The 144179-nt window shown below is 31.0% G+C and overlaps 12 protein-coding genes across 16 annotated transcripts; 6 read left to right on the forward strand and 6 right to left on the reverse strand.

The window, feature by feature from the left end:
- Positions 1 to 16519: 16519 nt before the first annotated feature.
- LOC130801543 (1-aminocyclopropane-1-carboxylate synthase-like) lies at positions 16520 to 19568 on the reverse strand. Its single transcript, XM_057665413.1, has 4 exons — positions 18809 to 19568; positions 18531 to 18662; positions 18100 to 18260; positions 16520 to 17806 (listed from the first exon to the last, which is right to left on the reverse strand). Exons 1-4 carry the CDS (start codon positions 18959 to 18961, stop codon positions 16798 to 16800), a joined length of 1455 nt encoding a protein of 484 aa, XP_057521396.1. The 5' UTR covers positions 18962 to 19568; the 3' UTR covers positions 16520 to 16797.
- A 7297-nt stretch (positions 19569 to 26865) lies between these two features.
- On the reverse strand, positions 26866 to 34126 carry LOC130801334 (2-C-methyl-D-erythritol 2,4-cyclodiphosphate synthase, chloroplastic-like). The gene is made up of 3 exons (XM_057665165.1): positions 32949 to 34126; positions 31106 to 31238; positions 26866 to 27099 (listed from the first exon to the last, which is right to left on the reverse strand). Exons 1-3 carry the CDS (start codon positions 33236 to 33238, stop codon positions 26866 to 26868), a joined length of 657 nt encoding a protein of 218 aa, XP_057521148.1. The 5' UTR covers positions 33239 to 34126.
- A 127-nt stretch (positions 34127 to 34253) lies between these two features.
- On the forward strand, positions 34254 to 40871 carry LOC130801333 (G-patch domain-containing protein 1). Of its 2 annotated transcripts, none has more exons than XM_057665163.1 (11): positions 34254 to 34519; positions 34619 to 34703; positions 34813 to 34892; positions 36174 to 36198; positions 36298 to 36388; positions 36477 to 36543; positions 37616 to 37709; positions 37984 to 38162; positions 39842 to 40129; positions 40196 to 40312; positions 40458 to 40871. In XM_057665163.1, the coding sequence occupies exons 1-11, from the start codon at positions 34442 to 34444 to the stop codon at positions 40521 to 40523; spliced, it is 1170 nt and encodes a 389-aa protein (XP_057521146.1). In that variant the 5' UTR covers positions 34254 to 34441; the 3' UTR covers positions 40524 to 40871. The 2 variants fall into 2 exon arrangements, with proteins under 2 accessions (XP_057521146.1, XP_057521147.1); XM_057665164.1 differs by having other exon boundaries at positions 34813 to 34889.
- A 7298-nt stretch (positions 40872 to 48169) lies between these two features.
- Positions 48170 to 51018, forward strand: LOC130801746 (WRKY transcription factor 22-like). 2 transcript variants are annotated; one of them, XM_057665626.1, is made up of 3 exons: positions 48170 to 48631; positions 48891 to 49010; positions 50345 to 51018. In XM_057665626.1, the coding sequence occupies exons 1-3, from the start codon at positions 48237 to 48239 to the stop codon at positions 50787 to 50789; spliced, it is 960 nt and encodes a 319-aa protein (XP_057521609.1). In that variant the 5' UTR covers positions 48170 to 48236; the 3' UTR covers positions 50790 to 51018. The 2 variants fall into 2 exon arrangements, with proteins under 2 accessions (XP_057521609.1, XP_057521610.1); XM_057665627.1 differs by having other exon boundaries at positions 48172 to 48631; positions 50366 to 51015.
- A 666-nt stretch (positions 51019 to 51684) lies between these two features.
- On the reverse strand, positions 51685 to 58908 carry LOC130801705 (endoglucanase-like). The gene is made up of 8 exons (XM_057665586.1): positions 58630 to 58908; positions 57221 to 57433; positions 55212 to 55412; positions 54693 to 54770; positions 54420 to 54572; positions 53988 to 54096; positions 53629 to 53795; positions 51685 to 52510 (listed from the first exon to the last, which is right to left on the reverse strand). Exons 1-8 carry the CDS (start codon positions 58867 to 58869, stop codon positions 52094 to 52096), a joined length of 1578 nt encoding a protein of 525 aa, XP_057521569.1. The 5' UTR covers positions 58870 to 58908; the 3' UTR covers positions 51685 to 52093.
- Positions 58909 to 63595: 4687 nt separating this feature from the next.
- LOC130801719 (probable WRKY transcription factor 12) lies at positions 63596 to 65656 on the forward strand. The gene is made up of 2 exons (XM_057665605.1): positions 63596 to 64227; positions 65653 to 65656. Exons 1-2 carry the CDS (start codon positions 63596 to 63598, stop codon positions 65654 to 65656), a joined length of 636 nt encoding a protein of 211 aa, XP_057521588.1.
- Positions 65657 to 68015: 2359 nt separating this feature from the next.
- Positions 68016 to 82419, forward strand: LOC130801496 (uncharacterized). 2 transcript variants are annotated; one of them, XM_057665361.1, is made up of 9 exons: positions 68018 to 68274; positions 69833 to 72472; positions 72556 to 72659; positions 74960 to 75029; positions 75583 to 76383; positions 77530 to 77732; positions 78821 to 78941; positions 80838 to 81044; positions 81677 to 82419. In XM_057665361.1, the coding sequence occupies exons 1-9, from the start codon at positions 68113 to 68115 to the stop codon at positions 81815 to 81817; spliced, it is 4449 nt and encodes a 1482-aa protein (XP_057521344.1). In that variant the 5' UTR covers positions 68018 to 68112; the 3' UTR covers positions 81818 to 82419. The 2 variants fall into 2 exon arrangements, 1 of the variants encoding a protein (XP_057521344.1); XR_009039627.1 differs by lacking the exons at positions 80838 to 81044; positions 81677 to 82419 and having other exon boundaries at positions 68016 to 68274; positions 77522 to 77732.
- A 2480-nt stretch (positions 82420 to 84899) lies between these two features.
- LOC130801498 (putative disease resistance protein RGA1) lies at positions 84900 to 91219 on the forward strand. The gene is made up of 3 exons (XM_057665362.1): positions 84900 to 85586; positions 88377 to 90532; positions 90952 to 91219. The coding sequence occupies exon 2, from the start codon at positions 89347 to 89349 to the stop codon at positions 90088 to 90090; it is 744 nt and encodes a 247-aa protein (XP_057521345.1). The 5' UTR covers positions 84900 to 85586; positions 88377 to 89346; the 3' UTR covers positions 90091 to 90532; positions 90952 to 91219.
- Positions 91220 to 91879: 660 nt separating this feature from the next.
- On the reverse strand, positions 91880 to 107796 carry LOC130801499 (E4 SUMO-protein ligase PIAL2-like). Of its 2 annotated transcripts, XM_057665363.1 has the most exons (17): positions 107448 to 107796; positions 105304 to 105381; positions 104412 to 104484; positions 104217 to 104279; positions 101458 to 101523; positions 101267 to 101349; positions 99380 to 99431; positions 99155 to 99226; positions 98088 to 98155; positions 97945 to 97993; positions 97771 to 97855; positions 97565 to 97669; positions 95488 to 95539; positions 94853 to 94904; positions 94019 to 94135; positions 93015 to 93935; positions 91880 to 92911 (listed from the first exon to the last, which is right to left on the reverse strand). In XM_057665363.1, the coding sequence occupies exons 1-17, from the start codon at positions 107636 to 107638 to the stop codon at positions 92309 to 92311; spliced, it is 2730 nt and encodes a 909-aa protein (XP_057521346.1). In that variant the 5' UTR covers positions 107639 to 107796; the 3' UTR covers positions 91880 to 92308. The 2 variants fall into 2 exon arrangements, with proteins under 2 accessions (XP_057521346.1, XP_057521347.1); XM_057665364.1 differs by lacking the exon at positions 105304 to 105381 and having other exon boundaries at positions 91888 to 92911; positions 107448 to 107780.
- Positions 107797 to 108782: 986 nt separating this feature from the next.
- Positions 108783 to 114059, reverse strand: LOC130801621 (protein LURP-one-related 17-like). The gene is made up of 2 exons (XM_057665497.1): positions 113570 to 114059; positions 108783 to 109427 (listed from the first exon to the last, which is right to left on the reverse strand). Exons 1-2 carry the CDS (start codon positions 113936 to 113938, stop codon positions 109053 to 109055), a joined length of 744 nt encoding a protein of 247 aa, XP_057521480.1. The 5' UTR covers positions 113939 to 114059; the 3' UTR covers positions 108783 to 109052.
- Positions 114060 to 136566: 22507 nt separating this feature from the next.
- LOC130801623 (OVARIAN TUMOR DOMAIN-containing deubiquitinating enzyme 5) lies at positions 136567 to 139908 on the forward strand. The gene is made up of 3 exons (XM_057665499.1): positions 136567 to 136706; positions 137920 to 138031; positions 138815 to 139908. The coding sequence occupies exons 2-3, from the start codon at positions 137928 to 137930 to the stop codon at positions 139683 to 139685; spliced, it is 975 nt and encodes a 324-aa protein (XP_057521482.1). The 5' UTR covers positions 136567 to 136706; positions 137920 to 137927; the 3' UTR covers positions 139686 to 139908.
- A 167-nt stretch (positions 139909 to 140075) lies between these two features.
- Positions 140076 to 141181, reverse strand: LOC130801720 (L-type lectin-domain containing receptor kinase IX.1-like). Its single transcript, XM_057665606.1, has 3 exons — positions 141075 to 141181; positions 140487 to 140550; positions 140076 to 140438 (listed from the first exon to the last, which is right to left on the reverse strand). The coding sequence occupies exons 1-3, from the start codon at positions 141179 to 141181 to the stop codon at positions 140076 to 140078; spliced, it is 534 nt and encodes a 177-aa protein (XP_057521589.1).
- Positions 141182 to 144179: the final 2998 nt, after the last annotated feature.

A 144179-nucleotide genomic window follows, 5' to 3' on the forward strand; every position in this document is an offset into this window, starting at 1 on the left:
TGTAATTAATAAGAGTCAATGATAAGTGATAACAAATCAAGCAAACAAGAAGTTTGCTAGGGGATATATTGATTATGGGCGTAAATTGTGGGAACTTTAATCAACATAAAGATAATAGGTATAATTATAATTGTAATTATTCCCCTTCAATATTAATGGAAAATCTCTATATTAGCTTAATCAATCATCTTCCTTTCGGTATGTAGGATTTGGGGATGTGATTGGGAATTTGTGTCTAAAAAATTTTATATTCTATGTTTGTTTGGTGGAATTGGGAATTTAAGGTGGGATTGGAAATGAAATTAAACTAATTTCCAAGAAATTATTACGTCGTAGGGGATTGGTAATTGGGGTGGGAATTGAAATAAGGACCTGTTTGGTATGAAATTTTTTTTGTGTTAGAAATGGAATCACATATCCGTTATCCATTCCAACTGTTTGTTATATAGGTAAAGTAACACTTAACGTTTCTTAAGGGTAACTGAAAGCGTTACTTTATTACCTCTTCCTCCTAAGCGGTAACAAGTTTTTTTCCTTCCCTATTTATCAATTTCTTATGGGTTGGGGTTTCTTACTGCAAATTCCCTCATTTTCATTTTCTGTAATCATTTTTTCTTCTCTCTGCTATAATTAATTGGGTACAAAACTCATCTAATTAAACAATCTTTTGTCATAAACTTAAGATTTAATCTTGAGTTTTTTACAGTAAAATTACTTATTTTTTAGGAAATTGTTAATATGAGAGATAAGAAAATGCAAGGAAATGATCAAATCAAAAAACATCTGGTAAATTATCTTTCTTGTATTTTACTGGAAGTTTAAAGTTAATTTTTTTTATTGTTGATTTAACTATTTTTGTAATTTTTTGAGTATTTTGTTTTATTTTTTCAATTTTCTTGAACTTTTTGGTAATTTACAAAAGAATTTTTATAAAGCTTTTATTAATTTTGGAGTGACCTTTGAAGTTTTCATAAATTTTGGATTAATTTTTTTAGAATTATTATTGAATGTATTTTATGAATTTTATTGGGTTGGAAATAGGTCAGAAATAGAAGAATAACATTTGAAAAGAGAGGAGCAAGGTGGAGAGTACAAAATAAGTGAATCCATTCAGTGTTATACCAAACACTTATCAAAAGTAACGGTAACTATTACCATTTCACCCTTTTATCTGATTCCATTCCAATTCGTTTACAGTGCTGATATAAAACATGCACTTAATGTTTGCTTAAGTTAATTTTTGTATAAAAATGGACAAAATACCCTTTGCAGATTATTACAAAAAAAATCAACTTATGTGACAAACCAAACAATAAGTAAAGAAAACGTAAACAAGTGTTTCCCTTACATTGTTATACCAAACAACATATAACCATAACCCTTACCTTTACCCTTACCCCTTTTTATTAATTCCCTTTCCCTTACATTTTCTCTTTCCATACCAAACACCCCCTAAATGTTAAAAAGACTAATTTACCCATATTTAATAAAAAATCTACATAAATCATTTAGGTCTAGTATTTCCTGCTACAGCAGTCTAATTACTCATCATTATGTTAGGTTATTGGCCATTTAGGAATATTGATAGAGTTTTTGATCCAAGTATGCTTGGATCATGTTCAAAAACAACACATTCAAGACTTGATCAAGTATTTCACTTCAACATTAGACCAGCATGTGTTAGAAGTAGCAGCTATGAAACAAATATAGTTGTTTCAAGCAAGAACATTAGCTCAAGGCCAAGCACAGCCAAAGACTCCAACTCATTTCATGAAAAAGAAGGAAACAACCTCTTTTCAGAAACAAATCGCGATCAGCACAGCCTCTGCCAGGCTACCTTACACGGGCTGAACACGAGGGGAGCAAGAACTTTCTTGATCTATCAAAAGGGGATGGAGATAGACTGCATAGCAAACTACAAGGGAGAGTGTAACGGACTGTTCTTTTCTAAATATAGGTTCAATATAATATAATAGTAAGTAATGCTAAAGTGTAAGTCTATCCAACCATGATTATTGCGAAAAAGAAATAAAATAAAACAGTATTTTCAAAAAAACAAATAAAACTTAAATCATCAAAATATAATTTTACGGATTACATCTTGCTTTAATACATAATTATCGTTATTACATACCCATATATAAATTACATACATACTATATCCTAATATCACATAAACGATACGGTAGCTTCTTAATAGCCTCATGTAAATTCACCTGCAACATCTGTTCCCATTATAAGGGAACAACCGATGGAAATCGGTCAGCTAATAAGCCGAGTATAAAAACTTGCCAGCATAATACAAGTATATAAATATGTGCATTTCAATAAGTAATATGTAAAAGGATTTATGCAATATAGAGGATTCATCATTTTTTTTATGTTAAATTATATATATATATAACTTCTGGTCCTTTTGTTTAAGTACTAGGGCGTGATTTACTAACACTTCTGCTTGAGTGCTAGGGCATGGAACCCGATTACTTATTTAATGAATGCAACACATATGATCTTTGTTTGATATATGTAAGGGCCTGTTAGGGTGAGGTAAACCAAAACCCCTAATAACTTAGTGGGAGTCGTCGCTCCTTCTGTACAATGTTGCTCGAGCCACAGGTTAGGTTAAATAATCTTACTGTGTTAGCCGTATTTTACGTGCCGGAAAACACGTCCCACATTTTTTTACATGCCGGAAGCATGGTTCGGCATTTCTTTACCAATCAAACCTTTTTATTATCATGTTACTAATTTTATATAAATGCAACATTACAATAACATATAATAGAAATAAATTTATAACAACTTACATATAAATAATTATTTATTATTAAACTGAATCAAAACTAAATTGGGTCTTTAGTATTTATTTATAGATAAATTTTCAATTAGCTTTATTAATTTATTGATAATCAATTTCTTAAATGTCTATTTATTATCAATGATTAAATAAATAGTTCTATCACAAATACATATTAAAAAGGTCTTAAAAAGGAAATATTGGGTTTATTATGATCCTAGCACATTTATCCAAATTTTCAAAAAATAAAATTTTATTTTATTTAATTAATCTCTTAAAAGCTTAGTTTTAGATTTAGTAATGAATAATTAATTTTCTTAAGATTAAAATCTACAAAAATATATTTTACTAATTAACATATTATTAAATGAGTTGGTGTATATTTTTATTCACCAAAATAAAATAATTATAATTATTGTTTTCACTTTTCTTTCTTTTTGCCTATTGTAACAATTTAGATTATTAATTTATTTCTTTAAAATTTAAATATCACAAAATTTCATAAAAATTATTTTAAAAAAAAAAAATTCAGTAACAATAAAATAATTTTTTTTTCAGAATTATATATTTTTAACCCAATTTATGAATTTTCTTATTTTATTCATTTTTTTAGCAAAAATTAAATATAATATTTATACTCAACTATAATTCACGAAATTAATACACAATTTTTATCTCATATATATATATATATATATATATATATATATATATATATATATATATATATATATATATATATATATATATATATATATATATATATATATATATATATATACATATATATATATATATATACATATATATATATATATATACATATATATATATATATACATATATATATATATATATATATATATATATATATATATATATATATACATATAAATACATATATATATATATATATATATATATATATATATATATATATATATATATATATATATATATATATATATATACATATACATACATATATATATATATATATACATATACATATATATATATATATATATATATATATATATATATATATATATATATATATATATATATATATATATATATACATATATATATATATATATATATATATATATATATATATATATATATATATACATATATATATATATATATACATATATATATATATATATATATATATATATATATATATACATATATATATATATATATATATATATATATATATATATATATATACATATATATATATATATATACATATATATATATATATATATATATATATACATATATATATATATATATATATATATATATATATATATACATATATATATATATACATATATATATATATACATATATATATATATATATATATATATATATATATATATATATATATATATACATATATACATATATATATATATATACATATATATATATATATATACATATATATATATATATATATATATATATATATATATATATATATATATATATATATATATATATATATATATATATATATATATGTACAGAAAAATTTTCGTTTAAAAATATTAATATTTACTATTTTAATTAAAATTATTTCAGATTATGCGGTTTTTTAAAATTAAAATGAATAAATCATATAAATTAAATTACAACGAATTAATTCACCAAAATTTACAGAAAATTTAATTTATATATTATAAACACATATAAATTTTATGGGCATAATTTTATGTTAATAAATATATGTAAGAATTTATACCTTTAATAATTTCACTATTAATCGATTTCCTTGTTTGTAGAATTTCTAGCCACAAATTTAGATTTCTCACCTTGAATTTCTATAATTAATACTAATTACTATTATTAGAGAATTTTTGAGGATTTTTCTATCTTTTTAGAGATTTTTAAGGAATTAATAATTTTTTTTTCTTTCTTGATTCCCCTTATATCTCCACGTAAATCAGACAGAAATCAAAGCCTTCTTTTTTCAGTTTCTGTTTTGTTAGTTTTAAAAGCCACGTGTATTAGGCGTGATATAGCATGATTTGTAACGGCTAGTATTAATCTCAAAACCTATATATAGGCCTAGATTCTCATTGTATGACAATTCAGATTTTTCAATAAACATGATTCAGAGTAATTGCTTGCAATTATTCAAGGAAAATACAGGTGTATTTCTGTCCTGGGTGGATCCTTTGTGAGTGAAGTAAAGAGAACATTTAGCTTTTCCTCAAGGATTAAGAGAGTGAATCTTAATCTATGTGTGAAGAAGAGGCCAGTGGTTGAGTGAAGGTCGCTTGTAACTGTCCACGACACAGAGTCATTCCAAAGGAATTGTTGTGGTCACCTTCTGTTTTCATACAAAACAGAAGGCTTGTGTGTGTATCTCTGCACCAAGATCAGTCTTGGTAGTGTTCTTGGAAGGATTTATCAGGTTCTTGAAGTATTCAACCCCATACTCGCATCAGTTTTTGCTTTTGCTCCTATTTAGTATGGTTGCTCACAAAGTTAATTAACATCACAAATGACACGGCCCAAACACAGTTGGATCAGTCCGTGTCGTCAATCTCATATTTTTCTCGGCATTTCCGACATAAAAGGCATCAGGAAGGTTCTAGAATGGTCTAGAGGTTTCTAGACTATTCTACGGTGTTCTAGAAGCATCTAGAACACTCATGAAGGATTTAGAATGTGCTAGAGGTATCTAGTACATTCATGAAAGGTATCAAGAAGGGTCTGGAAGGTGCTAGAAGGTTCTAGCTCTATCTTGTAAATACTAGAACATACTAAAATAGTATAGAATAGTATGGTGTATTCTAGAGTGTTCTAGGCATGTGCAAAACCTTATAGGTCTTTCTAGACATGTACATACTCTAGGAGAGTAGTGTAGAGCATTCTATAGAACTCTAGGTTAGGAGCATTCTAGAATGCCCCAAGGTAAGGGGGGGCTTGCTTATAAATAGGCACTTAGGTTCATTTTTGCAAATAAGTTCCAACAAGTTTCAAAAGCTCTGGTAAGCATCGAACTCTCTTGTAAAAGCATCCTTTTATCAACACAAAGTCTTTTCCCACACAAATATTCTCTTACTAAGTCTTTCCTTAGCAAGTCTAACCAAACTTATCGGCTTGCACACTTAAAGGGTCGAGTTTAAGACTGAGTTAGTGCAATCGTTAGTCATTTTATACTAGTGCCGTATGGTTTTCACGAGGTAAATAAGTGAGCTCGTGACAACAAAGCTAAGTATTTTATATTATTATTATTAAAGTAAATGCACTAAAAAAAGATTCAAATTGCGGTTGACTTTTATTTAAAAAGAGTTAGACAATGTCAAAAGTTGACTTTTTGAACTGAAAAAGACTTTTTCGTACCAAGTTGATTGACTTAGAAAATGACAATTATTTTGGTGAAAACTATAGATCAATTTAATTTGCATTGCACCAATCACCATTAAAATCGGATACGTTTTGTTGATAAAGTTAAATTGAATTTTTTTTAAAGAAAATGGAAAATTTTAATACTAAAATAATAAAATGAAGTGTACTTTTTAAGTGCTTTTAACAATAATAATGTACAAAATTATACTATATGTATTACAAATCAAATGGAGCTAATAAAAATTAGACTAAATTGAACTAAGCTAAACTAATTAACCAAAATAAGTACTTCAACTACTTAGATATTTGCTTCAATATGTAATTTCAATAAATAAATATTTTTAAATGTTTTTATTTTTTTTATAATGAGAGATATTGTTAGCGGTTAAATTATAAATTAGCATGTGCGTTTTGAAAAGCATTTGCAAATAAAAATATATATTAGTGACTTAAAAAAAAAGCATTAATTATTATCTAAAAGTGTTCAAAGTTTGAAAAAACAACGTCTACAATTCGACTAAATCTTTATCTAGCCAAATCCTTTTAAAATACTTGTACAATAATCCATTAAGCAACACGATGATATAAAGGCTAACACCATCTTAATAAATTCCGATAATTAAGTGAATTCCGTGGATATTTCGTTTTTATTATTATTTACTTATTCATAATAATTGCACGACAATTTGTAAATTACAAAACAAAAGATAAATACAATAACTTTTTAGATTGATAAAATTACCATGGTCGTCATTATAGATGAGATATCACAATTCTGCACTATTCATTCTTATGAATAGTTGTTTGATACTGATTTTTACAAATGATTATTTCAATCTTATATAATTTTGAAATAGAATTAAATCGTAAACAATTAAATATATTTAAATAATTTACATTTCCTTATTTTTTTTTAATTAACTAGATTTGCCAATTTCTTAAATTCTTCTTTCTTTTTGAAGGTCTACAACAAGAAATACGTGTTAATTAATCTTAAAAACTATTGTCCTAATTAGGCCTGGTAAACGCTAATTCGACCTGTTTGTCGATCTGAACCTAATCTGAAATAAGTGGGTTTGGATTGATATTTTTAGCCCAATAGATTAAATGGGTCAATCCAACCGGATTTACCCATTTAATTAATTGGGTTAGGTTCACGTCACAATTTTAAACTTGAAACAAACCTATATAACTCACTTAATTCGAATTAAAGCCTAAAAGTTAGATGTAATCATTAAAATGAAAAAAAAAACTATAAGCAGGTTAAGTGGGTCGAAATCAGGTCAACCTGATCTGTTGCAGGTCGGGTCAGAGTTATAATTTTCGACCCAATTAACCAAACGGGTTGGGTTTGGGTCAAAGGGTTTTTGATCTGTCTATATATTACCTAAACCCGAAACCGACCCGACTCAACCTGATCTGTTTGATAGGTCTAGTCCTTGTAGATGATTAATTTAATAAAAAAAGTAAAGTAAGTTAGATTCATCACCCCGAGGATAAGTTTAGTACAAATAAAAAGCCATATAGAAAATGTGCGAACAGTTTCCTACAATTACTACTATGTTTAATAAACTCGAAATTAAGATGCATGAAAAATGTATACATGAGGAGTTTCCGTCCATAAACAAAATTTGTTGTCCCCAGCTTCTTACTTTTATTTCTTGTCAAAAAAAAGCTTCTTACTTTTATTTGTAACGGGCGCCATTATGCAAAATTATGATCTAGCACTTATGTCATCAAAGTAGACTTATACTTCATGAGTATATCACAATTCACAAATGACTTCTTGGGTTCTTGTCAAGTTACCGGCCATGTGTCCATTATGGTCGGTTTGGATAGTCAATTCAATCATATTTTCGGGTTTAAATTCAAGTTCAAAGCTTTGGTGGGGTGTAAGTTAGGAGTTTGGACATTGAAGTCTAGATGAACTCAATTCAATCATTTTTTTTTTTTTTTTTAACTAGGTTTGGATTGAAATTAGATTAAATTAGGTGTTGTATAGTGTTGGGCCGAGGTGTTTGATGTCATCAAATCTATATTTATCAAGCTACCTTTCAATAGGATACGAGTTTAGTTAAACGAATGTCCAATAAGGTATAAGGCTACAACTTTATATGTTTAACTTTTTTTTTTTCTAAATTCTAACCTAAGTTTACTCGCTACTTGTAAATGGTCAATTGCATTTGGGTGCATCTAAAATACAAATGCGTTAATTATATTTTTATTTTATTTTTATACTTATATATATATATATATATATATATATATATATATATATATATATATATATATATATATATATATATATATATATATATATATATATATATATATATATATATATATAACATCAAATTGAAATGATAAAGCTTATTTATTTATTTATTTTAAAAAAAAATAAATAAAGTAACATCACCCTTAAATGCACCTAACCTATATATTTAAGTGTGTGAGGATGCAAAATATAAATAGCCATCGTCTATTTATTGTTACCTTTTAAGTAGTGTGTGATAGGAATTAGGTTGTTTGAAGTCAAAGGAAGTCAAACATATAATGGTTATCAGCCAACTCAGGTGGCTCCTAAAATATACTCCTACTAGGACTAGGAGTACATTATTATACGTACCACATCCGTATATGTTAAGTATCAATAATCAGGCATTAATTGATAGTGCTCGTGATCAATCATCAGTGACCAGCAATAATAACAAATGAAAACTCAGTTGGGTAATACTCATGGGTCAGCGTGACCAACTTATCAATCTAAGTTCAGTGTATCAATGTCTGGCTCAGTCCGATAATCGGCCAGCTCAATTCATTCAACTCGCACAATTTTTTATTTTTTCTCTTTATGAAGTTTTTTTAACTTTTAAATGAGTAGATATTTTAGAAAAAGAAACAATATTGATAAAAAGTCTAAATAAGTTATTTGACTTAGCATTACAACTCAATTTTTATAATTTTGGCCTATAATTTAGGCCGCGACGAGTTAACTACGAAATATAATATCTGACTTTGTTTACATTATAGCTTATGAATTCGAGGACATTTTTATTAGATTGCTAGAATATAAAATAATATTAAATGAAAAATCAAACAAGAGATCAAAACTAGAAGATCAGATTTATCAACATCGCTCAACTACATACCAAACACCTAATTAACTTTGTCAAGTTGCAACAATGGGCCATTTTCCTACACTTTACTCGGTTCTTATTTCCGTTTATTCTTGTGATTAATTGCCTTTTGTGAAGTGACCTTAAAAAATACTCTATATGCCAACGATTTTAATTAGTTGGGCTTTCAGCCCATATATAGAACACATTTCATAATAGGATCGTCTCATATAAAAATTTGTATTTCTCTCCACGTGCTCTAAACCTGAAGAAGCTTTTTGGGATCTTTTCAAAGTTGTAGGCTTGCACAAAACTCAACACATGTTAATACAAATAATTTACAATTACTTAAAGTACTCCCTCCATCCTTTAGAATTTGTCCCATTAAACTAAATAAACTTTCACACAAAATGATGAAATAGAGAGTAAATTGAAAGAAACAGAGTATAAATTATAATGCACATTAGGATCAAATTGTAAAAAACCTGTGTGCTCAATAATGAATAAGATCAGAAAACCAGAGTATTATAACTTAGAATGTTATGAATGGTATGTGTGACTTGAGTGCACAAGTTAAAGTGTGTAATCATGTGTGTGACTCTTGGTTTGTGGAATGCAAATGGATGTAATTATGTGGAGAGTATTCATGATGAATTATGGGTGTTAATGAAGATTAATGAAGAAGAAGAAGGGACTTGATTTATGGTAGCTCGATCAGAATTCTGACAGAAGGATCAGAAAGGTCGCTCGACCGAGCGAGTCATATTGGTAGGTCGAGCGGTCAGACAGAATGCTCCAGAAAGTAGCTCATGTTCGCTCGACCGAGCGAGCTCCCTGTTTCGGTCGAGCAGATCTTCTGATATGCATGGGATGCTGATTTTCGACCTTTTAAGTTCTTGGAGTTATTTCATATTATTCATTACTTAATATTAACTATGTATTCAAGTGAGCTATTGATATTCTAGTACCTAGTACTATATATAGGGCTCTCATACTCACACATCAAACACAACCCTTAAGCCAAACACATAGCCTTTTGTTTTTATCTCTTACTCAATTGTAATTCTTCATTTATAAGTGTTGTTTATACTTTTTCGATATAATATAAACAGAAACTATACATCACGGAGGACGTAGCCATCATTGGGTGAACCTCCTTAAATCCTTGTGTCTCTTTTGATTAGTTTACATTGTCAAACGTTGTTTTGTTCATTGTTGTTTGTATCGTTCTTAACATCGTAACGGTTTTGGCAAACATTTTCATAGAATTTGGTGGGGCTTACACTTATCTTAGGTCAATTCATGTACTTAAAGTCTTGGCAGCACCCGTGTGGGGTGTGTGTGGTCACACTCAATAAAGGGAAAGATTGGCAAAACAAAAAAAGGTCACCAACCAAATTATTATATTAATAAACCACACAAACAACACGGTTTCAAATATTGAATATAGTCCAATTACTATTACGAAGTAGTATTAAGTATTATGTATTATCATGGCACGGCTGCATTGCTTCTTAACCACCGGCTTCTCTTTATGCAATGGAAACTTCTATTGTCGGAGACTTTTTCTGTATTATGTATACGACAACACTTTGGATAGTGCCACTAATTCTATGATCATAGCTAGGAGTTCCAGCTGATGGCATTAATTTAGTACCAAGATAATGTTGACTTTGTATCTAATGCTAAGTATCTAAAATAAAAATTAGAAATGGCTAATGTAAATACTTACGAATCATGTTGACTTTTAATAACTTATCTAGTTTTGATCACAAATCAACTCGATCAAATTAAACTTAAAGATGATGGATATAGTCGTATAGTATTAAGACATTATATACTTTTCAAGTACATTGAGTGAGATTGTACTTAGTTGTTGCAATTATTAATAAATGTTTCACTAGCTAATTCTTTGTGGTTATATTTTTTAACGGATAACTTGTAAAGTCGTACTTGATGGTGTGAGACTTAAATTACAAATTAGGAGTAGATTAAGATGCGGACTTATGTCATATTTTTTAATATAATATAAATTTATATTTTACTTTAATTAATATTCTTTAGATTTAAATTTAATTAAAATAGATTAAAATGAAACTGCTATTTAAAAGAAATTACATTATACAACAGCAAAAGTTACTTCACAACATATGTAAAAACTAACATTTATTTTAATAAATTAAACAAAATTTTACTTTATTAAATTTCAAATTTAATTTTATTGATGTCCACATATTAAAAAAATATTAGTAACTTCATTGTTTTACAAATAATGTAGATTCAATTCAATTTAATTTCAAAAAGATATTTACCTTAAATTTAAGCAAAGTAACATAATATATCCAAAACCTATCTTTTTGTTCCATTCATAATTTTTCCAATTGTGATATGAAAACTTTTTTCTTTTTATTGATACAAAATAAGTAATGAATATGCATGATTAATGAAGACGTCAACTCAAGTACGTGTAGTATTTGGCTTTTAGGAGTTTACAATATTGGTGGATTGCCAATTCCATTACTACCCACCATAACCATAAACCCAAAACCGACAGGATGAAATATCCCAGGAAACAGTTTGTTGTCTGAAATGAATGGGGAAAACTCCAAACTCAAACACCGGAGTGGGACTAGATTTTCTTATATTCTATTTTTTTGGTGTGGGTCGAATCATTAGTGTTCTATCTTTGACACACACGAATGGATTAATTCATCATGCTCGGACTGATAAAACAAAACATTTGGTAAGCTTTACTCAACTTTTTTGTAAATATGGATTTTTTATTTATGTATTCATAAGTGTATCTTTCAAATACAACAACACTTGTTTTTTTTTTATTTTTTTATCAAGAAATTAACCAATTTCAATCAATATTTGAGTTGTATGCACTGTCATAGGCTTTTATACGAGAGTGCATTCACAATTTAGCATAAATAAGAAGTTTTATATTAAAGAATAGATAAAAATTAAATGCGCCCGTCACATTAATTTCTAATAGGATGTGAACAAATCAACTTTACCAAAAGTGAAATCTAATACTTATAGCATTAATATATATATATATATATATATATATATATATATATATATATATATATATATATATATATATATATATTATACTTCCTTCTATTCAGCTTATGTGTCTCATTTCCTTTTATGGTCAAGTCACTTTAATTGTCCCATTTCTATTTTTGGTATGGGTTTTTGATTTTTATGCCCTTAGTAACTTTATCCAATTTTTAATTATACTCTTCATTACCCATACTAATTTTCCTCCCTTACATTAAAAAACCCATAACCACTCTCTTTCTTACCCTTAGGGTTCCACTTTTGACTCTCCTTAAAATCCGTGAAAAGTCAATTGGGACTCATAAGGTGAATAGGAGGGAGTATTATCTAGCAGTTAATTTAAGATGTGAGATCATTTATTATCTCTTAGTATCAATCTTTGATTAATTTTAGACTACATAATAATTTAATTACTAAATCCCTTCATAAAATTAAGATATAGATATCGAATTATTAGCTAGGATCATAGGACGCGAAACTTTAAATAAGTAGTAAATATTTCCTTCATTTTAAGATTTTTGCTATATTTTTCATTTAGTTCATTCCATAGAATTTATTCTATTTTTATTTTTAGTCGTATTTGACGCTTTTTTTTCATTTCAAATCCACAAAAATTATTTTATTTTTTCATCTACACATTTGTTCTATTTCTTGATTTGCTTGGTTTACATAAGTTTTATATTATATTGATGCCATGCAGACATCAACACGGTTTAAGAACAGCAAAACAGCATTCAAAAATGTGATCTTTGAATATAATAAAGTTATGAGTCATATTGATGTAACAGTTGCATGCTTAAGTGACATTACCCACCGGCTTAATTCCGCTATGATCATTGTCGAAGTTTCTGAGTTAGTAGCTTTTTGTGGTTCTTTATTGGCTCTAAAATCACGCACCGCCTTCTTATGATGCAGATGAAATGTAGGTAGCTTTCCACTGCCGTCAGTTGAGCTAATACACTTTTCGTTACAAGTAGTACTAACATATTCTTAGGGAGCTTATGACTGCACTTTAGATTCCGCTTTCCCATTAACATTGCAATATTATTTCCTCCCAAAAGATTTTACATATGTAGAAATAATATGTTGTAATTTTAATGGAATAGAGAAATATATAAGTAATCCTATACTATCAATTGATGCACTGGGATTGTAAAAACAAAATACTTCCTAACTTTCCATCATCTCATCAATGTGCTGTTAATTCAATATATATATATATATATATATATATATATATATATATATATATATATATATATATATATATATATATATATATATATATATATATATATACATATATATATATATATACATATAATATATATATATACATATAATATATATATATACATATATATATATATATATACATATATATATAATATATATATATACATATAATATATATATATACATATATATATATACATATACATATATATATACATATATATATATATACATATATATATATATACATATATATATATATATACATATATATATATATATATACATATATATATAATATATATATATACATATAATATATATATATACATATATATATATACATATACATATATATATATACATATACATATATATATATATACATATATATATGTATATATATATATACATATATATATATATATATATATATATATATATATATATATATATATATATATATATATATATAGGGTCGCGTTCAGGTGCAAACCACGGTTCTATGCAAACCGTGAGAACCAAAAAATGTGTTACCTTTTTACAGAAAACGTGCTACTTTTGCACAAAAACTGTGTTACTTTTGTTTTTAAAAAAATCTGATACTTTTTACCAAAAAACAGTTGCTGTCAGAAAAAAATTACAAATCCAAAGTAACACGTTTTTCTGAAAAAAGTAACACCTTTTTATATAAAAAGTAATACCTTTTTATGGTTCTCACAGTTCTCATATAAGGATGATTTTTACTTTAACTTCTCCCTATATATATATATATATATATATATATATATATATATATATATATATATATATATATATATATATATATGTATATATATATCACAAATTCTTGTGAGAGACGGTTTCTTTGAGAGACAATCTTTGATTGGCCAGTTCGTTATAAATTTTTTAAAATATTATAAATAGGCTTTAAAAATAATGAAAGTAGACATTTTAGATATTAAAAGCAAGCATTAAAGATACGGTATATAAGCATTAAGGATAATGTAAATATGCATTAAAAATACTGTAATTAAGTATTAATTTTTAATGGGTTGGACTCAAAATAACTCTTTTAAAGAGACGGTCTCTCAAAAGACTAGTTGTATATGTAATTACCATATTCCTCTATAACAAATAAACATAATTTGAAATATAAGCTTCTTGAAAAAATTAAAAGATTAACAGTAATATATATATTTGTTCATTTTTATATTTTAACATAATCTTAAAATATATTAAATTTAAATTTTATATAAAAAATTTACAACAAAATTTATTTACTATCTTAATTTATACACAAAATGCAAAACATTTCTAGTCCTGTATCACGCACTAGATACGAGAGCATATATATATCATTATAATATATATATCACTATAATAAAAGTATACTAACACTTAATTTTTCTGTGTAGAAAATGGCCGGGCTTTTTAGTATTTATGTTGAGGTGGAGGATGGATGAACGCACTTTTCACCGTACTTATACTAAACCCATATTAAAATTGTCACCGAAATAATGGTCTTATTTTTTTCATCTTTTTAATTGCTAATTTTTAGTTAAACGATCAATTTTATGTATGACAAACTGAAAAATCCTACATATGACATAAGCATTGTTTGCAAGTTATTAGCCATCCATTTTCTTAACGATGTTATGTGACAAACGTACTTTGTAGTTGTTTCGACTGTGAATGTTTCGACTGTGAAGAACAATCAACACTCTCAACAAAGATGGAGAAAATATCTTTTAAGGTTCACAATGTATATGAACTACTGGGAAGGTCTGAGTTGTTTGTCTGACTGTTTCACTGTGTTTTTCTGCACAAGGTAGCAAACGATGGCCGAAGATGGGTCCTCCGAGGGTCCTCCGAGGGTCCTCCTTCGATGATTAAGTCAGTAAGAGTACTGAAGTGATTGCTAGTAAAGCTTGTAAGGAATCAGAGTTTTTTTTGTATGAGAGTATAATACTTGGGTTTCAGTGCCAAAAGTTACGTTACTCTTGGTGATACATAGCATCGTATAATTATAGTGGTGGGCCTTAGAAGAGGTTCCCAAAACCCTAATGGCAGTTTTGACTTTTACCTTGAATGAAATCCTTTTCGGGATCAGTGGAGAGAAAAATAGAATATTTTGTAAGCCTATGTGGCGTTCGGTGATTAGCTGGGTCTTTATACCATTGTCCCCACTCTTTGTCTTTTAGTGCACTTACCTAGGTAGGTGTGGTGCTTTACCTTATACAAATGTTGACAGCTTTTCTTAGTAGAACTGCAGTTGTCTCCTGCCACGTCATTCTGTACTCAGGTAGGTGTGGTGTCTTACCTTACGTTAAGGGCTAGAATCGTACCCATATACCACTAAATGTGGAATGTTTTACGCTAAGTATGAGGAAGGCATGGGTTGAATTCACACATCAAACTCAAAGAGCTTTTGTTTTTGTGAGGAATACTGTATAAATCTTATACTGTGGCGTCAACCACATACAACTTAAGTTTTTGATTGAGATAATTCAAATTAATATATCAGATATTTAAGTACAAATTAATATTACATCTAATAAATAGATGTGTCTTATTTCGTGGTAATGCAAGAAGGAAGTACTAATTATTTAGATTAATAATAACTTTTGATTTTATAGAAGGAAAGTGTTTATACCATGTATTAGAGAAATTGTACAATTTGTGAAGAATCTATACAATGAATGAGTTAAAGAATTGCAAAATAAATGTGTAATAAGAAGATAAATTTTACACTACAAATTAATATTTGTACTCCATTTTTATTTGTAAATTATAATGTACTTCAATTAGTTGACTTTGAGTTGGTCATTGATGTACATATGCAACATTTATAAGAGACTATAGTTTACGATATTCATAGGCTACTGGATAAAACGTTGACGATATTCAAATTAATAAAGTGTTATTTATTTCTCATAATTGAATTTGTCAACAAACAATAATATGCAATTATACATATCATCAAAAACACTATAGTTTACGTACAAATTCTTTAAAGTTTAAATATCGAGGAATTTTTATTAACACTAAAAACATCTAATTTAATTGATTGATACACTTAATTTACTTCTATTTATTTTATTTTCAAAAAATTAAAAATTTATACCGATTAGATACGACATCGCAATAATTTAATTACTTCTATTTGAGGCATCACAATACGAGGAAAAAACTCTAATATTGAGCTCGAACAAGAGGTGATTGAGGCAATGGAGAATGAGGAGATCCAATTTGGGAAACCCCCATTAAATCATCCAATCTTCTATTTGATAACCTTAGCTGAAGATTGTTTTGATGCCAACATTTCCTCTTTGCAGGTGTAACAACAGGCTTTACCACCTTTTGTGCAGCAAATTTTCTAATCCTTCTTAAAGCAACTTGCATTGTTTCATCATCCATGTTAGCAATACATACTCTGAACCATCCTGCTTCCTTACAATGAAATGAACAACCTGGCGATACATTTATCTTCACCTCATTAATAATCACTCGCCACAACGCGAGCTCTCCTTCTTCGGTTGGATTCTCCTCAATAAGTTGCCTCAAATCCATCCACACAAACAGTCCTGCATTGCTTTTCAAGCATTGAATTCCAACTTGGTTAAGTCCCCAAGTGAACATATTGTGTCGAATTTCGAGTCTTTTACTACTCTCAGTCAAGAATTTGTCCATAAACTCATCATCTGACAGCATGGAAGCAACAAGAGTCTGTGTTTGGGTAGAAACAAGGCCAAAACTCGACATTTTTCTTGCACAACTTACAACATCATCGTTATAAGAGTACACGATCCCCACTCGAAAGCCAGGGAAACCTAAGTCTTTCGAGAGGCTATACACGATGTGTATGAGATCCGGGTTGTGTTTTTGGTCTAATAGTATCTCGGCTATGCTAACAAAGTTAGGATAACCAAATACAGTTGCCCCATAAATCTCATCACATACTAAATGGATATTTTTATCAGTTGTAAAAGCTAAGATGTTTTTTAAGGTTACCCTGTCTAGGACAGTGCCTAATGGGTTTGATGGGTTGGTTATAATTAAACCTTTGACTATAATGTTGTCTTCTTGAGCTTTTCTATATGCCTTTTCTAAGGCTAATTTTGTTACTTTGAAGTTGTTTGAGCTGTGACATTCAACTGGTATAAGTTGTACCCCTGTTCTCCACCTCAAATCTCTATCAAATCTGTAAATCATTCACAAATAAAATATTTAGTGGGTTGTTATTTTCTTTCGATGATTAAAACAATAAGTCAAATTCAGTAAAAATCATGCAATAAAAAGAAAAAACTAAAAATAAATTCTATATACTAAAAATAAAAAATAAGATAATGAGAACACTAGCCACCTAACATTTAAAATTATTATCTTCTTTATTAATAATTATTGTTGCTACCAAAAAAGGTACTACTTACTTGCTAGTATCCAAATAAAGAAGACAAAATGAGATAATACAAAGAGTCCAAGAGTGATACGTACGCAGGATAGTAAGGTGTAGGAACCAGGAAGGCTTCACCAGGGTTGGCCAAGCAAAATACCATCATTTCATGGGCTCCAGTTGCTCCTCCACTCATAACTATTCTATCTGGCTCAAATCTCACCTTATTGCCCCTCACTTTCTCCATCAATTTTGCTACTGCCTGAAAATAATAATTTGCAACATTAATTAATTAGTTTTATATTTCTTATTACTCTATTAATTACTCTACTTCGTTAAAAGTGTAAATGCAACATAAGTCTTCTCGTTGGAGTAAAACTCGACACAAGTAACTCTTAGAGAGTTGAATTAACCTGGTTGACTATGTGGGTGATCGAACACGAGCATAATTTATTATTATTATTATTATTATTATTATTATTATTATTTTACAATTAACTAATTACTGGATGGAAAATGAATTGAAAATTACATTTCTAAACTGTGGTAAACCATGGTAATCCTGAAAGATGGCAATATCTTTGAAGGAATCAACTCCTTCAACAGTACAGATGGAAGCTTCTGGGTTTTTCATAATCCAGTCTTTCACCAAATCGAAGCAAAGCTGCAAAATTTTAGCACACAAAACAGAATTAACTTGGTATAATCTTCTAAAACTTATCAATATTATTATCATATTATGCTAGAAATAAATCAATACTAACTACATCGTACGTCATTAGTACTTATAATAGTGTGATTAATTGGTACCTGATTTTCAGCAAGACCCATCTGAATAACACCTCGAGGATTATTGACAGGGTGAAAAGGGTTATTTTCATAAGCTTTCCACCCATCAAAATAGGCTGATTCTTCACCATGCCCATTTCCTGCTGCCATTTTTGATAACACTTCCTTCACCATTATTTATGACAAAGAATATTTGATTTATTTTCCTAAAAATTAACTTATTAAATCGAATGAAAGAATAAATTAAATGGAATGAAAAAAAAATAGTGTATGCAGAAGATAAATTAATCTTATTTGGTGTTTGAATTAAGCTTTAGAATTGAATGAAAAAATGGAATGTTATTGTATATGTCTATATATAGAGGGGAGCAGAAGAATGCAATGGAAAATAATTGATTATGGTTGAAACTTGAAAGATCGTACAAATAGTTGGCACTTGAATATTTTGCAAGGAATTAGTTGAAGATTTATGGTAGGAGTTGGTATTAATTACTTGATAGCCAGTTTATATACTCCATATAATGTAGTAGTAGTTTGTAAATGTAGTAGGAAGTTTCCCGTGGTGGGGACTCATCCATATAATTCTATACCTTCGCTGCGTCGTCCAAGCTTAGACTAGACTAGAGAGATGCCCATCAGCGGTATTATACTTGTCTTCAACATGACCAACGTACAATAACTTACTCTCCTTATGTTTTCAACCGCTTTAACTATTCCTTAATAATATTACTTGTCTCACAGCCTTTAATAGCATATTTATGGAGACAGAAAAGTATTGAACACTATTCACCTTTTAAAAAAGAAAAAATACTTAATATTAAAATTTTTTTTTCCTTATTACAAATCTTTAAAAATTCTTCTATTTATCCATATTTTTATAATGTTTTTATCGATGACAATATTTATTAGATAAATATATAGTTAATTCTTTGATATATATCTTAATTTTAGTAAAAGTTTTTTTTTTTATGAGAACATGTTTAAAGTAGTTAGAACAACTCAATGAAAATGGAAAAATCGAAAAATGTGGTTTGGAAAACGAAAGTTATAACTAAACTAATAGCATGTTCACCATGGTTGAAAATTAGCATTTTCAACATTTGACTTTATGGTTGCCAATATTTTGGTCCTAGTCTATCGAGGTATTGACTTTTTGATTTTGCAAATTGGACTTATATATGTCTTCATGGAAAAACATTATGGTATTGGTCAAAAATTCAATATTTTTAGTTTTTAAATTATTTGCGGATTGTATTTTTAAAGTTTAGGTCATTTACAAATTAATTATAATCTCAAAAGTATCATTCTCTACAGCGTTCAGATCAAATCACAGGATTCTGACCATTTTAATGGTCGAAAATTTTGGGTTAAGTGGTTGGAATCCTGTTATATGGCCTGAATGTTGTAAACAATGATACTTTGGTGGTTATCGTAAAAAAATAAATAAAGATATAATTCGCAAAAGACCTAAAATTTAAGATTTTAATTCGCAAATTATTCTAGTTTTATTAATAAAAATAAACTTTTCCATGATATGCTAAATTTAGTTTGTGGTCACGTTAAATTTATATTTTTAAAAACCAAATATAATTATGAAACAGCATTTTCTAAATATAATATATTAGAATTTTATGAACTATAACATCATATAAAAGAGTAAAATTGTAATTTAGATTAAACTTTATTCCACCCATCACACATCCACAAGTTATAAGTTCAAAAGTTGATCAATTCTAGGTATTAGGTCATTAGGTGGCTTAAATGCAAGTATATGTAAAAAGCAATGATGTAAAAATAAAAGGGTCAAAATGCACATGGGAGGCTAATATTGCTTGTCAAAAATGAATAATAATTGTATATTGTCTTCTTAATTCTCTCTTGGCATGCAACTAATATGGATAGTATACTCTTCTTTTGTAAAGCATTTAGATACAAATGCTAAAGCCAATGGTCAATTGTCCTAAGTCCAATATATATCAATGGCTACCACTTATCAAAATAGACCAATCGTTACAGCAGACTAGTCTTCTATACTCCGTCCTCATTTCTTAACTCTCAATTCAATTTTTTTTTTTTTTTTTTTTAGTTTATTGAACTAATTTTTATCATATTTTTATTTTGAGATATAATTCATCATTTTTACTATTTATATTATCTTTTTTTAATAACTTTATTACTTTAATTCACTGCACATGACCTTTTAATCTTCGTATTATTTATAAATGACATAAATTAATTAGTTAAACGGTTGGAATATTTTCATTCTCCGTTGCTTTTGATACGAAAGAATGAACGTGTGGCATAAAGTCAATACCTTATTAGCAAGCTCACAAAGACAAAGAATTGTTTTAATTAGATGGTTAAATATAGTAGTCAATTTCCTTTTTCGTTATTTTATGTCTATATTTTGCATTTTTGGTATCATTTTAATTTTGTGCCATAAAGTCATGAAGCACATATATAGTTAAGATATACTTTTATAAGATTATAAGAATTAAAGGTTTATAATCAAAGAAAAATTGACATTAAAAATTTTAACTTTCACTCATTCACGATAAATAATCTCAACTTTCTGAATATTTATAAATATTCTCAATTTTACTATGAGTTTGCTACAGTACACACGATAACCTATTAACCAATTTAACATTGCAAAAAAAAAATCAATTAATAATTTGGAGTTTGTTTATGATGCTTTTTTATCCTCTTTAATTGGTGGTAGGTCTAAGCTTTATCTTAAGTGGTCATATTCAAAAAAGCCAGTTGAATTCAAATCATGCATTATATTATACATACTAATAAAAATACTGAAAAATAACAAATGTCAACTTTAAGACGCCTTGACATATGAAATTATTTTAATGGATAATAGTTGATTACATAACAATATTTACTTAATTTAAAATCTAATATTTTTAAATTGGAGCTAAATTAAGAAAAGTATATATATATATATATATATATATATATATATATATATATATATATATATATATATATATATATATATATATATATATATATATTTATTTATATATTTATTTATATATATATATATATATATATATATATATATATATATATATATATATATATATATATATTATAACAATTCTATATACCTAACCTAGAATTTAATATATTTAATTTAATAAAAAAGTGATAAATTCAATAATTAATTTTAAAAAAATCAGTATTAAATTATTGTGTTGAGAAAGTAATGTATTTGATAAAGTAAAAATAAAAACCTCCTGAACCTATTCTATTTAGGCCTAATAATTTCTACTACATTTCTAAATAAAATATCAAAAGCTAAGTGTGGGGTCAATTGACACATAATCTATGCTTTCCCTTGGATGTTGTATTCTTAATTTGAATTATATTTATGTTTTCGCCTACCATGAATTCCTTTTACCGTTAATTTTTAGAGTTTATTCCCATTATATTGCTCAAAAAAAAAATAATTTCCAGTTTACATTATGTGGGAAAGTATTTCCCACAATACCGTCCACGTGGAAATTTTTTTATTTTTTTTAATTTTTCAGACAAAACCGCCACTTGAGATGGCGGTTTGCCTTAAGCACTAAACCGCCACATGAAGTGGCGGTTTGCTTACTAATTTTTTTTTTTTAAAAAAAAAATTAAAATGACCTGCTGTTTTGTACTATAAAACCGCCACTTGAAGTGACGGTTTGCTTACTTTTTTTTTTTAAAAAAAAAAAATTAATAATGTTTTGTACTACTACAAAACCGCTACTTGAAGTGGCGGTTTGCTTACTTTTTAAAAAAAAAAAAAATTAATAATGTTTTGTATTACTACAAAACCGCCACTTCAAGTGGCGGTTTACTAATTTTTTTTTTTTTTAATTAAAATCCACAAAACGCCATTTCAAGTAGCGGTTTAGTTCAGATCTCTTAACAAAACCGTCATTTCAGGTAGCGGTTTTATTAATAAAAAAAAATAAATAAATAATTTCTGATGTGGACGGTAATGTGGGAAATATTTTCCCATTTCAAGCAAAGTGGAAATTATTTTTTTTTTGGCATTAACATGGGAAAAGATTCTAATTTTTACAAGAATATAAAAAATATTATTTATTTTATGAGTGATGAATCTCCAATAAAAAGGCAAAAGAGACTAAATGTTATTTTTTGTAATTATTCTAAGATAAAGTTTGAATGAGACATCTCTTACAGCAAAATTGAAGTATTACAAATCTGAGTATTATGCGCATCTTTGTAATTTATTAGTGTGGTATTATTAAACTAAGATAATACAAATACTGAAAATACTAGTAGAGTAGCTAGTATAATACTTTATTTTTTAATATTTTTTTCATTTACTTTTTCACAGTTTTCAAAATAAACTTTGAGTATTAATATCTCTAAATAAATCATAAAAAATTATAAAATATATAATAAAAATATATATTTTAAGATAAATCTAACAAAATTTCACATAAATATATTTTATCATTTATATATAACAATCTTAATTAAATTTTTTTCTTTAAAATAAAATATTTTAAATAAAAAAATATTAAAAAACGGTGGGAATATAGTACCTTAATACTAAACTAGAGTGTAGAGTAGTACAAGTATTAAATTCACCGACCTTGCGCAGTTGAAATGGCACTTTCGGATCTCGACTGTCGAGTGTCGTCAGACTAATTTTAAAGCTTCTTAATTTGGATAATGTTGGATTAAAAGTATCTAATTATGTGATTAAGCAACTAAGTAATTGTTCTTTCTGTTAGAAATTGAGATGTGTCCGTTCCCAAATCAATACTCCTACTAGGCTACAACACTACACGTATTATGCTTCACAATGACACTGACAGTCTGACACTATGAGATCATATATAGTGGGATGTTTGATCACCAGTTTTTTTTTTTTTTTTATTTTTCTATTAACTTTTTTTAATTTAGCTTGTTGTATGCTATACTTAACAAAGAAAGCACATATTTTTTTCGTCCTATTGAATTTGCACCATTTTTACTTTGATTCGTCCTACTTAATTTGCATTATTTTTATTTTTGAGTAATGGCCCATCACTTTCTTTTAATCTCATCCATATATTTTAATTATCTTTTAATTTCATCCATACAATTCATTTTCTCTCTTTATTTATTACCACATTCTTAAAAACTACCATCTTTTTCTTTGATGCAAATCAAAGAGGACTGAGGGAGTATAGTTCTACTGTATATTTAGCAAATGATACATTATCAGTTTTACAATATTAATTATATATGACGTTTTTCATAATTTTTAGTGTAATTCAAATTTTAATTTTTACAATGTGCTTGATATATAAAGAATTATAAAAAAAATATACTCAAATCATGTATATTGAGGTAAATCCAATATGATTTTTTGTGAATTTATTATAATTTAAATAAATAATATGTCTAAATTTTTTTGTTATATACTTTTATGTAATATTCTAAACATAATCAATAATATGAAACAGAGAATAATATTTTTTCACACCAAAGCTAATACTCTTAACAAGTTGCCTAAACCTTTTAGGTTGAGAGTAGTTATTTTAAACTACTCCATATGTCTAACTTAACAAGCCAAACTTGGATAATGAAACTTGTGCTACTTATTCAAGCTCAAACAAAGTTCTAGTTTTCCTTTAAACATAACTGAAAAATAAAACTCAAGAGAGATTTCTAATTTTAGAATTATATTCACATAATCAAAAAAAAAATAACAATCTCTATTTATACAAAAATAACCAAAAGAAAAAACTAACTTTCCTAAAAATAGTCTAATCCTCAAAATAACCTAATCCTTAAAATAACCTAATAACCTTTATTAAGTTATTAGTAAAATCCTCTAAAATTTAACTGTTATGCTCTACGATAACTAAATGGCTATAGCACAACACCTTTACCCAAATTGAGTTAAAATTTGGGCGCATTTTTTTTTTAACAAAACTCTTTCTATGATCCATATTGGTCATTTTAAGAATAGCTTGATTTTAGCATCGTTTTAATCAAGCTTTAATCTCTTAACGGTCCATTTGGTTAGTGAAATTAAACAATGGTAATGAAAATGATTTATAGTGTAAAATTTCATCAAAAGTTCCATATCATCCCATGATAATGAAACATTGATCACAAAAAAGTTTTTTTTTTGTTTACAAATTTCCATTACCACCTAATACCACCTTTCCCAATAGTAATGCATTGAAATGAATTTTATGAAGGAAATGAGATGATTAAAGTTGCTCAAACATGAACATCAAGGTAACCAAGAGATTTTTCCACCAAAATTATACTAGTTTTCATTCCTATTCTCATTCCCATTACCACCGTTTATTACTGAAATAATTTGTCAAGATCGATACGACGCTAAGAACTTTGATGAACGATACTAATAACAATGAACTAAACAATGTTTGATAATGTAACACTTGCAAAGAGACACAAAGATTTAAGGAGGTTCACCCAATAATGGCTATGTCTTCCATCGTGTGTAGTTTCTGTTTATATTATATCAAAGGAGTATAAAACACTATTACAAATGAAGTATTACAATTGAGTAAGAGATAAAATCAAAAGGCTATGTGTTTGGCTTAGGCGTTGTGTGTGATGTGTTTTATGTGTGTATGGGAGCTCTCTATTTATAGGAGAAATCACACTAAGTAACATTAAGTACATTAAAGCTATGAATAAATGATAATGAAACATCCCTAAGTACTTGAAGTGTCAAAAATAGCATCCTAGGAGTATTAGAGACATCGCTCGACCAAAACAGGGGCTCGCTCGGTCGAGTGGGCTACATGAAGTTTCTGGTTGCATTCTGTGTGCTCGCTCGACCCACCCTGAAGCTCGCTCGGTCGAGCAGCACTTCAGAGAGCTTCTGACAGCATTGCTCGACTTGCATAGTAGAGCATCTTGTATTAAACCTTTGCACGTTTTCATTAAGTCCCATAACTCCTATGATTAACTCACACTTAATTACCTCATTAATCCATACTTGTAATCACCATCATAAACTACAATCATCAAGACTCAACTTAATACACCCACATTAACATTCTCTTGGATTCCATCCTAAAAGTCACACACGAATGCATACATCAATTGTGCACTCAAGTCACACCATTCATGACAATTATTCATAACAATTACCACTACCAAACGGGCGTAAATGTAATTTCAAATTGATTTCAATTTGAGTGTCGTTCAATCATTTGAATGTAATTTTAATTGAATTTAAATTTTTTATTTTTAATTTATTTTGCTCAAATCTAATCCAAACCAAAATTTTAATTTTTTATTTTCAATACCAAATACAAACCAATATTATAGTAAATTCAAACCATATTACGTGCTCCGCTTGGGCTATTTTGGTTTACCTATTTTTTAAATACTTTCAACCTTATCTATGTGTATCTATGATTAGCATTGATTTTGAAAATCGTAGATCAGCCTAGTGGTTGAGAGCCTTTCCATTTATTTGTGGGTTCGCTTCTCAGATTAATTCTCTCTCCTTTCTTGCTGGTAGTAGAAGAACTTCTTTTAACCCATCTCCAAATAAAAAACACTCAACATTGATTTTGTAATAATGTAGCATAAAATCTATAATACTAGTATATTTTTCTAATCCCAATCTAGGAAATCTTCTATATCATTGTTTGGGTAGGACACTATGAATTATATCCCAACTGCATTCTAGTCCTTTAGCAGTTGGCAGTAGCCCACTAATATCACTATATGATCCCCAATTTTGTCGGCCAAGATTAGTAGCTAGTGCCCAATAACACTTATATATTATTATTAAACCGGATTACTGCTAAAATGCTTCTAAATGGTCGGCCAACAATACCCACTAACTTGCACTTAATTAATAATTAAACATGTAATTAACTATTAATTATGCTATTAATAAGTACAATTTCATTGATACATGAGAATAAGATTCAGGCTTTTGATTAAGATCCAACCAAATGATTTGCACATGAGGTTTTCAACCACCAAGAATCTTCAAAATCGTAATCTGATTGATAGAATATAAAAAGATTTTAACAGGATAAATTTGCTCATGATCATGAATTGCTTATTTACTTTTTCATTAATAAAACGACAGTATGAGCTGCGATACTTCTGTTTTCTCCAAGACTATCAACCTTCTCGTGGGTTTTCACCTTCAGATTCACGACAGATGGATCGGCCCCGAGTAGAGCGGATAAATTGACCTTGATTGCCTCTTTGTGTGGACTAGCTTTCGGTCTTTGAAGAATTAAGGTTGCATCTAGATTGCCGAGCTCATACCCTGCCTCATGCATAAGTCTTACCTGTCATTACAAATTCAAGCGCTGCTTATGAATTATGAACAATTCTCGCATTATACACATTTAAGAATTAATGAATTGGAAATAACAAATTTAAGTTTGTAGTAAGACAGTGTAACTAGTTCGGATCATAACTATAGAACACGAAAATGAGATGTTATCAGCTTCAATCTCACACTGATTATAGGAGTTTGATGGAACTCACGAAATGGCCATCAGCTTTAATATTTGTTCAATTCTTATACTTGGTGCGCTCGATTTCATTAATGCCCTCTTACGAAGCCCTAATACTACCAACATCCACTCCCCTTGCAGTTGATGGGTACTGAACCCTGCATATCGAGGTTTGGGAGACCAAGGTCTTGCCACTTAACACCTCAACTCGCCATAATATCCATGGGTTTGACATATACTCCAAGCAACTGAATAAATATGCACACATGCACACTCGAACCAGGAATAATAACTTTGCCTTGGTCATAATCTCGGAGTTTGTCCATAAAAGAGATGAAATACACATAATCTACTACATGTTTGTGCTATCTAATCACTATATTATTGAAACAGCTATATGCTGGGCACGTTTACCTTGAACTAAAATCATTCGGTCAACTAGATGAACAGACTTCCTGATAACAATGCACCAACTACCAAGAACAAGGTGTGTGCAAGCTTTAACGGCAAACTGAGGTTCGATGACTGAGAGCTGCAAGCTAATGCAAGTCTATTGAGTTTGCAAATGTACATCTGCTTAAAAAATGCTTCTACAACTACTTTAGTCTCCCATTTTTTATAACCTACTCATGGAATCTTATCAGATTATCTCGGAAAAAGATCTTAAGTCATTAACAGAAAATGTCCTGTTTCAGAGTGAAGTACCCAGAGGCGGGACTTTTATGATGCAGGTACAATATATCCCAAACCCCAAAAATGTATGACATATATTACTACACTATGCTACCTCCTTCGTATATGTGCAAGAAAATAAAAAATTATACAGTAAAACTAAAGGTAAAAAGTCCAAACCCTCCAGGCTCCAAGTCTCCACCAATCCACTCGAGCTCGTGAGTTTTCGAGCAGAGTTGAGCATTATATGTCAGCAAAAGAGGCATAAGACATGACCAAATCAGTAGTCCAGAAACGTGTCACGCACATCTTAGTCATGTACTTGTCTCAGTCAATTGATAGCAATAGTCCAACTTAGGCAGTTCGCGCCATCCAATGCATGTAAATGTTTGTTCTTGTCAGTATTGGGCCTCAGCTTCTCCCTCCTCTAATTTTCTCTTCCACTTTCAACCAACCTTTTTCTCCATCTCCATCTAAATTTCACCCACTATATCCATCTTCATCTTCAACCCACCTTCACCACCTTCTTCATATAAAATCCTTAAATCATCTACTTGTTTATTTTTCCTTAAAACCATCGAATCATCTTCACCCAAAATGCTAGAGCCTAAGACAGCATTTTCCAATTAGATGTAGATTTTCCTTATCTTACCAAGCCCAAGTATTTTAATCTTGTAGCTGAATCCTCAAGCAAGTGTTCTCAAGATCAATGCCTAACTTCCTACACTGGTCTTCATTAAAGTTTTCTAAGAAGCGGAATGAAAGTCAGATAATTGATTTAATGTGTAAATAAGCGCTAAATAACAACTCCATTAACAAGTCACTGCTGGATTGTCATATTGCTTAATAACCAACTTCAAAGTTTCTAGACGGTCCGACCCATAGGTTGACCAGCATGAAACGGACTCATTGACATTGTGTCTATCTTAGTAGTAAGCTGCCTAAAGACCTCTTATTTAGCCAATTGTACACGCAAATTTTCCTTTCAATTTCATCTTCCCCAATTTTTCTTGAAGAACACTGGAATGAATTTTCATCGATATTTGGAGCATCACAAGGTACACACTGAGATGCATTTGAATTTACATAAATAAGGTCATAGTAAAAAGGAGATAGAATAAATCCCAAGCAGTGCAAGGAAGTATTCTTTTTCTCCCATTGAAAGAATAAAAATTTCATCCATTTTTATATCATCAATCTGTTTATTGGTCCTCTTAGCGTCCCTGCTTACTCCCATTATGCAATCCATTTTCTCCTACGGTATATCCATTTTTGCCCTTCGTCTTTGGTAAACTATTATGAACGGAGATCAATGGGTACTTCATAGAGAAGAAAGAAGACAATAACAGAGGAAACAAAAGAGAAGCAGCACTAGAAAAAGAGAAATAAGATAGATTGTCGCTCAATTAGGGCGTTTTGATTCGTCAACACTCCAAATTGCATAATGTCACCAATACAATAAATAAAACCCCGCTCTCCTTCATTTCTCTCTACATTTAGCAAAAACAAAAGGATTTAAAAGAATGACTCAACAGGCTATGGAATAATCGCTGCTGATGCAAACAGAATAAAAGAAGTAAAAACTATATTTTCCCTTCACCGTTGCTAACTGCTCTACCACATTAGTGATAGGTCAAGAGGATAGGAGGCTCTGCTGGGTTTGGGAGCATGACAGAAACTTAGTCATTGACATATTAGTTTGACCCTAGCAAGTAAGTTTCCAGCATCTTCCCAAATATCTCATCTACAATCCAATATTTGAGCCTACACTACACTCATATCTCCATATTCCTTACCATAAGTAGTGTTTGTTTGAGGTAGAGTTTCACACTTTTCATCAGGTAACCTAAACCTTACAGCCCAATATTTTATAAGATTTTAGACCTGCAACCACACTAGTACAAGCAAAAGCTTAATACTCCACAAAACTTAACTTTCTTTTCCACTTTCAAGCACAAGTGCAACTACCATGCCTAGATGCAGCCAAGTGATATGACTTTCCTCAAAACATGTACTTACCAAATTTCACGTGCATATCTTCCTCATCGAAAACCTGAGCTTTTAATCCATCTAGGCATTTAGATATCCAAGATATTCGCACCTATCAACGATTTAAACTCAATAAATAATGACACCAATTTGTGACCTGTATCGTTCTATATTGTGGGTGAGTTCTATTCTCACCCTTAACCTTTTTCATCACCAAGACAGCTTCTAGGATCATAAATTAAGCCTATGAGATAATGCATAAACAACAGCCACAGCGTCTATCAATGCACATTGACTCCAAGATGCACTAACTTCCTATCTCAGAAATTTAAATATTCAAAACATCACAAGTCCCTAAAAGGATTTTTGTTACATAAAGTTAATTGATGAACTTTAAATTATTAATACATGGAAGGTTGCAATTTTGAAAATGGATCTTTGAAAAATAAGCTTAATACTAAAGGGACAGTTGAAAGATTCAAGCAAGGCCAGTGGCAAAGCAATTCACCCAAGTTGCGCAAACCGATTTCTACATACCCAACTTATACATAACCCAAATGGAAATCATCGTGAGTAATAATTGATATTGCTGCATCAATAGGGTAGACTATACCAATGAAACCTAACTAGTGCCTTCCTTTGTGGCATGTTGCATGAGGAAGTCCAAATGAAGATGCCTGAAGACATAAACTCCAAAGAGTTATAAAGGGTGTGCACCTCATATTTTGCCGATTATATGGCAGTCTAAGGACTAAGGAAGGATTAATGAGTCATAAAGTTGCACACTATCTTTAACTTATCAATATGGGACAAACTATTCCAACAGGCTTCAACCATTAGCTTAAACTTTGATTAAGTTGGTGCTAGCACCTGGTGACAAGAGGATGTGCTGCATCCACACATCTAACCCAAAATGCTATTGTGTGGGGGTTGTAACATTATGTGGGGTGGGGTGTCAACTACAAATTTAAGCTTTTGGTTGAATTGCTCTCTTAACAAGACTAGATTGTGAGCAAAAGTTCAAAATCACATTTTTTCCATGCCCAGGGAATCATATTCCATGTTCAAAGCTAATTAACAAACATGTCATTCCAAAGAGTTCCCAACATCATTTATTAAAACAAGCAAAAAAAAAAAAGCAAAAAGAGAGGGAACAGCAAACAAAAATACTTACAGCTTCTTTGATGAAAACAGAAGAAGGAGCACCCTTCCACTTAGGATCATTATCAGGAAAAATCTGGCAAATATCCGGAAGCCCCAATGCTCCCAATATTGCATCCACTACACAATGAAGCAGCACATCCCCAACACCCAAAAGATATTAATTTGCAAATCAAAACACATGAAATTTGAAAACATTTAAATTTTGAGTAATTATTAAAATTACCTAATCTATACACTCTTTTGTAAAAGAACTACCTTATGTAAAATTTTTTGCAAAAAACTACCTTATATAATATAATTCTTTGCTTATATATTGCGTATATAATACAATTCTTTGCAAAACACTAACGGTTTTTGGCCTTTGACCGTTAAGTATAACCCTTACCCTCACGTGACCCTTAAAAGAGACCTTATTCTTCATTTGATGAAGCTTTCATGGCTGCAAGTTCTCCAACATTCTCTCTCTTTTGCTCAGGAACTACCTGCTTGCGCTTGAGGTTTATCACCAAAAAAGAAAAATAAAAAAAATATAATTTTAGCCCTTATAAAAAGAAAAGTTTTGCACACAAAATAATTCTAATACATTGAAGAAAAGAAAACCCATAAATCAAACAAAATGAAAACGATCGCCAAATACTTACGATGTTAAGAACAAACAACAATGAGCAAAATTAAGTTTGACAAAGTAACAAACAAGGACACAAAGATTTAAGGAGGTTCACCCAATGATGGCTACGTCCTTCGTGGTGTGTAGTTTATGTGGTGTGTAGTTTATGTTTATATTATATCAAATGAATACAAACAACACTTCAATATGAAGAATTACAATTGAGATAGAGATAACAACAATAGGCTATGTGTTTGGCTTAAGGGTTGTGTTTGATGTGTTTTGCATACTTGAAGTGTGGGTATGAGAGCCCTATTTATAGTGCTAGGTACTTGAAGATGAATGGCTCACATAAATACATAGTTAATTTAGGGTAATGAATACTATGAAATAACTCTAAGAACTTGAAAAGGCATTATCTCAAGAGTCACACACATGAGACTCTTCACCTTAATCTTCATTAACACCAATAATTCCCATGAATACTCTTCACCTTATTACACCCTTTTGGATTTCACAACTCAAGAGTCACACACATGAATTCAACCCTTTAATGTGCACTCAAGTCACACATTAGTATAGTATCATTTATAATCACATTAGTATACTACCATTCATAACACAAAAAATAGAGCTTTTTAGAAATAGTTTTATTGTAACATTGTTGCTATTTTTCTGTAATTATAAAGAGATTATTGCTCATTCTGGGAGTATTAATAAGCTAGCCATAATATCATTTGATGAAGGATATTCTCATCTTTTTGGAGATGAGAATGTTATGGTTCTTAAAGATGGAAAATCTGTTCTTCTTTCTCTTGATGAAAGAACTGGCAAGCTTTTTTTCTCCTTTTTTTTCTGGATTTTTTCTTTTTTTTTTGTTTGTGTTAAATTCGGCAAATTTATCTTTTTTTCTTTTTATTTTTTTTTCAGGTTTTGGGTTCATGTCACAAGACTTTTATCTACATGGGTTTTTCGGTGCTTCAATTAAATTGCCTGCTGATTATACTGCTGGTGTTGTGGTTGCCTTCTATGTGGTTGTAGCCATGGAAGCTTCATCAAATGAAGAAGAAGGTCTCTAAGGGTCATGTGACTGTCACGTGAGGGTCAAGGGTAAGGTCAAAAATCGTTATAAGAAGTAGTGTTTTGCAAAGAATTGTATTATATAAGATAGTTTTTTTAAAAAAATTTTACATAAAGTAGTTTTTTTACAAAAGAGGGTATAGATTAAGTTATTTTTTATAATTTATCAGAGTGAGCCTCACAACCTCTATCATGAGGAATATTGATGCCCCCAATAATCAAAGGATAACCAGGCTCTAATCTATGAAGATCAAATCTTGATGTTGAATTAGACTGAGTAGTGTCAGCAATTGGAGTAGAAACTGCTGAAATTGAGATATAAACTGGGGATTTAATCACCGAATTTTTCAGTTGTCTGGTGTTAAAATTTAACTGAGAAAGAAATGGAGAAGAAGATATATGAAATTGAGGTTTGTTTATGGTGGGGGGAAAAGAGCAATAAAGTGGAGTTGCCATGTTTGTTTGATTGAAATTGAGGTTTGAGCAAAACTAGAGGTGGGTAACTGAATTCTGCCGTTTAAACATTTTACATGACTAAAAACTCGCTCATGTGAAGAACATGATTACAAGTGGTTTGAGTCCACGAGTGGTGTGAATTGCATTAGTCTCGCTATTTAAATTTGTTACACAATACCACAAAACTATCCAAAATTAAACATACAAACAAATATAAGCAAGCAACTCTTGATTTGTATGATTTGAATGTTAGGTTTTAGTCACTTAACAGATATAGGCGCCATTCAATTGTCAATAGATTATTTTCACGCAATAAAATTACCAATGAATTAACTATAGTGGTCTTGTATGGTATAGCGCGCTAAAAATATTAATAATAGTAATTTTTTGATGTAATTTTGCACGATTAATCAAATAAAATTCATTTATGTATACGCATGTAATTTGTGTCGAATCAGATGGTTTTTGATCATGTCAGTGCATACCACATACTTGATGTGTCACTCCATGTCGAGTTATTTACAGTAGCGTGTCGTGCCGATCAACATCAAACGATGGGCCACAACACAACACAAGCACGGGCGACGTGTTTGATCATTTCTTGAGCCACAACACAACTTTTTATGTTTTTTCTCCAAAATTACTTTTAAAATAATAGGATACGTGCTAGCGGATCGTGCTCATTTCAACAACTGGTAATTATGAGAAACATATGGCCCTCAATAACAGTTGCATGACATGTCGTGTCGTACCTAGCGATAGTTCATGTTATACTGATCATGAGCAGGTCGTCCTGTGCCACCTACGTGTCGGCCAAATTCGTGTCATGTCTTTTTAAATCTTATTATTTGAAAAAATAATAAATATAATATAAATTTGGAAAATAAATAATATTTTAAATATGAAATTCCATAACCAAGAATGAAATGCTACTTCAAATTTTTTGTCAAGTAATTTTACTTTCATTTTTATGGGGAATTTCTTTTTTTTTTTTTTTTTTTTGTGTATATTAGGGTTTAAGTAAAAGAAATAACTCTCAATTTTGAACCGTTTTATACCTAAAGTCTTTACCCTATACCGCGTAACACAGTTTTTTCCGTCATAATAAACCAACCGACTTCAACAAAACCCTTCCTTTTTTTTTTTTCTCTCTGTCACTAATTTTGTCTTGAGAGATAGCGGCAATTGCAGCCACCAATCGCCATGGCTGCACCCGAAGCTCCCGTTCGCTATGTCGGCATTGACCGGAGATCTGCCGCCTTTCGTCTCATGAAACAAATGGTACTTTCACTCTTCGTTTTTTCTAGGGTTTCGACTTCCTTTTTGATCATAATAGAAACTATTTTTGTTCTCTTTTTGTTGTTGTGTTGATGAGATTAGGGCTGGGAAGAAGGCGAAGGGATTGGGAAAGATAAGCAAGGTATCAAAGGTTACATCAGAGTTCAAAACAAACAAGATACTAATGGTAATCGATTTTTCTTTGTTTAATTTATTTTTTAGGTTTTATGTTACAATCGTTGTTTAAATGTTGAGTTTAAATGTAGAAACTAATATGAAGTTTGAAATATTTTTAGGTATTGGAGTGGAAAAATCTAATCCGTGGGCTTTTGATACTACTCAATTTGATAACATCCTCAAAAAACTGAAAGTGGTAGTAAGCTTTACAATTTTTTCTTGTAATATTTTGAGATTTATGCCAGAATTTTATTGATCAAAACGTTGCAGCCAAAAAGAACAGGAAAGAATTATAATGCATGAATTATTAATTTTACTTGATATCAAAAGTTAATTAAGTAGAACTTTGCTGGATCTTGCAAATTTGATGCATTCATCCTTTGTATTCCCCTCAGAATCAGATTAATGGTATTAGATTTTGTAATCTCGGCCCAAAGTTATTTTGAAAACTCAGCAAGAGTGAAATTTTCAGCGGATTTAGTTTTGAATGATCTTAAAAGCCAACACCTTAGTATGTTTTCATTCTTCATCCATTTATTAGTCATTAAACTTAACATATGGTCTCGTAAAAGTTCCACTATAAACTTCCTTGTGTTTCAAAATTCAATGTTTGCTCAACACTCCTATTCTAGTTGAGAAAATATTCTCCATTAAAAAGTATAGTAGTTAGTTTATTGTATCTGTTTGTTAATTTGAAGCGGAGAGCACACGAAGGGGGTTCTGTTCTTAAGATAAAATTTAGGATATATTATAATTTTTGACGGTTGCAATCTTTTCAAGCTTGCATATTATGTAGAAAGTTGTAATCTTTTGCATGTAAATTGAGGTCTATCGCACTTAAATACGATTAAGGAAAAATAGTTTGCAGCTTTGAAATGCCTTGGATAGATGGAGATCTACACCCTCATAGCCATCGTAACCTAGGCACACAATGCACACACTTGCACACATATACTTCTGTTTGATGCACCATTTCTCCCAAGCTGAGATTTTTGGGAGAAATTGTGTAATTGTAATAATCGAAGAAACCTACAACCAATGGAAACTAGCATGTGGTATCATAATGTGCTGTACATATAGAAACTAAACGAGAACAGACAAATCAAACAATATACTGTACTAGTAGGCACAGGTAATGGAGCACAGGAACAGTACCCATGATAGGGATTAGGAAATTTGTAAACCTGTTGTCAGGGCACACTTTCTTCATATACTTTTAAATTTCAATGTTAGCACACTTTCTTAATTATTTGTTCTACATTATGTTTATTAGATATTCTCCATTGTTTTGTTTGATATATAGTGGAAGATTATTCGTTTTAATTATTGCGTGCTTTCTTAATTATTTGTTTTACATTATGTTTATTAGATATTCTCTTTTTTTTTTTTGATATATAATGGAAGAGTATTCGGTTTAATTAGTTTTAGCAATATCTAATATATGATATCCTCACAAGCATTCCTTTTTTCGAATTTGCAGCAAGCAGCAGATACCAATATTGAAGGTATATGCATATTAGGAGTATAACAATTTCTACAGTTATGTGAAAAGTAATTATTTGAACAGTGACGTGGACTTTGTTTAACCATTTGTACTCTAACAGTTAAAGAAGATAAAGACAATGAAGCTAGTACTGAGGCCTGTGAGCCTACCTTGGCAGAGAAAACACTAAAGGTTACTCGGCCACAGGGAAGGTATGAACTTTTAAGGTGGTTATGCTTGCTGTTATTCCAAGACTTTCTATCAAGTGTAATGTTGTAAGTTGTTTTAATGAATGTTTAGGTACAAGAAGAGGGAAAGAGGGAAGCTCGTCCATACCTACTCTGCTAAGGATCTTGATGGGATACTTGTAAGTGTTAGATGCTCTAATGCTATATGTGTTGCATTCTAGAAGTGTAGCTCATATAGTATATATGTTGTTACTTACCATTGAACTTATGTTTTTTTAGAGAACGGCATCTGGGAAATAGCAAAGTTTTAGCTTTTTTGTAATTGAAGTTAGTATGGGAGAAATTTTACTGCTATGAAATTTCATATTGAGTATATAATAATGTACAGTTTCTGTTCTCATATGGTGAGTTGTTCGTGTTTGGCTACCATCAATTTTAAACTTTAACAAATCAAGGATTTCTGATTTGTTCACACCATAAAATCTTTCATGCATCCTCTTGTATGTTTGTGCATGCGTGTGTGCTCTTCTTCTTTCTTCTTCCCCCCTGTTTTTCTGTTTAAATTGTTTTGAGTATCATAGTCTCATTTGTATTACATAGTGGTTTCAATACTGCATTGATTGGTTGATGCCAATGTGATGGCACCACTATTTCCTATGGTCCTCAATGCATGAACTTCTCTAGTGGAGAGGTTCATACATTACTTTTGCCCATGGTGTAACTTCAAGCATGAAAACCATAAGAAATATTGGTGCCATCACATTGGCATCAACCATTTAATGCAGTTGTACTTTAATTATACCATTAGGTACTAAGCCTATTTTCTTAAATGTAAATCTTGAATTGTTTGTACTATCGCTATTTGTCAGGTAGTCAATTGTACTTTATTTGTACATGTTGACAAATGCTACTCCCTCCTATTCTTCATACTTGTCCCATTTTCCTTTTGGTTACTATTCACTAATCACTCTTAATTTGTATTTTGTTCTTAATTTATAAGTTAAAATATAGTCATATAGGATCTTATTTTATTCGTCTCAATACAAAGATTATTAATATCAAGTTTTTATAATTTTAATCCAATTAAAGATATTAAAGGTCAAAATATAGTCTCAGCATGTGTGAAAAAGGCAAATGGGACAAGTATGGTGAGTAGGAGGGAGTATTATTGATGCTTTGGTGTACCGTGACATTCTTTGACTTATGTTTAGTCTCCTGATTCCTCAAATTGTTGATCTGTTTGTGTTGCAGGTGAGGAAGTCTGATGAACCTGCAATTAATACAGAAGAAGAAGAAGAAGAATTAGAGACCACAGTTTTGGATGTCACCCATATTGACGTTGAAGGTAATTCTGTTTGGATCCTCGTAGAATTTTGTCCATTGTCCTATTCATTTGATTGCATTTTCAAGGAATTTGTAACAAAGTTAGGGCTATAATATAAACTCGATCATTTGGCTTAGGACCTACTCTAAGTTGAGTCTTCGTCAAGAAAGTGAAGAACTCATTAAAATGCTATCATGTGTACTTTTTATGAAAGATATTTTCATTTATTGCTGTAGAAACTGTCACTTTTTATCTTTTTAACTCTGCGAGCTGCTAAATTTGTATCTATTTCCAGTAAAGGAGCATGTAGGATATCCACCAGAGTGGTGGGGTTACAAGTATGGTTTTGTCGTGGGAGGATATCTTGGAGCCAAGTCTAAGAAAAGAAAAGCCGCTGATGCTGAGGCACCAATTGGTAGCAAAAAGATAGGTTTTCTTGAAGAAGATCAAGAGAATCTGTACAATCTTGTCCACGTGAGTAATTATTTTGCTACATTGTTAGTAGGATGAGTTTTTTAATTCTTTTGATGAAATAATAAGATAAAAAACAAATGGGAGAAAGAAATATGATGAGATTTAGAGAGAGGATGTAAGTTCATGCGCATAAATAGATATGTAGCATAATTAGTGGGACAACCTCGAATAAAAAAGCATATGAATGTGAGAGGGACATCGGATGCATTTCTTTGTAATTTTGTAGCCTGCTTCTGTAGAAGCACATAAAGCAGAAATAATGACCTTTGGGTCATTGATTCTGCACTGCTAAAGTTATGACACAAGTAACCGTTTGAGGCTTGGAACAAAGATATGATCTGTCTGTCAATTTTTTTTATTGTCAATTGCTTATCCTCTTGTTATTACATTTGTATAATCTTGATGATTCATTTATCTACAAGGCTACTCCCACTGTCCTTAAATATTTTGCAACAAGACATTGCACGCATATTAAGAAAATAGAGGGATAATTAATTGTGTTGATAAGATAAAGGTGAGAAAAAATGAGAGAAGATGAGTGGATGAGAATCAAAGAACATGGTGGGACCATTACCTTTAATAGAAGAGATATTCTATATGGTAAGCACCAATTATGGTAAAAGGTGAGTGGTAATAATTCTTAAACTTTTTTCCACAAAATAGCACTCAACTCTTGGAAAATTAACTGCAGTAACATTATAGAGGTAAAAACGTTTCATTTCCGTTAAGTTTTGGTAAAAATCATAGATGCCTCTTAATAAATCCCAAATTTTTTCCACAAAATGACACTCAACTCTTGGAAAATTAATTACAGTATCATTTCCGTTAAGTTTAATTTTCGTTAAGTTGTGCTTTACATTTGGGAATTTATTAGTGGGATTTATGACTTTTACCAAAACTTAATAGAAATTAAACGTTTTTATCTCCATAATGTTACAGTAGTTAATTTTCCAATAGTTAAGTGCTATTTTGTGGAAAAAATTTTAAAGACTTGCTACCACTCGCCTTTTGCAATATTTGGTGCTTACCATATAGAATATCCAGTAAAATCTAAAGGACAGACCAAAACAGAAAATATTGCAATTTCATGGAACAAAGGAAGTACATAGTATGGCTTTAGATGTAGGCTGGGTTTGTATGAGGACTGTGCATATCAAGTTGGCAAAAATTTGTCTTATCTGATCCACAGACGGAGCATTGAGGAATTTAAAAACTATATGAGGATGGGAGGAGGGTGTTGAGGAGATGCTTTCACTCCGTTCAGAATTTCTTTGTTTAAGATCAATTTATAGATTGTAAATTTATGGAACAGATATTTGTGCTTGTACCCCAAATTGTGAATTGTATGTCTAGTCCAAGGTTAAGTTGCTGTATCTCTAGCCCAAGGTTAAGTTTCTGTTTAGGTATCTTCATTTTAGAATGGGACATTCAATGAGTTTTGGTTGCTTTTTCTTGAAGCATTCTTAACTGTATGCAGTTTTGCACACTCTGCCTTATGTGAGGTTGACTTATATCAGTCTTGCTCCTTGTAATCTTAAATTCTTGATTGCTTACTATTCTTGATCATAATTTGCTGCACATCTTCAGCACTCTAGAAATCTGCAGATGGCAGGATCCAGTACGGAGTGTTTTGTAGTTGATTTGCTTTCTTATAGAAGTATTTTCTTAAAAATTACCAGGATAAAAAAACATCTGGGAGACAAGGTCTTGGCATTAGGGACAGACCTATTAAAGTTGGTGGCTGTCGTTTTGGGGGGAAAAAGACGACATTTGATGATAGCGATGATGATGATGGTGATGGTGATGGTGATGGTGATGATGATGATGATGATGATGAAGAACAAGAACAAGAAGATTCTCATAGTGCAGGTTCGCCAGAGAAAGAACTCGATGAGATTCCTGAAACTGACAGTGGTAAAGAGCCTAAAGTGAAGTTGAAAAAGTTGTGCCGCCAGTTGCTCCGTCAGGTATGTTTTCTTTAAATTATTCCTCATATATGAATAATATAGAAGCTAATCAACTAATTTTTGCAGGTACCTGGTAAAACATTAAAGCTCAAAGAGCTGAAAGCTCTTATACATCAACATTCCGATACTGTTTTCTCTAGTTTTTCTTCGAAATCAGACGCCCTATCTTTTTTAAGACAAAAGGTACATTTGGAAATTGCTATTTGTTTTTTGGTTTCTTTCTGGTCATTGTTTCATACTCAGTTGGGTTCGTTTGAGAGACATGATCTTGGAAAAGAAAAAAACCAGGAGTTGATGTATCTAATGAAATCTTCTTTCTTTTCTGCAGCTCCAAGGAAGTTCAAAATTTTCTGTAGACAGAAAGAGAGTGACCTTATCTTCAAAGAGAAACTAAGGTAAATTTTTGCAGATGTGTTATGAATGTAGTGATATGTACATTGCACATCAAATGCAAAATCCCTTACTCTTATCATAAACCTCAACAGTACAGCAAAACTGCTGCATGCTCACTATAAGGTTTTGTTATTCTTTGTTTTTCGGCTTTGAGAATATACTATAGATTTAGGCATATTGTTTTTCACAAGGAGAATGTAATTCTTTTTGCGGGAAAGCTATAAGTAGGACCTAGTGAGATGTTTATTTAATCCATCCATCTGTATCAGTTCATAGTATGATTTTGCTGTGAACGTATGAGGATGTCCTAGCGACTTACATAAGTATATATAGCAGACAATTTTGGCCATTTGTTCTTTACTTTCTGATATTACATTCAGCTAGTCTCATTTGAGACTGTCAGGCACATTCCATTAAAGCATGACAACGAGTCTCTTGAGAGACCGTCTCTTTGAGAAACATATCTCAAGCCCAACCCATTAGAGATTAATGCCTACTTACCGTATTTTTCATGCCTATTTATATTATCCTTAATGCTTATTTACTGTATTTTTAATACCTACTTTCAATATCTTAATGTCTACTTACATTACTTTGAATGTCTATTTATAATATTTTAAAAAATATATAATGGACTCTCTCAAAGAGACCGTCTCTCACAAGAATTTGTGAAAAGCATAATGCCTTCTCTTACTCTACATTTTTCTTTATGGGTCGACTCAATCAGAAAACGTCTCACCAGAATTTTTGCGTTACATATTGGTGGATGCAATTGTAATATTTTAACTTAGATTCTAAATTCTGTAACTGAGTAAGTACATGCTTGCTGGGAAAATGAGTGATGTGAGATTGTTATAAAAATGATTGGGGATGTTTGGTTTTGCAGAAAATATTTTCTTGGAAAACGTTCTCATATCTGTATAAAAATGGAAAATGGAGATAATTAATTTTCTTTTGTTTTGTTTGACGAAAGACTTTAGGGACATTAAGGTTTTGAGGAAGAGTCGAGGAAATCTGTTTGTTTTTTTTTTTTTTTTTATCTTCGAAGGAAAATGTTTTTTAAATGATGGAAAATATTTCCTTGGTCTTTCGTTTTATTTTTCTTGTCAAAACTTAAAATAAAAAAGTGTTGTGTTTACCGGTTGGAGAAGCTAGAGTAGCAGAATATTGCTGCTTTGATAGCTAATAATCACAATTAGAAGCGGATATTAGCTTTAGGCCTATTGCATATGGAGATTTTCATCTCCTATGTTACCCATGAAAATCAAACACTCTTGTCTTTTGAATTTGCTCTGTTTTCGATGTAAGCCTCTTGAAAAGTTTTTATAAGGAAAAGCAATTTTAAAAATATTATGGAACATTTGATTATGTTTTTCTAGTACATAAAGATCATAAAACAAAGTGATATTTACATAACAACTATACTTTTAGTTGTCATAAAGTGTTATCATTCAACCAAAGTAGTAGAATATTTTTTGTACATGAATAAAGAAAAATTACATGGTTATGAATTTTTTCACAAAGTAAATGTTTTCATTACTGATATATTTATGACTAAATTAAAGTGATGATTACTTTTCGACTGGTAAGAAATTGTACTTGACCGAGAACATAGTTTTGTAAAACAAACATGTCCTTTCAAAAATCGTTGAATACACTATGAATGTATTCCTTTAGAGATACACTTAACAAGATTTATCATCTTAAAATTCTAATAATTGCGTGTATGACCACAACCAAAATTGTTGATGCAATGTTTGTAGTGAATTCTTCGAGTATACATTTTTATACTGGAAGGATAAATAAATCAATTACATGATCGAGGTTGTACAATGTTTTAATAGCTTATATTGATTGAGGTCGAATATTTATTCACATATGCAACTATAAACTACTTACATAGCGAACAACTACTCTCATAGATAACATTGATAACTATAATTCAACTACTATTTTTGCGTAACAAAACCCTGTATCCAATCTCTAACAACACATGAAAAAGTAAACATTAACACAAATTGTTCTCCAAAAATTTCACCCACACTAACATCCTACCATATAACTAGACATACTTCTACAGATTATGAATACTAAATTATTTTATAAATATAATTTTTGTTTTGTAGATTATATTAATACAAAAATTAAAAGAGTAAGACTAAATCTCATTTTAAACAGCAACTATACCAGATAGTAGTTTTACATCTCAATATTAAAACTGGATATCAAAATCTATGTTCAAATTCCAAATACGACTACTTAGCACAGTTTGTGAACCCTCTGGAAGCAGTGTTGCAAATTTGGCATCTCCTCATGCAGCAAAGAGGCAAATTAAAAACCAGATAACATATTAAGTAATAATTCATCCCTCTAAATTAGCATTAAAAAAATAAAATATTTAAAAAAAAAAGTAAATATGTAATAATAATAAATAAATAGAGAGATTGACTTGGATAGTTAAAAATCAAAAATAATTAAAGTTTATGGATAAATAAAAATCATGTACTATTATTTAAAATAAAAATAATAAAATAATAGTAATTAGTAGAAATTCAGAATTAGAATTAAAACATCCTTATCCAATAGAGTAGTGAGTAGCTACTATAGCTGGATAGCTATACTTTACTAGTACATTGATAGGTTTATGGGCTTCTGGAAGATAAAAGGTTCCAAAAACAGGATCGATTTGAGAAAGTAGTGATGGAGATTCTAAATGTCACTGTGCCAGTCATGCTTTCTATTAGCCGTGATAATCGGGTTGGTCCATCAACGTTTATTTTATTCCATTTATTTTGCTATATGCCACCACTTAATATTTGTATGATCATATATTATTTTCTTATATTTAAACTTATCACATTTATGTCCGTCTTCTAGAGATAGAGATCATAACTAGTTCTGTTAACCGTTGGAACAAAGTTCAATGTTGGGTTTATTTGCAAATATTTGTACGTCGCTATAATTAATTAAAATTGTCTTTATACTCTAATTAAAGGATCTAATTAAATTTAAAGGATTTGGGCTTAAATGTATCAATAGATTGTGGCCCTTAAATGTGTAGAGACTCGTTTTATGACTGAGTTTTATGATGGGCCGAATACTAGTTACAAGTTATTATATATATATATATATATATATATATATATATATATATATATATATATATATATATATATATATATATATATATATATATATATATATATATATATATATATATATATATATATCAGTTATGGTCCCTAAGTTATATATATTCCCTTTCTCCTGCTATTTCATTATCAGAGAGAATCAAAAGTGATAATATTAAGCGTCGTCATTCTAGGAAATACGTGTTAATCTAGAAGATCTAATCACATCTGTTTCTAAGATTATTTTTTGCGACATGGAATCAGGTATCCTTCAGTTTTGTCCAATTATTTTGTTCTTCTAATTCAACATAATTAATCCTATTTGTTAGTAAAAGTATTCATCTTTTTTGTCCCATCATTAACATGTAACAAGAATCAACCTATTATTACAAGAGTTACATAGAGCTGTTCAAATGTGACTCGACCCGAACATCCGAACCGAAACCGAAAGTTAACCGACCCGAAAATATGTTTATTTTTTAGGTTTATCGAACCGACATTATCCGAACTGAAGTTGCGCCCGAACCGATTTACGACCGAAAATCATAAAATCGAACCCGAACTACGACTGATATTTATAACCGACATATGATCGTTAACCGAGATTACCCGAACCTAATATTGACCGACCTGAGTCATACCCGACCCGAATCATGCTCAAAACCGAACTTGATCCGGCTAAAACCGACTTAATCCGAACGAATTTTAATCGAAATGCTATAAACCTGAACCAATTTTTAACATAGAGGTATGATCGACTCATATTCAATCATCTTATTAGTTAATGTAATAAAGTAATAGAAATTTTAATAAATTAAATTTTATACATACATGGTTTCATATATTTAGAGTTAATAATCAATGGTCAATGTTTATTTAACTATTTTTAATCAATTTAGATGAAAAATGATAAAACTTTAATTTTAACTTACAGTCAAACAAGTAAAAATAACAAAGGAATAATCACTAATTGATTTGGATTTTAACTATTTTTCCTTAACTAAGGGGAATCTTATTATCAATTAAAAAATGTCTAACAACTTAATCTGATATTGATTCGATATATAGTAATTATTAATTTGTAGTCATATTCTACTGGAAAATAATACCCGAACTTGATCTGTACTGGTAAAACCAAACCAATTATTAACCGATGACAGTCCGAAACCGATTGACTACTCGACGCGAACTTCAACCGACACCGAACCGATACTAACCCGATAGCTCAAATAACCGATCTTCAACCGAACCGTGACTATCCGACTTGATCCGATTGTGACCCGCCGTAACATGCATCCGAAAAATAACTGATCCGAAATACAATTGAACCGAATGACACCGATCTGAAACCGACTCGATCACTCGAATGAACACCTCCTTACAATGATCATAAATTGACTACTTTAATCTCATTTACAAACTCATTTACATTTTCTCACTCACAAAATTATTCTTTTTCCTCATTATTCACATCTTTTTCCATGTACTTATTTTATATTTTTATCACCAATTAAAACTTGATAAAATAATTCTATTCCTCAATTCAACGACACTGATAATGTATTATTCTGTTCGATCTAGCTATATGCTATTTTAGATGAATTAACTAAGTAATAAATATCTTTTTAACAGTATTTAACTGAGAAATTAATGATAATTTTTTTTTTTCGTTCTCATAAGTTTATTATAAGATCAGTAGGACACATCGATTAATATTAATAATATGTATTTTCAGTACATAATTTTGATTAATTAATGGAGTACTTAGTTTTCTAATTTTGAAGTTGATAAGCAATTTTATATATCTCTTATTAGTATTTCGTGTGTTATGTCTCATATTGGGCAATTTGAGTTCGGCATCATGGTTTTTTCAACACGGTTACCGACTAAGCGATGTACCACTCTACTTCTAAAATCATCTTGACTCGCCTACATAAGCTGACCTCATGACTCTCTTTTCAGGAATTAATTTGTGTTAACTAGAGCTTCAAATTTGGGTTGAAATTTTTAAAATATGCCCCCAACTTGTTTGACAAGTTAATATTATACCACTATCAGATCATTTACTACACTAGTTTAGTACTTTTGAAGTACTCCATAAAAAGGAAGGACGGCCAATTATCTAGCATACGACCCGCTTATGCATTGCTCGCTTGAGCCATGAAATGACACGGTCGGATGCAGTTTACGATCAACTAGATATTGTACGATTAGACTCAAGGCACATTAGACCCTAACGCGACATGCACAATACATGGATTGTCTAACATGACACAATTTTCACTGTTATAAATCCAAAATTTTATGCCACTTTTTCAATATATGTAGACTATTTTTCATAAATATTTAAATACACTAATTTTTGTAAATAGTACCCAAGTTTCATAGCCATTTCTAATAGTTGATTAGATTAAATCAAAAGATCTACCACTTCGGCCAATAGCCCATAAATTTTTTCTGACCTTATTAGGCATATGATTAATTAGATGATTTTGAATTGTCTTTTGGTATGTAATTTGGCTCCAGTTTAATTGTCTTAGCCTGCTTTGCTTTGTAAATTGAAGTATTGTTGAATTAAATAGGATTTTATTAAAAATTGTTTTCTTGTTAATTATGTAATGAGACTAAGAATATTATAGAGCTCGAAAAGATAAGGAAACACTTAATTTTGTGGTTTACGTACGTTCGGGTCTAAATTATCCGAGCACCCGCTGAGCGAATACACAAATGGATAACTCAAACCGGGACAAAACGGGTACACTGAAATCCTACTAATTAAGCTGTAAATTCAATTTAACCTGCAATGACAACCTTAATTAGATGACTTTACTAAGTCAAACTTTGACAAAAGTTAAATGTAAACTTACTATTATCCAATAACAGTCAACATTGTATGCAAAACACTTCAAATATGGAATATTAATTTAAATCAATCAATCCAATTATTATTATTATTATAGTATTCAAACATCCAATATTCAATTTCTAGAATATTATACAATTAGATGCTACAAAAAAATAAGTTCAATAATTTGTGGGCTGACAATGCCTTTTGGTATGATTCGGTTAGAATAAAAAACAACCATTCAGAATCAAGTCTTGTTTGATCAGTTGGCCGGAGCGGATACCAACTTCCTCCGTCAATATTTCTTAAGTTTAATTTTAATCTATCTATTTCATTCCTTCAACCAAGCATGTAATTCTAATAAAGACAATTAAAAAATTAATTATAATAAATTCAAAAGTTAATTAAGCTACTCTTATTAGAAATCGTCTCTTGGTAAGACGAACTCAAAACAAGATGTCCATATATTAATAATTTGTATTAATTAAACTATTTATTCTATTTATAGATTGTGTCTCATAGCAAGACCATACATCTTATACAAGAATTTGTGAAGTTGATTAGCTAATGGTGAACAACTTATTATGCGTCTATATTGCACAACTAGCTTTAATAATGAGGTCAATATAATTTATCATATGATTCAAATATTGGTTATTAAAATATAGAAACCTAGGACGAATTATACACTTAAATAGATTGAAAACCTGCAAATTTATTGGTTGAACCTAACCTAACATAACAAGCTTAGAAGACTTGACTCAAGTCAAACTATGTTCAAAATAAGAGTGTAAAATGACAAGGTTACAATTTAGTTTAATTTTATAAAATTAAATTAAAATAAACAAATCCAATTAGCCACATCTTATATATTTATAAAAAAAAAAAAAAAAACCCAACTTGCAATTACCTAAATTTCATCAACTTAGCTAAAAATGCAAAATAAGTTTTTCTCACGTTATTTAGAGGTGATTAAAGGCTTTTCCAAAATGTCCAATTTCACCTAATTTCATAAACAAGACATCAAATGTTATAAACCTTAATAGTTAGACATACAATATCATCGTATATTTTTTATTTTGCCCTTTTGGGAATTTATCAATATAATAGTAAAATAAGAATTCCACTAACATATATTTTTGAAGTGCTTAATAATAATGATATAAACAATTTCAAATAGCATGCATGTTCTGAAATTATATAGGCACTATCATATAATTATTTAAATAATATTAAAATTAAAATTCATTACCAAATTACGCCTCAATCCTATAATTAAATTACATTTTTTGTTTCGTATCTTCATTTATTTTTAGCTTTTACCATCCAATAATGATAATTTGCTCATATAACTTGATAATTTGAACATAAAATTTTATACAAGTTACAACATTACAACTAGCTAGCAAAATGTAAATCCTCTATAATTCAATAGTGAAATTGCAGACGTGTACGTACGTTTGCTACAAATGCTAAGACTTTATCACAAACTGACAAGTCATACATTCAAAATTTATATTTCTAGTATACTGTCATTATTAAACCAAACAAAAAATAAATCAAACTCTTTTGACAAAAATTTACAAGTCAACCCCACTTTTTAAATTAAAATTCTAAAACCCATATTATTTTTTCCTTTATATTCCCACCTATATATAGTTGATTCAATCCATATTATTCTTCATATATCATCAAATTCCACTTTTTCTTCTTAAAATTAATAAACATTATTCCAAATATGATGAGTGAGTTTAGTTTTGATAGAGCTAGTGACTGGGATTTACAAGCCATTGTTAATGGAAGATCAATTTGTTTAAGCTCTAATACTACCAATATTAATACTAATACTAATACTAATACTAATACTAATACCAACAACAGTTCAATGATGAACTTACCAAATTGTTATGATTCTTGGTTTGATTCTTTGCTTGAAGATTGCTGCCATGAAAACACAGCATTCATGTTTGTCAATAATCTTGATCAGGAGAGTAATCATGGAGATTCGATATCGAATTCTAATTCAGTGATAAACTTTGATATGTACACTCAAAGTTCACCTCATGATCAGACAAAGCAGAAGTCAACTAGTGTTTCATGTGAAAGCAGTCGAGCCACCATTTCCAAAAGAAGGTTAGAAAAAGGCTGTAATCTTATAGATATATATCACATTAAATGAAAGAAGCATGAGATTTAATTTATACCCATTGCATTATATCATGTTAAAGAACCTCAATTTAAAATATAAAAATTAGCTAATAGTTGAAGCCTTTCGGTATATTATATATTTTAACAGTAATTTTAATTTTAGTTTTAATTCTAGCTGGAGTAATTAACAATCATAGATAACATGAAATGATCATTAATGGTTAAGTTACTTGTGTTTGAACAGGAAGAACAAGCATAAGATTATAAAGATGGTTCAACAAGCAGGAGGAGATCGAATTTTGACTGATAAGTGGAATTGGAGAAAATATGGTGAAAAAGTCATCAAGGGTTCTCCTTATCCAAGGTTTGTTCCTCTTTTAAAACTTCTTTATTGCTCACTCTTGCAGACTTATTAAATATGGTGAAATACTTTTTTATAGATAAAAGTATAAAATCAATTTACTCATCTCAAATCTATAAACTCCAAACTTTTGTTTTGAAGACAATTTTTGTCATAATATCGGAAAGTTAAGTCACACGTTATGATAGAATATTATAAAATTAATCTAGGTTGCATTGAGCTTTAATTTTTAGTTAAGTTTAAGAATATGTATATTATTTATGATCATTAATTTAAATTTTTTATTAAATTGATATGATAAAAGCCTTGTATTATGCCATATACCTTAATTTATTAGCCCATATATATCTTTGCCCTTGTGACATTATAGTGCTTTCCTTCATGAGTTGTCACATATACACACCACGCTGGCCGGTTATTATTTTTTAGAAAGTTTGAGTAAGCGGTAAATTGAAGAACTGTTTAATAATGATTGAGCTCCACATTTTCAAAGTTTAAATCTGTTTAGTTAGTTTAATACCCAATTGAATTTCAACCTAATATTGGCAATTGCGGCATATATTGTCATCCTTTAATGATTTCACATGTGATTTTTCAAACTGAAAAATTGGACGTTCATGCAATGATTTCTCCCATGATAAATCCAAACCAATCAGCTCAATGTAAATCAAATATTTCTTCATAAAATTTTTTATAATGAAGTTACAATTTTCACCAAAAAGGTCAACTATATCAAGCTAAAATTGACAGTACTAAATCATGCCTTAACAATAATTACTTTGACAACTATTCTAGGGTTTAAGCATCAACTAGCGATTTCAATAAAAAACAAAAAAAATAATAATAATTGAGTTTTTAATAAATCATGTCTTCACAATAATTCATATTAATAGAGTTTTTAATAAATAATGCATATTTAAATTCCATTAAGGTATAAAAACAATTAAAGCAATTAATTGATTTAACTGTTTTTATACCTTGATTGAATTTGGATATGCATCATTTATTAAAAACTCTGTTAATATTAAATTCCGTAATAATATAACACATAAAAATAATAATTGAGTTTGCTTCGTAGTTCATATATGTAGAAATTAGTATCAACTAACTCAATCAAAGTAAAAGTTAGATACTAAATCATGCCAAAATGATCATATACTTGAGAATTCTTGTAAGATATATAAGATTTAATACCAATGGAATCAAGCTAGACCTGATGAGTCGATCATTTAATTGAAAATCGTATTAATATTAAATTTTGTAACATATAACACATAAAACTGTTGAGTTGGCTCTATACATATGTAATCCTATACCGGTATTCTGTATTCGCCCAGCTTATACCTTTCAAAAAACAGGAGCTATTACAGATGCAGTTACCCAGGAGGATGTTCAGCAAGAAAACAAGTGGAACAAAGCTGTAATGATCCAGGATTGTTCCTCATAACCTACATGGAAGAACATACTCATCCTTACCCAACTCGCCGCCATTCGCAAGCTGGCCGCTCTGCTAAAAGGTTTAATCATTCTTCTTCAACAAAAGTTGTTATAAAAAAGAATGATACACAAAACACCTTGGTTAGGACTCTAACTTCAGAATCATCAACTACTAATAATGATCGAGTTTTCGTTTTGCAAAGTGATCAAGAGGATGATGGAAACAATGCTGGGTATGTAGGAGGACATAATCAAAGTGATTGTTATACAAATAGGGTGTTTGAAGATGATTTCTTTGCTGGTTTAGATTACTTAGAAGGGTTAAGTATGAACTTGTATGATTAATCTTTAATGCATTAATTAATTATTCTCATTTTTAATCTTATATGTGCTTTTTTTTTAATGTGTTTTCTTGTACAAGTTATTCATTGGTGCAATGTTTTGGTGTTGTGAATAGAAATATTGTTAAGTGTATTGAAAGAAATGAGGGAAATTGTACTAGTTTTGCAAGATGTTATAAGCTAATTAATTAAGATCAATAAAACTACTTCAAAGCTATTTTATGTGTTCTTAAGTACTACACATCCTCTGTCTCTTTTAGTTTGCTACTGAAAAGCGATAGTTACTATAAGGAGAAATGTTACTATTAATAATAAACTCAAAGAGACTGATGAGTTGCTTGTGTTTCTTTTCTATTTTTGCGCCTTTTCAATTACTTATAGCTATATTTTGAATGCTTGAGTTATTTTTTATTCATATTTCAATCATATATATTACCGAATTAGCCAAAAATATAAGTTGATAGTTGAACCCTCGAAATATATTATATACTCTGTCATTATCTTATCATTTGTAAGTGAATAAGACACACACATATATAATGCCTTAAATTTGTGCAACTCATTTTTAGGTGCATACAATAAAATTAAAAGTCATTTTGACGTAATCATAGGTTCATTAAAATTAAGCATTTAGTTCTTCTAAAATTCACGTTCGTTCTTTTATACTTAATAAAAGTTTATGTACATTATCGACTTTTCTAGGCCGAAGGATCATATATTGGTGCATACTCAACTTTATTCAACGGCTCTAAAGTGGTGAAAATTAAAATTATGTTATAAGGCTGATTGGGAAAAATTTTCAACCATTGCACCGCTAATTCATAATTTTCAGTTTATATAGCTACTCCCTAAAATTACACCAATTGATAAAAGAAGATAGCAAATGGAGGAAGAAAATATATATGAATATTTTAACAACCACATCATTATGGTTATTATAATGACAAATAATTCATAACTTAATTCATTTCATCAAACAAAGAAAATTACATTGAATCAAACGGAAAAACATCAATTTTGTTATAGATACAATATGATCTCTAGCTAGTTAGGGGCTCCTTCTACAAAGGACCTAATTTTCAATACCCTAGAGATGCAACCACACTCACACCCTAAAAAATAAAAGAAAATTACATTATTAAAGTAGACTTCATATTCATAAAGACTTACAATTAACATATTTTGTTTGTCACAATCACTAAATATCATAGGCATGACTTCGTTGATGTATAGTAAGGTCTAGTCAAGTTCATAAATTTCATAGTAATAATACAATATAATATAGACTGCAAATATTCAAGATTATAATTACATAATGTAGTCCAATTCAACGGTCTCATTACCCTTATGAAACAACTTGTTAAAGTCCAAACATTCTTCAGCATTATTATTATTATTATTGTTACCACCCAACAAAGGAGCCAGTGAACCCACAAAAGCAGCATTCATATAAGTAGTGGGTTCTGAATGTGTATGATCAGATCTCACATCCTTGAACTGATCATTCGAGTCGGGACCTCCCACGATGGCCCCCACATGGACATTTGGATTTGGGTTATTGCTATTGAACCAACTTGAGTAGCCTTGGTTGCACCCTACCTTAGTAGGGTGGGCTGCGATGGATGGGATAGAAGCCCCTCTATGGTGCACTTGTTGTGGGAACTTGCTGCCAAAACCCACCATGTAGGACATTTTCATAGGGTTATCTCCTAGAATATAATCCACCTATATTTAACCATAAAAAGTACTAGGAATTAGGATACAGGACCACCCTATACGTTAAGATCATTTATACTCATTATTCATATAATCCTTTAATATATAGTGTATTGCAAGTTGAAGACTTAAGGTACAAAAAGTCTATAAGACTCCAACCCATGATTTGAGTGCGCCACTATATATACAAGAACAAGATACTTGTTTGTGTAAAGATTTATAGTAGGAGTTGTCCACTTTATATATCTTTAATTGTTATCAACTAAAGGAAATAATATCTAGTGTAAGATTTTTTGAAAAGGGTATGTCTTATTTTTATTAGACATAGCCTCACCTCAAATTTGGTAGGTTAGTGACAGATGTTACTAAATCCATAGCTAAATTAATTGGTTTTGATCCAAAATGGGGTTTGAGAATCCTTCATCAATATAATGATGATGCTATAGAAACTCCAAAATAGTTGAGTAAAAGGCTTTAGAAAGTAACTCATAAAAATTATTGGCTAATACTTTTGTATGAAAAGCATATAGTATTAATTAAGGGTGAAACTTCCTCCGTTGTAAAATGCTTGCACGAAATACACTTTTGCATAATTCAATGCGTTTGTCAAGTCGTTAATATATAAAGATTATACATAACTAAAAATTATAATAATTTGATATCATGAAAACATGTGACGAGACGAATAAAACAAGATCACACATGACTATGTTTTTTCTCGTATAATAGCTGAAATATATATGTAAATTATCATAGAATGATAAACAATGCAAAAGTTAGTTTGGTGCGAGTAATATGGAACTGAGAAAATATATCTCAACCAAATGGTAAATTTATAGAAACTGTATTTATATGCCTCATCATACAAGAGTTTTGTAGTTTAAAAATGTAAATGTAATCCTTATTTTCCTTATACTTGACGCTGAATTTTTTAGATGGAAATAATGTAGATGAGATTCAAATTAGCTCATGAATTTGTCTCATGTCAACAATGTTATGAGGACTTTTGATATTATCTTAAAAGACTACCTCAATTTGAATTTTAAAATTTTTATTGAGATGGTTTCCTGACAAAAGAATTCTTGGATGACTAATAAGATGGTTATAAGAGACAAATAGTAATTGACCTGTGATTTTGTGAAGGCTTTGATTTTGGAAGGGGCTATATTTGCGGAGCCACATTGGACACCAGAAATACGAGCCTTATCTAGAGCTTTACCATAGATTGAAATAATCATAAGTGCACTGGTTACATATTGCAAATTTGCTGCATCCCTGATAAATAGAAGCCCACCTAGAAGTCCAAAAGGCAATTAAGAGAGATTAAATAAAGAAAAAAAAAAATAAAAGTACTCTAATAGTAGCATAATTTTGTGGTAATAAAAAAATCCAATAACACACAGCAAATTAAACACACACATACCCCATAAGAGGATATATAGAATAAGTATATTTTGTATTATCACCAGAGAATTAAGAGTTGTACCCGGAGTTGTTTGAATCTGAGTAGTACCACTTCCAGGCATTATGGAGCATACAAAAGAATCTGCTTTGCTTTTATAATCACTAAGCATCTGCATACCGGCTAAGTATTCCTGTAAAAAAGTGCATATATATGCCTCTATAATAATTTTTTTATCTGTATTAATGTAATATAATTTGCTAGTTAATATGCTTTTTAAACTCATAATTTGCTCAAAATGATCCTAAAATAGCCTAAAACCGACTGCAATTCATGTTTTATTTGCAATTTACAAGGAAGTTAGTAAATCACGTGACAATGATCTGTATTATTCAAAAAGTTTCACAATAAAACAAATAAAAAGGTAAATTTCAATAATATATGCCGGTGTTAATTGATGCAAAATGCGTATAACATATACTAGTATTTGCATACTATATAAGCCATAAGTTGTACCTCAGCCAATAAAATCTGAACCCCAGCAAACTTGTTGTCCCAACTAAATTCCGATACAGATTGACTCCATCCTTTATTGCTAGTAACGTAGTTCATATATTTATCATTCCCAGTAGCTTTATATAGCCAAGCGGCAGCCCATAGAAGCTCATCCTTAATCATAATATTAAAGAAATTATTCTACATAATTTATTAGATTTCTGAAGCTAAATCATAATTATTAATTGCTCCACTAATTACTAATTAATTAAAAATTATTATTAATTACTTTACCTGATAACCAGAAAAAGAGCAGTAAAAGGGGCAAGATGCTGAGTAAGATCCTCTATACTTGTCAGCAAAGTCAAAGAGCTGAAAACACAAATTGGTAGTAGTTTGATTTTAGTCATTGGTATTTGGAAATTGGAATTGAGCTAAAGGTCAACATTGAGCGTCCAGTTGACTTAGTCAGCTCTATGAAATTCAGTATCGTTGCTAATATTGTATGAGGCCTAGGCAAAATAAAAAGAAATAAGCCATTTCTATAAAGGATTAATCCTGAACTTAAACAGGTGTTTGGAAAAGTAATATGGACGGACCCTATATATTATAATTAGCATAAAAAACGTAAACGTGTCATATATTTCTTTAATGATAAAAGACCTACTGATAAATTATAAATTTTTAATTGTCTACTTTATTAACTAGCAATTTTTAAGTTTAGGGTACTTTTTAATTGTGGGCCCTAGGCAAATGTCTACTTTGTCTTTGGTAAGAAACGATCCTACTATGAATATTAGAAGTAATACTTACAGATTGTGCATGATTAAGGAGCTTAGAAGAATAGGTGGAATCAACTCCTTTAAACACCATTGATGCAGCCGCTAAGGCAGCTGAAGCATCCGCGGCGGCTTCCGTTCCAGGAGAAGATGGAGTTATTTTATAGAGTGCTCTTGAAGTGTCCATGTCTTCGGGGCGTTCCCAACATTGATGATCTTGGTTTCCATCTCCTACCTGTTTTTAACACCATTTAAAAATACAAAATTTTTAGTTGTTTTGTAGGTGTACTAAACCTTGTGAAACTTGCATACATTGTATTAGACCAACAAATCAATCCCGTTTTTGCCATTTTAATGGACTAAGGTCGAATCTACTATGAACTTACATAAAAATATACCCCTTTATTCCTTTTTGTTTGTCCACTTTAATTTTTTCACACATTTCAAAACAAATTTTAAGGTTCGATATCTCTTAGTACGCATTATAAAAAATTATAAAAATTATATATTAAAATTCTTTGCACAAAGACGAATCTAAAAAGATCTCACATGAATATATTTTGTCTTCAATATATATTTTAAAAATCAAATTTAAATATCTCTCTTCTAAAATGGAAAAACTTAATGTAGACAAACAAAAAGGAACAAAGAAAATATTTTATTATTTTAATAATACTTATTTATACAGACAATTCATAATAAATAGAAATAAATTGAAATATATTAGGTTCATTCTTAAATTATTTTGTCATATATAATAAGCACGTGATATCATTACAATAAGTTTATTAAATATGTAGATAACCATATATAATTCATATTGGTTAATGTGATCATAACACATAATATATAATTTTTTTTTTGATATACTACATATAGGAATGGCTATGGGTCGGACTCGGATCGGATTATACATACTCCGACTTTGCTTCGGATTTTAGTCAAACTTTTTTTTTCAGTCCACCTTCACTAGGAGTCGGATTATGCATACTCTAAGTTTGCCCCGACTCGAACTCTCGGACCTCCAACGGAGTCGGATTACTATCAAACTTTATCATTGTGATATTGTACTAATGATTTAAAGCATACGAAGTTGACAAAATATATTTTTCAAATACAATTTAACAAAAAAATATGTACTTTGAATTCAAGTTTAACATGAGAAATATTCCTAATACTACAATTTAACAAAATTTTCTCGCATTTTGATTTGGCGTATTTTATTTTTCTTGATCTGATTTGTCATATTTTGATTGCTTGATCTAAATAAAAATACCAAGTAGTTTTTCAAAATCAAAAATTACAATTAGTATGAGAGAGAGCTTGAATTAGTCACGTCTAGAGTTTTAAGGAAACAAAATATTGGGTAAAAGTCAAATTCAAAGTCGGATTTCCTTCAGGGTCGGAGTTGGGTCGGAGTGTCGGATTTTTAATAAGGTCTAACTCCGGTCCGTCTCTAACTCGGATTCTGATCGTGAAGTCGGAGTTGGAGTCAGATAACCTTTTCCTCGAACTCGAATTGGATTATTTTTCTCGGATCGAGTCGGACTAAGGTCGAATTCGGACTGAACTGTCATCCCTAACTACATACATAATTCTTACAGGAATTAATTATTGGAAATACTTCACATGTGAGGAAGATCCCACATTGTTAAAATATTAAGTCATAAACTTGCATATAATGCTTGATGAGTAATCCTACTAAAACCATATGGTTTTGGGAAAAAGTGGAACTCACTAAGTATTATATGCAAGTCAACGCTCATTACTCGTAGAATTTTGGCCCCGAGCCCACGGGTGCCCCGTGAGTGTGTCTACACGCATAGGCCCATAGGATGATCATGTAACGAATTGTCAAGGCTTGACATTAGTGAGGGAAAGAGGTACGATTAATCCCATCAATCGAATCTCAATTATGATGAACAAGAGTAAGATGAAAGAGAAAATTCTCGGGCCACTAAGTTATATAGTAATATAACCTATAGTTTTGCAATTTTTATCATTGAGAAACTTACTAAATAGTAATAATTAATTTATGAATACCTGGGTATAGAGGGTGGTAGAAGAGGTATGTGATTTTAAAATGAAATCAGAACCCCAACGAATGGCTTTTTGTAAGAAACCAAGCTGTTTGGCTGAAGAGATTTCAGATTTATGCTCAATTGCTGCCCAACTCAACAGGGTTGTTGTAAATGCCATTGGCCACCCAAATTTTACGTTATCCCCCGCATCATAATAACCTCCCACCAAGTTCACCTGCCATATACATTATTCACCAAATTAAATTCAAGAAAAACATAGAAGGTTCAAAAATGTCATAATAGTCAAGTATATTTGATATATCTCCAAATTTATTTTGGTTGTTGCAAACACCAATATTAAGTTTTATGACTCAAAAGTATAGAGATAACAGACTGCCGCAGCAAATTATTGACATTTTTGGAGTAATAGGTAAAATAGCACATACAAGGACTCTCTTCTCTCCCTAAAAAAACCATAATCTCTATAGTTGGTTTGGGACTATTATTAACCTTTTGGTTGATGGTAAGCCCTTAATTTGTTCGTTGTAAGCTTTTTGAATATAATTAGAATAAATTTTTGTCTTCTTCCTACAAGAGAGTTGTTCTACCCATTCATTGGGTTGATTTTACCCATATATTGGGTTTTGATCTCTCTCTTCGTGAGAGTCTGGAGTTATGAAGTTTGGTTTGTAATTGATTTGTTGGTAGATATTAATGCGATAATGCAACAGACACGAAAATTGCAATTACCATCAACTACATCAAATTCAATTATATCTCAAGATTACAACAGATAGAAAGACCCTCTCGTAGAAGGCTGTGTCAAACAGCGATATGAAAGAGGATATTAAGAATTGTCAGATCTCATGCATATACAACAATCGTAGTTTTGTTAATTTTGAAGTATCTTTGGTTAAAGTTATTATGCGTACTTGCTAATTTTTATCTCTAAAGTAGATGTGGTATGATTCATTATAAAAAAAAAATATATAAAACATGCATGCATGTTATTGCATTCATAAAAACTTGTATTAAGTCGTGGAATTCATTAATTATATATATAAAGTTTATTTTAGAATAAAAATAAATCGTTTTGCGTATTGGGCCTGATCTTTTTATGGGTCCATATATATTCGTCACCCTTCTATCCACCTCCTAATTAATTAGAACAGAGTCTACCACAAGAAGTTGATGTACTAGCTATTTAAATCCCAAATGTCAAATATATGCAGTAAACATAACTTTAGCAAATAAGTTAGCTTACATTCACTAATGTTATGTACGGTAAAATAAAATTACACTTCATGTATTAGGAAAATTCAATTATATATGCATGCTTTTATGTAAGTTATAGTGTATATAACTCATGTTCACAGAGACAAAAAAAAAAAAAAAACATTAGTCGAGCATATGATAAAGAGCATAACCTACATTTTCAGGCTTTCCATCACTAAGAGCAGAATCACCTCTCCACTTGACTCTCTGGCTTGAAGGCAACTTACCAGATCGTTGCCCTTCAAAAAACAATATGGCTTTGCTTAATGCATCTTTGTAATCATAACCATTAGTTTCATTACATAAACTACAATTTTCACCGACAACTAATCCTCCAACACAAAACAACGCAAAAACAACCATAATCATCAGTCGTCTCATCATTAACCACGCCATAATTAATTTTACTCTTCCAAAATACAATTAATTAAAATCGTAAACTTTTCTTTTTCAAAAGATACCCAAATTTAAAAAAGTAGAAGATGTTCAAATTCAATTATCGAATCAAATTCACAAGCAATATATTTATAGTAATAGGGCCATACCATGTTCCATGCATGGTTGCACCATGCACATGATATACGTAACTTCTTCAAATATGTAAGGTAAGGAGTAAAGACTTTTTGTCATATGCGTAAAGTCGTTTATAATCATGATATGATGAAGTCATATATAACTCATAACTCATAAGTATGTGTATGTATATAGCGTAAGAAATGGGGAGATTGGAATTTACTAAGTCATCACACTAAGATTATAACATGTAGTGCTTGAATATCTATCATTGTTACTTTTTATTTTTCAAACATTTTAGGTGCATCTTTGGCTAACTCATAAACGGTTACCAAATTTATACTGTAACATATACATAAAATATAAAAGACTAATTTAAGAGAGTTTTGTTAGGTTTTACTATGCTTTGTTTTTTAATAGTTGAGCTTACATTTAAAAAAGAGAAGTATAGTTATTAAAAATAGAGATAATACAATAAATTAGATTCCTATCATTTCTCTACGCTTAAACTTTAGAGTTTTATAATTAGATAAAACTATCACAAATATAATAGGAGTATGTTAGTTCTTCTTACATCAAAAAAATTAGTATGACAAATAAGGTTGTAAAACGGTTTACATTAATTAGACAACGTTGATAGCTGGAATAGGTATAATACATGTTACAGTGTAATAATACATAGTTATTATTAGTGGTTTAATTTAGATTAATACACTATTTTAAGAATAATACAATTATTCAGTTAGATAATAATATAATTTAAGTAGTGATTAGTGCTGCATGTAGCTGTTTCTAAAACGTATTAACTATTAATATTTCAAAAATCATGAAGTAGGGTTTTAAGGTTTTCATTTTATTTTTTAACAAATTAATATATTATAACATCTAGAATTACTTCTACGGAACAATAATATATACTATTTAAAATCAATCAAATAACTAACTTTTAGAACTACAACTGACTGTTAGCTAACTATCCACACATTTAATAATTACTTAGATCAATAAATAGTTAAATCTTGTGTCAAACAAATCAATACTTTTATTAAACAACGCTTGAATTAAATGCAATGGGAGGAGTTTTAATTTTCAGACTTGTAAATGGTGGTCCAACGCTTATCTTTACATATATAATTAATCGATTCAGCCATTGTTATTTTATGTTATAATAGTATTTATTATTTATATAATTTTTATTGAAATGACCGCTTATAGCCTAAATTTTCCATGCTATGGAGGAAACACAACAAGTAGGGAGTATTATTACATTATTTCTTATCCACCATCATTATATTTGCAAAACTTCCCATTTTTGGCATAACGAAAGATGTAGAATCAATAATAGTGGTAAGATTGTTTATAGCTCTTCTTAAAGTAAGGGACATCAATCGGCAATTTAAATTTAGTACGTCTTATTTCTATTCTTTGTTATTATTGTCAGTTTTTGATCTTTTAAAATAAAAGTTCCTTATAATTAATCTATTTTCATCATCATCCTTATCTCAGCATCATCATTTCCATTACTTATGATCACCAGAAATTTTATAGGCCTCATTTATATTATTTTCTCCAAATCATTAAAGTTGTTAGTGATGTACTCTTGTTGTATGGGTAGCCCCTTGAATTATTAATTACTGATTTCGTGAGGAAATAAAGCACATTAATAATAATGCATGAGCCATGAAGTTCTAAAAAGGCACCATTACAAGTTATGGTCAATTAGTATAATTATTGGGAGAATAAAAGTGTCGGGGAGCATTTTCAACATGATCGACCGTAGAGGGCTTCAAAATATCAAGAGGTATCAGTATTGAATTACGTAGTATATGTTAAGTTTGTGAAAATACATAATTATTAGAAACATATCATAATTTGTAAAATTGTACAGGGTCTTCAAAGAACTTTTCAAGTTTTACTCCGCCTCTAAATAGTATTAATTTAGAAAAGAAGCGCATTCAGAATATCCCTCAATAAATAGATTCATGCAAAGAAAATAGTGAGTGACATATACAACTAATCTATAAGTAAAAGGCATTTACATTGTCTTTACATATCAGTATATATATCCGTGTAATACACAAATGTGTAAGTGTGTAGTTAGTACATATAAATAAAATGTAATAATAGATATCATCATACTTTATAATAAAAAGCTTGAAAATTTCCAATTGTCACAATTTAAGAGAACTTGCCAAATAAAATTTTCTTATTGGCTTAAGATTAATGACATGGCAATTGATCTTGAGCAACATATCTACTATTAGAGTATCTTTGACTATTGTACAATATATTGTTGGCAATTTTCAAAATTACAAAGTTAATTCATATATATAACTGTTAAAATTAAGTGTTTCTACTGCATAATATTTCTAACTTTTTTTTAATATCATATTTTTATATATATCGATGTTAAAAAACCGTGTATTGCACAGGGTTCTACACTAGTAAACTAATAATAACAAGAAAAGTGTGATATAATTGTGATAAATTCTAAACTATATTGTGTGATGTATAGGATATATGTATGTGCGTGAAGAAAGTTCCCATTTAAAATAATTGTTTGATAGAATTAATTAAGAATTTAGCATTTACTAGTTTTTTAATCTATCTACGTAAAAAAATGAACCATGTCTAAAAGTTTATCACAATACCAAATTGTAGAAGAAAAATCTTGCGTGCAACTAGGATTAGCATAAAAATAATCAATACCCAATCATCCCCAGTCAAATAAAGTGATTATTGTACCATAATTTTTAACAAAATCAAGCTCAAAAAAATCCAAAATGCTCCCTTAGCTTGTGTTTCAAGCCCCATATGTATGCTTCTATATAGCACCCATAGGAAGTATGAAAAAACCTTATCTAACTTGTAACATTGATACTGTAACACTAAATTCAACTAAAATTTAAGTTGGTGGCCCATTAAACCATATGATAAGTTTACTATATACTCTCCGTATTAGCCCTAATAGGATTCCATTTCGCCGTGTATGTATATGTAATGTAATAATTTTATCATTAATATCTCTAATTGTGTATACAATTAAAAATTCTAAAAAGTTAATATCAATGATTTTTAAATTAAAGTGAATCAAATAAGATCCCACATAACTGCGTTGTAACTTATAGATTAGAATAAAATACAAGTTAAGAGTGAATGATGAATATTGTCAAAAGTCAAATGAGACTATTAAGGCGAATAGAAGGGAGTATTATTTCATCACATTTCCTCACATGTGCAAAAACGCTTCAACCTTGAAACATTGATACTTTAACAAAATTAACTCATCAATTAAAGTTTATGCTGACAATTAGGATATTTACATATTTCTTATTAACATGTATTATATAATAAAAAAAATTATCATAAATTTTATTTGCCTATGTAGACTATTGTGCATAATAGTAACACATAAGTCTTGGTATAAATAGTTCAACAATCATTTTTAGTCCCTATGATCAAGAATGAAAAAATGATAGTATAATTTATCTCTAACTATAAATAAAATTCTATTACGTTAATATGTTATGATATAATTAATTTCATAATTCAGATTAATTAACAAAATATTAATATCTACACGTATCAGTTCAAATTATTAATTAGCCCATATAAAATATAACTGAACATTTTCTAAATTATTTACCTGATCAAATAAATAGATCAGAATCAATTCACTTCCCAGAATGATTTATGATATGATTATATAAGTAGAGGCAACGTGTTCCTTAATTAACCATCTGATAAGTTTAACACCTTAACTAATTTAAGCCTTGCATGCCTTACATTGGTCGCCAAACTTGTTAAAACATTCTCACGCGGTCAAATCACACGCATCCCTAATATTTACTCGTGTTACTTCTTCTACAAGCTCATCTTAGCACATTGGTCAATGCAACTACCACTAATCTCTTTTTTTCAGTTTACTACTAATTCTACATTAGTTCAAATCCATCCGAGAAAAATAATTTGCTTTCTATTTCATTATATACTACTCCAACTCTGAGTGGAATTCAAATTGAAATTTAAATCTCACTAAAAAAAAATTCGACAATTCAATTTCATTACAATTTGACATTCAATTTAAATTTGTTTCAGATATGTGTATTTATAGTTACATGGAACGTAGCCACGTTCCGCGATACGGAAATATCCGTCCTTAATCACCACAAAACGCAATTTAAATCGCTCAAGGTGATTTTCCGGTGTGGAAGACCTTTTTTAAAAAATACTTTTGCCTTTATTTACAAATTAAAGAATAAAAAAGATGAAGAAAGAGATAAAATCTAGTGAACCAAAAAAAACCATTTAAAAACAATTTCTTAAAGCAAAAAATCATTTTAATTTAATTTTGTTTTCTAATATATATTTGTAAAAACAATATTGGATGGAAAAAATTAATTAAAACGGATGATATGATCAAATTAATTAATTTGATTGCTCTATCTTTCTCTATAATCTTAACATTTGTCTTAGCTAGGTAAGTCTTCTTATTAGTTACCAACCTTTGTCTACCTTCCTTACAATACCTTTAACTACCCTCTCTTCCCCCTTCTTAATATAAATACTTCCTCAACCAAAGACATAAAACATTACACACATATATATTATGGAATCAACAGGAGTAATAACATCATCATCATTTTCCTTTGATCTTGTCCAACCACCATCAACCCTAATACCTAATTTCAACAACAATCATGATGATGATCATCAAAAAATGATTTTCACTTGTAATAACAATCATGATCAATTATTTATCCAAAACCCATTTACATCTTCATTAACCCATAATATACTTAGTGATGATAGTAATGCAAAATCTTCTTGTTTAGGTCTAATATCCTCCCCATTACCTCAAAATGATCTTCCTATTTTGGATAACATTGATTGGATTAGCCTTTTCTCTTCTTCTAATGATCAACATACAAGTCTCGAGCCGAGCTCGATATCAGTTGGATCATCAACTTCACCTGCTCCAACTAACAACAACAATAACAACAATAGTTACTGTCAACCAGCTAGGGAAGACGAAGATCACATTAATAAGAATAATGCAGCGGGTTTTAATAAAGGAATAAAATCATCATCAGTATTAGCATGTTCTTCTAATTCAATGAAGAAAAAAGTGATGCCTCCAAGGTTTGCTTTCCATACTAAAAGTTCAGAAGATGTTCTTGATGATGGATATAAATGGAGAAAGTATGGTCAAAAATCTGTCAAAAATAGCACCCATCCTAGGTATCTTACTATCTTATTAATTATAAATTATAATTATAATTATACATATATATTTGGAAATATTACCTAAAATAATCCAACTACCTTTTTATAATTTTCCTACAATAATATCACTTATTAACTAACCACGGATAATTCCAACTTTAGGGGTATTTGCCTAGAGTAAATTTAGGAAACCCATTAATCTGTTTTAGTAGGTAATTCACCAAAAAATTAAATTGAAAAATAATATAAAATTAGAGAAAAATTTTAAATAAAAAATTTTAAATGATAACAAAAATCATAAATTTTTTTAACATTTTTTAAATATTTTTTACGATATTTTGTTTTAATTTATCTTTTTTCTAAAAAAAAAAACTTGCTATATTAGGTCAACAAGTTACCTAACTTTACTCTAGGCACATACCCCTAAAATTGGGATTGTTCATGATTAATCAATAAGTATAAGTGGATTATTACAGGAAAATCATACAAGATTAAATTATTCTAGGTAAGTTTTCCAATATAATATTGTTATTATCATCCCATTTTAACATTTTTGATATGATTAAAATTATAATTATACATATAAATTTAAATTATATTCCCATTTTTGATTCATATAATAGCAAATCTTAATTTTTTAGAATTATCACTTTAATACACCGATGTATTTTTTTTTGTTTTTTAATTTTCAAAGTTATATAACATATATTATATGCAATATATGAATAAAAAAATATTCAAATTTATTAGAAACAAGAATACTTTAAAGTGACAACTAAAAATTAAAATCACTTTTTTAGTTTCTTATTTTTAGTTTGTAGTTATCAAAAAACATTAAAGGGTAAAAACACAAAAAATAATGAATGAGCCTTAATTTTCTTATAATTCTTGTTTTACTTTCTTTTCTCACAAAAAATCTCCCTTGTTAAATTTCTGACCTTCAAATTTTATTACAACGAACTTAAAGGTGTGGTAGGCATAGTATTTTAAGTAGATTTTAGCAATTTAATGAGGTTAAAATTATACCAAAAACTATTTTAAAAAACCTTTGAGTAGTATTAGTACTTCTAGTTTTTAACCTTTCATAATCAAAAGTTATGTTTTAGGATTTTCTCAACTATGATTAGGTTTAGTATAATAGTTTAAGTAATTGTTATTGATTTAAAAATTTAAAACACAATTCTTTTATAAATATATCATTGTTGGGCAAAATAATAGTTTTCATATCATTTAGTGTAGTGCATGAGAAGTTGTTCCTATAACGTTATAACTTGTAGTGTTTTAAATTTAAACGTAGTGTTTTAAAATTTTTATATTTTTCTCAAAAAATTATATTCAACTACTATAAAACTACTTTAACTACTTTTACCGAACAATAATGATTTGCACAGTTAAATATCTAATAGCTTCAATATATTGTGCAACTACAATTACTTGCAGCTAAAAACTACTTAGAGATAGTTAACATTTACCCCAAATTAGTTATATGATTCCATCCTCTCTTTTTATTAATAAACAAAATCCCCAGCTTCTTCCTCTCTTTAATTAGTAACTTTTTATAATCCTTATATGTTTTGCATGGCGGCTGATGATGGATGAAGGAGTTATTATCGTTGCACCTACCATACATGCAATGTAAAGAAACAGATACAACGACATTCAAGAGATAAAAGCATTGTAATTACAACTTATGAAGGCATTCACAATCACCCAAGTGAGAAATTGATGGAGACCTTGAGTCCTCTTCTTAAGCAACTCCAATTCCTCTCTCGATTTTAAGCTTACTTCAGCTTAAAGTTACTGAATGAACATAGCCTTAATTAATAGCCTTGTATTTTTTGTTATTAATTATGCAATCATGCCAATTTCTCTCTAATTATAATTAATTTCTTTGTTGTACGTTGAAAACAGTGCACATAAAATGTACAAGAATTAGCAATGACGACACAAAATACATATATATACATATTACATACATGTTAGTTAAAACTGGTTATTTTTTTTTATTTTTTTTTATTTTTTTTATTGTAGTATTTATAAGCTCCAATTCAATAATTAATGAGGGCATTCAACAATTGGCACATTAACTTGTTGAATGTGTTTATTTGGTCTTTTGCATTATTGTATCTTAATCTTTCAAGAGTTGATACAACTCCCACCTCAAGTAAAATTTATTGGTTAGAGATTTAGAAGCATACACGATCTGTAGTTTCTCCAACAACTCACTGGGATCGGTGTCCTTCAAATAGTGATACTTGATTTTGGGTGCTATGGCAAGCCGGATTGTGCTAACCGCTTTTTTCCTCATTTGTGTCGTTCATTTTGCCTCCTCAATATTAATTGGTCTCTCCTTTTGAAACGCATAATCGATGCCTATTTACACCAAATAATCCTCCACGCAACTTTTCCATATAGCAAAGTTAACTCTCCCATTAAACAATGGAATACGGTACTTCTCATTTATTTTGTTTTTCAGCACTATAACCTCGCTTTCTGTCACTAATTTGCCTAAGACGCACTCCCCGCTCTAATACCAATTGAAAGGAATGCTACAATAGGTTATACTTGTGAAAAACAAGATGAGAATTATCAAACAAAAGGAATAGAATAGACACAATATGCATGTATTTATTATAAGGTATTTTGGATACCTCCCCTCAAATAAAGTTTATTTATAATGATTCAACAATACAATATAAATAACCCACTCCTATCTTGAGAACAACCTCTCAAGATCACAATACTAAATCAAAGAAGAACACTTTCAAAGTTCTTACAATGAAATAGCCCTCACTCATTATGTTGTGTGCTTGTGGTGCTTTGTTCTATTAAAGGAAGAATACATCATTCTAGTTACACATCAAATCACAATTAATAACACAATTAACACCCCAATTAAGTATGACAATAAACATAGCAATTCAAACAGAAATAAAACACCCTTTAAATGCACAAACCGTAGCTCAAAAGTCTAGAAACAAATCCTAGGAAAAGTGCTGGAATGAGCCACCTTAATGCTCGAATGAGCCAGCAGATCAGAAGCTCACTTTTGGCTGATTTTACATGTGCTCAAACGAGCACCCTCATCTAGTGCATTCTGATTGTTGTTTTTGCGTTGCCTTGTTCGAGCAACCCACTTCCCATGGCTTGACTCATTCAAGGCATGGTTCCCTCCTTTAGTGAAGCTTCGTTTGCCCCACGTTAAGCACCTCATAAACCATTCCAAAACCTTAAAACAACGCACCTCGACAGATCCTCACCATCCTTCTCCAATGTACATGATAAGGCATGTTCGATAATATGTTTAAAGTTAACGTCATTATTAAGAGTTTTGGCACTTGCACTAACAAGACTCTCTATTCGCTCTAGTTATTTCTCCTCTTCCCCTTGTGTTCAAGGAGCATGAGATTGTACTCTCCTTTTTTATGATGTTCCCTAACTTTTTACGATACTATATTATGTTGCAATTCTTCCAGAAAAAATCTAGATTTAGCAAATTTACCAATATATAAAAAACAATAATACGTACAAAGTCTATATTTTATTTTCTTATTTTTATTTTTCATCATTAAGAAATAAAATTTAACCTCAAGTAACAAAAAAAACCCAATTAAATAATATCTTATAAGATAGTTTAAGAATATCGATTCTTATAATTTTACTCTTTTATACTTCACTAAACATATTTAACCTAAAAATTATAGGTTACACGAGACAAAAAATTGATTTAGGAAACAAGAAAATGTATGCTGATTTAGAAACAAAATGAAATGAGTCAAAACTCAAAAGACGACCGACTTAACTTCAAATTAACATAAATTTTGGTTCGAATGGTGTATAAAACTATAAACCCGATATCTCTCAACTCTGGTAACAAATTGACTCTGCCTGATCGCTGTAATGGCGATGAAGTGCAGATCCATCGTCGGCATATGGTCGCAAAGTCCACCTTCTCACCTTATCACCGCCGTCGCCGTCATTGAAGAACCTCCTTCTCTTTACACCGGCGCCTCTGATGGTTCCATCGTCTGGTGGCATCTCTTCGGCGATTACCATTCTCCGGTCAGTTACTTGTTCTCTCGCTCACAATCTTATGTCTTCCATGTATCCGATTAAATGATCTATGAAATCAAATTAAATGCTGATAATTAGCTGTTTAACTGCGCCTGTTGTTCTTAATCAAATCATTAATCAAGGTTTTATTTTTCTTATGAATTCTGATTAGGTTAGAATTCTGATTAAGGAGGCTATTTTTTCGAATTGTGTGTTATATTTCATTCGATGTAATTAGAAACTTTATCAAAGAGTAATTTTTGTTTCACTTGTTTATCATTATTGAATTTGAGTTATATGTTGTGTTTTTTACTTGTCAGAGCATAATGTAGTCAGTAGACATGAATTGACCCTGGAGAGTATTTTGAACATTCACAGGAGTTGAAATAACCTACGAAATTGAATGCAATGCTGATAATTAGTAGTTTTACTATTTTTACTTCGGTGTTAATGAATTCATTTTTCAAGTGTTTATGTTTGTGAATTCTGATTAGGTTAAAATTCTGATCAAGGAAGCTACACTTTAATTACTCGATGTAATTAGAAAATTTATCAAATAGTCCTTTTAGTTCAGTTGTGATATTATTTGTTAGTTTTTGACGTTGATAACTTTTCAAATTGTGTGCTTTGTTGAATTTTTCCAATTGAGTGGAATGGTTATAATTTGTAGTTCTATATTTTCCACTTATGTTGTTGTCCATCAAATTTATTATTCAAGTTTTTATTTTTGTGAATTCTGATTAAGGAAACTATAAATCTGTATTTTTTTAATCGATGTAATCAGAAACTTTATGAAGGAGTCCTTTTTGGTTTATTTATCATATTATTTGTTAGTTTTGGCCTTGAAAATTTTTAAAATTGTGTTCTTTGTTGTTTTTCGACTTGCAAGAGTATATTGTAGTGGGCGAGGAAAATATTTAAGAGTTGAAATCTTTCTTCATGATGCTGACTTTTGTTTGGGATCAACACGTTGACATTGTTACTGTTGATTTTCTGGTAATTGGCTTGTGTTATCATATATTCATTTGTCTCGTAGGAAAAAGTGCTTCAGTTGTTTATTTACGTAGTGCTTGTCTGATGGAAAGCCAAAATTTAATTGTTTTTTGGTTTTGGATTATGACATATTAAAGTACAATAGTTTAATAAACTATGTATGCCTTTTCATTTATGTCAATCGTCTGATAATGTTTGCAATCAAGGGCAACTTGATCAATCTCTTTGATTCCCCTGATCTCGTGTAGTTTGGAGCCAATTTAGTGACATTGCGACAGCGTTATGTTGATGTTGTTGTTTTTATTTATGAAGGTCAAAGGTTGGAGATGTTAAAGAAGATTTTTTTTTGTCTGTAGAGTACCACAAGAGTTTGGTAGGGTTTATTGTTTGATCAATAATATTGTTCAACTTTTTGGGAAAAGGAGAGTAATATGCACATCATCAAGTGATGATGCATATGCTCTGTCATTATTGACGATTGCAATGCTTAAAGATCATTAAAATATGCCTGTAGTTAAGCAATACAGCATATCATTATTTTGGCTAGTTTTTGCGACTTCTCTCTTTTTTGCAGAAGATTAAACCCGCTGCTATGTTGTGTGGCCATGCAGCGCCAATAGCTGATCTCTGCATTTCTTATCCTCTGTTGGCTTCATTAGATGAAAAAGTCGATCACAAAGATGTAGGGTTTAACAATCTGCCTAGAAATCAGGCTGCTTTAGTAAGTGTGTGCAGTGATGGTGTATTGTGTGTTTGGAGTCGAGGGAGTGGACATTGTAGGTGCCGAAGGAAATTGCCTCCTTGGGTGGGGAGTCCATCGATTATTCAGGCATTTCCGGAAAATAGAAGATATATATGTGTGGCTTCGTGTTTCTCTGAATGTTCAAATGCTTCTGATCTTGATCATGCGGATCCAACTGAAGGGAATGAAGTCACTGGAGATGAGGAAATTTTGAGTAGAAAAGCATCCAAGTGTACTATTGTTATTATTGATTCGTATTCCCTCAATATTGTGCAAACAGTTTTTAATGGGCACTTGTCCATTGGACAGCTAAAGTTTATGTCTCTTATTGACTCTGTTGATGACAACCCGAAGCATTTTTGTCTTATAATTGATTCATTTGGTAAAAGTCAGTGTATTTCATTGAAAAAAGATTCCAAGCTGGACAAGGAGGAAGGGCTCAAGCTGCATCAAATCTCTCGTCCTGTGAGTATGGCTACACTAGAAAATGGACCTTATGAAGGGTTTGTTATATCTGTTGCAACTTATGGGCAGTTGTTAGGATTAGTGTATAACACCAGGTGCATCTTTCGCTTAGTTGCTAGTGCTGCTGTACTTGGAGTCATTTCTTTTGAAGATGATAACTGTCCTGGTGGAGCTGATTTCTCTTCGATTAGTGGAGGCATGTTTATCTCTTCCGCCTATAGTTGTAACTCTGAGTCTGAAAAAATGCGCAATATCATAGGTGTGGAATTTTTGGTTTGGGATGATAAAGGATCAGCAATTGTATATGAGTTATCATTTGTGCATGACACTTTCAAGTATAAGATTATCAATGAGATTCCTGCAAAATATTGTCCTGTGGATTTGAAAGTGTCAACAAAGTTTGTTCAGTTGAGAGATTACTTTCTTCGGGTTGAATCAATTTGCTTTCGTTATGAAGAGCCTTCCTTGTGGAGACCTCATGTTACCATGTGGTCCTCGCAGTTGCTTGATGATCATGAGAAATACGGTAAACGTTGTAGGCTAATTGGAGTTGGGGACTTCCTTGTCGATTGGATTGATTGTTTAAACTATGCCAGAAACTCTCAGACCTCGGAGCATAGTTTTGAAGAAAACCTTTCCACTGGAGCAACTTCTCTGACTACAATGGCTGATTTTCCCGATCAGGAAGTTTCTGGTGATTTGCATAAAGATTCTTTAGATTTTCCTTCTGTTTGGGAAGAAAGTATTGTTTCTTCAACTATGATTATCTCACTAGATGCTCGTACTCCTTATGGTATAGTATATGGCTATCATAGCGGACAAATCGAGCTAGTCCAATTTAACTTGGCACAGAAAGTAGACTCTGATAGTGCTAATAAATATCTCGAGCCAGAGAGTCACGGATCTAAAAAGCAGTTTTCTGGGCATACAGGGCCAGTTTTATGTTTGGCCGCACACCAGATGGTAAGGACTTCCACTGTGCGGTCATACACCAAAGTATTAATGTCGGGCAGCTTGGATTGCACACTTCGTGTATGGGATATGGAGACTTCCAATATGATCATCGTGATGCACCATCATGTTGCCCCTGTGCGTCAAATAATCCTGCCACCATTACAAAGTCATCATCCATGGAATGATTGTTTTCTCTCTGTTGGCGAGGACTCATGTGTTGCCCTTGTATCTCTTGAGACTTTGCGGGTTGAAAGAATGTTTCCTGGACATCCAAGCTATCCTCTACAAGTTGTATGGGATGGTGATAGAGGTTATTTGGCTTGTCTATCACAGACTCAGTCAGAAGCATCTGGTTTAAAGGATTCCTTGTTCATTTGGGACATAAAGGCTGGTTCTAGAGAGCGCGTTCTGCGCAATACAGCAGCTCACTCAATGTTCAACAATTTTTGCAAGGTTGTAGGTGTCAGTAATATCACTGGGCATGCGTCCCTTTATAATACCTCAAGATCCTCTCTGAACCTTTCACGGACAGAAGATGGAAGCTCTTTGTCATCTGAAGTAAATCAATTAGCGAACCGCTTGTCTTCATTAAATAGTAGTAGTGTCAAATCTGCAAAACTAAGTAAAAGAAACCTTGATGGGCTTCCAATTAGATGCTCATGTCCAGTCGCTGGAATTGCAATTCTATGCTTTGACCTTTCAACACTGTTATCTCCTGTTGTTAGTAAGGATGATGATGAAAAACATTGGAATACTCCTCTAAATGAATCAATAACCAACATTCAGCAAGGGGCTGCATCTTATGATTCTTCTAAGCAGCAAAACATTCATGAGATGAGTGAGGAAATTCAGTGCACCAACACAATTATAATAAACTTGCTACTATTTAGTTTATCGTTTTTGCATCTGTGGGGTGTTGATCCTGAAATTGACCACTTGTTGATGACGGAAATGAATGTCATTAGATATAAAAACATGTGGTCTGCTCCTGGATTGGAAGGGGAAGGAGGATCTGTTACATTGGCATTCCCAGCTTTTAGTTCTGCTCTTCAGGTGATTTAATGTTTCTGATATATTGTGTCAAATACTTGTGAAGTTGTATTATAGTATCCTAACCCCTCAAATTAACTTGTCAGCTTTGGAAATCATCATCGGAATTCTGTGCAATGAGGTCGTTGACAATGCTGTCCCTTGGCCAAAGCCTGGTTAGCTTGTCTCACACTTATTCAGGAGCTAGCAGGTAATGGGATAACACATTGCTTATTGCCAAACACATCATCTTGTTATCTGTAGAATATCTTTCCATGTGCTATATGCAATTTTGCAATGCATCTTGTTCTGTATTTCATTATTGCATGACAAGGTGCTCGGTTGATTATTTGTTAGTAGCTATTGATTTGCTGAGCTTAAAAGTTTTGTATGTCCAATCAGTATTTTGGGTTTAGTAATTGAATGATGTTTTCTTTCTATAGATTCTGTTACCAGGACTTGTGCAGGGTCTTTAATAGATATTTATTTGACAGTTGAGTGCCCAACTTTCCATGGAAAAGATAGATTGTTGAGACACTCACATGCAGGGACTGTGTATATATATTTCGAATACATATGAACCTAAATATGAAAACATTAAACTAATTTTTTTTTTATTGAAGATAGGAGCCTAAACCCTGATAATAAAACATGTGAACACATCGATTTGATACCTTTTCTATCACACATATAAACACCACTCTTAGTCCAGACCTCAGTCCCTGTTTTTTAAAGTTGGGAAGATAGAACATCAGAGAAATCACCTCTCCATTGTTTCTGATAGTGGATTAACTTGAGCTTTTGCTCTCCCACCTTGTAGTTTGTGGTGTATGAAAAGTTTGATTGCTTGGTATAAGGTAGGTACATGCTCCACATGCATGTCATTATCCTCTCATACTATCATCACAGATTTGGCTGTGAAAGTGCCAAGTAATGGTAACATGATGTTTATAACTTTATATTCAATTTTTTCAGGCTTTCTTGCATTTTGATTATGGAATCTAAAAGAAATGTGATATTTTTCACAATCTTTCGAGTTTCACCTGTGATTTCCTTCCATCTATGTTATCTGAATTTTCAGCTCCCTGGTTTAGGGATTTCAACTAAAACCTACTAATTCCAAGAGTATAACACTCTTGAAGATTCACCTTCCCTGCTTATGTTTTCGCCAGGAATGAATTTAATTCATTATCTAATAGTGGCAGACTTGTATCGCTTCTAAAATAAGCTCTTTTATTGTACGTAAACTCCATTTTTTTCCCATTTGTTGCTGGGGGGAAGGAGGGGAGGGGGACTAATATTTTAAGGAGCCCACAATGTGCTGGATCAGTGATCTGGTTCTGGGTTTTGTGACTTTGACTTTTTCTATTAGACATAGTTTTATGACTTCCGAGGTGTCAAACTTTCTCTGAAAAAAATGAAATTAGTCTATATCCCCAGTTTTTGTATTTATGATCATGCTATTATCAAATGCCAACTGGTGACTGCTTTTTTTGGGGTTAAAAGGCAGATTTTGGAAATGAACATGCAACATTTGGTCATCATAGGTTAATAAAGAACATTTTACTGCTTAAAAGTCTAAGATTACATACATCTGACGCAATTCTATATAATATTTGAAATTTTTTCGATTTTTCTTTTCACCATTATAAATCTAAAATATTAAATCATGTGGTGCAATTTCAAAATGATGTTTTATACAATTGTATAGAAATCATTAAGTTACCCTAAAAGCTGCCTACAATTTCCAACATAATTATCCACATTACTTTGTGGACGATCTAAACAATGATAATAATAGCCTATTAATTTGGAATAGATTTTAGGTGCTAATACAGATCTGCCCCTGATCTATTGTATGTAGAGATTCGTTTAACGGGGCGGGTCAACCCAAAAGGTCAAGGGTTGGGTCACATTTTAATGGGTCATTAGCGGGTCGGGTCAATAATAGGCGTTGGTGTAAAGGGTCGGGTCGGATAATTATAAGAATTGGTTGCAAAAAAATTCTGCTACTTTTTTTTTTAATATTTTTATGATTTATTATATGCATAGGTGGGTTGACCCAATGGACCATAAAGTAGAACAAAGAAACTATTATATGAACTTTTAAAAAATGGGTCTAACAGTACCGGGTTTATACGGGCTTTGACCCGCCTCAGCCCGTTTAAATTTCCCCCCAACCCGGCCCGTTGAACCCCTCTAATGACAACCATGAAACTTTATGTGCTCCTTTAATATCTCGTACTTACTGCTGAACCTTTTACACATATCAACTATTTCGGACAAACTTCACACATACATACATTCATGCGCTGCCAGATATAAGATGACTTATGTGTCATCTAGCAGTACTGCCACAGCTCATATTGGTTAGATTTCTATTGGATGTTGGTTGCTACCGTTCACAATACTTACCAGTAACAAACACTATTATTACTTGTTAGTTCTGTTTTCATTTTTTTTTTCTAAGACTAAGAGTACCTTACCTGATCTGCTACATCCTTGATGCAGTGCTTTATCAGCATTCTATACACGTAACTTTGCTGAAAATGTTCCTGATGTGAAGCCTCCATCACTACAGGTCAGTGTGGCTTGCAAATAGATCTCGGGTTGAACATAATGCTTATTTATTTCTTGATTTTTTTGTATGTCAAGTGCTTGACCTTTTTGGGTGAATTTTGCTTTTTAGTTTGTTCTCAATATTTATCCTTTTTCATATATGATACTGTTCTTGACAGAGATAATTGAGGTGCCTTGTTCTCAGTCATTTCACACTCTTGTCAGTTGTGTGTGGACTGGACTATATAGCATAAGCATCTCATAGCTCTCTGAATAAACATTTTCTCTGTTGTTTATAAGTTAGAATAAATTGAGCCCCTTTACGTCTTGTTTCTTTAATTTTGTAGTTGATTTTTTGTATTTTTCTTTTCATCAGGCAAATCCTAAACATTGTGGCGAACTGTAATTTAAATTGTGAAGGCTTTGAGAATTGGTCGTTTGATTTTCTCCTTTTCTGTCCATGAATTCTCATTTGATGGGATGTCAATCCACTTAGCTTAGATTTATGTCTCTTTAGTTTGTCACATTGAAAGTTTATAATTGACCCTGAAGTTTGTGGTTTCATTTGATTACAGCTATTGGTCAGTTTCTGGCAAGATGAAGATGAGCATGTACGCTTGGCTGCTCGATCTTTATTTCACTGTGCTGCTTCAAGAGCTATCCCTTTACCCTTATGTTATGGGAGAACAGCTGAACATGCAAAATTTGTACACGCTGTAGATCAAGAGAGTGGAAGTAAACTAGATTGTGAAAAAATGACAGAAACCTTGGCTAGTGGTTTGCTTTTTGAGAGTTCTCCTGAAATACAAGGGGTCTCTAAGGTTGGAGATTTAGAAATACTGAAGTGGCTAGAATCTTACGAACTACAGGACTGGATTTCATGTGTTGGTGGCACAAGTCAAGATGCTATGGCTTCTCATATTATTGTTGCAGCAGCACTAGGGGTTTGGTATCCAAGCCTTGTAAAACCCAGGCTTGCCATGTTGGTGGTCCATCCACTGATGAAATTGGTCATGGCTATGAATGAAAAATATAGTTGTACAGCTGCTGAACTACTAGCTGAAGGAATGGAGAGTACATGGAAAACATGTATTGGTGCTGAAATTCATAGTCTCATTGGGGACATTTTCTTCCAAATAGAGTTTGTAAGCGGTGCTTCATCTGAAGCTTCAGCGGTGCCTCCAAAACTTCAGGAAACTTTAGTCAGCATTCTTCTTCCAAATTTAGCATTGGCGGATATCCCTGGTTTTCTGAGTGTGGTTGAAGGCCTTATTTGGTCAACTGCTTCTGATTCACCTGTTCATTTAGTATCGCTTATGACTCTAATTAGACTCATGCGTGGTTCTCCCAGGAACTTGGCCCAATTTTTAAATAAGGTTGGTGATGGAGCTCTTTTGTGTTTGACAAGTTCTCTAGACTTTTACAATATGTTTGGATTGAGGGATTCGAGGGGGGGGGGAGGTGGAGGTGGATGTGGAGGGATGGATTTTCCTTTGTTTGGATAACAATTTTAAAGGGGAGGGATTCGGGGGTTTAGTCTTTTATTTTTGTTAATAGTCAAATTTATTCAACTTTGGAAAGATTTGGAAGGAAAAAGGTATATTGACTATTAAAATAATTAAAATGACTTCTACTTGTACAATTTCTTTTTTCTAATCTGTATGAAACTAGTCATTTACATTTCATGATTTTTAAGTACAAAAATTTCATCTTTCGCATTTCGTTTGTCTTCCTTCCATTTCCCTCCTAAACAAATAAAAAAAATTATCTCCTTCCATTTCCCTTCCTTTCCTTTCTTCTCCCTCCCTTTCCCCTCTCTCTTTCCTTTTCATCCTAATGCTCTTTCCAAACACAATGTTATTTGTAAAATGTTTATGTGCAATGGTAAACAGGACATAGTAATTATAATAACATCAGGCCTTTTCCTCTTTGGTTGCTTATTGTTTGTATTTGTAGGATATCTAGAAGTCAAAGCACAATCTGTTGGCCAGGTTGGAGCAATTTTATAAACTACTCTAATAGCTTGTTTGGATGAGAGAGAGAAAAGAAGGAAAGGGAAGTGGAGGGATGAGGTTTCCTTCATTTGGGTAGCAAATGGGAGGAGGTAATTGGAGGGATAGATCCTTTCAGAATTACAAGAAACTACTCTCTTGAAAGACGGAAAGATTCTTAATCAAAAATCATAATTCAACCCTCCCTTACCATCCTCTCCCCTTCTCTCACCTTCTTTTCCATTCTATTTGTTCATCTAAACAAGTCATTATTGTTTAGCTGTAAATATGCATGGTCTGCTCTTTGCACCAAATATGATTTTTTATCTGCGTCTTGTTCTTAGTGATGTTGAGTTTTTTAGTTTATATATTTCTAGTGGCTTGGGATTACAACATTCAGATGCTTATTCACCAACCATAAATTGTTGTTTTAGAACTTGACTGCAAGTCAATGCTATGCTGATAGCGATACACGCTTTCCCTACATTTGAATAGACTTATTCTGGCTCTGACATTCAGACAGATGTGCAGGTGGTTAATTTCATCTTACAAACAATGGATCCAGCCAATTCAGTCATGCGCAAAACTTGCCTTCAGAGTGCAATGGCAACCTTGAGGGAAGTTGTACGTGTTTATCCTATGGTTGCACTGAATGATTCTTCTACACGGCTAGCTGTTGGGGATGCTATTGCGGAGGTTAACAATGCACATATTCATGTATATGACATGCAAAGGTATGATAATTAACCAAAGACTATATTTGTTTTCTTGATCGAATGCAATGATTAAGAGAAATAATATGTACACGAAAGGACTAATAATCTTTGAAAATAATGGGATTAATGGCATATCAATTTTATTGGAGAAAACAAAATATTCCAGGTACTTTGCAAGACTAAATTCATAAATAGTATCAGTTGGTGTATCTATTTCTTAGATCATTTTATACTTTCTGAACCCTTAAAGGAAAGTTTTGATACAATGAGATGCACAGTTGCACATACCATTCTTGCATTCGTTGCTTTCATTCTTGCTTAGGTGTTTCCAAACCAAAAACAGATTATGATATCATCATACTTTGTATAAAATTGCAGTATGTATATGCAACTCAGAAATTAGGAAACCCAATATTTAATTTAGTTGCACAATTCCTCAAGTCCCTCAGAGCTTCTCTCCTCCGCCATTCCTTGAATTCGTTGCTTTCACTCTTGCTTAGGTTTTTCCAAATAAAAAACAGATTATGATATTAGCACTTTGTTTAAAATTGCAGCATGTATCTGCAACTCAGAAAATAGGAATTTAAAAAGAAAAGTGGGGAATGGAAGTTTGGAAAATGTGGGGGGGGGGGGGGGGGGGGGGGGGTGTTAATGTATTGCCCTTATTTGAGGGGAATATGAAGTCCAGAAAGTAATCCAATCCGGCAATAGAAGAAAGCCCATATTATTCACCTTCTTAGTTATTTCTGTTCATTACCCTAAAAACAGTTGGGCCTTGAGTAGGTAGGGACTTCACTTTAGATTCTTTTAAGCTGTCTGATTTCCTCTACAAAAGGGCATATAATAAGTAGTCGCCTTGGAAAGCTTGTAGGAGCTTACATAGGCTACTTCCTAGCACAGACACTATTCTTCCTTCTATTTACTTGTTATGTTTGGTATGATTTATTTTAAAAAATGGTGTAATGATTGAGTATAACATTTGTTGCTTTCTTTATAGTTTATATGATGATTGACGAGTACATTAGTGATCTATGTTGCTTCGTGTAAAGTCTGTTTGTGGTGGTTTCAGTTTCTATTTTTGACTTATCCTCTCTGTTTTATCTAAGTGTCACAAAAATCAAGATTCTCGATGCTAGTGGACCCCCTGGAATTCCAACTTTACTTTCTGGTGCTCCTGAAACCATTATTTCTGCCATTTCTACATTGACCTTTTCGCCAGATGGAGAGGTATGTTTATGTTAGGTTTATTGTTTTCAATACTACAATATGTTTTCATTGATCCGTTTTTAGTCATCTTTGTTGTTTGTACAAAGGTTGTAGACATTCAACCCCTAAACCTTTCCTAGATTGGAGATAGAGGGAAGTCACTTAATTGCATTAGGGGTAATAGAATGGTGTTGTGTAGTCAAGCTCTAAATATATAAACGTAAGTTGATGGAAGGGGAATGACAGATGTTTCATGTAGCAAAGAAAAGTCCTGTTGAGCAAGTTGACCCTCACCCAAGCGTACCCTATTTGTGATACTTGTGTTTATATTTCCCTCACAGCACTTCTTTTTTAGGGAAAGTTACAAAACACAAGCTTTACGTTCTTCCAAGTTTCCATCTCTCCCCTCATCTCATGGGTCCCTTTTGTCATCTATCTATCACTCTTTTCTCCTTGTTTTTGTGCCACCCCCCCAGTTTAGACGTATTTAGATTGATGTTTGTAAGTGAAGGAATCTTTTTCTTGCAAGTTGCAGTGATTCTCGCCCTGTGGAGGAAGAAATGTGCTAGTCATCTTTTACTTTGTAATTTTTTTTGCTTTGCCATACAATGCAACCTTATTCGGTAAATTACCATGCCTTGAAAGAAGGACAGAATTTTTTTTTCGGAAATGTAAAATAGGCTGCGTGGCAAGTTGGTGCTTCCTTTGGAAAGTAGCAAGTTTGATGGTGTTTTAGGATTGAACTTGAAGGCATAAGGTTCTATATTTTTGTTTGTGGACAATTCCCCTCGAGAAGCTTTGTGACATTAGTTATTTGGGCTTGAAAACTCGCACGATGAATATGCTTGTAAGACTCTTTGAGAAGCTTATTAAGATATGTCAACTATTCAAGGATATGTATCAATCACTGATTCTGGTCTCTGAGTTTGTAACACTTGCAAAATGCTTGCTTGCTGTGTAGAATATGGAAAGATTATTTGTGACATGTTTTAAGTTCTATGATGCAGTGTTGGAATGTCTTCTGGAAAAATTTTAAATGAATTGTTTGACGACATGGTACCAATTGTAAAGGCCTACGAATCTCATTTCTAATGCAGTACTTGGTATTCCACCTTTCACAGGCTTGTTTTAGACTCTATTAAAGATGAGGAAATGTTATCAGCATCTTCTAAGGACTGCTCAAAATACATGATAGCTTTTCGGGTCAACAATATTTTTGTCAGAAAAGCTGTACTGAATCTTGTTTCAAATGGTATGATTTACCCTATGAGACTTCCCAAAGCCCAGAAAAATGTCTAGTAGGCAGACTCCTCCTTCTATTGCCGAAGGATCTTTACTTCACAATTCACACCAATCATAGTTTGCTTTTATTTGCGACGAAGTGAATTTCGTTATTTCATTTTCTACCTAATTTAGAAATAAGATGGACATCCTTTATGTTTTTATTCATCTTGATGCAAATGTTCCTCAATTTTTACATATTATGTGCACAAACTTCTTGTGATATGACCTCCCGGTACTGAAGTCTTGTTCGTCGAACAAGTATCCAAATAAAATTAGATTAGAGAAACCATAGATTTGAAGGCGGGGTCCTTACATCGTCATCACTTATTCAATTTTGTCTTGCCTTAGCAAAATCATGTCTTTTGGAAAATATGGGGGGCACCAGATCAATTTTTGGCACTTTCAGAGCTTATTTGTGAAGTCATTGTGTGATGAAATAGCTGGTTGGATACAAATATACACCCTCATTCCAAGTGAACTTTATGAATCACCATGTATTTCTTATGGGTCATCTCTCTTTGTGATTTAATCAATGAAGTGTTTCTGAAACTATTTTTGGCTAACTTACCTCTGCCTTTGTGAGTATATAGGATGTTATTTTGGTTATTATCTGATTCATGTTTCCACCGACAGGGGCTGGTAGCTTTTTCTGAGCATGGTTTGATAATTAGATGGTGGTCACTAGGAACTGGCTGGTGGGACAAGCTAAGCCGCAACTTTATCCCCCTTCAATGCACAAAACTTATATTTGTTCCACCATGGGAAGGCTTCTCACCTAATTCTTCAAGAGCAAGCATTATGGCGAACATTATGGGAAACAGTAGCCATGTAACTTCTCAGGTATTCCTTTGATTTGGCATTATCTTCAAATTTACTGTATAAGAATTTTTTTTATATTTGCATCCTACCAACCTTAAGAGTTTACTATCATTGTTAAGCAGAAAATGGACCTGATAGAAATGCTAAATAGTTTGAAACAACATAGCCCAACATAATGTTTGCAATTTTACAAGTTTTTGCTTGCTGCCTTCATTCCAGTCACTAGGTCGCGCACATTATTCTGTGAACTATTTATCACATTTTTTCTCAGCTCCACAATGGACATTTAAGTTATTTTGTTAACATGCTACACTAATTTATTGGCTGATTGTGATGGAGTTGTATTTCAAGGAAGTTTTATTTTACTATCCTTTTAAGATACTTCTCCATGACTCTATCCCAGTCAAATTGCCATATTTAACTCTACTGTGTCAGAGCTTAGGTGGAAACATACCAATCGGACTGGGATGAAGGAGTATATTATTTGACTCTAAGTGGAATTCTGTCAGCCTTATGCATATTGCTGTATGCCTTGTTAGAAAATCCTTACATTTGCTACTCTAGCTTTGAGCCTTTGAGTAAATTCTGTATACACTTAAGTTGAATTTTATAAGTGCAATCTCAAACATTTCTTTTCACTGATATTTATGTAGGTGCTTGGGCATTCAAGTGACATGGACAGTTTAAATTTTTTACTTTACAACCTTGATCTATCCTACCAGTTAGACTGGATCGGTGATCGAAAGGTACGTTTGACAAGGCATGGGCAAGAGCTGGGGACCTTTTTATTGTAGTAACTTCAACAGAAAGCTGTAAACTGAGACAACTGGAGAATCATAGGCTTTGGCTGGTATGCAGCTTTGCATCATTCTATGCAGAAATTGTCAAGAGAAATGCTAGAATGGTTTCTAATGGTAAGTTTGAGTGCGCTTTCTAGTCGGCATGATATGTCTGTCAAGGTTTGTAATGGTAAGCCATGACTGTGCTCTCTGGTTCGCCATGGACAACTGATTTTTATAACGTGGAGGAACAGGCTTTGGCTAGTATGCATCATTGAATGGCATGCAAGAATCGTCGTAAGAAACGCGAAAATGGTTTATACTGCAAAGCCATAGGTTTTTCCTGTATGCATCCTTCAATGCAGGGAGCCAGTTAGCCAGGGATCAACATGCAAGGTTGGTGACTACGCAATAGCCATTGAGCTTTCTGTGACATGTTTTTTTTCTGATTTACCCCATCTTGAAAACAAGGTTGCAAAGCTATACTCCCTCCAATTCTTTTTAGTTGTCCCCTTTTCTTATTTGGATAGTTCACCTCTATTGTTCCATTTTCATTTTAGACATACATTTTTAGATGGTCCTCCCATTTCTTAATATTAAAAATATTCAATATTGCACATGAGTTTATTATTTTAGGTGACCTTTTTATTTTCTTAACATTAAAAATACTCAATATTACACATGAGTCTACTATTTTAGGTGGTCCTCTCATTTTCTTAATATTTATGCTCAAACCAAAAGGGACAACTAAATTGTATTGAAGTGAGTATTTAGGATCGTTGAATTGGCCTCTAAGCTCGATAATATTATACACATTAGAAGTCAGAAGCCGTTAGCCTACATCAATAACCGTTTTCTGTTTTGTTTTTAATCAGTCTAGTTTGTTTGCCACCTAGGATAGTGTTATATATATATATATATATATATATATATATATATATATATATATATATATATATATATATATATATATATATATATGTATATATATATATATATATGTATATATATATATATATGTATATATATATATATATATAACCTTTGTGTTAATTAAGTTTTGGAATTTAATTAGAAGAAGAGAAACATTTTGTTTCTGGTTGTTTTTCTCAATCTCTTAATTTGGAATAGCTTATCCAGCTTTCATTAAGCTTTCAAGGTATCAGAGCAAATCATCATTATGAGTGTACTTGTTTTTCTTTTGTCATCTCGTGTCCTTTTTTCTCCTTTTTTTCTATCTTTATTTTCTTTTTGTAGATGACTCCTCCTTTCTCCTAATTATGATCACCTAAGATCCTTTAGTTGTCTAGCCTTTACCTCTAATGTTAAACTCGCAAGATCAAAGTTTGATGCCAAGGCAAATCCTAGACTCAAACCTGTGACTTGCTACCATATATGAATAATTAATCTCACTTTAATATCACTAAGCTATAATTTTTACATTTGATAATTTATAACTAAGCTATAAATGATAAATTGTACCTTTATGAAGGAAGTTCTCTTGTTTGTATGAAAACCCAAATTATGAATTGTGTGCATGATTGATAATTAGTTTTTGGAAAAATTTAGAGTTAAGACTTATTATTTCTTTGAATTAAGTACCGAGGGTCTCCACTAATTTTCTACTGAGACTGTCTTATTGTGAAATGACTTTAATTAGGTAAAGTCAAACTATTAAAAAAAAAAAAAAACTCTTCCCATGCAATGAGAATCCAGTTCTCAATGTTTTTTAAAATTTTTTTATTGCTAAGTTTTGCATGGGCTAGTTTCACGGTGAGATGGTCTCATACAAGACGGAATGTAGTGTTTCTGCCTTGTGTGATGCGTCCATACGGAGTCTGACATTTCTTATTCAACCAAATCTAATGTTTGTCATCAAAATTTTTTACATTTCTTATTCTACCTCGTGTTCACAGAGAGTTGTCTTTCAAATTGTGATTTACTTCGTTAATGAGAAAATGTTTTTAATTAACCTCGCAGCCTATAATTTATATATTAGGTCCGTTACTGTTCTTATCACTAATAAAATTATTATTTCCACTTTCCAGAGATATTGTTTTTGTGAAAAACATTTTTTTATTCCTATCTCTGCTAATGCTAGTGAGGTTCACAATTTTTTTTAACTGTGTTTTAATGAAGTTTTCCAATGTTGAAAGGAAAGGAAATAAGAAAAATAGAATATTTTGAATTATAAATATATTATTTTATTGAATAAATAAATTTAATGGAAGAAAAGTGTAGATATAAATATTTAAAAAATTTAAAAGAAAATTTGTAGAAAAAATATGAAGATCACAACTTATAAAAAAATATTTTTATAAAGATAATGGGAAACATGTAAGAAAACCATAATGAACATAAAAAATGTTAAAATGAAGTTCATGGAAAAAATATCATATATGGGAAGCATAAATAGTATTAAAATATTAAAATGAGAAATATTTGTTTTTTTTGACTAAAAATTGTGATATAAATAGAAAAATTATTTATGAAAACAACACATAAAACACTATAACTTAGCAAATGAAAACTTTTTTAAGATATGAAACGAATATCTGTTGAGGAAATCTTAGGGGGTGTTTGGAAAATTAGCTTATTGAGCAATTTTAGCTTATTTTGATATAAATAAAGGATTAGGTGGTCAAACCATACTAGTGTTTGGTAAATTAGTATGTAATTCAAACACATTATAATAAACTGCTTACTTGCTAATATGGAGTTAGTGTTATGTTGTGTATTTTTGAGGTAATATTGCCGAAAGCGTTTAGCTTATATTTTGTATAACAACTAATTAAAAAAAAAGATTAAACTGTTGAGATTATTAGAGAAGTGAGAAAAGAGAACTGAATCACACATTTTTAATTATATTTTTCACTCTAGCTTAAAATTAAAAAACAATTACCTCTTGCAATTCAAGTTATAATAATACTTTTCCAATATTTAACACTATATATATATATATATATATATATATATATATATATATATATATATATATATATATATATAGCCACTTATCAAAGCAAAGAATGTTTTCTATTCCAAATCCCATTCATTTCCTAAACTTTTATTTATTCCATTCACTTTAATTAAATCGTTTAGTTCTTAGAGCAAGGAATAAGAATAATGATTTGCTGAAGACAGTGTTGCTAAACTTTTCCAAATTAAATTAGCTACTATAAATTACTAAATCCTAAAACCCAACTAATACCTATTTATTATTACTTCATATAAATATCTCTCTCAGAATTAATTAATCAATCACAAGAGTGATGGCACAAGTGTGGTGAACATAGTGTTGGGTCGTGCATACCAAGAACTGAATCTGACATTGGGATTCAAGGATGATATGCAGATGATGGCTGAAAAGCTCCCGATGATCAATAGCATATTGACTCATGGAAAAATGAAGCTGAGAATATACGTGATTTGATGGCCTATGAGAAGGTCCGACGGGGGTTGGGTTGCAAAATTCCAATCCAAAGAAGGATCCGATTCTTTTTCTCATCATCTAACCCCATAATCGGATAAGTTCACTGAACAAGAGTGGGCAAGAAGGTCAGAGCTTGGCCACTACTGTGGCTAACATGCAAACCCATAATGCTAGTGCTACAGCAACAGCAACAGCAACAAACTCACGATCTACAACAGATAAGAAAATATGTTCAAGTCTCAAATGTTGTAGGAAGACATGCGGATGAAGATGAGTTAGTGAAAAAGTTATGCAACTCTTCTAATCTTCACAATCAACAAATCACTGTGATCGCTCTTGTTGGCATAGGAGGTAATAATTAACTTTCCCCACTTAGCTTTCTTAAATATATTTTCTCCATTTCATACGTGCATAAGCATAATTAAAAATTATAAAAAATTAATTTTATAAAATATGCAATTAGATGATTCAAATAAGATTTTATTTGACTATATTTTTTTACATAGCCACAAATATAAAATAAACATGAACGATAAATAAATTTTTCCGTGTACTTATCCTATAGGCTATTTGCTATAGCATATAGTATATTCACGGGCTTTTTTTCTCGTTAATTATTTTTTCGACCATTGATCGTGACTATTAATATTGTTTATATCTTCTGGACATTAATTTCACTATACATTTCCGCCACCTTAATCGGCTTTTAAATTTTTTCTATTTCACTATGTATTCATCGATATGTCCGAATTATATATGCCTTACCTTTTATTTTATTTAGTGTTTATTGCCTAGTATTATTATAGAGTATTAAGTATCTCATAATAAATAATTAATAATAATTTTAGTAATTTTTAATATAATTACATCTTATATCTTCAAATAATGTGTTTTGATAAGTTTTGTTTGAAGTATTTTGTGACAGTGTATTAAGAACTTATCAGGATCGAGTTTACCTTATTTAATTCAGCAATGATATTGAATTAGATAGATTATAAGTAAAGCTGAAATATGAATTTTATTTAAAAATTTTCAAAACAACTTAAAGAACATATATCTTTCTTAAATTTGTCAATTCCAATGACATAAAATGTTTAGACAAAAAAAGTCATTTCTACAAAATAAACAAAACTCCAAACCACAATTAAAATCATAAATCAAACTTAACAATTAAATTTTCAAATCAACCACAATTACACAAATTTGCCCCAATTCACAATTATAACAAAAAGCAATAAAAAATCTAATAGCCTGAAATAGTTAACAAGCATATATAAATTAGATTAATTGTAACTAATGTGAAAACTTAACAATATTTCAAGTGGTACTTGGAAATTATTAATGGTACCCTTGAGTTTGGTACTTTATCAATAATACTTCTAAGTTTTTTTTTATTAATGGTACCCTTGTATTATTAAGCGTTTTGCAACCATAATCTTTTTTAACTTTTTCCGTCCAAAATCGTTCAAAACCGTTAACTTTCATTCATGTTTTGAATTGAAAAATAAAAGAAAAAGAAAAAAATTAACAATTTTGGACGATTTTTGACGGAAAAAGTTTTAAAAGGTTGCATTATAAACGCTTAATAGTAAGAGGGTACCATTAATAATAAAAAAAAACTTAGGAGTATCACTGATAAAATGTCAAAATTCAGAGGTACCATTAATAATTTCCCTTAACAATATAAACAAGTACTCAATTAACTATAAAATCACCCAAGAATTTTAACATCAGAGTTCAAAATATATTTATAGATATAACATTATATAAAGTAAATTGAATGATTTTCAAAAATAAAAACAATTTTAAATACATAAGAATTTTTGCTAAAAATCCTACAGATTAGTTCTGTTTGTAAATCAGATTTTCCAAAAATTTTCTGTATGCAAGTATAAAACAAAAATTTAACCAAGTGTCATATATTTTAAAAACCAATTCACCTCACAATACAAAATAATTAATAATTAATAATTGATATAATATATTAAAATAGTAGTGATATATAGTTCACATCCTTTTACGCATCTGTATGAGATTACTTTGTTACTTTCAGATTCTTTGTGCTTTCAGTTGTTAACTTTATCAAGCTCAAAATATGTCCCTTTTCAGAATAAGTTCAACGAACAACACCATTCAGTCATCTTATTCTTACACATTTAACAATTAACATAGCTTAATTTTTTATTGTTTAAGTACTTCATTCCATTTCATAATTTTGATTATAAATCCTAAGAGATTGATTAAGGTCTTATTAACAGCTTGACTCTTCTCGTTTTTCGGTTAGTATAGGTTTGAGGTTGTCACCCCAAAAGTTTAGCACTTATAAGCTTGTCAAGTGAATCTCGCCATATCTGCATGATGCCTCAAAAAATTAACTAGAACACACACTCTCATCCTGAACTAGAATGTTCTTGTTCGGGTGATGGTCTATGAGCCAAAAATTAAATAAATATACAAAAAATAAAGTTACCATTAATCAATTAATTAAACAAACACTCAATAATTTATTATTTTTTACTTTCATCATATAAATATATAAGTAAACTTACCATTAATTAATTAAACAAACACTCATTATTTAAAATTTTTTTACTTTCATCATACAAATATATAAGTTGAGAAGGTTAATTTGGCTATAACAAAAGAAAATTAAGACACAGAAGTTTTGTACAAATTATTGAAAATATTGAAAATGAGTTTTTTTTGTAAATCACAATTCACAATGCAATTTTTCTGGATAATTCACAATGGGGGATAGTGAGTTATTTATTTAGTTATTTAGTTACCTTTATAATGCGCTACTTATTTACCTTTATTAACTATGGCCCATTTATAATTTTAATGTGGTTTGTTAGTAGAGGTGTTTTTCTAGACAAGTTGTATGCCATTCACATATCCTTTTACAAGGTCCATTTATTTGGGGATTATTTGAATGTGTGCATTTCTCTTTACCTTTTCTAATTGAAGGGGGTATGAGTATGGTTTGCTTGCTACCTTCCTCCCTCCGGACCTCGAAATGCGCGAGATACTGGATTGATTGCTATGACTATAACAAAGTGGCATAGTACATGATATAACAATTGTTATCGAATTAATTTCGTATATCTGCATTATTACATACTAATATAATGTATGTTACAGGTATGGGCAAAACTGTGTCAGCAAAAAAAGGTTTGAGAGAATGTGCAAGTATAAGCTTATTTTACATACAGAATATGGGTTGTGGTTTCTGAAGATTTCAGTATTACCAAAATTTTCAATGACATGCTTGCGTATGTTGACGAGAGCAAAGGTGGTGGTGGTGAGGAATATGTTATAAGAAAACTTAGAGAAATATTAAGTGGGAAAAGATATTTGTTGGTGCTTGACAATGTCTGGAATACTAAACATGATCTTTTGAGTGCAATGAAAAGTTCATTGGAAAGTATTGACGGTTCCAAGGAAAGCACGATTTTGGCAACAGCTAGAGATAATGTTGTTGCTAACACAATGCAAGCTTCAATCTTTCCATTGTCGAAACTCAAAGATGATAATAGTTGGTCCTTGTTCAAGCAAGTTTCCTTTTCAAACACATCCCAATTGCAAGAGGATGTTTCTACGTTGGAGAGCAGAGCATTGGTCTTAATATTGTGAGCAAATGTAATGGGGTTTTGGCGATTAAAACAATTGGGGGAATCCTGCGTTCCAAAACAAAGGCATGGGAATGGATGGATATTGGAAAAAGTGAGTTATGGAATTTACCGCAAGATGAGGGTGGGGGAATCCTTAAAACTTAGCTTCCACCATTTGCCACATCCATCTTTGAAGAAATGCTTTACTTTATGTACCATTTTTCCGAAGGGTATGAGTTTCAGAACATACCATGTAAAAGATAGATGGATGGCTTTGGGCTTTATCCAACTTGATGACAGAAGCTTAACAAATGTGGAGAAAGAAGACATCGCTGAACAATATTTTGAGTATTTATTGAGCATCTCCTTTTTGATGGTAGATACATTGAACGTACATGGAGAAGTATCTCATTATATTTTGCATGATCTAGAGTATGAACTTGCTAGATCGCTTAATATGCATGAACGCTTTATTTCGGAAGTTGGTAAGGAGGTGAATAATGTTCGCTCGCCACATTCAGCATTTAACAGGGGCGGACAAAAATGTGGATATAACTCCGAATTTTCCATCTATATTCCAACTTCAAAACTTGCACTCTTTAGATATCTTTATGAATCGTCAAGGAAGATTGTTATTGAGACATGTCAAGTACTTGCGTATATTATGTTTGGCTGATACAGGTTTAGAATTGCTACCTAAATCAATCGCCAGATTGAAATGTTTGAAGTTCCTTGATTTGGCTTGTAATCCAGTAACAGTTCTCCCCGAATGGATCACTGAACTATATAACTTACAGAGCTTATATCTTTTTGGGTGTAAATATTTATCAGATTTACCTCGAGGATTGGGAAATCTGGTAAACTTACAACATTTTGGCTTGAGTTTTAATTACTGTCCAGCTGAAGGATTGATTCGACAATTGAGTCATCTTCAGATTCTTCCGGCTCTTCAGTTAAGCGAAGGGGGATTCCAGATTGTTGAGTTAGAAAACTTGCATCACATAAAAAGGGGCTATTTATCAATCAAAGGGCTTCAACTCGTCAAGAGCAAGCAAGACGCTGAAAAGGCTCATTTGTCATCAAAGTTAAGAGTTGAATATTTGTCCTTAGTTTGGGATAATGAAGACAATCACACAAATCATGATGAGATTTTAAAAGCATTGCATCCCAACCCTCATCTTAAGAAGCTTTTGATAAAAGGAACACCAAAATGTTGCACTCCTTCAAAAAATTCAACATGCTGATTGTGGAAAATGCAAGCAATTGCCAACATTGGGAGACTTGCCTTATCTTAAGATAGTAGAGATCACAAAAATAGATAGCTTGAACTTCATAAGTCCAGAGTTGTATTGTGGTGCTGAATCAATATTGCACAATGACATTGAATCAACTGGCAGTAGCGGCTCAAGATCTCAGGAGAAGCCAATGGTGTATTTTCCATTTGTGTATTTGAGAATCTAGAAGACCTTCCCGATTGGATTCAAAATCTTTCATCTCTGGTGATGTTGAGCTTTTTAGGATGCAACAAGTTGAAGAAACTAGCCTCATCGGAAGCAATGGAGCGGCTCTCCAAATTAAAATTTTTGATTATTCGAGATTGCCCCTTGTTCAAGCCCAATGTCTCGGAGCATCAAAAGATTGCACAACTTCATGTTGATATACTTGCACCTTCCACCTCATGATGAGGTACGTTTTGCAATTATTTTTTTCTTTTTATTTAAAATTCTGTTTTATAAATTCAGAAATATTTTACCAACTCTCCTACTTTTTCTTGTAAAATATAAAGTCATACTTTGGAAAATAAATATATCTTTCGCATATAATTTGTCAAATACTATTTGTTATTTTAATTGCATTTTTATTTTTAGTTTTTTATTGTCCTAATTTTCTTCATATCTTTATGACGTCTTAGAAATTTTATTATCAAGAAGTTTGTTTTCTCTTTATTATTAATGATATACCTAATCATAAACGCATCATATGATCATATTAGAAGTGTTCAAATTAGTGGTTTAGGCATACATACCTTATCTTAATTAATTTCTTCCAATCTTCTATAACTATTCAATATATATTATTAATATAATTCTCTAATTAAACTCCAGGTTTTGGAATTTCAGATTGGTGGAGGACCATGCAAGATATAAGAAGCTAGTTTTATAAGTTTGTATTTCTGTACTTTTTCGTGGTTTGATTGTATTATGAACTATTTTAAGGGTGAGGCTTTTCCCCCATTTTTGTGGGGGGTTTTTCCTTCCTTTTATATTTTGTACTTTCATTTATCATTTTATGTGTATTTATTGGTCTGAGGAAAAAAGAAGATAAACTGAATACTTTATATATGGCATAAAGGAGTGAAGTTTCTTTTTTTCATGGATTTTGAGCTAAAAGATTATGTGTGAATAGGTCAAAAGTTTTGTTATACTGACACATCATACAACAAATCTAATTTCGGTTCGGTGGAACATGTATATACTCTTCCTATCCCTCTAAAAAAAGCTCAATTTAATACAAAAAGCTCTCACATATTCAAGTTAAATCGTGTTTTTTGAAAGCGACATAAGGAGTATATGCAGATACCTTGTATAACAAGTCCAATTGTACAAGCGACTCATGCTATAGATGAATAAAGAGGAATGTAAGGAAATGCAATATAAATGTATTTTAGACACGTTATAAATGTTCAATCGCTAGTATTGAGTTAGTTTTATGTTGTTTGTTGTTGAGGTAATATTTTTGAAAGCATATAGGAGATATGCATACCAAATCTAGTTCATGATACAAGTTACAACAATTAATAAAAAAGATTAGGCAATATTAGTGTATTTCATACCGATAGTAAATTATTCACTTGGTTCAATCAAGTTAGTTTTATGTTAATTGTTCTTAATTAAGATGATATTTTTATAAATAAGGACGATTATTTTCAAGCAGTGTCCAGTGTGAGGTAAGAGTCTCATAACTCTTAAATTGTTGTCAAAAGATAGAATTAGAAGTATTATTGGCTTAATGCAACTGAATATGCAAAAATAAATTGCTTGTCCAACTTTTTTTTATTTTTGATGAGTTGGGTGTGCTATTTTTCTCATAATATAGAACTGTGTATCAGTGTATACAAAATATCCAAACAAATAAAATAAGTATCACTTAAAAATTAAAGGCATTGTGAATATTTATCTTTAAGCAAAGAATAATTTCTTAATATTTGCACATACGGAACACACATTTGCTCCAAGCAACCATAATCAACATTCTACAAAGATGGGTATTCCTAAAAAAATCTATCTTCCAAGCCTGCACTATCTAGCACTATAATAGTCGTCAAATAAACCAAGCCTGTTAAACTAAAAAATACAGCCAGAGGAATAATTTACTGTTGGATACAAAATAATTAACTGTTGGGTACGTTATACCGCCTCCAGAAAAGAGATACTATACTAGAGTAATTATGTTAGACTAGCTTTACCCCTTTTGAGATCCCTCTGACGGTGTACCAATGGTTCCAGAACTATTGACGCTACCTGTTGCAGGTTGACTTGATACTTCAGAAGCAACTCTTCGATTGGCCAACAAGACTTGAAGGTTAGGCAATGTTGATGCTTGTGGCACAGCTGGTCTAGAACTAGGAGTTTGTACTGGCAATGCAGCCTGACCCAATTGGTTCAAAGCCTGAGAGTAAGCTTCTCCAGTGAGTGCTCCACGCATTCGGCTAGTGGGTCTCCAATTTTTTTCTGAATGAAAATCAATTAAATTTTCTGTCCTAGAGACAGCCTGAGGTGTTCCTCCAAATTTTGAAGGCGCAGATGGCGGCGTCCTAACAGGTTGCGTCTGGAGAGGCATGGATTGCAGATGTCTCATATGAGATCCTTGTGACGGCAATAAATGGACGGATTGGTATGTGCTTGGAGAGTTGCTAACCCCCACTCTGGGACCTACTCCACGTTGATTATGACTAAGAGGCGATTGCGATGTCCGAGGAAGTTGTGATGAACGCATAAGATGCGGTGGCTGGCTCAAAGTTTGAGGCTTATGCACGTTATGACTAGGATTGGAATGGCTAACAACCTGTAATCAGACACAATTAATAAGGGAAAATGACTTGTAACATACTTGTAAAAGGTTTAAAACAGAACTAAAAGGTAAATTAGTATACACTTCCACATCGTACCGGGGAAATTGAGCGGTTTTGTGTAGAAACAGTGGTCATGTTTGGTACTTGAGGATTAACAAAAGATTGAGAAAGATGTCGTTGCCTTTCAATATTGCTGCCAAAAGAATTACGAAAATGAGTATTTGCATGGCCAACACCCTGTTGAAAAGGAGCAGAAGGTCCGCTCGCTGTAGGTAAGCTCACACTTGGTCTTGAATGCTGCTGCAGATTGGTAGTAGGCCTCTGAACTGGAAGGGCCTGTATGGCAGATGGAACTCTGGTAACGTTTCTAGGTATCGAATGTATAGTGTTTATGATTGCCTGTGAATATAATACAGCATCGGGCAACTGCACATTAGAGGAAGCAGGAGCTGAATGTTGAGAATATGTTGAACTCATAGGATAATTAATGCCTTGGAAGCTATCAGCTTGTCGGTTTAGCACAGGAGAAACGGCATCCTTCAATACAGGAGTCAACATATGATTACCAGTAAAGGTCCCTGAAGTTCCGCCAATCTGTGGCTGAGGCCAAGTGTTATATGTAGCAGAGCTAGAGTTGCACACTACTGCTCGGGGAGATGTGCCACTAACAGTTTGTGCGGAAGACTGTTGAAGCAGTTCGATAGTACTCCCAGATACTGGCAGTTGGTTTAAATTTGAAGGAAGAAATTGGCCCTGAACGTTGGCATGGAGTACAGGCTTTATGTCTACTGGCTCACATTGATCAGTGTCCATCACCTCGTCTTCTCCAGTTAGGTCGAGTATATTGGGAAGATCATCCAATCTGACCGGAGATTCCTCCAACTCAAGCCCTTCCAGCTGGTTAGCTGAAGTTTTATTCTGTGACTCATCCATACGTTTATCGCTAGAAGCAGCTGTCCATGAACCATCTACAGAAATCATCACCTCAGAAACATTTTCCCCGATATCTTTTAGGGCCTAAAAACACATCAAAACAATAAAAATATTAGTAGTACAGTAAAAATGCTTGCATGAATTATCCTAATTTTATATTTACTTGCCTTGACCATCTTCTGATCAACACGAAGATCAGAGAAACACACAGACTGATTACAACTTGGACAGCGCCAGACTGGTCGATTATTGTTCATTTCAACATAATTGCTCAAGTCAAAACACTGCATTAAAGGAAGAGCAGTATAATATTTAGAAGAGGAGTAGAAAACAACAGAAGAGTAAACTTTGCATTATCGAGTAGTTGTGCTTATTGATAATCCCATAAACTCCGCCCGCCACATGAAAAAACCAAGCAAAAGAAAGAAACATTTTTATAGGTAATATACTCTCTCCTATTCAAATCAAATGTCTACTTGTTTGATTTACTTCATTCTTACTTAATAAGTCAAAACATAGTCAAGGGGATCTTGTTTGATTTATTTCAATGCAAACTTTATTTGTATATCAAATTTTTATAATTATTTTGGATTAGAAAGTAGGCAGAAGAAAAGGGAAGGCTAGATGAGAATTAAACCCATAACCTTACCTGCAAAAGTGGTACTTGCCCCGACCGAGATAAAACCCGATTCTCAATTTTTTAAAATTAATAATTATGCACAATTAGAGATAGTTCTTAAAGCCAAATTTTTGTTCAATCAACATTGTGCCAGTTATAACAATATTTTCACATCTTAACTGATAATTTTTTAACAGTGAAAACAAACATTAAAAAATGTTCCAAACATCTGAAAGAGAAGCTGCCTTTTTAGTTTATAAAATACAAAATATTTTCTATGATGTGCAAAACTATAAAAGGTAAATCCTCTTATAAAAATACAAGCATGAAAAGATGTACATTTCATAAAATTACATGCTTTAGGACACATAAAAATAGTAACCTGATAATGCTTGCACAAGTTCCCTTTCACCGGTGTTGTGATGCGTGTTTTACTGCAAACAACGAAACAAAATAATATAAAACAATTACAAGTACTAATGCAGTCAGATTATGTTCAAATTTATAGGAAAGGAAAAAGAAAACTCCCGCGCCTCTGCTGCTCCACAAATTCATAATTCAATGACATGGATCATGATCACGGGTAAAAAAGGGACTATAAAGAAACTTAAACCTAGCCAATAAAATGTATTGGAAGTAAAATTGAGAAGAGGATTATTAGTTTCCATCACACAGCCAACGCCTGACAAAGATTTGACATGGAAAAAGTTCCAAACACAGGGAGAATGCAATGACATACCCAGATACACATACAACTATGATCAGAGAAAGTACTGTTTTTTATCCTACAAGACGAAAAATATAGCCCAAAGATATTTTATTGATAGATATCCAAATAGTACTTGATCTATCTCTTGCATTAAGATCCAAAATTCAAGTATAACACAAAAAATGCATGTACTACGCCTATGACTGCATCTCCTCCAAAACATTGATCAAAGCAGCATCTGAAATTTAAATGAAGGAAACTAGAAGCACAATATTAAAAAGAAATTGAAAACAAGAAACGAAAGTTACCTTATGGGACAATTGAGACTAACTCGTGACGGCCCTTCGACAAGCTCAGAATCTGACAACAGGATAATGGCAAAAGTGAGAACTGAGAAAGAAATTAGAAAAGCAATTAAATATCTAACCACTTAAGAAATCTTGCACAACATATAATCCTCAAAAGCACATATATACTTTATTGACAAACTCCATCACCTAGTCACCAGAAAAAGAGGAGGAAAAGAACAACCTATTCTTGTTCCAGAAACTTCCTCCCCAATCTCCAGATTAACATTCCGAAACTTTGTTTTCCAAACACCATATTAATGTTCTTATGAAAATTTCCTTCATTCTACAATTGATCAAAATATTATATAAAAAGGAACCCATCATATGAAGCTTTTGTTCCGGAAACTCCAATGGCACGTTAGTCATCGTTTATTTTTTCCAATTTTTAAACTTGTTTATTTTTAAAATCATCATGTTCCAACAAATTAAAATTATAAGTCATACATTATATGACTTCGCAAATAAACCAAAAACTGAAAACCGCAGTATTACTGAATGGGCCCTAAACTAACGTTTTGCGTTATTGTTACCATTCCCCATATCAATTCATATTTTCTTTGTAGTAACATTGCAGCAAAATCACAACAAACTGAAAATACAGACTCAAAAATTATAATAGCTTTTTAGCAAACTTGTATGCTCGTGTTTAAAGATCAAAAAATATACCAAAATTTGCGCAAATACATGACAATCCCACGTGCTTTAACTTTAAGCGGTGATATGGATATAAACCAACAAATGTAAAGGATAGGGGATCTGTAAAGTAAGTGTCACATGTTACAAAAATGGTGATGTAACAACACAGGAGGTTATGGTGGCGATGACATCAACAACTTAAATTGTTAACGATTGGTGTCGTTCACATGAAATAACAAATTAGCAATCGTCCACGTGAATTATGAGCTATGTTTTGTTGGATGTCCCCACTATTTAGAATATGAACCCGTTATTTAAATGATACACTTTATGTGATTCCTTTCTTTTTCAACTAAATAGTGTCTTTACTTGTTTCATTTTTGTTAAAGTGACATTTTATATAATTCGTCTTACTCCAACGTAATTGACCCCTTGTAACTTCAATTCTTATCCTCATCATTCTAACTTAGCATTTAGCCCTTCTCTCCAGTCTCATATCCTAATGGTCATAAATTAACATGCATCAAAGCACATCTCTGTAGAACAACCAAATTTCTCATCTAGAACCGTTTCGAAAGAAAAGGGCTAAGCATCAAACCATGATAAAGTCTAATGAAATTGAAAAATCCTTTGTTGACCGTCCACATACCCTAAAAATTGTCATTGCTACTCGATACATATCATACACTAAATGTATTTCCGGAAACACCCTTCTTTGTTAGTGTACACAAAAGTACATCTCTTGTTACCTTGGCTTGTCGTATGTCTTTTCCAAGTTACTAAAAAACATGTGCATGTCCTTTTTTTAGCTATATATCTATATTACTCCATCATTTAATTCCATTGTAGATCTTCAAGTCATATACAATCTTCATTCTTGTAATCTTATCATTCTTCCAGCACACCTCTACTCATACTTAATTGATTGTTAATCAACAATAACACCAACTCCATTCACATTTATATCTTACCCCAAACACCACTAATTATAATCCTATCTTTTCAACTATTGTTTTAGCCCTAATCCCATAACTCTAACCCTTTTTGTCTCTTGTAGGCATAAAATATTAGAAAAAATTTATAAAACTTACAAAAATTGAAATTTAAAAAAAAAAAAACTCCTTTGGGAAACAAAAGTAAAGCTTCAAGTGAAAAGAAATCCTTAAGCCAATAAGTTTGGCCCCATTAAATCTTAATATAGGCTGCACAAGCTACAGACAGCTTTCTTTCTCCTCCAAAAATAAAGAAAACAAGACAAGAAGAGCAGTTGAAGCTTATTAACATTTAATTTGCAACACATGAAGGAACCGAAACACTAAGCCCATGTAGTTGCACTTATTCTTAAACACGTTTGGTTTCAGGGTGTTAATGAGCAATTCATGAGGATAAAGGGTGATACCTGAGCTGAACGTAGCAGCAGAAACAGGCTGCTCATAATCCGGTGGAATTGGCAGACTAGAAGATGGTATAGTGCTCATTACAGCAATGATAATAATGTAATCACCTTTACATCAAAAAGGCACCAATTCAGATGCCACTTCAAAAACTATTTTTTAAAAAACAGTAAAAGAAAATTATGCGCTCTCAGGTGTCAACAGGAAATACCATTAGATTGACCCACCACTTGAAGGAGATTTATTCCATATTTAAGGTACTTACTGACCACAGTTGGGAGCTGAGGTGTAGAATCCTAAACAAAAACCCACTTCATAAAGCATACATGGACAAAAGCAGACAGTAATATCAATTAGATTAAATTGCCAAGGATTAATTACAAACCATACAAACAGAGTTTCTACGTTCCACAGCAATGCCATTAAGCAAGATACTGCACAGAGCCATACAGAGATACAATTATGTGAGAAAATAGGGAAGCTTAGAAGACAAATGGGAGTATGGGACTTGAGGAGAAGCATACATACTTAAGTTTTTGAGGAGTTATAACACATGATGAAGTGTTTAAGTTGTCTTTTGAAGCCACGAACAGATACTGTGGCACAAGTCAAAAAACATCAGTTTCTTTACAGTATATTAAAGGTAGGAGAAGAAAAGGCAAAAGAAAATTAAATAAAAGGCAATGAAATAAAAAGAAACAATATCAAAGTTTTAATTCCATTATATGGGATCACCTACATGAACCAACATCAATTAACATGAGATCGTTGATAACAAAAAATATACTTTATCTGGGTCAATACGACACAAAAACAATGCCAAAACCTCTATCTCAATTCTAAAGATACATGAATCAAAATAAATTAACGTAAGAGTGTTTTTCTAACAAAGAATATACTTCATTCAGCCGAAGAACCAATCTACAACTAAAAAAAATATTATTTTCAACAATCCTACACATTATCTACATCCTTTACTCATTCTTATTTTGTATACTCTTTCAAATCCCAATTATCCATGTCATTCTGTACTCGTGTTATCCAGGCCATTTTTGTCTATAGGTCTATTTCTAAAGTTGTTGGCTAAATTGACAAACTAAAAAAATTGGCTAATAAGCCGTTGTTCAAGCCAGCTAGAATGAAAGTGTTTGGTAAAATTGATTATTGATTGTTGCCAGTTCATCATGGTTACATTTTCTCAGAACGCACAGAATTCACCATTCTTTAGATTTCATCGTTTATCCTCTCACCTGTGATTTGTGAATCAAATTTTTAGTGCCTAAAGCATTGTTAGAGATATTGAAATTCTGGTAACCCGTTCACCATTTAACCAACTATTTAGATATGATTTACAATTGCAAAATTCACTTGACTAGATAAACATAATAAATATATTAAGATTATTTAAACATGGTTTAGAACACTCTTAATCAATTGTAGATGCAAGAGTCTCTAGATAAACAGAGTAAAATCAGTTTACTAACATTTTACCAAATCCAAACAAACAGTTGAGAAGTTTATTTGAAAATCAAGTCATTTCACAAGTGGTCATTTACACAACAAAGAACATAATAGAATAAAGTAAAAGATCATACTAGTCTTTCGCCTTTTGAAATATTGATATCCCTCGAGATGTGAAAGTCAACCAAATGAATTCCCTTACCTGCCTGAACGACAAAGATAAGAAATATCCAATATTCAAGATGAGAAAAATTCTGAGCTAATCTTGATGAAGTATTGTGAAATAAACTATGACTGGAAAATAGACCAGACACCTTTTACCCAAAGTGATGGAGCAGTGTGTAGGAATACAAGCCTACCTCAACTTCAACAGAAGCAATAATGCTGCCTAATTTATATCGTGGATAATACCTACATATATAAAGAAACAAAAATAAATTAATTTAGACTAAAAAGGAAAAAAACAACAAAAAAAAAAAAAAACTCAACTAGTGCAAAGAACATCCAGTCAAACCAATGCATGCAATGAGACTGAATTTATCAAATAAAAAATAGACGAGCTAGAAGGCTATCAAAGCTAAGAAAATATTTTAAATGCGTAGTATACTTGTATTCATTTTTAGTGGAGCTAAAATTTTTTAATTTTTCAGTTTTGGATTAAATATAGGACTGAATAAAGTGATAGTCTTTGTTCGTAACAATCTCTCACCATAATTTATTTTAATTCATGTTGGCAACCTTATATTATCATTAATAATTTGGAATTAAGGCTTCGACATCGTCGTGATTTTGGATTATAATGTAGTAAAATGGTTCATTAAATCCTATGCCCTTCTTATTTATGAAGTTACAAAGTTACAGATGTTGTTTTACTTTTATATCAAGGATCTTTCAGCAAGAAGCTCTCTGTTTTTACTAGAATAAAGTGTATGCATTTGACCCCCCTCGCAAAACCCCACCTAGGTGGGAACTGGGAACATGATAGGAGCGTAGGTGGGATCCTAGGTAAGTAGGTATATTGATGGGAGCCACTTAATAGCATTAATATAATGGAATCTTGAATTTCGTGATAAAATTAATCAAGAAAACATATGAGAAAACAATGTCAAATATCAACAATATTTTTACTGCGCTTTCACTACAATTTGGGCGAGCATTACATTGTCCTCACATGCAACAGATGGACGAATTGGAAATATAATAGAGAGCCATCATTTGGGGATAAGTAACTTAATGGCATTAATATAATAGAATCTTGTGTTTGGTGATATACTTAATCAAGAAAACATACAAGAAAACAATGTCAAATATCAACAATATATTCACAACACTTTCTCTACAACTTAGACAAGCATTACATTGTCCTCTCAAACAATAGATGAACGAAAAATACAAATATAATAAGAGCTATAATTTGGGGATAAGTAACTTCTTGAAGATTATATACACAGTTAATCAAAGGCGAGAGCAAAATAAATGGGGGCCAAGATTAAGTTCCCACACCTAAATGTAAATGCATCAAGGGAGTAGGCATGAGCTCCACCCTGCCCAAACAAAGATCCACAATTGGTGACACTATTTCATTCCTTCCCTTCACTTGCACATGTAGAAGTGTATACAACCAAATTAGTGAAAATCATTGGTCCAAAAATATCCACCAATTTAGTCAGAGAGCTATGAAGAAGATGGGCTGGGACAGTAATAAGCTGTGAGTGTTGCAAATTTGTTGCAGGGATATTTTATACTATGGAACAAGGATATGTTAAAGTTTCAAACTAAGCCTCACATTGGTCAGAAATTAGACATAAATGGTGATATATCAACTCCCCAGAAAGTAAAGGGAATGACAAGTCTTCAAATAAAATGAAAACCACAAATTGTGGCTTCATCTCCTCAAAGACCCTCAATATTCAGAATTTATTGATACAATTTTCCGAAAGGGTTAGCTTTAATTATCTAAACTGTTCACAAGCCTTCCCTTTCATGAACCCAGCCACACAACTCTATACTTGGCAACTCAAAAGAAGATCCAAATAAAAAAAAATGGGACCAAACAATCACGAATATCAAATAACAATGATGATTTTGCATTTGCTAAATTTTCAAAATTCATCTCAGTCTTTCCTTTATTTCAAAAACTGGACTTCTCGCATTCCACTTTTAGACATACATAATGTCACGAGCTTCACTATCAAAAGTAAGAAAAAGCAGCCTTCTATGAGAGAAACACAGCATTAAAAAATTACCTGGAAATAATAGTAGAAACAGTTGGCAAAAAACTACAAATTTCAGTGTTAACGTTTTTTTCGGTGACAAAACTCCTTGCAACCTACAAGAAGAACAAGTACATGTTAAGAGAATACCAAAGGCATGAATTTAGAATAAAAACATTTTATCACACAAAAACCAAGCTCGTGAATGAGCTACATAGTCCCACCTCATCTGCAAGTGTCAACAATTCTTCAGTATCCTTGGCAGTGAACCAATTAAGTTTGCAGGCATTCTGTGACCAAACAAAAACAAAAACAGAAAAAAAGCATGATTGAGAAAATGCTCAACACATATTGATTTAGCAATTATAGCTTGTAATCATGCAAGAAGCACACAGGTATATGAATGAAACACTCCCTAAATTTTATAATATTAAATAAGGTCATTTGTAAATTCATCCGCATAAAAGGAGCTTAGGTCTTCTTAAACGAACTTTCATTCTAATTTGCTCCCGATATGAAACTCAAGATAAATCAATTGACCTTAATTTTTAAAAAGCGCATGTCGCTCTAATGGTCAAAGGGTCCCAAGTGCCTAGCCTCCAGTCAAAGGCGCTAGCTTTTGAGCGTAAGGCGGCCCAAAATCCTGAAAATTAAAATTAAAATACTAACGAGCTTAGAAAAAATCCAGAACAAAAGAAAGGAAATGAAAAAGAAAAGAAGAGAAGTAAAGAAGCAAAAACATATGTGAAGGTTATTCACTATGTTACTTGCACTCGGGTACGGGTATCGGATAAGGGTGTGGATCCTAGTGTCCGGTACGACAATTTTAATATTCTAAGATACGTGGACACCGTCCTATCATTGGATACGGGTACGAGGGTACGCAAATTAAATTTAAAAGCAATAGGAATAGCAATAACAGTAACACTAACAATAACAATAACAATAATAATAAAGAAAGGAAAAATAAGAAAACAAAACAGAAAAAAAAAAAAAAAAAAAAAAAAAAAAAAAAAAAGCAACTGATGGGATTATGACAAAAGGAAAAAACAAAAGAAAAAACTTTAAATTGATTTTTGGGCTTAAAATATAAATAGCCCAAAGGCTAAAGCCAAAGGTATTTACAAACCCTACTTCTAACATTGTTAGTACTTTTATTTTCAAAGCTCATTTATTTCCATCATTCTCTTTTTCCCTCTCTTTTTTCACATGACAAACTGTAAAGGTAATATATTTTCAAACCCTACCCCACCTCCACCTTCTTTTCTTCACCTGTTAAACTCCACCTCCTTCAATGGTGATTAAAACGCCAATAGGTAAATTTTAATCTTCTGTCTTTTTTCTTTTATGTTTTCTCCTTGATTTCTCTTTTCTAAGTCTTTTATCTATTTAGATTGTTGATTTCATCAACTGCACCGTACCCATGTGCAATCCGACATACCGGACACGTATTCGGCGCCAGTATCCGTATTGGTCGTACCGGACACCGGTGAGCCGACAAAAACAGAGTGTCGAGTAACATAGATTGTTAACATCAAATGATCAAATAATCTTTTTCTGAGGCTAAGACCAAAAAGCACTCTACGCCCTAAAGCGCTTTGGGACGCTTGATTTTAGGCGGTAAAAATTGTTCTGAAGCACTCGCCCTCACTTAGCGCTAAACACATGGACCACCGGAGGCGCTAGCCTTAGGCACGTCTAGGAGAGCTTTTTAAAACTAAGGAAATGACATAAAAATAAGTTTATGACTTAAAGTCAATCATTATAAATTACAATTACATACAGGCCTAAAATGCAAGGAACAACGGAAGATGTTCAAAAAACAATAGCATATGTATATGGGTCTTTGAGTTCCGAATTTTTATTACTCATAAAAAATGGTTGATAAGATTCATTATCTGAAATCTAATTTTATAAAAACTAGTGATTAGAAAATTTCGTAGAAGTATTAACGAAATACAAACAAAGTTAATTTCTAATACATGTATTCTAACAAGCAATTTCTTTGCCCCTTTGAACTTTTGTAATTGTTTAAAAGACGGGCATTGTTAGAGTATTCAAAATAAAGGATCATCGTAAAACTTTGTGCTTGTCAATTGTTACTAGGTAAGCCCTTATCCTTTATAATTTGAAGGTGCACAAAAGAACCCACTATAAATCTTGTAACAAGATAATTGTTTTGCATCATGAAAACACATGTTGATGCAACATAGTAACAAACGTATACTCAAGGTTATCAAGATCAAATCGACAATGGGATAAGATCAAATCTGTGGGATAGGATTGCAGGTATGATCCTATAAATAAACTTAAATGAGCGAAAAAATATAATCCTTAGTAATAAATATTCATTTTAAAGGTTTAAAAGTGTGATATAAAGTATGTTAAACTTAATTTTTAATAAATGATATAGAAAAATTGTAACACACCCGAATTTCCTCCCATCCTTCACGATTTTTGGTTTCGTTTAAGGAGTTGGAAATGTTCTTGTCACATCCTCAGTTTTTAATAGAGATGTTGCCGAAATTTCCACTCACTCACCTTTATAGTTAATCTTTAACGTTTATTTAAATTCTTTTCCTTTTCTTTTTATGTAACACCCGAATTTCCTCCCGTCCTTCACGATTTTTGGTTTCGTTTAAAGGGTTGGAAACTCAGGGATGTTACATAAATATTCAATAATTAGTTTAAAACATCATATTTTATAAATGATATTCAACTTCATTTTTGATAAATAGAAATTATGAAATATTTTTAGACATAAGTATGTATGTGAAAAATGGTGCATTAGAAAAATCAAATTCTGATTGAGATTAAGTTTAGTGGATCAAATTGTAAGATCATAGAATCTTGTTATGATCCTATCACTCAAATTTTTATTCCAACCCAACATCACAATACTACCAATGATCAGGATTGCTCAACTATTTTTGAATCGTACATTCATACATCAGAATCAAGATTTTAATAACAACAAACATACCTTTACAGAGATCATAAGCGCCATAATAGCTGGTTGCAGATTATGGTCCTTTCTGCTACACACCTAATTATTTAAATTTAAAAATCAATTCAAAAGTGAAATAAAAAATCACAATGCCATCAAATATTAGGGTGAAGATCAAAAAAGTTAAAAGGACACATTAAGACGGATAAACAACATCATCACTGAGTTCACCATTTTCAAAACTGGTGGCAACTTTGAAGCATGGGACGGCACCTCATTGTTTGCAAGTCCATAGTCTATTCCCCTGCATTTCATAATAAAACCCAAGAGAACGATCAAACCATGAAGTGAGTTTTTGACACATTAACTAAATGTTATTATGTATACTTTGTGCGGGTAACACGGTTTAATTCAACTAAAATTAAGTGTTTGAAAACCAATGGAAACTTGTAACAAAAGAATTATGTCTGGAATAGAAGGTTTTGTATCTTACAAATCGTCATAAGCAACTACTGTTGAACGGTAGTAATGGTATAATAACACAGAGAATTGGGATATTGTTAGATAAATTGAGAAATCCCACGTTACATATCAGACAATATGTTGCATATAGTCCAAGATTTAAAATACAGCTGTAAAATGAAAAAACCCCACTACAAATGCATAATGGTTCAGTCCAAATGTATCTACCATGCAGAAATCACTGATATATGTCAGCGCTGATCGATATCATACACAAATTACTGCAAGTATTCAACAAAATGACAGAGGAACCAAGGGCTACAATGAGTCAATGACAAAGTAAGCAGCTATATTAGCAACTACAAAAGCTTATGATGAAAAACAAAAAGGATCGCGTGATGAAGTTTTTTAGATTACAATTGCTATGGCAAGCTCATAAACAACTCAGATTATGGACATGTTCTCAACTGGATTTTGTGTTGAATCAAACAAAACTCATAAGTACTTGAAATGTGTTAGAAAACTCGCTATTAAACTAAACTTATCAGTATTGAACTCAATTGAATTGAATTAAATACCAACAAGTCGAAAAGTGCAGGCTATTAACCTATATTACTAAAGATAAGTGGATTAAATAAAGAACATAACCAAGATTGCTTGCCTTAAACAATGTGCGCAAGCGCCTCCTAGAACATTCTGCTTATGTCGGAAAGCTTCATCTACCATATCATCCAGCTTACTAACACACATTACACACCAAACACACATCAATTCCTACTCCCACTTTCATAATGATATTACTATTGGCAATGACGTTTCTAGACATGTTACTATCAATGGTGAATTCACATGGACTTATAAATATATCTTTTATGCCTCCAACATTCCACCAAAAGAAATTAATAGGCAAATTGAGAACATAACACATCAACACCAAATCATTAAATACAAACCACAAATAAACCACTAAATCCAAACCATTGTATGGGTTCCTCAAGTCCGTTGGGCGATGGGCTTGGTTTAAAGGCATTGGTTAGTGTTTGAGGACAATATACACAAAGATGGAGTTTAGGAGCATTCAACAGGAGTCGAAGAAAAGTAAACATGGGCTCAAAATCTCACACGAGAGTTGGACGTTCCAACGAGGAAAAGAACAAAGCAAGGGACATATGCTCGACATTGAAAGAGGCTACTGGAACGAGCATGTACTACTCGAATGAGCAAAAGCCTAGTTTAGCTTCTAGACTTGTTTCAAGAGTTCATTTGCGGAGAATTCTTAGTTTTAAAAAGTGTGCCTCTATCAAGCTTTGGAAAATTCGCTTTTATTAGTCTAGGCTTGGCGCTTTTGTGCACCTTTTGCACTTTTTGTGCACTTCATTCACTTTACGCACTTTTGGTTTCTAATGGAAGAAAATGGTTTTTAGTAATTTGTCATATAACAATTAGACAAAAAAATTTTGTCACTTTGAAAAGAGAAAAGAAAGATTCTCTTGTTTACGAAGAAAGAAAAAGAAGGGGAAAATAAATACTTCTATTTGCTTACAAGTATACAACTTTGTGACCATCACTCTCTAGCCTCCATACAGCTAGGTAAAATCCTTTTTTTTCCTTTTTCAATCCTCTTTGTAGATTCTTCATTTTTTTTTTAATCTTTTTGATTTTTCATCTTTTTTCCTTCTCTTATGGCATCTTCGATTCATAATCTTCTAGTTTTCCTTTTTTTTCAATTTTCCTTTTCTTGAATAACAAGCCTACTGTTTCTTGTCAAAAAATTACTTCATTTTTCTCCTTTCAATTCTCTCTTCTATTTATGTCTCTTCTGACTTCTATATGTTCCTGTTATTTTCTTATATTTTTTTATTTCTCTCTACTTTTAGTTACAACTGGACAGAACAATTAGACAGGTTGTTCTAACACACAGATTTAAGAGTCCGCTTGCGCTATTTTGCACTATATTAGTAAACTTACACAATGATAATGAATGTGCTTTGATCTTGATGCCAATATAATATGAACATAATTTTTCCAAGTATGTTAGAATTGTTTTATAAGCTTTTGAGTCAAAAGGTGCACCTCGCCGTGGGCCTTGCGCCTAGGCTCCAAGACCTTTTAGCACCTCTGAGTGCCTTGCGCTATTTAAAACTAGGGCGAATTTGTTTTGCTCTATAATTCTAGTAAACTAGAGTTACATTTAGTAAAAATGAACCCAATCAACCTCCATTATCAAAAAAGCTCAGTGAGACAAGAAATAAAGCTTTTATTTAAAATTGAAAGAACTTATATAAGAAACTCTAGCCTCAAAAAAAATCAAAAGTTAGTAATTTCTTTGCTTTTATTCATTTAATATGAGGTCCTTGAGCTCAAGCACTTCAAGTTTGATCATTAATCAATACAAGTAGCAGTTAAGAAAGATGTATCCCTAATTGGGTAAACCTCTCCTTATAACTTGCACTATATATCCTCAAGGCTCTACGCCTCTACCACCAATCTTAATCTTGCAATAGACTTCCACAATGTTATTTTCTCTTTAGAAACCAAGTTCTCAACACCAATTCACAACACAAACCATAATCAAACAAACAAAAACCAACGTTAACAGTTTACACCAATATCTATTATCAACCCCCGAATTTTCCTCACCAAACAAACAACAAATTTCACAATATCAATATATCATACACAATACAAATTAAAAAATAAACGTTTAAACCTCATCCTACAAAATACATTCAGAATTCAGGTTCAATAATCCCAAATTATAGCAAATAAAATAGAAAAAAAAAATAGGGCTTTAAAGTGAAAAACCTTGCAAGAGAGAGACAAAGTCCAAGAAATCGATCTGGTTGGTCGAAGCTTTTGGCACACATTGCAAGCTGATCAGCAACAGCAATAATACGGCATGAATTAATCTCAAGTGCTAATTGAATTTGATTGTTTTTCCTCCCTGAAACGCCGTCGTTTCCCGGTACCGGTATTACACTATTCGCAGCGCTCATTGCAAATTTGCAACCCTCAGACTATCTCTCTCTAAAACTCCTTCAATTTCTCTTTCTACAATGAATTTGTTGGAGAAAATGTTTTGAGTTCTGGTTTTCGAGTGTGATTAAAAAAAAAAAAAAAAAAAAAAAAAGAATGCCGTTATTGGGTGTGGTAGGGTGTATGGAAGAGGAATTGTTGGAGAATGTTTTCGTTTATTTGATTAGTGATTAGTTAATCTAATGGGTGGTATTTGTAATGGGCTGTAAGACAAAAATGGGTGGGGTAGGGTTTTAGACTTGATTTTTTCCCTATTTTTGAATGTGGCGCTATGGATTTATCATGCGGGGACATCTCCCTCCCAGATGGCCAGATTAGCTTCCGGTTTAGGTTGTAGAAGTGTACTACACCTTTTTTTTTAAAAGGAATAGAAGTGTACTGCACCTTCAATTCTTTTTAGTTGACCTTCTCTTTATTTTGGCAGTTTATCTCTATTATTTTATTTTTATTTTAGGACAGAGTATATTTTTAGGTCTCAGTGATTTTCTTATTTCTTTAATATTAAAAATACCCAATATTATATATAGGTCTGCTATTTTAGGTGATCCCCTCATTTTCTTTATATTAAAAATATCTAATATTGCGGATAATTAACTTGAAAGGAATATCAATTATTCAAACCTACTTTGGTGCATTTACATTATACTATCTATATAGTCTCACTCACCATGTTATTACTAAAATGTGGTTTTCCTTTTTTCACATGATAATATAAGAGTACTACACACCGAAAGACGTAGTCTTAATTAGGTAAATTTTGTTAAATTTTTATGTCGTTTTATTGCATTATTATCTCTTATAAACATCGATATCATTAATAGTGTAATTCGTTCATCAAAAGACTTCATACATTCGATATTGGTGATATTAGAGATTGAAACACAGTGTTTGATCTCTAATATAACGTCGTTTTCACAATAAATTATTAGATTAAATGATCACAGTAGAAAAATAAGAGCACACAAAAGTCGTTTAAATGTTAAAAATCAATCCCAGCCTATAAACAATCTTTACCTTAATCAAATATTGATCTTTTTAAATTACGTAGTATATATATATCAGTATATATTAAATGTTTAAAAATAAAAAGTAATTAAAAATATTATAATTGAAATTAGACAGGCCTTCAAAAAATTATTGTTTTTAAAAAAATTATAGTATATCTTTTTTTCATGATACACCATTGGTTAGATAAGACATTTAGCAAGTTAGCTAGATAGAGTACATCATACATATATACTATATCATATACTACTACATAGTCTACCAATATCCTCCATTAGTAAGACAATAAATATAGTCTTAACAAGCCCTCATCTTGGCAAGCTAGAAAGGCCAGAGGGGCACAAACCAAGACACTATAAACATAAAATTTCAGCTAAACATCTGGTCTAACAACAACACCATAGTCATGGCGAACCCAGAATCAAATCCTGGGTACACGATCAACTGAAAAACCTCGAGACCAAACGAAGCACATCCATTCGCGGCTTCCTTTCTTTTAATCTCAGCTACGATCTTGTTTGAGGATTTATCTAACACCTTACATGATCGTTGTCCGTAGGAGCCTTCAATCAGATACGTAGGATTCTTGGTGTTTGTTCCTAAATAAACATGAGCTAGTACATTGGAATGACCATGTAGTAAGCTCACATTCTTCTTCACATAGCATATTGGCTGCTTTTTCTTGGAATTATTATTACTAGCATCTCCTTTGTACACCAGCCAGTCATCTACTAATCGCAGTGTCTAATCATAAAAATAGAATTAAATTAGATTGCGTTACAAATTTAGAATACATATAACTATATATGTAGTATAAAATCACTAATAAGAATCAGTGAAAAAACATTAATTACTCAGACTTGTATATTTATGTCGGATGCAATTTGGCTATTTCATAAAATAATCATTAAAATAGAACTAGGTTGCGTTATATATTAAAACATTAATTTTTTACCCAAATGATATGTTTGATTTTTGACATGATTTGAATTATTAAAAAGTTCGAACAACAAAGTTAAAAATGATGAGAGACTATACCAACCAGACTAACTCATAGAAGAATTTAAATTAGTTTTCTACCATATGTGATAGATAATATGTTAATATTATCTTGTTAATATTCTGTAAAGATATATCTTGTATAATTTAGGTAATTGTGTATTCTCAATATCTTAGGTTGTACATATCCTATATATATTGATTTAATGAGAATACTCAAGGTGAGCAGAATCTCACTATTCTACACAAGATATCAATATGAAAATAACATTTGAGAATTTAGTCACATTAATTTACACACTATACATGCCAAGTCCATACTTTTCAAAATTTTGTCATTCATACTCGAATTGATTGATGACAGAATATTATTGGGACATTTAATCAAAACAATTATTTGACAATTATCATCCAATTACTACTCCTACCTCATTTTCTTGACTAAAAATTTCAATAATCTCAACTCATTAAATATCTTCAATTTTTTTTCTTAGCTCATTATGTTTCGAGATAGTCTCACGAGTCGCCACTAATTATCACTCAATTATATGTAATGAATAAATTTAATGCAAAAACTTTAAGAACACAAATTTTATACTTTACATTTATTTATATATATCAAAAAAAACATTATTGTGGAATGATAGTAGGAAATTAGAAAAGTTTTTGAAAATCAAAATTTGATGAACACATCCTAATATTCGCAACATTCTACACTAATAGACAGAAAGAAATACAGGATAGGATTGGGCCAGAAGGCCCACAACTAAACGAGTAAGCTAGTCTTGTCATTTTCAGCACACGCTTTATTGGCCGACTTTTTTTTTTTTTTTTTTTTTTTTTAAGATTCCAGAGCCGATATTTTAAAGACCCTGAGCAAAATATAAATTTCGGGCCCCTAAAATTTAAAATTATATTTTATTACATTTTGGTATTTTTAAATTTGATTATTAATACTTGAATGTACAAATTCTTGTATGAGACGGTCTAACCGTAAGACGTGTCCTATACTTGGCTTAAATAGCCTAATAATGAAAACTTTTAGCATAATGAACCTTTTGTATGGACCTTTAATTAGTAAAATTATTTTTTATTAATATATTAAAATATTGCTAAAATTCGTAATTACATAGAACCAGCAACTGTTAATCATAGATTTCAAGTAACCATTCCTTTTAAGTTTAAAATTTAAACCACTATTATCACTTATTTTAATTGAACTAATAATAAAAGTAGTAAATTAAAAATTATCAAGAGAGATAATATATTAGCATAAAATAATAATAATATATTGCTCACCTAAAATAATTTATACTAATATATCTTAATCATTCAATACACGTTGATAATACAAATTTATTAATCAATTTATCTAATTATCTTTCAAGAATTAGATGGAATGTAAATTGACATTAAATTTTAATATTCTCTCTAGCAATTTAATTTTGATACATAATACGCAAAAAACCTTTGTTTTAATTTTAACCATATAAAAAACGTATAAGACCAGTAGCTCATGTTACTCGCTCCCACATATAGCCGGCCGGTCTAAAAATAAAGAGTCGGCAACAGCTAGCTAATATACTCCCAAGTCTAAGAGATAAGCATGTACTCTTTCGATATCAACCAGCTCACAACGTATTGTATTGTTGTAAGAGTAGTGTTCTGTGTTACATTTGTAAGTATTATACTTTTAGCCCAAAATTTCAAGAATTATAAATAAATAATTGTTAATATTTTATAAAAATCTAAAAACATAATTAACAAGTTTTCTTCTTTGAATAATCTTTGTTATCATTTTATAACAAATCATTTTTGTTACAACACTAAAACTATTTATCTCATCTCATCAAAATTAGTCTTTGTTGAATCAAACCCCAAATCTCATCTTAGTGGAGATGAGTTCGATCACCTCGCAGCATACTCATTGGCTTGCATATTGAAGGGTGTTAGTATGTATCAAAGGGATATGGAAACTTATGTTTGGATCACTTGATGAAGTGATCAAAGTGGGAGACTTTGTGTGCCTTGATGAAGGCAAGGGAGTGCTCATGGAAGATTTTGAAGGTGGCTCGAGTGGTCGAACATGAAGGGCTCAATCGAGCCACAAAACAGAAGTTGTCTGGTGAGCTCTGAACTGGCGCTCGACTGGTCGAGCCAATGCAGCTCGGGTCGAGCAATATGTAGCAACCCACAGTACGCGATTATGTTTTGTTGCGGTTTTTTGTGGGCTTTAAGTCCTTTTGTTTTAGGTTATTCTAATATGTCTTATGGCTATATATAGAGTCTTAGAACATCATTAGGGTATAAGAGAGGCATATACAAGAGAGTAAAACTAGGGTTCACACCATAAGAGTTCTTCCTCTTTGTTTTTGCATATATGTGGTAGATTGAAGTAAAGGTTCAATCTTTGCTTTGAGAGATTGATCTTAAAGCTTGTAAGGTAAATCATTAATGTATTCTTATTTATATTAATGATAAGATACTTGTTTTGAGGGGGAGGTATCATTAAATACCTCATATATTCTTGTGTTTGTCATTGTTGTTGCTTGCTCCGTTTTTAGGTGTTTATGTTGCTATAATTTATTTATTGTTATTCACCAAATATCCTAGCACATTCTCAACAATCTTATATCAATGTGTTATTATATTGTGCATCCTGAAATTTTATAGTACCTATTACAAACAATTAGCTTGCTTTAGTTGGCAAATTTATGTAAATATACACAAATTTCTAACACCTATGGATAAATATTCTTATTTGGATAAATATTCTTGTTTCTAAAACAATTTGTGACAAATGAAACTAAAAAAATTTATTTTTTCACATTTTACTTCAGATTAGTCATTCACTCTAAAATTATTTTATTGTGGCTTTTTAACAAAAGCGATCAATATAATCTTAAAAATACGTTTTAAAATTTTAAATGGAGCAAAATTTAACAACTAATTTTAATCAATTATATCCTTGCTTAGCTTAAACTCTATACTAAGCAAGATACCTTCTAAGTTCGTTCTAATACACAGTTCTACTCATTCCAAGATATTACAACCAACACGTATCTTTTACGATCAATTTCGGCTACCAAAGTGTACGCAAGCTATGTATTCGTATAGCTGTGGTACCCAATTGTGATGCAACCATGTGTAATGCATGAACACCCAATTTAACACATATGTTGTTATAACATAATACCTCCTATTCATCTAAAACCGGACATTTACTTTATACACACTATCCAACGCACTTATTCAAACCTTAATATATCGAGTTATATATAATTAAAAATTATAAAAAGTTGATATTAACAATCTTTACATCAAAAAGAATCAAATAAGATCCCACATGACTATGTTTTAACTTATAAATTAATAATAAAATGTAATTTAAAAGTGATAGATGAATATTGTCTAAAAAAAATGTCTTATTTTATATGAACAGGAGTAGTATTTTTCATAGAATGATCCTTTATTTCCTATTTTATCAGATATCAATAAAAATAAAAAAAATAAACAACTTTCTCTTTTTCAAAGTCTGATTGGACTTTTATAGTTTGTTAATATACATATTAAATCATAAATATATCAAATTGTATTTAAACAAAAATTATAAAATGATAATATTGATATAATTATATCGAAATCAATTAAACAAAATTTTATTTGATTATATTTTAATTTATAGATTAAAAATAAAATATAAATTAATAATCAATTAATAGTATTATAAAAAAATAAAATAATATTAATAAATAAAAAATTATACTTAAACTAAAATTATAAGTCAAAATTATGATAGAAATATACCTAATAGTTAATTTTTTATATATTGTGTATAAAATTAAGGAGTGATTGAAATATAAGAAGAGGAAGGAGTAATTACGTACCTTTTGACGACGGATAGTGAGGACGGAAGTTCCAGAAGCATCCATAAGAACAATCTCACCGGGACGACCACGATAATTATCAACTCGATAAACAAGATTACCTTTAGAATCAATAACAGTAAACCCACTACAGCTCATTAACAGTGATTTCCTCCATACTGTTAATGATGTTATACAAGCTGATGACCACGATTCTAAACCTTTATTGTTATTATTAGTATCAATAATTCCGCCATTTTTAACACCTAATTGATTATCATTATTTTGATCAGCTGCTTTGTAGTAAAATTCCTTAAAATCTTGTTGACAGCTCTTTTCATCATTAACTCTTCTTCTAGAAGATGTTATTGTTTTCATCAATAGTGTCATTTTTTACTGATCTGATCTGAATTTGGTGTTTGTTATTCTGGTGAAGTTTAGAATAATGTTGAACAATTAATGAAAGATATTTATAGCGAAGGAAGAAAATGGCTTTACAAGTTACACGACTTGGGTGGGTGCCGACCATCCAGCCAAGATTCCACGTGTATCCAGATGTACAATTTTATAGACTTTTTTGTGTACTTTGCTTCTTTGCTTTTCTTTGTTTCTCTTTTACAACAATTTTATATAATTATTATAAATTATAATTATAATTTAAAAAATATTTTACACGCCTTATTAAAGATTTAATTTCAAAAGCTAGACCTCATGACATGCAATTTATATAATGTTATCAAAAATAAATCATTACACTGGTATATATTATCTCATTATAATGGATTATTATTAAGAAATTTCACGTAGTAACTTTGAGATATTGAGTTTTCCATGTGGTAATAAAAGTTTTTTGAAAATTCATGCAGTAATTCTGAGGTTTACTCAATTCATTCTCCGCGATTTTTTTTACACATAAAACATTTGAAATTTTAGATTAGGGAGTTTAAAGCATCTTGTACGCCTTTTTAAAGCAGTCATCAAATCACATTGCATCTATAACATGAGTTTCTTGCAAAATATGAACCCTAACTTTCCATCTTTTCCTCAAATCACATTTTTTTTCCTAAAATTCAAATTCTAGTTTTTTCAATTCTCTTTCTACTATCAAATTGGGATTCCTTCTTTAAATTATTGTGCTTAAAATGAATTTGTGTTGCTACACAGGATATTTAAAGCTCCCTAAACTAACGTTTTACAACGTTTTCTATGTAAAAAGGTCACATTGAATGAATTGGGTAAACCTTAGGGTTACCGTGTGAATTTTAAAAAGACTTTGATTATCACGTGAAAAACCCAATACCTCAGGGTTACCATGTAGAATTTCCCTTTATTATTTATAGAAAGTTGTTATCAAGTGAGTTACTCTAAATTAGTCTATGAAACAAAATAGCTCCTATAAAACTTTACAAAAAAACATAATCAGAATTTTTTTGTCACGGAGAAATAATAATATTTTTGAATTAATAAAATCAGCTCATAGATAGATTGAATTACATTACAATTATCTCAGTATAATGATTTAAAGGTTATTATTCATAATAATACCTAGTATGAACCGTTATCACGTCTAATAATAGAGATCGAATTTAAATTTAATTTTATGATGGATTATTTATTTTAATTTATATAGCCACATTCCATATATAAAATTTTGGATTTATTTTAATAGAAGATGCATGTGATATTTTAAGTATTTTTGTTCTAGTTCTTATTTTTAGTTTAATAAAATGGGACATTTGATAGTAAATCGTTTTGCTCAAAGTTTTATTTTTTTAATTGTTTTGGCGGCGTTAGGCGAGATTTGTCTTGGAACTTTGTCATAAACTTGGACATACGGACCACATTTTATTTAGTTGCAAAACAATCAAGCTTTTTTGCCTGTTAAATTCATAAATATAGTGGAAAAAAACAAATATATCACCATCCTCCTTATTTTGAATTATAATATGAATGTTTTTTATTCAATAATGCAAACTGAATTGGACATAAAAAGAGTAATAATTTGCACATTAATTGGAATTGATGCGGATAAACATGACACGTATTTTAATCGACAAATTATTGTTTTATAAAACATAAATTATTAAAAAAATGAATACAATAAAAATATGTTTTCTCCAAATTACACATATAAACCAAAAAAAAATTAGCAATGCCACTCTGGGTATTTGCACCGTAAGTCCTTTTTTTTTTAAATGAAAGACCATAAAGTCATAAATGTTAGTACTAGTTAAATTAAATGACACATATAGATAAAGAATATTATATTATATAATAATAATTAAAATTTCTAAATATTTCCTGAAGCACAACTTCTTATAAATATTATATATAATAAAATAAATGTGAAGTATAACATCAAACACATTACTAAACTAATAGATTATAGTTTTTATTATTTTATCATGATAAATATACTAAAATAACCTATTTATATGAAGTTATAGATGATATTTTTTTATTTATTACAGTCAATTAAAAATAATCTCTTAATTATTAAAAAAGTAAAATTGTATATATTTGACCCATAAGACCGTGGAAAATTCTGAACATAACTATAGGCCTCAAATGTTGAGTATCACATAATGACTCTCAGTATATAATTATCATAAATTCTTCTGAGAGACGGTCTTTTTGAGATTTCATCTCTAATGTGGTCGACCCATAAAGAAAAATATAGAGTAAAAATATACATTAAATTTTATTGAACTGGACCTGAGATACGTCTCTTGGAAAAATAATCTCTTAAAAGACTGGCTGATTAATTAAAATGATCAGCGGCCGGTAGAAAATTTTGAATTAAAATAATAGGCCATTTAAATTAAAGCACAATGTATTCTTAAAATTATTTGTCAAATGTTGCTCCCACACAGACACTGCTCCAAACGCTACCCAGATTAGAGTATGAGGAAAAGCCCCTTATTGATATTATTAATAAAGGTCATAAAAAGTTATTTGTAAGTTTGTAACAACATTGTTAAGTGAAAATCTATGTTGATTTTTTCCCCAAAAAACCTTCCACAAAACAAACCAATTACTAGAACAACACGGTCCCATTTAAAAACACATTCATGTTATATAACCATTTGGCCAACACTCGGTCCTATACTCAATAGACCATACAAATTCATATATTTTAATCATAAGACAGTGTTGAAGTGTTTATTTGTTTATGTTATGAATGGTAGTATACTAATGTGATTATAAATGATACTATACTAATGTGTGACTTGAGTGCACATTAAAGGGTTGAATTCATGTGTGTGACTCTTGAGTTGTGGAATCCAAAAGGGTGTAATAAGGTGAAGAGTATTCATGGGAATTATTGGTGTTAATGAAGATTAAGGTGAAGAGTCTCATGTGTGTGACTCTTGAGATAATGCTTTTTCAAGTTCTTAGAGTTATTTCATAGTATTCATTACCCTAAATTAACTATGTATTTATGTGAGCCATTCATCTTCAAGTACCTAGCACTATAAATAGGGCTCTCATACCCACACTTCAAGTATGCAAAACACATCAAACACAACCCTTAAGCCAAACACATAGCCTATTGTTGTTATCTCTATCTCAATTGTAATTCTTCATATTGAAGTGTTGTTTGTATTCATTTGATATAATATAAACATAAACTACACACCACGGAGGACGTAGCCATCATTGGGTGAACCTTCTTAAATCTTTGTGTCCTTGTTTGTTACTTTGTCAAACTTAATTTTGCTCATTGTTGTTTGTTCTTAACATCGTAAGTATTTGGCGATCGTTTTCAATTGGTATCAGAGCCAAGGTTATTTTGCGGTGTTTTAAGAAATTATTACTTGAAAATCATGACTACAATGAAGCTCGATATTGAGAAGTTTGATAGGAATGTAAACTTTGGCTTATGGCAAGTCAAAATGAGAGCCATTTTGATTCAAAATGGTGTGCACAAGGCGATTGATGGTGTAGAGAAGATGCCGGAAGGAATGTCCGCATCGAGATGGGAAGAGATAGACACAAAGGCGTTATCGGCAATCCAATTATGCTTATCCAATGAAGTTCTAAGAGAGGTTGTTAAAGAAACAACAACCAAGAGTATATGGGAGAAATTGGAATCACTCTACATGGCCAAGAGTGTTACCAATAGGCTACTTTTGAAGAGTAGACTCTACGACTTACGCTTGGAGGAAGGTAAACCTTTAAAACCTCACTTGGATGAGTTTTGTTCCATTGTTATGGATTTACAAAACATTGATGTTAAGCTTGATGATGAAGACTTGGCAATTTATCTTTTATGTTCTTTACCCCCTTCTTATAAAAATTTTAGAGAAACTCTACTTTATGGTAGAGATAATTTGAGTAGTGATGATGTGAAGAATGCCTTGACTCAAAGGGATCTCATTGATACACAATTGTCACAAAAGTCACCAAGCAATGCTAGTGACGGTTTGTTTGTAAGAGGGAGGTCACAAGAGAAAGGTTCCACTAGTGGGAGTGGAAACAAGGGTAAAGGAAGGTCCAAGTCCGTAAGGCCAAACAAAAATAAGACTTGTAACTATTGCAAGCTTAAGGGCCACATCAAGAAGGATTGTTGGAAGCTTAAGAGAAAGCTAGAAGAAGAGGCAAGGGAAGGAACTAGCAATGCCAATGCTAGTTATGTGAATGATAGTGATGATGGCGATGTTCTTGTTGCCACTCATGAGTACAAAGGTAATAATGAATGGATTCTTGATTCGGGGTGCACATTCCACATGACTCCCAACAAAACTTTCTTCCATACATTTGAAAGTGTTGATGGGGGAAATGTTACCATGGGAAACAACACCACATGTAAGGTTGTTGGGATTGGGAGCATTAAAATTAAAATGTTTGATGGGATTGTGAGGACCTTAACCGATGTAAGGTATGTCACGGGCTTGAAAAAGAATCTTTTATCTTTGGGTACTCTTGATAAGATCGGGTGTAGAATCACTTGTGAAGGTGGAGTTATGAAGGTAGCCAAGGGTTCACTAGTGGTGATGAAGGGGAGGTTGAATGGGAGTTTGTATGCTCTTCAAGGTTCAACCATTCTTGGCTCGGCGAATGTATCCACAAGCACAATGTCCGATCGTGACACCAAACTTTGGCACTTGAGGCTTGGTCACATGAGCGAAAGAGGTATGTTTGAACTCTCTAAACAAGGTTTATTTGATGGAAAAAATTTTGGGAACCTTGGTTTTTGTGAACATTGTGTTTATGGGAAACACAAGAGAGTTAGTTTTAAACCCGCCATCCACAACACTAAGGGGATATTAGATTATGTCCATTCCGACTTGTGGGGGCCTTCACGAACGCCCTCCCTTAGTGGTTGTAGCTACATGTTGACCTTTATTGATGATTACTCTAGAAAAGTTTGGTGTTACTTTATAAAACATAAATATGAAGTTTTTGATGTCTTCTTGGAATGGAAGAAGATGATTGAAAAGAAAGCCGGTAGGAGCATCAAGACCTTGAGAACCGACAATGGTCTTGAATTTGTTGATAGCAAGTTTCTCAATTATTGTTCTAATGAAGGTATTGTTAGACATAGAACTTGTGCAGGTCGTCCTCAACAAAATGGTGTTGCGGAGAGGATGAATAAAACTTTATTGGAAAGGGCAAGATGCATGCTAAATCAAGCAAATTTGGGGAAACAATTTTGGGCCGAAGCGGTGGCTACGGCATGTTATTTGATCAACCGTTCACCTCATACCGCCTTGAAGTTCAAGTCGCCACAAGAGGTATGGTACAACACTCCGGTAAACTATTCTAGTCTTAGAATCTTTGGTTGTCCAGCTTATATTCATGTAAATGATGGTAAGTTAGAACCTAGGGCTAGAAAAGGTATCTTTGTGGGGTATGGAGTGGGTGTAAAGGGGTATAGGGTATGGTGTAATGATTCAAAGAAAATTATTGTTTCTAGAGATGTTGTTTTTGATGAAGATAGCATGCTTATATCTAATGTTGAAAAACCTTTTAATAATGATGATAATGAAGCACAAGTAGAGGTTGAATCCTCCAATATTGATAATGAGAAAAATGATGATGTTCAACAAAGGTCTCCTCCTTTGTCCACAACTAGGCAAAGAAGGAAGATCGTGGCTCCAAGGAGGTACATTGAAGAGTGTGATTATGTTGTTTATGCTCTCAACATTGCTAGCGAAGTTGAAGGGTTAAATGAACCAAGTACGTACAAGGAGGCTATGGCCTCAAATGACTCAAGCAAGTGGTTGATTGCTATGAAACAAGAGATGGAATCTCTTGCGAAGAATGGAACTTGGGATATCGTTGTTGCACCAAAGAAAAAGAAGATTGTGGGGTGCAAGTGGATATTCAAGAGGAAGGAGGGTCCTTCTAGTGATATTCCTCCCATCTACAAAGCAAGGGTTGTTGCAAAGGGATACTCTCAAATTGAGGGTATTGATTTTCACGAAGTTTTCTCTCCGGTCGTGAAACACTCTTCTATTAGGGCATTGCTTGCTTTGGTGGCGATGGAGGATTTGGAGTTACATCAATTGGATGTAAAGATGGCTTTTCTTCACGGTGAGCTTGAAGAAGAAATCTTTATGAAGCAACCGGAAGGTTTTGAGGTAGCCGGTAAGGAGAATCATGTGTGTAGATTGAAGAGGTCGTTGTATGGGTTGAAGCAATCTCCAAGGCAATGGTACAAAAGGTTTGATTCTTTTATGATTTCACATGATTTTGTTAGAAGTTCTTATGATAGCTGTGTTTATCTTAAGAAATTTGAAGATGGTTCTTTACTATATTTGCTCTTATATGTTGATGATATGCTAGTAGCATGTAGCTCTTTGCTTAAGATGGAGGACTTGAAAGAGTTGCTTTCAAGTGAATTTGATATGAAAGATCTTGGTGAAGCCAAGAAGATTCTTGGGATGGAGATTTTGAGAGATCGGGCTAAGGGTGTCTTATACCTTAGTCAAAGGAAGTACATTGAGAAAGTTGTTCAACGTTTCTCCATGGATGATGCTAAAGGTGTGTCTACTCCTCTTGCTTCTCATTTCAAATTGTCCAAGAATTTGTGTCCACAAACAAAGGAGGAAGAAGAGCAAATGGTAAGAATTCCATACACTAGTGCCGTTGGTAGCGTTATGTATGCTATGGTATGCTCTAGGCCCGACATTGCTCATGCGGTGAGTTTGGTGAGTAGATATATGTCTAATCCGGGTAAGGGACATTGGGAGGCACTAAAATGGCTATTGAGGTATTTGAAAGATACTTCAAATGTTTGTCTCATGTATGGGAAAAATTCAAGTGAGCTAACCGGGTTTTGTGACTCGGATTATGGTGGTGATCTAGATAATAGAAAGTCCACAAGTGGGTTCGTGTTTACTTTGGGTGGTTCGGCGATTAATTGGCAATCATCTTTGCAAGATGTGGTTGCTCTTTCTACAACCGAAGCGGAGTACATAGCCGTGGCCGAGTCATTCAAGGAAGCAAAATGGCTTAAAGGTCTTGTTGGTGAAATGTGCAATAAGGTGTGTGAGGTAAGTGTGCATTGTGATAGTCAAAGTGCAATACATTTGGCTAGAAATCAAAATACATTTCATAGAAGGTCCAAGCACATTGACATTAAGTATAACTTTATCCGGGATGAAGTTGAGCACAAAAGGGTGTTATTGAAGAAAATTGACACTACGGAAAATCCGGCCGACATGATGACAAAGTCATTACCTACTACCAAGTTTGAGTTATGTGTTGACTTGGTAGGTTTAGCTCCTTGCTTGAGATAATGCCCTCTTGGGCATTTTGAGGTGTGTATGTTTTTTGAATATGAAGTGGATTGATGAATGTTGTGACTTGGGTGAACTCAAGTCAAGGTGGAGATTGTTATGAATGGTAGTATACTAATGTGATTATAAATGATACTATACTAATGTGTGACTTGAGTGCACATTAAAGGATTGAATTCATGTGTGTGACTCTTGAGTTGTGGAATCCAAAAGGGTGTAATAAGGTGAAGAGTATTCATGGGAATTATTGGTGTTAATGAAGATTAAGGTGAAGAGTCTCATGTGTGTGACTCTTGAGATAATGCTTTTTCAAGTTCTTAGAGTTATTTCATAGTATTCATTACCCTAAATTAACTATGTATTTATGTGAGCCATTCATCTTCAAGTACCTAGCACTATAAATAGGGCTCTCATACCCACACTTCAAGTATGCAAAACACATCAAACACAACCCTTAAACCAAACACATAGCCTATTGTTGTTATCTCTATCTCAATTGTAATTCTTCATATTAAAGTGTTGTTTGTATTCATTTGATATAATATAAACATAAACTACACACCACGGAGGACGTAGCCATCATTGGGTGAACCTCCTTAAATCTTTGTGTCCTTGTTTGTTACTTTGTCAAACTTAATTTTGCTCATTGTTGTTTGTTCTTAACATCGTAAGTATTTGGCGATCGTTTTCAGTTTACGTGTAAGTTGCCCTAGAATGAAGAAATAAAAGAAAAAATATATATCACTTAATATATTTAAGGAATAACTCTTAACACTACTAATTAGTTTTAATAGTAAACCTCCTTTAAATTTGTAAATGAATTATTTTTTCTCCTCTTAACGGTTAACACATATAGCATGATAAGCAGAGCATTTCGCCAACAAAATGGTGCATATTACTGCTTAATTATATTCTCCCATTGTTGTTTCATCACATGGTCGTGTTCTCTATTTCATAGTCTCACAAACTTGTTAAATAAAGTTGTAAGAACCATTTTGAGCAACATTAGCACATAATTATTTTCTCAATACAATTGATTTTGTGGTTGAAATAAAATTAAACGAATACAACGATAAGTCGATATCATATGCCTCTAAGATAACTGGTTTTACATTGAATTGGCCCTGCATGACTTGGGTGTTGGGTCTGGTCTACAAAATGCTGCTATGTTTGATGTTTGTTCCACACTCCACAGTTATCCTACAAATAAAAAAAGTTTAAGCATTCTTTTGGAAACTCTTTTACAACCATCCACGTCTTATATCTTTTAGGACATTAAATCCTTCAGGATCATGGTAGGTTTAATGGGGGTACTGTTACAATATAGTACTGTTCATTTGGCGGATGTACTAATCAATGATCGATACAATCACATTCAAACACCTTTCTTAGGCTAATAGGCTACCAAGATTGCAATGAAAGCTTTTTAGGTTCAATGTTAGTAAATCCAATACGAGAGATCATAAAAGGTACGTGTAAATTACATACATATTCGATTCTAAAATGTGGTTAGAAATAAAAATTCTTTAATTATTTTTAAATGTGGTTAGTGAAGATTTGATGATTTCTGGAGTTTTGTTTTTGAAAAGATACTGTTTTTCTCTCTTACTCTCATTACATAGGGGCATATTCAATATATACATGTATAATGTAACTGACTCAAGATAACTGCCTAATAACTGACTAAGGATAACTGCCTATTGCATAAACTGCCTAATGTAACTGTAAAATGTATAAACTGCTGCTTTTCAATACTCCCCCTCAAGTTAGGTCGTGGGGTCACCGATGCCTAACTTGCATAGAGTGCTGTTGAAGACCTGTGATGAAACTGCTTTTGTGAGAATGTCGGCTAGTTGGTCTTTAGATCTGATGAAGGGAAGACGGATGACCTTGCTTTCTAGTTTCTCCTTGATAAAGTGTCGATCGATCTCTACATGTTTCGTTCGATCATGTTGGACTGGATTTTCGGAGATGCTTATTGCTTTCCAATAGTTAGAAATGCAACAAATAAAATTCTCTAATTATTTTTTAAGTCTTTGGAGTTTGGAGTATTTGTAAATATACTAACTATATTAATATTCAGTATTATTTTATATTTACACGTACATATTTTATTTATTATACAAATTTGATCCTTAAAATTTTGAGCTATTCATGACTAAAATTTATAAATATATTATGAAATATGCTATTAGACAAAAAATCAACAAGATATTATAAAACTATAATATACATTTTATACTAAAATTAATTTCCAACGAATCTCTAAGTGAATAATTGAAAAGGATAGTCGTATAGTCGTACCCCCTTAATTCTTATTAAAAAATGTCATATAACTCAAATATGTTAAAATTTTTATGTGCATTTATTTATGTGAAAAATGGTAAAAGAAAGCAACATTTAAAAAAAAATCTATAGGTCGAAAATAGTCTACAATTGGATTTACAAAATCTATATGGAGTGTAGGATGTTTTTATAGTACGAACTTAATAAGACTAATCAGTTAAACGTCATCCATGACATGAACATGTAACCCATTGATAAAAGTAAGCTAACTTAGGCTAGCTATAGAAGAAAACTTAATTATGTCTAACCTTAAATAATTCCTTCTATTCAACCTACTTAACCTACTTGTCTCCTTTATTTTTCATTAATATTTATTTATTATTTTTAATTTACATTTTATTCTTAATAAATCTATTTATAAGTTAAAAATTTAATCAAGTTAGATTTTATTTGATTCATTTTAATGGAAAGATTATTAATAACATCAACTTTTTATAATTTTTAATCAAGCATAATTAGAGATAATAATGATTAAAATATTATCTCAACAAATATGAAAAAATAAGACTAATAAGTTAAATAGAAAGTAGTATTAGAGCATAGCAAAACTTACTTGCAAGTTTCGAATTAAACTTCATTTGAAGTATTTTACAATGGTCTATAAGTTAGAAATAGTAAAATGTTTTTCTAGATGAATTCATAAGATTCCTATGAATGATTTATAGACGAGTGGAGTTTTTGCAAATATATATGATATATCTTAGAGCGGTAAACCAGTATTATTCTTAATAAAAGGTTTCTAATAATCATATTAACATCATTCTTTTGAATGAAATACCGAGCTCCAAGTAAGGATGATATGTATTATATCTACTAATTTACAGTTCTCTAACTTAGAGAATTTCCATGCAAAAAAGTATACGTAACAATAAAATCCATTAATATAAAAACTTTAATAATAAATTTAAATTTTTTATTGAAATAAATAATTTCTTTATCAATCTAAACTATGTTGAATGTTATTAGTAGTAATAAATAATTGCCTTTTTCACTAGTCAACAACTTGTTTTGTTACACTTAATCAACACATATTTATTACTGAATTGTTTATTTACTTGTCAAGATCACAAAAATCTTTCCTTAAACAGGAGTGCCAAATTTGTATTGCATGATTTGAGATTTGTCAATAATTGTTGCATGGACACGTGTGCTATTTAAGATCTCACGATTAAATTAATTGAATTAAATTAATTGGATTTTGCATAAGGGACAAGTCCATCTAGATTAGATCTTATGTGGTCGTTATCTTTTTCTTATCCTTTCTTTTTAATTTTGTATCATTGTGAATACACGTGCTATTTTTGGTGATGACATAACACTTCCTCATTTGTATTCTCCTCATATTAAATTGTTGATAGGATGTTTAACATATTTTAGATTAGAGGGTTCAAAATACATTCGATAACTAATATTTATTCGATTTTATAATCAAATTTAATTTGATACGACTACAAAATGAATTTAAAATCATGTAAAAATTAATGTAAAACACAAGACTTGATTTTGAACTGACTCGAAATCAAACCGATTACCTGAATGAACACCTCTATTTTAGACTATAATTCACAAAGCGATATTTTTCCTCTCATATGTCAATATGGGTAATAATTTCAAAGAGACAAAAATATTAATTAATTATTAATTTTGATTTTTATTAGGTCAAATACTATACTTGGTCAAAATAAGTATCTTTGTATATATTTTAGTTAGGATCAATGTAGGGATAGTAAATTGATTATGCACCTCATGTGTATCATTTAGGTTTATTGCAACTTTTTTTTACAATTGGACCAGAAAATCAATAAGAAAAAGGATAGTTAGGTGCATAAAACATATCTATTGATCGAGAATGATGGTGTCAATGGGACAAAAATTATTAGTTAAAGATCGAATTTTATTTTAATTAGAGTAATTATTATTGGTTATTTAAAAATATTTAAGATTATATCCAAGCAGAGCTAAACCATTTGAATTAACGTGAAGTGAAAAACTAGTGAATATACTTGTTTGTTATGTAAACTTGTGTCTCACCAATGAATGTGTCTCTAAAATTTAATATGAAATTGGGTGGAACAACATCATGGACAATGAAACTCTCTCTCTATATATATATATATATATTTGATGGAAAGGGATTAAATCATTAAATCCAATTATTTTTTTATCTATAAACACAAGTTGCTCGGTCAAGAAATTTACGAATGTCCATATAATTTTCTAAGTTCATGTTCATCTTTGAAAATATACAGTTGTGTGTATTTTTCTTGTGGTTTATTGTATCTCTAAGAGTAATTCATTAAAATTTTAAAAACATTGTACAAGAAAATTAATAATTAAGGAACGTTTGATCGGTATTTAAAATATTTTGGACAAAGATCCCTACCAAATTCTCATAGCATCTTTCTATATGTTTTGTTGTGTTTGTCATTTGTTAGATTTTATGTTTCGTGATGGATCGTGTTCTTGTTCATGATTGAAAAAAAAAATTATGAGAAGATTTTCTACTATCGAATATTTTTGTGATTATATATTATAATTACATGTATACAAATATATGTTATATTTGTAACAAGCATCATCTTTTTTAGACAAAATCTTAAAAATGATTTTCATATAAATCTCTCTTTTATTTAGCTTACCTGTAATAAAAGATATATACTTTACCTCAAAAAGAATATTTAATTTAAATTAATGTATAAGGAAGGGCTCATAAGTTATAATTTTAGATCTCCCTAGGTCCACACGTAGGCAAGAAGATATTTTGATTAAAATAATTAAAATATACAATGTTCAAATAATTTTGTATATTAATTAATGACTACAATTTAGGGGCAACGAATTACATTGAATTTTATTATGCAGAAGTATATGACTAATTTATGAGAACCTCTTAGTTTGTTACATAGATTTATTGCATATTAAAGTAATATATACCAACTTTAAAATATTAGTTGTAATGAAGTGGAGAGTAAGAATAAATATAAGATTATTGGAGTATAGAGAAAAAAGTATAAATTAATAGAGTAAGGGGTTAATAAAAGAGTGATGTATAATAAATTCAGTGTGCACTAAATATGTGAGACTTATTTCTAATTTAATAATTATTTGATAAATTAATTTTATTTTCAAAAGAATTTTATGTAGAATTTAATCAAATTTATTTATTATTTGATCGGATATTCTTTGAGTTTGTTGAATTATTTTCATTTGTAGGCTATTATCGAGTTGATAGTCTCGTTGATCGCAACCTCCTTAGCATATTTGATATAGAGTATTGTATGTTATCATCTAACACTCTTTAAATTCTTATGGAGTTACTGAATATGTTGATGATGACGAAGAGTTCCAAATAAATGTTCTATAATACAATCATATGATTTAGAATTGTTCAAATTAGGTGCAACAGATTAGAGTCGTTTACTTGTGACAACAAGACTTAATTCATGCAAGATTATGAACAAATGATGTGCCATCAAATTAAAACCTAAATTATTGACTAAATTATTGGTTGCAACTTATTTTGGTTGTCGATACCAATATTTCTTTATATTCGTTTCACACCGACTTATTGGGAGTGTGATGTATTGGACGGTTCACTTGTTTCACAAAAATAGAAATTTGATACAAAGATTACGAAATGTACAACTCATACTCATTCTTGCCTTTTGATGTACAATTAATCAAGAGGTAGACTATACTTCAAGAAAAAAAAATTAAGAAGTAAACTAAGGGATTGTTTGGTTTAGTATTTTTTTGCTACAAATAATGGATTTTATTAATAAAATCTATTCTTGTTGTTTGTTATAAAAATTGGATAACCATTATTATTATTTGAGAGTAATGGTTACCATTATTTTGTTACCTCTTAAAAAGTTGTGGAACTAATTATTTTTTCTCTCCACATTCTCACAAATCTATATACAACTAGATTCACCATTAATGGCGCCCTTGTTAGTTCAATTATTTGTTACCCATACTTTTTAATTTTTTATACCAAATAAAATTTAACAATAACACTTATTGTTACCTTTACCCTATTTTATCCGGTACCTTTTCATTTCCTTTCCTCTCTTAATACCAAACGCTCCCTAAAAGATATTTATTCCTCTAAATAGATTAAGAATGTTGCTATCAAATATTTAAGGGGCGGTTGTTGATAACTATATTTAATATAGTATAAAATTTTAAATCTATCACTAAATTATATCTTAATCAAATCATATTATTTTTTTATCTTTTATCAGCAGACACTAATTTCAAATGGACTGAGCTTGAGATATGTCTCTTTAAGAGACGGTTTCTAAAGATACTAGTTGTAAATATAAATATCTAGAATCGTTGGATGCAATGCGACCTTAATCATACTATTGGAGAACAAGAACATTACGTAAAATTAATAGTATTACTTTTCTTTGTAGATTTTTTTAATATACACCCATTAATTTATAAGAAAAATGATAATATGTATTAGTTTTGAAATTTCGTAACAAGTGTAGGTACTGTTATACACAAAGCCTAATGCAACTTTAATAGCCCGTACTAATATCAATATTAAATGATTAAAATGACAATCGACAAAATCTATAAATTATAAATTGTTGTAGGAGACGATTTTACTTTGCAAAACATCTTATATATAAATCATATATAGCTCAACTACTAAAAATTATGAGAATATAAGTCTATTTATTTTGGAGTCGTTTCATTGAAAGATTATCAATCACAAAAAATAGCTGATAAAAATTTAGTATAACTTAACTCAAAAAGCTACTTGATAAAATCACCAAAAAATCATTTCCATTATAATCATTTACGGCCCGTTTGGTTAGTGGTATTAAATGGTGGTAATGGGAATGGTTTATAGTGTAAAATTTCATCAAAAGTTCTATATCATTCCCATAGTAATGAAACTTTGATCACAAAAAAAGTTTTTTTGTTTATAAATTTTCATTACCACCTAATACCACCTCTCCCGATAGTAATGCATTGGAATGAATTTTATGAAGAAAATGAGATGATTGAAGTTGGACAAGTATAGCCATAAAGGTAGCCAAAAGATTTTTCAACTAAAACTACACTAGTTTTTCATTCTCATTACAACCATTTATTACTACCTACCAAATAGGCCGTTAATACTAATAATTAAATGTCCTATAATTATTTTATTTAAAGTTTCAACCTCATCACTTCCGTGAAGAACTTTGTTAGATTACTACATATTCTTAGGATACTCAAAAGACTCAAAAACCTCACAACTTAATTGAATATATACATATATAATGATACTAGATAGAACCACTATATTTTAAGTAATATTTAGTTTAGGATTAATTGATTTATACAAATCTATAATAAACTTGTAATATTATAATGTGTTAGCTTGTAACATAATATCGACAAACTCGATGACATAGAGGAATACCTGAGATAGTTAAGTGTAAGCTCAAAAAAGCACACACCAAGCTTCATCGATGAAATTTGGTAATATTACAATTCTCATTTAGTTTTCTCATTTTTTTAGTCTATTATGTAATATCTAAAAAAAGTTTTCTAAAACCAACAAAATTATACGCTGATATTAATTGTATATAAATATAGAAAAACGGAAAATATATATTTATGTACATAGTTTATTTTTTTTACTACACTAAGATAATAATTATTAGGTGATAATCTAATAAATTACTTTATTCAAAAAATAATATTTACTCTCCAATTAAAACTATATTCGTATATTAAAAATTTTGTTCTCCAATCAATACTTGGTAGGGATCCAAAGTTGAAAAGATAATATATAAATATGTAGAATTCTCGAGACAAATTTCGACAGGTTGGAATTTTCCCACGGCCACTTGAAATAAGACGGAGTACCATAACTATACGTTGATTTTTAGACATTAAATAGTCTTTTTAATAGTATTTCTTCAAATAGTCTTTGTAACATTTCTTCAAATACGACCAATATTATATTTGAAAATTTGCCAGAACCAAAATGAAAACCGTAATTAACCATTATTGGTTTTTCTAAACTTTCTCTTTCTGGAAATTGATCATGAACCTAAAATTTCTATAAAATTTTTTTTTTGTTAATAACATAAATAAACTAATTGATTGTGGGATAGATATATAAACTATGTTATGTTAGTTTGTTAAAATAAAAGCAAATATGTATAAAAGATTAAAAAAAAAAAAAAAAAAAAAAAAAAAAAAAAAAAAAAAAACTACGTATGCTAACGAGTCCATATGAGATGGAACATGTGTAGGTTTACCTTTTATTTAGTACAATTATTGTATTTTACCAAAGAATGTTCAAGCTTGGTTAAACTTAGGCTCAAAGGTTACCAAGATAAATATAAATTATCTCGACTCAACTTAATTTAACTCGATCTTGTGAAACTAACACTAATGAGTTTAATTCCGTTTATAACTACTGATGATTATCTTATCATCCTTGACGATGAGTATATTGATAAAATGACTAAAATAGAACAATTATTTTCTTCATGTTTATTAATTGCACTGTTTCTCTAAATTTTTTTTGGAAACTGTTTCTGCTAATAAACTGTCGAATTTGTAAAGAAGACTTTCAGAGAGAAGTACTTTTAAATTAAGGAAAGTGAGATGATCTGACTGCCGCGAGTGGTGTACCTGCAAGGCTGCAACCACAAAGAAAGACTAAACCGGGGACTGATGTCCCGGAAAGCCCTCCAATGCTTAAGTCAGACCGGGAAAGGTAAGTAATAAGTGTAAGTATGAGTATGAGAGTAGAATTGCGTAACCCAATTTCTGTAAAAGGATGATCTGTTTATAAGAGTTTCAATGTAAAAATGATAAGTGCTGGTTGGTTATCTGTGTATTGCTGCCTCATGGAAAGTATGACCATGAAAGTGACATAGTGATGGCGGTTATCTCGAGATGATGGCGGTTACTCGTTGAAGTGTCTTCAGTTGAAGTGAAAGTGGAAAACTGCTTTGTGGTGTCTGATTAGGATGAGCATGTGATTTTGACCATTATTGACTTTAAGGGCCAATATTAACTCGTACTTTTGATCTTGACCCATTAACCAAGAATATTTTAGATATTTCGAGTATGTGAGATTTCTTATCCCCAACAAGGATTTTCTAAAAGAAATTATGCAACAAAAAGCAATTCATAGAAGATGAATGTGTCATTATTACGTCGAAGATATTGAAGACAAAATGTGCTATTATTATTAACATTGGTTTAATTGATATGCAATAATCGAAACGATGCTCTATATTAAAAAAAAATATTTGAAATATGATTTTTTGAAATGTTTAGAAAAATAAAGTAATTAAGAAATAACATGAAAATTTGAAATTTATAGGTGTATAGTTTACTATTGTAGATGAGAATGCATGTTCCGACTGTGGAGAGAACGATCAACACTCTCAACAAAGATGAAGAAAATGCCTTTCAAGGTTTACAGTGTATATGAACTACTGGGGAGATCTGAGTTGTTTTTCCGATTGTTTTACTGTGTTTTCCTGCACAAGGTAGCAAACGAGGGCTGGAGAGGGGTTCTCCTTCGATGATTAAGTCAGTAAGGATTTTGAGATGATTACTGATAAAGTTTATAAGGAATTAGAGCTATTTTTGTACGAGAGAATAATGTTTGGTTTTCAGTGTAAAAGTTACGTTACTCTTGGTGATGCATGGCACTATATATTTATAGTGGTGGGCTCTATGAGAGGTTCCCAAAACCCTAATGGCAGTTTAGGCTTTTAAATTAATTAAAATTTTTCTCGGGATCAGTGGAGAGAGAAATAGAATATTTTGTAAGCCTACGTGGCGTTTGGTGATTTGCTGATCCTTACACCATGGTCCCCATTCTCTGTTTTTTAGTACCCCTACATGGGTATGGTACGAGGTTGGTGTGGTGCTTTGCCTTATATACGTATAGACAGCTTTTCTAAGCATAACTGCAATTGCTTTCTGCCACGTCATCGTTTTCGTTGTCATCATTCTGCAGAATCCATCATCCTGCAGGTATTTATGTTCTTTATTCTCTGTTAGGGTCATTTTGATATGACCTTGCTGCTTCTGTGAGTCATGTAATCCTGAATCTTAGCTGAGAAGTAAGTTTAGTCCTCAAGGAAGCTAACTCGTCTTTCCCAGGGAGCCTGGACCTCTGAAGGGGTCCTGGTTATTTTGTCCTGTCCTTTGTTTATGGTGGTGATTGGGGTTTATGCTCTTTTAGGGTCTTGGGACTGAAGATATTGTCCATCACATGCAATATATATACTGGGGTATATCATTTGTGAGTAAGTATAAAAATAGGGCTAATAATCAATCGCATTAATTTATTTAATTCATATAATTGACCTTAAATTAATATTTTGGCACAATTTATTTTTATGGAAAGGCAAAGATAATTCTTTTTTAGTGATTGAATATGAGAAGTATCAAGGTTGCATGCACATGTCAATTGTCAACAACACGTTCACGAAGCAAACACTAAAAAATTATGCCATTGAAGCCCAACATACCATCATACGTACAATTGGCAGCAAGCCTACAATTAGAAAACTTAATGAATAAAAATGTGCAAGCTAGCATGGAACCAAGCCTTGCTTTTGTTTTTAGAGCATCTTATTTATTCACCAGATTAACTACTTTTTTCAACTTTAAAAGTTTGTTTATATTGAAATATTTTATTTAAAAAGGAAAAAAATTAAAATATTATTTTTGGTGATTAATTATTATACATGAGTTTAAATATATTCATATAAGATAAATTCTTGATATTTTTCTAGATTTAGGAGCTTGAAATTAGTTGTCTAAAAAACATGCAAAAACTTTCAGAAACATACGAAGTATACTTTTTCTAGTTGATAAATTGCTATATTATCATCCCTTATATATGAGAATTTATAAAAAACAATTATATCAATTTAACCAAAAAACAAAGAAAAGTATAGTACACATCCTACACTTATATACAAAACATACTTTAGTTTCCCAACTCGCGACTTATTGTAACTTTAAAGACCCAATAATACTCTTTACCAACTTAAAATAAATGACATAAAAGCTGACTAAACATAACAATATCGACATAAATTTAGTGTGGTTCGAATTTTTATTCATACTGATAAATTAATATTTAATTACATCTAATTAGACTTATTGTCTTAAATTATAGAGTTTTTTCATCTAAAAGCATTTTTTAATTTATTTTTGTAATTAATTTTCTACGCATCGGTCTAGAATAACAACTATTTAACCTTTTTTATTTAAAATTTTAGCTGCCACCTGCTAGCTCTATCTTATATACATTTATACATTTAATTGTAAAAGCTCTCATATCAAATGGTTAAATTATGCATAAATTCCGTGGTATAGAGACCAGTTATTAAATTGGGGATGAGAAGCAAAATCTTTTGAAACAATCATTCCCCACTTTTGGCTAAAAAACACGTATGAATATGTTGGTTAACAATTAGAGTTCAGACTAATGTTCTTTAAATATTCCATTACATAGTGTACCATTGACTTTTTATATTCCGTTTGTCATATTGTATTTTAAGCTTTGATTTCATTAAAAAGGTTTTATAAAAGTTATAAAAAATATATATTAAAATTTTATATACATGTAAAAACGATTGTAAGACAATTTTTGTTAATATGTTTTACCTTGTGTATAATACTAAAAATAATATTTAACTTTTTTTCTCTTTAAATTAATTATATTTCAATATGTTTCACATATTCCTATATGTTTCGTCACCAAAATAAGGGCGATACATAAAGCATATAAAAAGAAATATTTGCTGAAAGAACATTTAAAAACTCCTTTTTATAATATATTTCTCTGAAAATAATATCAAATGTAAGAGTTAAATATGTTAATTATATACCATATATAGGAGAGAAATTCAATAAAAAAATATTCAAAATAAAAAGAATCAGAAACATTATGTAAAGCTCACCAATGCATTTCCTTCATTTGTCAATTCAAGCCTACCAAACTTTGTTATTCCATTTGTTTCACATTGACCTTTTATTATATATGTAGTTTCAAAATGTCCTTTATATGTTGCATTACAGAATGTGGAACTATTTATAGTGTTAGAATAATATCTTTTGATTATTAGAATATTTTGTATAATCAATATGATTGTGTAGAATATTAGATAAATATTTAATTTCTTAAAATATAAATTGTATTATTAATATTATATATATGATCATTACTCCTAACAAGAAAGAAAACCATTCAAACCAAATCATTCTTTCATATAGCAATAAATTGGTGATACATTGTGTAGAAATACAAACAATGGAGTATTCACTTCAAATTTATCTTTCTTACTTTTATTATGAGAATATTGCATTGAGTGTTTTATTTTTATTTGTGGTAATTTTATTTTGAGCGTGTTTGGCATTTTTTTGGCCATTCTAATTTTTTATTTTAGGTAGTCAAAAAGTTGTTTTAGGTTAGCTTTTTATCTTTAATTAATATCCCTCTAATAAATAATATATAATCAATAACTAATTTTTCTCAAACCTCTTCTTAATCACAAATTTTTGTATGAGACGGTTTTACCGTGAGACATGTCCCAAACTTGAGTTAAATAACCCAATAATAGAAACTTTTTACTATAGTGGGCCTTTTATATAAATTTGTCTCACGGTTAGACGATCTTATACAAGAGCGGCTGCTTCTTAATAGTTGTCTTGTACAATTAGTTTAATAGTTACCAAAAGACTTTATGTTATCAACTCATAAAATAAGCCAACTAAACCAACTAACAATTAATTGGCAATTGTTAAACATGTTTAAGCTGTTCCGTTGCTCTATATAGAAAGCAATTAGGGATTAAGAAAGATTAATACTTAAAGAGTAGGGGTTTTAATCCTAAAAAAAGGAAAGTTAAAAGCTTGGAGTAGTGACTTTTAGTCAGGAAAAGGGAATTTGAACCTTGGAGAGCCTTGAAAAAGGGATAAGCATTGAAATAGACATTTACTGCTGGAGCAGTAGTTAATAGAAAACTTAAGCCTTGAAGAAAAAAGTTTAAGGCTTAGAGCAGCGGTGGTGGCGGTCTCATTGGAGGATTTGTGATGAAATTAAGTGAGCAATTTTTATAGGTTTTATGTTAATAATCGGTTGACAGCTTGAGAGTTGGAACTAATGGAATATCTATAAGAAAATGTGAAACAAATAAGTAAAATTCAAAAAAAAAAATAAAAAATAAGCTTCGGGTAAACTTAATTTAAAAAATAAGCGTTTCTATGTACGAGCCTAAAGTTACGTTAGTTCGCAATTATTAACAACGAACAAAAACAATAAGTCAAAAAAAGTCACAATTGTTTGTTCGCAGCAAAAGAGAGACAATATTATACCGTTAGAAGAGACAAAAAATGTTTTTAATTTTTTTTGTCCCTTCTATCGTTATGTCGTTGTCTTTCTTTTGTTCGTAGTTAAAACAATTTTGATTTTTTTGACCAATTTTTTACTCGCTGTTACTAACTGCGAACAAAACTAACCTTAAGCTCGGACATTGATACGTTTACTTTTGGTATCAAATTTACCCAAAACTTATTTATTTATTTATTTATTTATTTATTTGTTAATTTTGCTTATTTGTTTTAAATTTTCGTGTATCTATAGTAAGTAGTGTTTAGGATGTTCAGTAGTATGGGCTGAACTTTATATTGGCACCGAGTAGCCTTTGGAGGTGGCATGGAGTCTTGTTTTTTAGCTTGGGCTTTGGAAATTTCAATATTATTCTGAGCTACGAGAGATCGTTTCTCGGTTAGAGCACTTCAACATAAAGACCTCATATCTTAATAATTATATTAGTTGGGCTATTCAGCTCATGTATAAAGTGCGTCTTATGATTAGACCGTCTGATAAAAAAATCAGGAAATCTTTTGTGCAACGGACCAACCCAGCGTAATAAGTTTTTCAAACCTTAAAATGTCCATTCCAAGACGTAAAATGCCAATTTCAAGCGTTAATTAACAAAGGTTCAACCAATAATTTTTTTTAATATAAAAACTTTTTCTAATACAAATATAACATAAGTTTGAATTGGTCTTCTAAGCCTTGGATTTGGTTTTTAAGTCTTGTAATTTTTTAAAAAATTATAATACCAAATCGACTTACGTCTTGGAATTGATCTTTTAAGTCTTAGATTTAGCATTTAGGTATTAAATTTGATATTTTAAGTCTTAAATATGGTACTTCTATAAAAGTACACATTCTTATGAGAGACGATCTTGTTGAGAGACCATCTCTAATTTGGCCAGCTCATTATATATTTTTTAAAATATTATAAGTAGGCATTAAGAATGATGTAAGTAAAAATTAATGTTACATAAATACCCCTTGTAAATCTCCTCTTTATATTCATTCTTTTTCATTCATTTTCTATGTATGCGTAGCTCTTCTTCACTCCTCTCCCTCTCTGTAAAATCTGTAATGACTTCCATTGAAGCCAATGTATCAATTCAATGTAAAATCAAATAGTTCGACTTTGTCGTGGTATCAGACGCCACTCAATTGCTATTGTCTTCCTTGAATCTTCTCGAATTTCTCTTCTGATGAATGATAATAAACTGGTATCATTACCTTGCTTAATGTTTCATTACCATTGATGTCTTGATTGTTTTTCTTCTTGCATGTATCTGGATTCTTCTTTATCTTTCTTTAGTTCGACTTTGTCAATTTAAGATAGTGAAAGTAAGCATTAAGTATAATATAAGTTGGCATTAAGAATACGATAAGTAGGCATTAATCTTTAATGGGTTGAATTTGAGATACGTCTCTTAAAAAGATGATCTCTCAAAAGATTAGCTGATGAAAGTATTTAAAAAAATTTGAAAAAAACTAGATCGTGGACTATTCAGTCCATTTATAAATGGTTGCACCCATGTAACTGTTGCATTTTTGTGTATAAAAATTTGTGTTTTTTTATGGAGAGGGTTCGAATAATTGCAATTCGCAATTAACAATAGGTATAAGAATAGAATAAAAGAGCGGCGCATTTGTAAAATCATCAAGGGAGCGTCTAAGTCCACAACTACCATTGACGACGGTAAGTTTTCTTCATCCTTCTCTCTTGTTTTTTCTTGTGTTAATTTGTTAGGGTTTTAGTTCCATAGAATGTATCTTTTCTTCTTCTCCACACCAATTTTGGAGGGCTTAAAAGGTTCTGATGTTAGCAATCTGAGCGTTGCCGCCGGCGATCTGATTCCGAAACCCCGTTCGATGTAACGTTTGGCATTTCGGATAACTATGAGGCAGAGAAAGAATAGGTTTTATGCATCAAATCTGTGAAGTTTGAATTTTTGAACCTAATGCGTTTAAAATTAGGCTTAATTACTTAATATGATGAAAGAATGTTGATACTACTTATCCAGAGTGAATTGCTCACCAAGAGGATACCACTATCCCAGAAAAATGGGAAGCACCACATTTCTCTGTGTGTGAATTATTTACATGAAACCTAAATAGCGTCTTATGGAGACTACAACACTCAAAAATCCTTGGCTACTTCTTGCTTGAAAATTAGGAATTGGAAATTTTTTGTAAGCCTCCACATGTTAGTTGCTTTTCTACTAGATTCTGCCTCTTTACTTCTGTTAGGATTAGTAGTTAGAACCTTCCAATAATTCTAGTAAAGTTTAGCAGTTCTGAAAAATTGCTCCAGATCTGTGCAGCAAGAGTACCCTTGGAATACATGTGCTTGAGTGATTCATTATCAGTTTCACAGAACTTCAAGTACTGTTACATTGTTTCTGCCGCACTATTTTAATGAAATTCAGGTTTAGTATGCTTGTCACTGTTCTCCACCTAACATTGAGAAGAGAACAAGCTGTACATTGTATACGTGCCAATTGAATACTTCTGATGTTTCTCAAATAATCTTTCTTATGAGGTAGTGACATTTAATGAATTTGTCAAATTGGGGCTGTTAGTATGTGAAAAGTTAGAGGTTGCAATTTTCATGGAAGATAATTATAGTAATGTAGTTTTTCTACTATATTAAAAGGGGTCCTTGTGCCAACTGCCATCCTTTTTGCCTTTTTGGCAGTATTTAGCCCAAAATGGTTCCGCGAGCTAGCTGACATTTCTTGCTCACATTTTTTATGATACTTTTGTGAGATCACTATATACTGTTGGCAATGGTTTTGTATTAAGTGACCTTATTCTCGTCACCTATCATAGTTTCAAATTTCAATCATATTCTTTTTTTAGTTTCATTCATGATCTCATATCTTGTGTTTCTTATTAACTTTGTTGAACAGGTAAAATAATGGAGGATAGCACTGAAATAAAGGTTGTTTCCACTCAAGAAAATGTTGAGAATGCGTCTGCAGCAAATCAAGAAACACGAGATGAAATGCTTGCAAGGCATAGGTAATATTGGTCTTTGCTCCATTTTCCTTTCAAAAAGGGTTGGTTTGTTATGCATATGTTTAAATAGTTGATACTTGGTGTAAGAGGCCCTTTTGTATCAACAAACCATTATAAGGCAGTGTTTAATCATCACTAGGATTGCATTTGTTTTGTGAATTGGTGCTCATGACTTGTAAATGGTATTATTTTCTGGGGTGCAATGCATATTTTTTAATGATAGAAGCGAAAATCTTATTGTATGTATTGCTATGGCTATGAAGTATATCAAGCCATGACATTTAGTTGCTTCCTCTTGATCTGGAAAGTGATAAAGTTCCATGAGTTGTAAAAGTTATGTCTTGGCTTATATGCTAGAAAAACTTAAATTGCTGCATACTTATTTGCACAATGAGATTATCATTTGAGAGGGGTTGATTTGTGGAATTGGGTAAGATGTACTATTTAGGTCTTATTGAAGGAGTTAAACTTGTCCAAACTCCAAACTCCAAATTTCGGGTAATATTCATATTGATCATTCCTTTGTAATACTCTTGTTTTTGAAGTGTCGGAAGATAAATTCCTTGTAACTTTGGAGGATTATTTGATGTATGCCATTTTTGATAAGATCCTTATCTTGCTTTTTGGTGATTTTTGCTTAGATTGGTACATTGGGTGAAATAATATTGTCATTATTAATTTTTTTGAGTGGATTGAGGATGTTCTCTTTAATGTTTTAAGATATGTTTTAAGTTACATGTCGTATATATATTGATTTGTTTCCCTCGATACTATTGAATTACACAGGAAAGAAATTGCCAAGCTACAGAACAAAGAAATTGAGATGAAAAAGGCTGCAGCTAAAGGTAGCAAAAATGAACAAAAAGCAAAGAAGAAACAAGTAGAGGAGGAAATAGCCAAACTTTCCACAAAGCTAAGAGAAAAACATGCAGAGGAACTTTCTTCACTTGGATATAGCACAACTAGTGACAATGGAAACAACAAGGGTGACCTCGACACACTTGTTAAAGCCATTGCTGGTGTATCTGTTACAAATAATGCTGATATTCGCAAGCCAAGTAAAAGCGTTAAGAGACGTGAGAAAAGGGCTCAACAAGAAGCCGAAAGGGAGCAACGAATACAAGAGGAACAAAGCAACATCATTAGTGATAGAACAGTGGAGAACGAGTTACTAGAGAAGAAATTGGATCCACTCAGACTAACCATTAGTGAGGTAAAACCAGATGGCCATTGCCTTTATCGAGCTGTTGAAGATCAACTAGCTCACTTATCAGGAGGGTCTTCGCCTTACGATTTCCAACAACTTCGAGAGATGGTGGCTTCTTATATGCGCGATAATGCATCTGATTTTCTCCCATTTTTCTCATCAGAGAATGAAGTTGAAGGAGAGTCTAACGATTCTTTAGTGGATCGATTTAAAAACTATTGCAGAGAAATAGAATCAACAGCGGCTTGGGGTGGACAATTGGAGCTTGGTGCTTTAACACATTGTTTGAAGAAACATATAATGATATTTTCAGGGTCCTTCCCCGATGTTGAAATGGGTAAAGAATACAAGATCAATGATGATGCTTCGTTGAATTCTAGTATCTTGCTATCGTACCACAAGCACGCCTTCGGACTTGGTGAGCACTATAATTCTGTGGTTCCTATTTAATAAAATAGTTTAGGTTTTAAACATGTTGAGCTTTTATACCATATTACCAACTTCCTTTTGTTTTTAGAGTGTGCAAGATTTTTACAAGTTATTTTCAATTTAATTCAATTGTACTAATACTGATAGAATTTTAAATTTCTTTGACCGGACTTGTAATCCTTCACAAATTGCATTGAGCATTTTGCATTTGATATCCTTCATAATAAGAAAAAGAAGACCTCAATCTCTGGAGTATACCTAGTGATGAGAAGTGAAGCGATACTGACATTTTTCAGGTAGGATAGTTTTTGTGGTTGAGTTGATTACTTTACATTGTATATGATCCAACGTGATATATGGGTCACGGGTTCGAATTTAATCCTCTCCTCATCGGACTCTACTAATTTCACCTTAATAAGCTCTTCCAAGTTCCATAGACTCAATCGAACGTCTTCCACATGAAATTTCTAAGGCGACTACACCAAAACTATACACACCGGACCCTTCATTTGCGTTTCCTGTCATAACACACTCAGGAGTGAAGTATCCTAAAGTTTTGTCTAATATAGTTGTCTGTGTGCTTAGATTGTGATCCATTAATCTCGCGAGTCCAAAATCTACAAGATGAGCTTTGAAATTGGCATCGAGCATGACATTGCTGGATTTAATATCTCTGTGCAGCACACATTGTTCCCATTCTTCATGGAGGTATAAAAGTGCAGACGCTAAGCCTGTGATATTTTGTAGGCTTCGTTCCTTGGTAAAACTATCTTTCTTTTTTCCCAGTAAAGATAGACTTCCTCATGGCATAAATTCACATACGAGAAGCAACTCTTCCCGTTCACGGCACCATCCCAGAAATTGAACCAAATTTTTATGCCTTAATCTGCGGGGAAAATAAAAATAATACTAGAATATCTTATAGGAAAATAAAATATGTTAGAATATTTTTTCTAATATTTAGAATATTAAGGTTATTTTGTTTTTTTATTTTTAGTCCTAATCTCTTGTATAATAGAGGTGTTTTTCTCATTGATAAATCAATACAAACCAAGTATTCAAAATCAAAATCAATCTTTATTTCCGCATTATGATTTTTTACATGGTATCAACGCTGTAAGATGTTCCTGGACGGAAAAACTCTCGCTATTTTGTCATTGATCATAATTCATAATCAACCAAAATCGATCCAAAAAAAATACCAAATCAAAACAAAACCAATCAAACCAAATCAAAAACAAAACCAAAATCAAAATTATGATTTATACGGCTCAAATGGAACAACATTTGTTCCAACTTATCCAAAAATACAACAAAAAAATTCATATTTAGTCAGAAATTTCTGAAAAATTAAATTTCAAAAATCCAAGTGGTGTAAAAAAATTCAAACTAAAATTAATGATCGGGGACGGCTCAATTATATCATTGTCGCCCCTTCTACCACCAGAGATCAACAATAGAACTAAGTGATAAATTGATAATCTCTTAGATCCATGTAAGTCTTGAACCCAACCCATTGTTATTGATTGCTACTCTGCATTAGTCTGTACAAACTCATTAATTAAAAATGAGATTAAGACTCCAATATTATCGTGGTTGCTTCCATTCCATTTCACACTGATCAAGTATAAAAAAGGTGGAGCGGTGCAGTTCTTACGGCCGTGTGGCCTAATAAACATAGCATTGTCTGCCATGGTGATTTATAAGCCTTATCTGACGCCATTTGTCTACTAACTAAACCAACTATATCACCTTCATATTTCATTTTCCCCATTTTATGCAAGTGCTTTTTATCCTCTTTCCTTTTAATCATTGATAACCAACTCATTTTGTATAATTTGACAATATAATCATAAAACGACGTTACAGTTGTCATTAAAAAAAAACTGTTCTGGGATTATATTGGATTTCCACTTATTTACTTCCTTCATTTTCATTTGATTATTGATGATGATAAGAATTTATACATGATTTGTTGACACTCTATGCACGGTTTCTGAGCCCCATAACATAATTCTCAATTTGTTTGTTAGAATAACAAACTCTATTTTGTTTGTTACTGTAGATTCCTTGGCTAGCAAGTTGTTTCTCATTATGTACAGCTCATTCTTTTTTAAATAGCTTATATATATATATATATATGTATATATACATATAGCTCTTCCTTCTGTATTCAAGATCCAATCAATGAAATTCAATTCTCTTCTTTAGTTTGTGCATTATACTGCTTTCATACTTTCTTCAATGGAGGTTCTCACCTCATATTTGTAACATGATTTTTCATGTTTATTTAGAAGTTAAAATATATCTACGTGAAATTTTGTTTAATTCGTTTTGACGTATATAATTTATTACATATTTATTATAATTTAAATGAAATGCAAAATTTATGTTATGTTTGAAAATGATGATTTTATTTGGAAATCTAAAATTAGCTTAAATTTAATATTTGACAAATTGAATTTAAATTCAAATTTGAATTTGACTGAATTCCACCATTGTTTTAAAAATTATAAAAGTTAAGAATTTAAGAAGATTTTTTAAACCTTGTCATTTTATTTAAATTTTTAAAAATTATTCTACATTTTTATCTGGCAATCCTGGTTTTTACTAGTTACTTATTATGTTCCTAATACTAATATTTTGGTATATTTTTTACTTGATAACATTTTCATTTTGGGTAATGTTTCTATAAAAAAAAACTTTTTATTTACATATTTTCTCTCACTTTTAATCTTATCCATATAATTTAATTATTTCTACCATTTTCTTAATTTTTATGCAACTATATTTTTCAAATTATTGCTATTTTACGGTGACAAAGGGAGTATTACCCAATTTGAGGTATTCCTCCAACCTGTTTGACTAGTAGTGCAACTTCTAACTTTCTAAGCATTAGGTCGCCATAATATTTCTTTTGGAAGTGTAATTTAGGCCTTAAAATGGGAATCTGTTAGAATCAGACGTCAATTTATAGTCGTTACGGTCATTCATGCATCAACAAACTAACAATAACGTTACCAAACTTTCTTAATTATCATGGCTACTTTTTTCAAACTCTCTCGGTTACCAATTTTTGTCTTTCTACCTACTTGGAGTATTTATTAAAATATTAATGTGATTCATTAAAATTAAGTATGATTATATATAATACATTTATATAAAATAACTAACATATTAACCAAGCAAGCAATATTTAAGAATAATCCAATCTAAAACATCAAGCAGTAATCCAACTCTAACTCGATTTCAATCATTTGAATAACACCTCCGTATTCTTCTCTTTCTTTTTTGCACATTAATATCCCTTTAATTGTAATTAATTTTTCCAAATTATTTGGTCAAACTAAATCTTGTTTAAGTTAATCCGTGTATGAAATCAGGGGCGAATACACGTGCCCTCATGTGACGGCACTGAATTTAATAAATAAAATTAATAATCAGCTGCTGCAAGAAATCGAACTCGCCACCTTAGTGATGTTAAGTAAGGGGTGTTACCACCTGTGCTCCCAGCTTTCTCTATTAATATGAGATATTAAGTACTGTTCAACTTCCCACGGCAGGTAATGCCTAATTAATTCTTCCCCTGCAATTCGGTTCTACTTCTTCACCATAACTTCCTGCCACCCACCACACCAACTTCCGGCCGCCATCTGCCTGCCGCCTGTCTGCCGCTAGCCCCCACTTTAATTCAAGAAAAAAGTAATAATTTAATAAATTGTAATTTTAAATATAATCAAGACTTGTACAAATGTTGATTTTAATTTTGATTATGATTTTGGTTAATTGATTATTATGTTAACTTAGTATTATTATCAGGTAATTTTGAAATTTGATTAATGTTTTAATATTTTATAATCTAAATTAAGCATTGATGAATGAATAATGATGATCATGTAAATATGAATTTGCTTGAAGTGTAGTTATAATTGATCATCATTGTTGTGTTGTTTCATATTTTTTCCTTTAATTGCCCAAATGTTTTTTTTCCGTTTTATAGTGTAGTGTATTATTTTATGGTGTTAAATTGAAAACATTATATATATATATATATATATATATATATATATATATATATATATATATATATATATATGATTTTTTGAATTTTTTTATTAATTATGCACCTATTAAATTTCTATTTTGGATCTGCCACTGTATGAAATATATGAAATATAAACATACCTATAATCTAAAAAATCATAGGATAAATGAATTATTCTATAAAATTTAATAAAAACGTTCAAAATAAAGGTATGAAAAACATTATTCTTTCATGTTTTAAATTTTTTATTTTATAGTTGTGAAACATATAGCAATTTAACTGTAACCGATGTAATATAGAACAAAAAGAGTATTAGAGCACGCAATTAATTGATGGAAGATTTATGCACTTCATATATAGAACCAATCAAGAAAAATTCAATAAAAACACTTGGTAAAAAGTAAGAAATAAAGGAAGATTTCTGCACTTCATATTTAGAACCAATCAAGAAAAATTCAATAAAAACACTT

Source organism: Amaranthus tricolor, chromosome 15 (assembly GCF_026212465.1).
Source record: "Amaranthus tricolor cultivar Red isolate AtriRed21 chromosome 15, ASM2621246v1, whole genome shotgun sequence".
NCBI lineage: Eukaryota > Viridiplantae > Streptophyta > Magnoliopsida > Caryophyllales > Amaranthaceae > Amaranthus > Amaranthus tricolor.

Excerpts from the sequence above, each read along its gene's own strand:
- LOC130801543 (XM_057665413.1), bottom strand. The coding sequence starts at position 18,961 with ATGGTGAAGGAAGTGTTATCAAAAATGGCAGCAGGAAATGGGCATGGT. Across the intron at positions 18,663-18,808 it reads TGGGTCTTGCTGAAAATCAG|CTTTGCTTCGATTTGGTGAA; the intron begins GTACCAATTAAT and ends AAAATTTTGCAG. Across the intron at positions 17,807-18,099 it reads CCTACACCTTACTATCCTGC|ATTTGATAGAGATTTGAGGT; the intron begins GTACGTATCACT and ends AATGATTTACAG.
- LOC130801334 (XM_057665165.1), bottom strand. The coding sequence starts at position 33,238 with ATGGCAACTCCACTTTATTGCTCTTTTCCCCCCACCATAAACAAACCT. Across the intron at positions 31,239-32,948 it reads GGTTGTGAGGCTCACTCTGA|TGGGGATGTGCTGCTTCATT; the intron begins TAAATTATAAAA and ends TCTTTTGGGTGT. Across the intron at positions 27,100-31,105 it reads CTGTTTTCATCAAAGAAGCT|GTAAGACTTATGCATGAGGC; the intron begins GTAAGTATTTTT and ends TTGTAATGACAG.
- LOC130801333 (XM_057665163.1), top strand. The coding sequence starts at position 34,442 with ATGGCTGCACCCGAAGCTCCCGTTCGCTATGTCGGCATTGACCGGAGA. Across the intron at positions 34,520-34,618 it reads TTCGTCTCATGAAACAAATG|GGCTGGGAAGAAGGCGAAGG; the intron begins GTACTTTCACTC and ends TGATGAGATTAG. Across the intron at positions 34,704-34,812 it reads AAACAAACAAGATACTAATG|GTATTGGAGTGGAAAAATCT; the intron begins GTAATCGATTTT and ends AAATATTTTTAG.
- LOC130801746 (XM_057665626.1), top strand. The coding sequence starts at position 48,237 with ATGATGAGTGAGTTTAGTTTTGATAGAGCTAGTGACTGGGATTTACAA. Across the intron at positions 48,632-48,890 it reads GCCACCATTTCCAAAAGAAG|GAAGAACAAGCATAAGATTA; the intron begins GTTAGAAAAAGG and ends GTGTTTGAACAG. Across the intron at positions 49,011-50,344 it reads AAGGGTTCTCCTTATCCAAG|CTTATACCTTTCAAAAAACA; the intron begins GTTTGTTCCTCT and ends GTATTCGCCCAG.
- LOC130801705 (XM_057665586.1), bottom strand. The coding sequence starts at position 58,869 with ATGGCGTGGTTAATGATGAGACGACTGATGATTATGGTTGTTTTTGCG. Across the intron at positions 57,434-58,629 it reads GTGATGGAAAGCCTGAAAAT|GTGAACTTGGTGGGAGGTTA; the intron begins GTAGGTTATGCT and ends TGTATATGGCAG. Across the intron at positions 54,097-54,419 it reads TTCAGATTTTATTGGCTGAG|GAATACTTAGCCGGTATGCA; the intron begins GTACAACTTATG and ends ACTTTTTTACAG.
- LOC130801719 (XM_057665605.1), top strand. The coding sequence starts at position 63,596 with ATGGAATCAACAGGAGTAATAACATCATCATCATTTTCCTTTGATCTT.
- LOC130801496 (XM_057665361.1), top strand. The coding sequence starts at position 68,113 with ATGGCGATGAAGTGCAGATCCATCGTCGGCATATGGTCGCAAAGTCCA. Across the intron at positions 76,384-77,529 it reads TGGCCCAATTTTTAAATAAG|GTGGTTAATTTCATCTTACA; the intron begins GTTGGTGATGGA and ends ACAGATGTGCAG. Across the intron at positions 77,733-78,820 it reads CATGTATATGACATGCAAAG|TGTCACAAAAATCAAGATTC; the intron begins GTATGATAATTA and ends GTTTTATCTAAG.
- LOC130801498 (XM_057665362.1), top strand. The coding sequence starts at position 89,347 with ATGTTCGCTCGCCACATTCAGCATTTAACAGGGGCGGACAAAAATGTG.
- LOC130801499 (XM_057665363.1), bottom strand. The coding sequence starts at position 107,638 with ATGAGCGCTGCGAATAGTGTAATACCGGTACCGGGAAACGACGGCGTT. Across the intron at positions 94,905-95,487 it reads AGTCTCAATTGTCCCATAAG|TAAAACACGCATCACAACAC; the intron begins GTAACTTTCGTT and ends CGTTGTTTGCAG. Across the intron at positions 93,936-94,018 it reads TTGATCAGAAGATGGTCAAG|GCCCTAAAAGATATCGGGGA; the intron begins GCAAGTAAATAT and ends ATGTGTTTTTAG.
- LOC130801621 (XM_057665497.1), bottom strand. The coding sequence starts at position 113,938 with ATGACACTATTGATGAAAACAATAACATCTTCTAGAAGAAGAGTTAAT. Across the intron at positions 109,428-113,569 it reads TCACTATCCGTCGTCAAAAG|ACACTGCGATTAGTAGATGA; the intron begins GTACGTAATTAC and ends TTTTATGATTAG.
- LOC130801623 (XM_057665499.1), top strand. The coding sequence starts at position 137,928 with ATGGAGGATAGCACTGAAATAAAGGTTGTTTCCACTCAAGAAAATGTT. Across the intron at positions 138,032-138,814 it reads GAAATGCTTGCAAGGCATAG|GAAAGAAATTGCCAAGCTAC; the intron begins GTAATATTGGTC and ends TGAATTACACAG.
- LOC130801720 (XM_057665606.1), bottom strand. The coding sequence starts at position 141,181 with ATGGGTTGGGTTCAAGACTTACATGGATCTAAGAGATTATCAATTTAT. Across the intron at positions 140,551-141,074 it reads GACAATGATATAATTGAGCC|ATTAAGGCATAAAAATTTGG; the intron begins GTCCCCGATCAT and ends TTTTCCCCGCAG. Across the intron at positions 140,439-140,486 it reads AACGGGAAGAGTTGCTTCTC|AAAGATAGTTTTACCAAGGA; the intron begins GTATGTGAATTT and ends CTGGGAAAAAAG.